Raw genomic sequence first — 140,721 nt, forward strand, 5'->3', positions numbered from 1 at the left:
GGCTGAGTTTTGGGGGGTTTTGGGGGAAAATTTGGGATAAAAAGGGGGAAATTTGGGATAAAAGGGGAAATTTGGGATAAAAGGGGGAAAAATTGGGGAAAAAAGGGAGAAATTTGGGGGGAAATTTGGGAAAAAAAGGGGAAATTTGGGAAAAGGGGAAGTTGGGAATGAGGGGGAGGAGGTGGGGGCTGAGTTTTGAGGGGTTTTGGGGGAAAATTTAGGATAAAAAGGGGGAAATTTGGGATAAAAGGGGAAATTTGGGATAAAAGGGGGAAATTTGGGGGGAAATTTGGGTTAAAAAAGGGGAAATTTGGGAAAAAAACGGAGAAATTTGGGAAAAGGGGAAGTTGGGAATGAGGGGGAGGAGGGGATTTGGGGGTTTTGGGGGATTTGGGGGGGAAATTTGGGATAAAAAGGGGGAAATTTGGGATAAAAAAGGGGAGAAATTTGGGGGGAAATTTGGGATAAAAAAGGGGAAATTTGGGAAAAAATTGAGAAATTTGGGAAAAGGGGAAGTTGGGAATGAGGGGGAGGAGGTGGGGGCTGAGTTTTGGGGGGTTTTGGGGGAAATTTTGGGATAAAAACGGGGAAATTTGGGATAAAAAGGGGGAAAAATTGGGGAAAAAAGGGAGAAATTTGGGGGGAAATTTGGGATAAAAAAGGGGAAATTTGGGGAAAAAATTGAGAAATTTGGGAAAAGGGGAAGTTGGGAATGAGGGGGAGGAGGTGGGGGCTGAGTTTTGGGGGATTTGGGGGGGAAATTTGGGATAAAAAGGGGGAAATTTGGGATAAAAGGGGAAATTTGGGATAAAAAAGGGAAAATTTGGGATAAAAAAGGGGAAATTTGGGATAAAAAGGGGAAATTTGGGAAAAGGGGAAGTTGGGAATGAGGGAGGGGCTGGGTTATGGGGGATTTGGGGGGGGAAATGAGGATTTGGGGGAAAATGTTAGGAAAAAAAATCCTCCAAAAATCCCCGAAAAATCCCCAAAAAAATCAACAAAAAAATCCCTCCAAAAATCCAAAAAAATCCCCCCAAAAAATCACTAAAAATGCCAAAAAATCACGAAAAAAAGTCCTCAAAAATCATTAAAAATCAAAAAAAATCACTATAAAATCCCCCCAAAATCCTCAAAAACTCTTCCAAAAATCACCAAAAAATCCTCAAAAAATCCTCAAAAAATGATCAAAAAATCACCAAAAAATCACCAAAAAATCCTCAAAAAATCCCCAAAAATCCTAAAAAAAACCCCAAAAAATCCTCAAAAAAAATCTCAATAAAATCAAAAAAAAATCAGCAAAAAAATCCACAAAAAAATCCTCAAAAAATTACCAAAAAATCCTGAAAATATATCCAAAAAATCCCAAAAAATCCCAAAAAATCCCAAAAAAATTCCCCAAAACCCTAAATAATTTTATTTTCCCCATTTCAGCCCCGTTCGTGCTGCAGGTGGCCTCGTTGTGCTCCCTGGCCCCGAACGGCTCTGCGGGTGTGACGCTGGCGCTGGCGCGGTCGCCGCTGGTGTGCGCAAAAATCCACCCAAAAATCCTCCCAAAAATCCTCCCAAAAATTCACCAAAAATCAGCAAAAACCAGCAAAAAAATCAGCAAAAAATCCGCAAAAAATCACCAAAAAATCACCAAAAAATCTTCAAAAAATCACCAAAAAATCCTCAAAAAATTACCAAAAAATCCTCAATAAAATTTAAAAAAATCATCAAAAAATCACCAAAAAATCCTCAAAAAATGATGAAAAAATCACCAAAAAATCCTCAAAAAATGATGAAAAAAATCCCCAAAAAATCCCAAAAAATCACCAAAAAATCATCAAAAAAATCACAAAAAAATCCTCAAAAAATGATGAAAAAATCACCAAAAAATCCTCAAAAAATGATGAAAAAATCCCCAAAAATCCCAAAAAATCACCAAAAAATCATCAAAAAATCCTCAAAAAATCAGCAAACAATCCTCAAAAAATCAGCAAAAAATCTTCAAAAAATCCTCAAAAAATCCTCAAAAAATCCTCAAAAAATTCCCCCCAAAATTTAAAAAAAATTCCCAAAACCCCTAAATAATTTTATTTTCCCCATTTCAGCCCCGTTCGTGCTGCAGGTGGCCTCGTGGTGCTCCCTGGCCCCGAACGGCTCTGCGGGTGTGACGCTGGCGCTGGCGCGGTCGCCGCTGGTGTGCGCAAAAATGCACCCAAAAATCCTCCCAAAAATTCACCAAAAATCAGCAAAAACCAGCAAAAAAATCAGCAAAAAATCAGCAAAAAATCAGGAAAAAATCCTCAAAAAATCTTCAAAAAATCACCAAAAAATCAGCAAAAAATCCTCAAAAAATGATCAAAATTCACCAAAAAATCACCAAAAAAATCACCAAAAAAATCCTCAATAAAATTTAAAAAAATCCAAAAAAATCCTCAAAAAATCCCAAAAAATCATCAAAAAATCACCAAAAAATCCCCCAAAAATCATCAAAAAATCACCAAAAAATCACCAAAAAATCATCAAAAAATTCTCAAAAAATCCTCAAAAAATCATCAAAAAAATCACCAAAAAATCACCAAAAAATCACCAAAAAATTCTCAAAAAATGATCAAAAGATCACCAAAAAATCATGGAAAAATCCTCAAAAAATCCTGAAAAAATCATCAAAAAATTCTCAAAAAATCCCCCAAAAATCCCCAAAAAATCACCAAAAAATCCCTAAAAAATCACCAAAAAATCCTCAAAAAATCCTCAAAAAATCCTCAAAAAATCCTCAAAAAATCTTCAATAAAATTTAAAAAAAATCCCAAAAAATTCTCAAAAAATCATCAAAAAATCATCAAAAAATCCCCAAAAATCCCCCAAAAAATCCCCAAAAAATTCCCAAAAAAAACCCTAAATAATTTTATTTTCCCCATTTTAGCCCCGTTCGTGCTGCAGGTGGCCTCGTTGTGCTCCCTGGCCCCGAACGGCTCTGCGGGTGTGACGCTGGCGCTGGCGCGGTCGCCGCTGGTGTGCGCAAAAATCCACCCAAAAATCCTCCCAAAAATTCACCAAAAATCAGCAAAAACCAGCAAAAAAATCCTCAAAAATCAGCAAAAAATCAGGAAAAAATTCTCAAAAAATCAGCAAAAAATCCCCCAAAAATCACTAAAAAATCAGCAAAAAATCCTCAAAAAATGATCAAAATTCACCAAAAAATCCCCAAAAAATCCTCAAAAAAATCCCAAAAAACCTCAAAAAATCATCAAAAAATCCCCAAAAAATCCCCAAAAAATCACTAAAAAATCACCAAAAAATCATCAAAAAATCACCCAAAAATCACCAAAAAATCACTAAAAAATGATCAAAAAATCCAAAAAAAATCATCAAAAAATTCTCAAAAAATCCCCAAAAAATCCTCAAAAAATCCTCAAAAAATCCTCAAAAAATCCTCAAAAAATCCTCAAGAAATCCTCAAAAAATCCTCAATAAAATTTAAAAAAAATCCCAAAAAATTCTCAAAAAATCATCAAAAAATCATCAAAAAATCCCCAAAAATCCCCAAAAAAATCCCCAAAAAATTCCCAAAAAAAACCCTAAATAATTTTATTTTCCCCATATCAGCCCCGTTCGTGCTGCAGGTGGCCTCGTGGTGCTCCCTGGCCCCGAACGGCTCTGCGGGTGTGACGCTGGCGCTGGCGCGGTCGCCGCTGGTGTGCGCAAAAATCCACCCAAAAATCCTCCCAAAAATTCACCAAAAATCACCAAAAACCAGCAAAAAAATCAGCAAAAAATCCGCAAAAAATCTTCAAAAAATCCTCAAAAAATTACCAAAAAATCCTCAAAAAATTACCAAAAAATCCTCAATAAAATTTAAAAAAATCCAAAAAAATCACCAAAAAATCATCAAAAAATGATGAAAAAAATCCCCCAAAAATCCCAAAAAAATCCTCAAAAAATCCCAAAAAACCTCAAAAAATCATCAAAAAATCACCAAAAAATCCCCAAAAAATCATCAAAAAATCACCAAAAAATCACCAAAAAATTCTCAAAAAATCCTCAAAAGATCACCAAAAAATCATGGAAAAATCCTCCAAAAATCCTCCAAAAATCCTCAAAAAATCATCAAAAAATTCTCAAAAAATCCCCAAAAAATCCCCCAAAAATCACCAAAAAATCCCTAAAAAATCACCAAAAAATCATGGAAAAATCCTCAAAAAATCCTCAAAAAATCATCAAAAAATCCCAAAAAATCCCAAAAAAATTCCCAAAAACCCTAAATAATTTTATTTTCCCCATTTTAGCCCCGTTCGTGCTGCAGGTGGCCTCGTGGTGCTCCCTGGCCCCGAACGGCTCTGCGGGTGTGACGCTGGCGCTGGCGCGGTCGCCGCTGGTGTGCGCAAAAATGCACCCAAAAATCCTCCCAAAAATTCACCAAAAATCAGCAAAAACCAGCAAAAAAATCCTCAAAAAATCAGCAAAAAATCTTCAAAAAATCCTCAAAAAATTACCAAAAAATCCTCAAAAAATTACCAAAAAATCCTCAATAAAATTTAAAAAAACCTCAAAAAATCAGCAAAAAATCATCAAAAAATCACCAAAAAATCACTAAAAAATCATAAAAAAATCACTTAAAAATCCCCCAAAAATCCCAAAAAAATCACCAAAAAATGATCAAAAAATCCCCAAAAATCCCCAAAAAATCCCCCAAAAATCCCAAAAAAATCACAAAAAAATCATCAAAAAATTCTCAAAAAATCCCCAAAAAATCCCCCAAAAATCACCAAAAAATCCCTAAAAAATCACCAAAAAATCATGGAAAAATCCTCAAAAAATCCTCAAAAAATCCCCAAAAATCCCCAAAAAAATCCCCAAAAAATTCCCAAAAAAAACCCTAAATAATTTTATTTTCCCCATATCAGCCCCGTTCGTGCTGCAGGTGGCCTCGTGGTGCTCCCTGGCCCCGAACGGCTCTGCGGGTGTGACGCTGGCGCTGGCGCGGTCGCCGCTGGTTTGCGCCGAGCTCGGCGGGGGCCGCACCGGGCCCTGCCCCGGGGCCGGGGCCGCTCTGGCCGAGCTCGGGGCCGGCCTGGCCCAGGCCCTGCGGGGGGACCCGAGGTGGCAGCAGAGGCTCCGGGACAGGGAGCGGGTGTGCCGGGAACTGCCCCGGATCGTGGGGACACTGCCCAAAGGTGAGGGGACATCGGGGACATTGAGGACATTGAGGGGATTGGGGACACTGAGGGGATTGGGGACATTGGGGACACTGAGGGGATTGGGGACATTGGGGACATTGAGGGAGCGGGTGTGCCGGGAACTGCCCCGGATTGTGGGGACACTGCCCAGAGGTGAGGGGACACTGGGGACATTGAGGGGATTGGGGACATTGGGGACATTGAGGGGATTGGGGACACTGGGGACATTGGGGACATTGAGGGAGCGGGTGTGCCGGGAACTGCCCCGGATCGTGGGGACACTGCCCAGAGGTGAGGGGACACTGGGGACATTGAGGACATTGAGGGGATTGGGGACACTGAGGGGATTGGGGACATTGGGGACATTGGGGACATTGAGGGGATTGGGGACATTGGGGACATTGAGGGGATTGGGGACATTGGGGACACTGAGGGAGCGGGTGTGCCGGGAACTGCCCCGGATCGTGGGGACACTGCCCAGAGGTGAGGGGACATTGGGGACATTGAGGGGATTTGGGGACATTGGGGACATTGAGGGGATTGGGGACATTGGGGACATTGAGGGGATTGGGGACATTGAGGGGATTGGGGACATTGGGGACATTGAGGACACTGAGGGGATTGGGGACATCGGGGATTTTGGGGCTATTTTGCGACACATTTGGGGCCATTTGGGGACACATTTGGGGACACATTTGGGACACATTTGGGGACACATTTTGAGGCCATTTTAGGCCACTTTTGGGGCCATTTTAGGGCCCATTCTGGGGACGTTGGCGGCCATTTTGAGGCGGCCATTTTGTGACACCCTCAGGACCCTGCGGCCATTTTGGGTCATTTTGGAGCCATTTTGGGTCCATTTTGGGCCATTTTGGGTCCATTTTGGGTCATTTTGGAGCCATTTTGGGTCCATTTTGGGCCATTTTGGGTCCATTTTGGGTCATTTTGGAGCCATTTTGGGTCCATTTTGGGCCATTTTGGGTCCATTTTGGGTCATTTTGGAGCCATTTTGGGTCCATTTTGGGCCATTTTGGGTCCATTTTGGGTCATTTTGGAGCCATTTGGGGTCCATTTTGGGCCATTTTGGGTCATTTTGGAGCCATTTTGTCTCCATTTTGGGCCACATTTGGGGCCATTTTGAGGCCACATTTGGGGGACCATTTTGGCACCATTTTGAGGCCATTTTGGCACCATTTTGTCTCCATTTTGGGGCACATTTGGGGCACCATTTTGGGGCACATTTGGGGCCCCATTTTGGCTCCATTTTTGCTCCATTTTGACACCATTTTGGCATCATTTTAACCCCATTTTGGAGCCCTTTTTGACACCATTTTGTCTCCAATTTGGGCCACATTTGGCAGCATTTTGACCCCATTTTGGAGCCATTTTGGCACCATTTTGGCTCCATTTTTGGCTCCATTTTGGGCCACATTTGGCTCCATTTTGGAGCCATCTTTGACACCATTTTGGCTCCATTTTGGGACTGTTTTGAAGCCATTTTTGACCCCATTTTGGCTCCATTTTGGCACCATTTTGGCTCCATTTTGTCACCATTTTGACCCCATTTTGTCACCATTTTGACCCCATTTTGGAGCCATCTTTGACCCCATTTTGGCTCCATTTTGGAGCCATTTTTGACCCCATTTTGGTTCCACTTTGAGCCACATTTGGCAGCATTTTGACCCCATTTTGGCTCCATTTTGACCCCATTTTGGAGCCATTTTGACACCATTTTGACCCCATTTTGACACCATTTTGACACCATTTTGGAGCCATCTTTGACACCATTTTGGCTCCATTTTGGGACCGTTTTGAAGCCATTTTTGACCCCATTTTGGCTCCATTTTGGCTCCATTTTGACCCCATTTTGGAGCCATTTTGGCTCCATTTTGGAGCCATCTTTGACACCATTTTGGCTCCATTTTGGGACCGTTTTGAAGCCATTTTTGACCCCATTTTGGTTCCACTTTGAGCCACATTTGGCAGCATTTTGACCCCATTTTGGCTCCATTTTGACCCCATTTTGGAGCCATTTTGGCCCCATTTTGGGACCATTTTGGAGCCAATTTGGAGCCATTTTGGGCCATTTTGGAGCCATTTTGGGCCACATTTGGCGCCACTTTGGGGCCAATTTGGGCCACATTTGGCAGCATTTTGACCCCATTTTGGCTCCATTTTGACCCCATTTTGGAGCCATTTTGGCTCCATTTTGACCCCATTTTGGAGCCATTTTGACCCCATTTTGACCCCATTTTGTCACCATTCTGAGCCAAACCCTTCTCATCCCCAGCTCCCCCTCAGCTGCGCATCGTCCCCGAGCGCTCGGGCGCCGCGCTGACGCTGGCGTGTCACGCCTGGGGCTTCTCCCCGCCCGCCATCACCCTGAGGTGGCTCCGCAATGGCGCCGCCATCGAGGAGCCGCGGGGGCCGCCCCGGGCGCTGCCGCTGGGCGACGGAACCTTCCGGGCCCAGGTGAACATCGAGGTGACGCCGGTGACGGCCGGGGACACCTTGGAGTGCTGGGCCCTGCACCCCAGCCTGGAGGAGGCCATCAGCGTCACGTGGGGTGAGGGGAATTTGGGGGGTTTTTGGGGGGGATTTTTTTTGGATTTTTTGGGGGATTTTTTGGGAATTTTTGGGCGATTTTTTGGGATTTTTTGGGATTTTTGGAGGATTTTTTTGGGGATTTTTTTTGGAATTTTTGGGGGATTTTTTGGGATTTTTTGGGATTTTTTTTTATTTTTTGGGAATTTTTGGGGGGATTTGTTTTGAATTTTGGGGGGATTTTTTGGGAATTTTTGGGGGATTTTTTGGGAATTTTTGGGGGATTTTTTGGGCTTTTTTGGGAATTTTTTTGGGATTTTTTTTGGATTTTTTTGGGATTTTTTTAATTATTTTTGGAGGATTTTTTTGGGATTTTTTTTTGGAATTTTTGGGGGATTTTTTTGGGATTTTTTTATTTTTTGGGAATTTTTGGGGGGATTTTTTTTTATTTTTTGGGAATTTTTGGGGGGATTTGTTTTGAATTTTGGGGGGATTTTTTGGGAATTTTTGGGGGATTTTTTGGGAATTTTTGGGGGATTTTTTGGGCTTTTTTGGGAATTTTTTGGGATTTTTTGGGGATTTTTGGGGATTTTTTTTATTATTTTTGGAGGATTTTTTTGGGATTTTTTTTTGGAATTTTTGGGGGATTTTTTTGGGATTTTTTTATTTTTTGGGAATTTTTGGGGGGATTTTTTTTTAATTTTGGGGGGATTTTTGGGATTTTTTGGGAATTGTTTTGGGATTTTTTGAGATTTTTTTTATTTTTGGAGGATTTTTTGGGGGGATTTTTTTTTGGAATTTTTGGGGGATTTTTGGGGGATTTTTGGGGATTTTTTGGGATTTTTTTTTATTTTTTGGGAATTTTTGGGGGGATTTTTTTTGAATTTTGGGGGGATTTTTTTTGGAATTTTTGGGGGATTTTTTTGGCTTTTTTGGGAATTTTTTGGGGATTTTTTGGGATTTTTTTTTATTTTTGGAGAATTTTTTGGGGGATTTTTTTTTGGAATTTTTGGGGGATTTTTTGGGATTTTGTGGGATTTTTTTTTTTTATTTTTTGGGAATTTTTGGGGGAATTTTTTTTCAATTTTGGGGGATTTTTTTGGGAATTTCTGGGTGATTTTTGGGGGATTTTTTGGGATTTTTTGGGATTTTTTGGGATTTTTTTGGATTTTTGGGGGGATTTTTTTGGAATTTTTGGGTTTTTTTTATTTTTGGGGATTATTTTTTTATTTTGGGGAAATTTTTTTGTCTTTTTTTTTAATTTTTTGGGGATTTTTTTGGGATTTTTTTTATTTTTGGGAGATATTTTTGAGAATTTTGGGTGGAATTTTTGAGGATTTTTTGGGAATTTGGGGGGATTTTTTTTTTAATTTTTGGGGAATTTTTGGGGACTTTTTATTTTTTGGGGGATTTTTTGGGGGATTTTTTTTTAATTTTTTTTTTAATTTTGGGGATTTTGGGGGTATTTTTTAGGATTTTTTGGGAATTTTGGGGGATTTTTTTTTAATTTTTGGTGAATTTTTGGGGACTTTTTTGATTTTTGGGGGGATTTTTTGGGGAATTTTTGGGGGATTTTTTTTTTGAATTTTTTTTTTAATTTTGGGGGGATTTTTTAAGATTTTTCTTTGAATTTGGGGGGATTTTTTTTTTAATTTTTGGGGAATTTTTGGGGACTTTTTTGATTTTTGGGGGGATTTTTTGGGGGATTTTTTTTGGATTTTTTCTTTGAATTTTTGGGGATTTTGGGGGGATTTTTTAGGATTTTTTGGGGAATTTTGGAGGATTTTTTTTTTTTTTAATTTTTTGGGAATTTTTGGGGACTTTTTAGATTTTTGGGGGGATTTTTTGGGGGATTTTTTTTGGAATTTTTTAGGATTTTTTTTGGATTTTTGGGTAATTTTGGGGGATTTTGGGGGGATTTTTTTTGGAATTTTTAGGGTAATTTTTGGAGTTTTTTGGTGATTTTTTTTTATTTTTTGGGGGTTTTTTTAGGGAATTTTGGGGGATTTTTGGTGAATATTCCACTGGAAATTCTTGGAGATTTTTGAATTTTTGGGGAATTCTGTAGAATTTTTCGGGTATTTTTTTTTGAACTTTCACCACATTTTTTTGGGGAGGTTTTGGACAATTTTGGGAATTTTTTTTTTGGGGGGGGGGAAGGATTTCTGGGAATTCTTTTTTCACCTAAACCAAAAATTGTCCCCACAGCTCCGGGATTGTCCCCAAAATTGTCCCTCCTGGTGGCCCTGGCGGTGCTGGCGCTGCTCCTGGGGCTCTTCCTCTTCATCTTCGGCCTCAGACGCTACCTGAGCACAGGTGACATCGAGGGGACACTTGGGGACATCTTCTGGTGGCACTTCCTGTCACTTTCTGTCCATTTTTACCTATTTTTATATATTTTATGATTTTTTTTACCCTTTTTTGTCTTTTTCTGTCAATTTTTCTGTTTTTTTGCCCTTTTTTTGTCATTTATTGCCATTTTTTGTCATTTATTGCCATTTTTTTGTCACTTTTTGTCCCTTTTCTGTCACTTTCTGCTCATTTTTTGTCATTTTTTGTCCCTTTTTTGTCATTTATTGCCATTTTTTGTCACTTTCTGTCCCTTTTTTGTCATTTATTGCCATTTTTTGTCATTTTTTGTCACTTTCTGCCCATTTTTATCTATTTTTGTCTCTTTTATGCGGTTTTTTCACCCTTTTTTGTCTTTTTCTGTCACTTTTTGGTGCTTTTTTGCCCTTTTTTTGTGCCTTTTTGTGCCTTTTTAGTCATTTATTGTCATTTTTTGTCACTTTTTGTCCCTTTTTTGTCATTTATTGCCATTTTTTGTCACTTTTTGTCCCTTTTTTGTCATTTATTGTCATTTTTTGTCACTTTTTGTCCCTTTTTTGTCATTTATTGCCATTTTTTGTCACTTCTTGTCCCTTTTCTGTCACTTTCTGCCCATTTTTTGTCATTTTTTGTCCCTTTTTTGTCATTTATTGTCATTTTTTGTCACTTTTTGTCCCTTTTTTGTCACTTTCTGTCCATTTTTACCCATTTTTATATATTTTATGCTGTTTTTTCACCCTTTTTTGTCTTTTTATGTCACTTTTTTCTGCTTTTCTGTCCTTTTTTTGTGCCTTTTTGTCCCTTTTTTGTCATTTTTTGTGCCTTTTTGTGCCTTTTTTGTCATTTATTGCCATTTCTTGTCACTTTTTGTCCCTTTTTTGTCATTTATTGCCATTTCTTGTCACTTTTTGTCCCTTTTTTGTCATTTATTGCCATTTCTTGTCACTTTTTGTGCCTTTTTTGTCATTTATTGCCATTTCTTGTCACTTTTTGTCCCTTTTTTGTCATTTATTGCCATTTTTTGTCATTTTTTGTCACTTTCTGTCCATTTTTATCTATTTTTGTCTCTTTTATGCTGTTTTTTTACCCTTTTCTGTCTTTTTCTGTCACTTTTTTCTGCTTTTCTGTCCTTTTTTTGTGCCTTTTTGTGCCTTTTTTGTCATTTATTGCCATTTTTTGTCACTTTTTGTCCCTTTTTTGTCATTTATTGCCATTTTTTGTCATTTTTTGTGCCTTTTTTGTCATTTATTGCCATTTCTTGTCACTTTTTGTCCCTTTTTTGTCACTTTCTGTCCCTTTTTTGTCACTTTCTGTCCATTTTTATCTATTTTTGTCTCTTTTATGCTGTTTTTTTACCCTTTTTTGTCTTTTTCTGTCACTTTTTGGTGCTTTTTTGTCCTTTTTTTGTGCCTTTTTGTGCCTTTTTTGTCATTTATTGCCATTTCTTGTCACTTTTCGTCCCTTTTTTGTCACTTTCTGTCGCTTTTTTGTCACTTTCTGTCCATTTTTATCTATTTTTGTCTCTTTTATTCTGTTTTTTTACCCTTTTTTGTCTTTTTCTGTCACTTTTTGGTGCTTTTTTGTCTTTTTTTTGTGCCTTTTTGTGCCTTTTTTGTCATTTATTGCCATTTTTTGTCACTTTTTGTACCTTTTTTGTCATTTATTGCCATTTTTTGTCACTTTTTGTCCCTTTTTTGTCATTTATTGCCATTTTTTGTCACTTTCTGTCCCTTTTTTGTCACTTTCTGCCCATTTTTATCTATTTTTGTCTCTTTTATGCTGTTTTTTCACCCTTTTTTGTCTTTTTCTGTCACTTTTTGGTGCTTTTTTGTCCTTTTTTTGTGCCTTTTTGTCCCTTTTTTGTCATTTATTGCCATTTTTTGTCACTTTCTGTCCCTTTTCTGTCACTTTCTGCTCATTTTTTGTCATTTTTTGTCCCTTTTTTGTAATTTATTGGCATTTATTGTCACTTTCTGTCCCTTTTTTGTCACTTTCTGTCCATTTTTATCTATTTTTGTCTCTTTTATGCTGTTTTTTCACCCTTTTTTGTCTTTTTCTGTCACTTTTTTCTGCTTTTTTGTCCTTTTTTTGTGCCTTTTTGTGCCTTTTTTGTCATTTATTGCCATTTTTTGTCACTTTTTGTCCCTTTTTTGTCACTTTTTGTCCCTTTTTTGTCACTTTCTGTCCATTTTTACCCATTTTTATATATTTTATGTTGTTTTTTCACCCTTTTTTGTCTTTTTCTGTCACATTTTGGTGCTTTTTTGTCCTTTTTTTGTGCCTTTTTGTGCCTTTTTTGTCATTTATTGCCATTTCTTGTCACTTTTTGTGCCTTTTTGTCATTTATTGCCATTTCTTGTCACTTTTTGTCCCTTTTTTGTCATTTATTGCCATTTTTTGTGCCTTTTTGTGCCTTTTTTGTCATTTATTGCCATTTTTTTGTCACTTTCTGTCCCTTTTTTGTCACTTTCTGCCCATTTTTATCTATTTTTTTCTCTTTTATGATGTTTTTTCACCCTTTTTTGTCTTTTTATGTCACTTTTTGGTGCTTTTTTGTCCTTTTTTGTGCCTTTTTGTCTTTTTTTTGTGCCTTTTTGTCCCTTTTTTGTCATTTCTTATCCTTTTTTGTCACTTTTTTCCCTTTTTTGTCGCTTTTTGCCCTTTTTTCTCCCATTTTTGTCTCTTTCTGTCCCTTTTTTGTGCATTTTTGTCACTTATTTTCCATTTTTTGTCACTTTTTCTCCTTTTTTTCACTTTTTCTCCCTTTTTTGTTGATTTTTTTTCCCCTTTTTCCCATTTTTGTCTCTTTCTGTCCCTTTTTTTTGCCTTTTCCTCCTTTTTTTATCACTTATTTTCCAATTCTTGTCACTTTTTCTCCCTTTTTTCTCCCTTTTTTATCCCTTTTTACCTTTTTTTGTCCCTTTTTGGTCCTTTTTTATGCCTTTTTTTCCCTTTTTCCCACTTTTATCAATTTTTTGATGCTTTTTTTGTCACTTTTTACCATTTTTTTATCCTTCCCCCCCTTTTTTTCACCTTTTTTCTCCCTTTTTTCCCCCTTTTCCCCACTTTTATCCCTTTTTTCCCCATTTCTTCCCCCTTTTCCTCCCTCTTACCTCATTTTTCTCCCTTTTCACCCTTTTTTACCACTTTTTCCCCATTTCCCCCCATTTTTTCTCCCTTTTTCTTGCTTTTCTGTCCCTTTTTTCCCCTTTTTTTATCCTTTTTAATCAATTTTTGACCGTTTTTATCCATTTTTGCCCCATTTTCTCCCTCCAGGTTACACCCCTCTCCCCGGTGACACCCAGGCAGGTGAGACACCCCCAATCTCACCATTTTTTGTCACTTTTAGGTCACTTTTGTCACTTTTTTTAACCTTTTTTTATCATTTTTCATTCCCAGGCAACATCTGAGGATCCTCCCGGGACGAGGCCTGAAAATCCCGAAAAAATCCCAAAAATCCGCCCCAAAAAAACCCCCAAAAATCCTCAATTTTGACCCAAATCCTGCTCAAAAATCTCCCTCAAATCCAGTTAAAAATCCCCCAAAAATCCCACTTAAAAAACCCCAAAAATTCCATTAAAAAACCCCAAAAACTTGCCTCAAAAAGCCAAAAAAATCCCCAAAAATAACATTAAAAACAAAATAAATCCTATTTAAAAAAAAACCCAAAAATCCCATTTAAAAAACCCAAAAATCTCCTCAAAAAGCCCCAAAAATCCAAAAGAAATCCCATTTAAAAAAAACCCAAAATCCCATTAAAAAAAAACCAAAATCCCCTCAAAAAGCCCCAAAAATCCCAAAAAATCCCATAAAAAAAAACCCCAAAAAATCCCCACAAAAAGCCTCCAAAATTCCAAAAAATCCCATTAAAAAACCCAAAAATTCCATTTAAAAAAACTCCAAAAATCGCCTCAAAACCCCCCAAAAAATAACATTAAAAACCCCAAAAAATCCCATTAAAAATTCCCGAAAAAATCCCAAAAATCCGCCCCAAAAAAACCCCCAAAAATCCTCAATTTTGACCCAAATCCTGCTCAAAAATCTCCCTCAAATTCAGTTAAAAATCCCCCAAAAATCCCGCTTAAAAAACCCCAAAAAATTCCATTAAAAAACCCCAAAAACTTGCCTCAAAAAGCCAAAAAAATCCCCAAAAATAACATTGAAAACAAAAAAAATCCTATTAAAAAAAACCACCCCAAAAATCCTCAAAAAGCCCCAAAAATCCCATTTAAAAAAAACCAAAAATCTCCTCAAAAAGCCCCAAAAATCAAAAAAAAAATCCATTTAAAAAACACCAAAATCCCATTAAAAATCGCCCCCAAATCCCCTCAAAAAACCCCAAAAATCCCAAAAAATCTCATTAAAAAAAACCCAAAAAATCCCCACAAAAAGCCTCCAAAATTCAAAAAAATCCCATTAAAAAACCCCCAAAAATCCCCTCAAAAAGCCCCAAAAATCCCCACAAAAAGACCCAAAAATTCCTCTCAAATCCCATTTAAAAAACCCAAAAAATTTCCTCAAAAAACCCCCAAAAATCCCCAAAATTAACATTGAAAACAAAAAAAATCCTATTAAAAAAAACACCCCAAAAATCCTCAAAAAGCCCCAAAAATCCCATTTAAAAAACCCAAAAATCCCCTCAAAAAGCCCCAAAAATCAAAAAAAAATTCCATTTAAAAAACACCAAAATCCCATTAAAAAAAACCCCAAAAAATCCCCACAAAAAGACCCAAAAATCCCAAAAATCCCATTAAAAACCCCAAAAAATCCCATTTAAAAAATCCCAAAAATCTCCTCAAAAAGCCCCAAAAATCCAAAAAAAATCCCATTTAAAAAAACCCAAAATCCCATTAAAAAAAAACCCAAAAAATCCCCCCAAAAAGACCCAAAAATTCCTTTCAAATCCCATTAAAAAAACCCAAAAAATCGCCTCAGAAAGCCAAAAAAATCCCCAAAATTAACATTGAAAACAAAAAAAATCCTATTAAAAAAAAACACCCCAAAAATCCTCAAAAAGCCCCAAAAATCCCATTTAAAAAACCCAAAAATCGCCTCAAAAAGCCCCAAAAATCCAAAAGAAATCCCATTTAAAAACCCCAAAATCCCATTAAAAATCGCCCCCAAATCCCCTCAAAAAGCCCCAAAAATCCAAAAAAATCCCATTAAAAAAACCCCAAAAAATCCCCACAAAAAACCCCAAAAAATCCCCACAAAAAGCCTCCAAAATCTCAAAAAATCCCATTAAAAAACCCAAAAATTCCATTTAAAAAAACTCCAAAAATCGCCTCAAAACCCCCAAAAAATAACATTAAAAACCCCAAAAAATCCCATTAAAAATTCCTGAAAAAATCCCAAAAATCCGCCCCAAAAAAAACCCCAAAAATCCTCAATTTTGACCCAAATCCTGCTCAAAAATCTCCCTCAAATTCAGTTAAAAATCCCCCAAAAATCCCGCTTAAAAAAACCCAAAAATTCCATTAAAAAACCCCAAAAACTTGCCTCAAAAAGCCAAAAAAATCCCCAAAAATAACATTAAAAACAAAATAAATCCTATTTAAAAAAAAAAACCCAAAAATCCTCAAAAAGCCCCAAAAATCCCATTTAAAAAACCCAAAAATCTCCTCAAAAAGCCCCAAAAAATCAAAAAAAAATTCCATTTAAAAAACACCAAAATCCCATTAAAAATCGCCCCAAAATCTCCTCAAAAAACCCCAAAAATCCCAAAAAATCCCATTAAAAAAAACCCCAAAAAATCCCCACAAAAAGCCTCCAAAATCTCAAAAAATCCCATTAAAAAACCCAAAAATTCCACTTAAAAAAACTCCAAAAATCGCCTCAAAACCCCCCAAAAATAACATTAAAAAACCCAAAAAATCCCATTAAAAATTCCCGAAAAAATCCAAAAAATCCGCCCCAAAAAAACCCCAAAAATCCTCAATTTTGACCCAAATCCTGCTCAAAAATCTCCCTCAAATTCAGTTAAAAATCCCCCAAAAATCCCGCTTAAAAAAACCCAAAAATTCCATTAAAAAAACCCAAAAACTTGCCTCAAAAAGCCAAAAAAATCCTCAAAAATAACATTGAAAACAAAAAAAATCCTATTAAAAAAACCAACCAAAAATCCTCAAAAAGCCCCAAAAATCCCATTTAAAAACCCCAAAAATCTCCTCAAAAATCCCCAAAAATAAAAAAAAAATTCCATTTAAAAAACACCAAAATCCCATTAAAAATCGCCCCAAAATCTCCTCAAAAAACCCCCAAAATCCCAAAAAATCCCATTAAAAAACCCAAAAAAATCCCCACAAAAAGACCCAAAAATTCCTTTCAAATCCCATTAAAAAAACCCCAAAAATCTCCTCAAAACCCCCAAAAATCCCATTAAAAATCCCCCCCAAAATCTCCTCAAAAAGCCCCAAAAATCCCCAAAAATTCCATTAAAAAACACAAAAAAATCCCCTCAAAAAGCCCCAAAAATCCCATTAAAAAAACCACAAAAAATTCTCTTAAAAAACCCAAAAATCCCCCTCAAATCCCATTAAAAAAACCCAAAAATCCCATTAAAAATCCCATTAAAAATCCCATTAAAAATCCCCAAAAATGAAAAAAAAATCCCATTAAAAACCCCCAAAAAATCCCCTCAAAAAGGACAAAAAATCCCAAAAAATCCCATTATAAAAACCCAAAAATCCCATTTAAAATCCCACTAAAAATCCCCACAAAAAGCCCCCAAAATCAAAAAAAATCCCATTAAAAAACCCCAAAAATCCCCCTCAAATCCCATTAAAAAACCCAAAAAAATTCCATTAAGAAGCCCAAAAAATCCCATTAAAAACCCCCAAAAATCCCCTTAAAAAGCCCCAAAAATCCCCACAAAAAGCCCCAAAAATCCCCACAGAAAGACCCAAAAATTCCTCTCAAATCCCATTAAAAAAAACCAAAAAATTCCTCAAAAAACCCCCAAAAATCCCCAAAAATCCCATTTAAAAAACAAAAAAATCCCTCAAAAATCCCCAAAAATCCCATTAAAAAAACACAAAAAAATCCTCATAAAAAACCCAAAAACCCCCAAAAATTCCATTGAAAAACCCCAAAAAAATCCCCTAAAAAAACCCCAAAAATTTCCAAAAAAATGCTCTAAAATCCCCCAAATTTCCCCCCAAAAAAACCCTGAAAAACCCACAAAAATCTCATTTTAAAACGCAAAAAAATCCTCAAATCTCCTTCAAAAATTCTTCCTAAAAACCCCCCAAAATCCCTAAAAATTCCCCCAAATTCCCCTTAAAAATTCCATTAAAACCCCCAAAAATCCCAATTTTCCCCCATTGCCAAAAATAAAAGTGGTGACAATTTTGGAGGATTTTGGGGTTTTTTTTAGGGTTTTTTTTTATGTTTTGGGGGGGATCTTCTGGGGATTTTTAGGGAAAATTTGGGAATTTTGAGTTGGGAAATTTTTGGGGCAGTTTTTGGGATTTAATAAAAAAATCGGGATTTTTTTTTTGAGGATTTATTGGGAAATTCCGTTGTTTTTATGGGATTTGGGGGAATTTTTGGTTGGTTTTTTTGGGGATTTTTTGGGGGATTTTGGTTGGATTTTTTTGGGATTGATTGGGGATTTTGAGAACGGATTTAAAGAGGAATTTTTTGGGGGAATTTTGGTGGAATTTGGGGATATTTTGGGGTTCGGGGTCCACAAAATATCCCCAAAACCTTTCCGCAGAAATCTGCCTAGCAACAGCTGACGTCACGCAAGAATCGAGCCGTGATTGGCCAGCGCGTCTCATGAGTGCCCTCCCCTTCTCGTCCACGCGCGAGCGGCCATTTCCCCTCCGCGTGTCGCCTCCAGACCTCTCTATCCCCTCTTTGTCGCCTCTTTGTCGCCTCTTTGTCGCCTCTTCGCGTGTTTTTACCCCTCTAAAGCCCCCATTTCCCGCCCACGCGTGTTTTTATCCCTTTATAAACAAGTACTACGGCCTTTGTGGCGGATGCCCGTAACAAACATGGCGGCAGCGCCCGTAACCTCGCTACTGCGCATGCGCAACGCGCGGCAATGAGGGCAAGATGGGCGGAAGTTCGGCGCTGTTTAAGGAAAGTGCGCATGCCCCACCGGAAGTGAACCCCTGCTCTCTATATAAGAGGCCGGGAAGCCCCGTAGCGTTCTTTTCGCTTAGTCGGAGACGCCGCCGCCGCCGCCATGTGAGGGGGGGAGCGCGGGAAAAAGCCGGAATTTCCTGGGAAAAATGGGATTTGTGAGGGGAAAAATGGGATTCGTGAGGGAAAAAATGGGATTTGTGAGGGGAAAATAGGGATGGGGAAGGCGGTGAGGTGGGAATTAGGGCGGTGAGGGCCGCGGAAAGGGGGAAAAATGGGGATGGGGAAGGTGGGGGGAGGGGAGCGGCCATGAGGGGAAGGGGGGGGGAGGGAAGCGTTAATCCCGTTTATTTTGTTTTTTCCTGAGTTTTAAATTCATGGATTGGGTTTGGATTGGGGGGATTGGGGGAGTTTAGAGAGGGGGGGAAATGGGGATTTAAAAAAAGGGGGATCCAGAGTGGGAAAAGAGGGAAAATGGGGAGAAAACGGGATCCAGAGGGAGAAAAAAGGGGGGAAATAGGAAAAGGGATCCAGAGTGGGAAAAATTGGGAATAAGAGCGGGAAAAGGAGGGAAAGAGTGAGAAAATGTGGGATAACAATGGGAAAAGGGGATCCAGAGGGGGGAAAATAAGGAATAATAGTGGGGAAATGGGGGAGTGAGGAAATGGGGGATAACAGGAGGAAAATGGGATTTAGAGTGGGAAAAATGGGGAATAAGTGTGAAAAAATGGGATTCAGAGTGGAAAAATGGGATTTAGAGAGGAAAAAAGGGATTCAGAGTGGGAAAGATAGGGATTAAGTGCAAAAAAAAGGGGTTCAGAGTGGGAAAAATAGGGAATAAACATGGAAAAAGGGGATTCAGGGTGGAAAAATGGGATCCAGAGTGGGAAAAACAGGGAATAAACATGGAAAAATGGGATTTAGAGTGGAAAAAATTGGGAATAAGTGTGGAAAAATGGGATTCAGAGTGGGAAAAATAGGGAATAAGTGTGGGAAAATGGGATTCAGGGTGGAAAAATGGGATTCAGAGTGGAAAAAATAGGGAATAAGTGTGGAAAATGGGATTCAGAGTGGAAAAAATAGGGAATAAGTGTGGGAAAATGGGATTTAGAGTGGGAAAAATAGGGAATAAATGTGGAAAAATGGGATTTAGAGTATGAAAAATAGAGAATAATCATGGGAAAAGGGGATTCAGGGTGGGAAAAATGGGACCCAGAGTGGAAAAAATGGGATTCAGAGTGGGAAAAATAAGGAATAACCACAGGAAAATGGGATTTAAAGTAGGAAAATGGGATTCAGAGTGGGAAAAATTGGGAATAAGTGTGGGAAAATGGGATTCAGAGTGGGAAATGGGATTCAGAGTGGGAAAAATTTGGAATAACTGTGGAAAAATGGGATTTAGAGTGGGAAAAAATGGGATTCAGAGAGGAAAAAATGGATCCAGAGTGGAAAAAATGGGGAATAACTGCAGGAAAATGGGATTCAGAGTGGGAAAAAATGGGAATAACTGCGGAAAAATGGGATTTAGAGTGTAAAATATAGAGAATAATCATGGGAAAAAGGGATTCAGGGTGGGAAAAATGGGATTCAGAGAGGAAAAATAGGGAATAAGTGTGGAAAAACGGGATTCAGAGTGGAAAAAATGGGATTCAGAGTGGGAAAAATTGGGAATAACTTCAGGAAAATGGGATTTAGAGCAGGAAAATGGGATTTAGAGTGGGAAAAATAGGGAATAAGTGTGGGAAAATGGGATTTAGAGTGGGAAAAATTGGGAATAAGTGTGGGAAAATGGGATTCAGAGTGGGAAATGGGATTCAGAGTGGAAAAATTGGGAATAAGTGTGGAAAAATGGGATTTAGAGTGGGAAAAATGGAATTCAGAGAGGAAGAAATAGGGAATAACCACAGGAAAATGGGATTCAGAGTGGGAAAAATGGGATTTAGAGTGGGAAAAAATGGGAATAACTGTGGAAAAATGGGATTCAGAGTGGGAAAAACAGGGAATAACTACAAGAAAATGGGATTTAGAGCAGGAAAATGGGATTTAGAGTGGGAAAAAATGGGAATAACTGTGGAAAAATGGGATTCAGGGTGGAAAAATGGGATTCAGAGTGGAAAAAATAGGGAATAACCATGGGAAAATGGGATTTAGAGTGGGAAAAAATGGGAATAACTGCGGAAAAATGGGATTTAGAGTGTAAAAAATAGAGAATAATCATGGGAAAAAGGGATTCAGGGTGGGAAAAATGGGATTCAGAGAGGAAAAAATAGGGAATAACTGTGGAAAAATGGGATTCAGGGTGGGAAAAATAAGGAATAACCGCAGGAAAAACGGGATTCAGGGCAGAAAATCGGGATCCAAGATGGGAAAAGGAACAAAAGGAATGGAAAATGGGGATCCAGAGGGGGAAAACGCGGGATTCAAGCGTTGCCTTTATCCCGTTGTTGTTGTTTTTTCCCCCCAGAATGACGGATTGGGAAACGGCCCCGGCCGTGACGGAAACCCCGGATATCAAACTCTTCGGGAAATGGAGCACGGACGACGTCCAGATCAACGACATCTCCCTGCAGGTGAGAATTCCCGAAATTCCGGGGGATTCCTGAAATTCCAGGGAATTCCCGACATTCCGGAAGTTTTCTGCAGGAAAAATTTGGGATTTTGGGGCAGAATTTTGGGATTTTGGGGTGGGATTTTGGGATTTTGATGGAATTTGAGTCAGAATTTTTGGGGATTTTGATGGAATTCCTGAAATTCTGGGGAATTCCCAAAATTTCCTGGAGCTCTGGGCTTGGGAGGGAAGGAAAAGTTGGGATTTTGGGGCGGGATTTTGGGATTTTGGAGCAGAATTTTGGGATTTTGGGGCAGAATTTTGGGATTTTGGGGCAGGATTTTGGGGCAGAATTTTGGGATTTTGGGGCAGGATTTTGGGATTTTGGGGCAGAATTTTGGGATTTCCGTGGAATTTGAGTCAGAATTTTGGGGATTTTGATGGAATTCCCGAAATTCCAGGCAATTCCCGACATTCCAGGGAATTCCTGAAATTCCCTGGAGCTCTGGGCTTGGGAGGGAAGGAAAAGTTGGGATTTTGGGGCAGAATTTTGGGATTTTGGGGCAGAATTTTGGGATTTTGAAGGAATTTGAGTCAGAATTTTGGGATTTTGTTGTGATTTGAGTCAGAATTTTGGGATTTCCGTGGAATTTGAGTCAGAATTTTGGGATTTCTGTGGAATTTGAGTCAGAATTTTTGGGGATTTTGATGGAATTCCCGAAATTCCGGGCGATTCCCAAAATTTCCTGGAGCTCTGGGCTTGGGAGGGAAGGAAAAGTTGGGATTTTGGAGCAGAATTTTGGGATTTTGGGGCAGAATTTTGGGATTTTGGGGCAGGATTTTGGAATTTTGGGGCAGAATTTTGGGATTTTGGAGCAGGGTTTTGGGATTTTGGAGCAGGATTTTGGGATTTCCGTGGAATTTGAGTCAGAATTTTTGGGGGATTTTGATGGAATTCCTGAAATTCCAGGGGATTCCTGAAATTCCGGGCAATTCCCGACATCCCCTGGAGCTCTGGGTCGGAAGGGAAGCTTTGTGCAGGAAAAATTTGGGATTTTGGGGCAGGATTTTGGGATTTTGGGGCAGAATTTTGGGATTTTGGGGCAGAATTTTGGGATTTTGATGGAATTTGAGTCAGAATTTTGGGGGATTTTGATGGAATTCCCAAAATTCCGGGGAATTCCCAAAATTCCCTGGAGTTCTGGGTCACAAGGGAAGTTTTGTACAGGAAAAATTTGGGATTTTGGGGCAGAATTTTGGGATTTTGGGGCAGAATTTTGGGATTTTGGGGCAGGATTTTGGGATTTTGGGGCAGAATTTTGGGATTTTGGGGCAGAATTTTGGGATTTTGATGGAATTTGAGTCAGAATTTTGGGGGATTTTGATGGAATTCCCGAAATTCCAGGGAATTCCCGAAATTCCAGGGAATTCCCAAAATTCCCTGGAGTTCTGGGTCACAAGGGAAGTTTTCTGCAGGAAAAATTTGGGATTTTGGGGCAGGATTTTGGGATTTTGGGGCAGAATTTTGGGATTTCCGTGGAATTTGAGTCAGAATTTTGGGATTTCTGTGGAATTTGAGCCAGAATTTTTGGGGATTTTGATGGAATTCCCGAAATTCCAGGGAATTCCCGACATTCCCTGGAGCTCTGGGCTTGGGAGGGAAGGAAAAGTTGGGATTTTGGGGCAGAATTTTGGGATTTTGGGGCAGAATTTTGGGATTTTGGGGCAGAATTTTGGGATTTTGGGGCAGAATTTTGGGATTTCCGTGGAATTTGGGCCGGAATTTGGGGATTTTGATGGAATTTGAGCCAGAATTTTGGGATTTCCATGGAATTTGAACTGGAATTTTGGGATTTCTGTGGAATTTGGGCCGGAATTTGGGGATTTTGAAGGAATTTGAGTCAGAATTTTGGGATTTTGTTGTGATTTGAGTCAGAATTTTGGGATTTCCGTGGAATTTGAGTCAGAATTTTGGGATTTCTGTGGAATTTGAGTCAGAATTTTGGGGATTTTGATGGAATTCCCGGAATTCCAGGGAATTCCCGAAATTCCCTGGAGCTCTGGGCTTGGGAGGGAAGGAAAAGTTGGGATTTTGGGGCAGAATTTTGGGATTTTGGGGCAGAATTTTGGAATTTTGGAGCAGGATTTTGGGATTTTGATGGAATTTGAGTCAGAATTTTTGGGGATTTGGATGGAATTCCCAAAATTCCAGGCAATTCCCGACATTCCAGGGAATTCCCGACATTCCCTGGAGTTCTGGGGTTGGGAGGGAAGGAAAAGTTGGGATTTTGGAGCAGAATTTTGGGATTTTGGGGCAGAATTTTGGGATTTTGGGGCAGAATTTTGGGATTTCCGTGGAATTTGAGTCAGAATTTTGGGGGATTTTGATGGAAATCCCGAAATTCTGGGGGAATTCCCAAAATTCCAGGGAATTCCCAAAATTCCCTGGAGCTGTGGGTCACAAGGGAAGTTTTGTACAGGAAAAAATTTGGGATTTTGGGGCAGAATTTTGGGATTTTGGGGCAGAATTTTGGGATTTCGGGGCAGGATTTTGGGATTTTGGGGCAGAATTTTGGGATTTCCGTGGAATTTGAGTCAGAATTTTTGGGGATTTGGATGGAATTCCCAAAATTCCAGGGAATCCCCAAAATTTCCTGGAGTTCTGGGCTTGGGAAGGAAGGAAAAATTGGGATTTTGGGGCAGAATTTTGGGATTTTGGAGCAGAATTTTGGAATTTTGGAGCAGGATTTTGGGATTTTGGGGCAGAATTTTGTGATTTTGATGGAATTTGAGTCAGAATTTTGGGGGATTTGGATGGAATTCCCGAAATTCTGGGGGAATTCCCAAAATTCCAGGGAATCCCCAAAATTCCCTGGAGCTGTGGGTCACAAGGGAAGTTTTGTACAGGAAAAATTTGGGATTTTGGGGCAGGATTTTGGGATTTTGGGGCAGAATTTTGGGATTTCCATGGAATTTGGGCTGGAATTTGGGGATTTTGAAGGAATTTGAGTCAGAATTTTGGGATTTTGTTGTGATTTGAGTCAGAATTTTGGGATTTTGATGGGATTTGGGCTGGAATTTTGGGATTTCCGTGGAATTTGAGTCAGAATTTTGGGGATTTTGATGGAATTCCCGAAATTCCAGGGAATTCCCGACATTCCCTGGAGCTCTGGGCTTGGGAGGGAAGGAAAAGTTGGGATTTTGGGGCAGAATTTTGGGATTTTGGGGCAGAATTTTGGGATTTTGGGGCAGAATTTTGGGATTTTGGGGCAGAATTTTGGGATTTCCGTGGAATTTGGGCTGGAATTTTGGGATTTCCGTGGAATTTGAGTCAGAATTTTGGGATTTCTGTGGAATTTGAGTCAGAATTTTGGGGATTTTGATGGAATTCCCGAAATTCCGGGGAATTCCCAAAATTTCCTGGAGCTCTGGGCTTGGGAGGGAAGGAAAAGTTGGGATTTTGGGGCAGAATTTTGGGATTTTGGGGCAGGATTTTGGGATTTTGGGGCAGAATTTTGGGATTTTGGGGCAGAATTTTGGGATTTTGGAGCAGGATTTTGGGATTTTGATGGAATTTGAGTCAGAATTTTTGGGGATTTTGATGGAATTCCCGAAATTCCAGGCAATTCCCGACATTCCAGGGAATTCCTGAAATTCCCTGGAGCTCTGGGCTTGGGAGGGAAGGAAAAGTTGGGATTTTGGGGCAGAATTTTGGGATTTTGGGGCAGAATTTTGGGATTTTGGAGCAGGATTTTGGGATTTGGGGCAGAATTTTGGGATTTTGGGGAAGAATTTTGGAATTTTGGAGCAGGATTTTGGGATTTTGATGGAATTTGAGTCAGAATTTTTGGGGATTTTGATGGAATTCCCGAAATTCCAGGCAATTCCCGAAATTCCAGGGAATTCCCAAAATTCCCTGGAGTTCTGGGTCACAAGGGAAGTTTTCTGCAGGAAAAATTTGGGATTTTGGGGCAGGATTTTGGGATTTCGGGGCAGGATTTTGGGATTTCGGGGCAGGATTTTGGGATTTCTGTGGAATTTGAGTCAGAATTTTGGGATTTCTGTGGAATTTGAGTCAGAATTTTGGGGATTTTGATGGAATTCCCGAAATTCCAGGGAATTCCCGACATTCCCTGGAGCTCTGGGCTTGGGAGGGAAGGAAAAGTTGGGATTTTGGGGCAGAATTTTGGGATTTTGATGGGATTTGAGCCGGAATTTTGGGATTTCTGTGGAATTTGAGCCAGAATTTTGGGGATTTTGATGGAATTCCCGAAATTCCAGGGAATTCCCGAAATTCCGGGCAATTCCCGAAATTCCCTGGAGCTCTGGGCTTGGGAGGGAAGGAAAAGTTGGGATTTTGGGGCAGAATTTTGGGATTTTGGGGCAGAATTTTGGGATTTTGGGGCAGAATTTTGGGATTTTGGGGCAGAATTTTGGGATTTCGGGGCAGGATTTTGGGATTTCCGTGGAATTTGAGTCAGAATTTTGGGATTTCTGTGGAATTTGAGTCAGAATTTTGGGGATTTTGATGGAATTCCCGAAATTCTGGGGAATTCCCAAAATTTCCTGGAGTTCTGGGCTTGGGAGGGAAGGAAAAGTTGGGATTTTGGGGCAGAATTTTGGGATTTTGGGGCAGAATTTTGGGATTTTGGGGCAGAATTTTGGGATTTTGGAGCAGGATTTTGGGATTTTGGGGCAGGATTTTGGGATTTCCGTGGAATTTGAGTCAGAATTTTTGGGGATTTTGATGGAATTCCCGAAATTCCAGGGAATTCCCAAAATTCCCTGGAGCTCTGGGTCGGAAGGGAAGGAAAAGTTGGGATTTTGGGGCAGAATTTTGGGGCAGAATTTTGGGGCAGAATTTTGGGATTTTGGGGCAGAATTTTGGGATTTTGGGGCAGAATTTTGGGATTTTGGGGCAGAATTTTGGGATTTTGATGGAATTTGAGTCAGAATTTTGGGGGATTTTGATGGAATTCCCAAAATTCTGGGGGAATTCCCAAAATTCCGGGGGATTCCCGACATCCCCTGGAGCTCTGGGTCGGAAGGGAAGCTTTGTGCAGGAAAAATTTGGAATTTCGGGGCAGGATTTCGGGATTTTGATGGAATTTGAGTCAGAATTTTGAGATTTTGATGGAATTTGAGCTGAAATTTGGGATTTCCATGGAATTTGAGCTGAAATTTTGGGATTTCTGTGGAATTTGGGCCGGAATTTTGGGATTTCCGTGGAATTTGGGCCGGAATTTTGGGATTTTGAAGGGATTTGAGCCAGAATTTCTGGATTTTGATGGAATTTGAGCCAGAATTTTGGGATTTTGATGGAATTTGAGTCAGAATTTTTGGGGATTTGGATGGAATTCCCAAAATTCCAGGCAATTCCCGACATTCCAGGGAATTCCCGACATCCCCTGGAGTTCTGGGCTTGGGAGGGAAGGAAAAGTTGGGATTTTGGAGCAGGATTTTGGGATTTTGGGGCAGAATTTTGGGATTTTGGAGCAGAATTTTGGGATTTCTGTGGAATTTGAGCCAGAATTTTGGGGATTTTGATGGAATTCCCGAAATTCCCTGGAGTTCTGGGCTTGGGAGGGAAGGAAAAGTTGGGATTTTTATGGAATTAGGACCAGAATTTTGGGATTTTGAAGGGATTTGAACTGAAATTTTGGGATTTTGATGGAATTTGAGCCAGAATTTTGAGATTTGGATGGAATTTGGGCTGGAATTTGGGGATTTTGATGGGATTTGAGCCAGAATTTTGGGATTTGGATGGAATTTATGCTGAAATTTGGGATTTTGATGGAATTTGAGCCAGGATTTTAGGATTTTGAAGAATTGGAACCAGAATTTTGGGATTCCCATGGAATTTGGACTGGAATTTCAGGATTTTGATGGGATTTGAGCTGGAATTTTGGGATTTCCATGGAATTTGAGCCAGAATTTTGGGATTTTGATGGAATTTCAGTCAGAATTTGGGGATTTTGATGGGATTTGAGCCAGAATTTTGAGATTTGAATGGAATTTGAGCTGAAATTTGGGATTTTGATGGAATTTGAGTCAGAATTTTGGGATTTTAATGGAATTAAGTCAGGAATCCTGGGATTTGGATGGAATTTGAGTCAGAATTTGGGGATTTTGATGGAATTGGAGCCAGAACTTTGGGGTTTTTTGGGATCCCAACCCCATTTTTGCCGTTTTTGGCAGGATTCCATCGCGGTGAAGGAGAAATCCGCCAAGTACCTGCCGCACTCGGCCGGGCGCTACGCGGGGCAGGAATCCCGGGAATTCCCTGGAATTTGAGCCAGAATTTGGGGATTTCCATGAAATTTGAGTCAGAATTTTGGGATTCCCATGGAATTTAGACTGGAATTTCAGGATTTTGATGGGATTTGAGCTGGAATTTTGGGATTTCCATGGAACTTGAGTCAGAATTTCTGGATTTTGATGTGATTTGAGTCAGAATTTCTGGATTTTGATTGGATTTGAGCTGGATTTTCTGGATTTTGATGGAATTTGAGTCAGAATTTTGAGATTTGGATGGAATTTGAGCCAGAATTTTGGGATTTTGATGGGATTTGAGCTGGAATTTTGGGATTTCCATGAAATTTGAGTCAGAATTTCTGGATTTTGATGTGATTTGAGTCAGAATTTCGGGATTTTGATGGGATTTGAGCCAGAATTTTTGGATTTTGATGGGATTTGCGCCAGAACTTTGGGGTTTTTTGGCATCACAATCCCAAATCCAACCCCAGAATTCCCGATTTTCCCGTTTTTGGCAGGATTACATCGCGGTGAAGGAGAAATCCGCCAAGTACCTGCCGCACTCGGCCGGGCGCTACGCGGGGCAGGAATCCCGGGAATTCCCTGGAATTTGGGCTGGAATTTGGGGATTTCCATGGGATTTGAGTCAGAATTTTGGATTTTGATGGGATTTGAACTGGAATTTTGGGATTTTGATGGGATTTGAGTCAGAATTTGGTGATTTTGATGGAATTTGAGTCAGAATTTCTGGATTTTGATGGGATTTGAGCCAGAATTTTGTGATTTTGATGGGATTTGAGCCAGAATTTTGGGATTCCCATGGAATTTAGACTGGAATTTCTGGATTTTGATGGGATTTGAGCCAGAATTTCGGGATTTTGATGGGATTTGAACTGGAATTTCTGGATTTTGATGGGATTTGAGTCAGAATTTTGGGATTTTGATGGAATTTGAGTCAGAATTTTGGGATTTTGAATGGATTTGCGCCAGAATTTGGGGATTTTGATGGGAATTGGAGCCAGAATTTTGGTATTCCATGGAATTTGAAGTGGAATTTCAGGATTTTGATGTGATTTGAGTCAGAATTTGGTGATTTTGGTGGGATTTGCGCCAGAACTTTGGGATTTTGATGGGATTTGAACTGGAATTTCAGGATTTTGATGGGATTTGAGCCAGAATTTGGGGATTTTGAAGGGATTTGAGCCGGAAATTTGGTGTTTTTGCGTCAAAATTTTGCATTTTCATGGGATTTTCGCCAGAATTTTTGGATTTTGATGGGATTTGCGCCAGAACTTTGGGGTTTTTCGGGATCCCAACCCCATTTTTCCCATTTTTGGCAGGATTACATCGCGGTGAAGGAGAAATCCGCCAAGTACCTGCCGCACTCGGCCGGGCGCTACGCGGGGCAGGAATACCGGGATTTTGAGTCAGAATTTTGGGGTTTTGATGGGATTTGAACTGGAATTTCTGGATTTTGATGGGATTTGAGTCAGAATTTTGGGATTTTGGTGGAATTTGAGTCAGAACTTGGTGATTTTGATGGGATTTTCGCCAGAATTTTTGGAGTTTGATGGGATTTGAGCTGGAATTTTTGGATTTTGATGGGATTTGAGTCAGAACTTTGGGGTTTTTTGGGATCTCAACCCCGTTTTTGCCGTTTTTGGCAGGATTACATCGCGGTGAAGGAGAAATCCGCCAAGTACCTGCCGCACTCGGCCGGGCGCTACGCGGGGCAGGAATCCCGGGAATTCCCTGGAATTTGGGCTGGAATTTGGGGATTTCCATGGAATTTGAGCCAGAATTCTGGGATTTTGATGGGATTTGAGTCAGAATTTTGGGATTTTGATGGAATTAGGTCAGGAATCCCGGGATTTTGAGTCAGAATTTTGTGATTTTGATGGGATTTGAGCCAAAATTTTGGGATTCCCATGGAATTTGGACTGGAATTTCAGGATTTTGATGGCATTTGAGTCAGAATTTAGGGATTTTGATGGAATTTGAACTGGATTTTCTGGATTTTGATGGGATTTGAGTCAGAATTTGGGGATTTTGATGGGATTTGAGCCAGAATTTTGGGATTCCCATGGAATTTAGACTGGAATTTCAGGATTTTGATGGGATTTGAGTCAGAATTTTGGGATTTTGATGGAATTTGAGCCGGAATTTTGGGATTTTGATGTGATTTTCGCCAGAATTTTTGGATTTTGATGGGATTTGCGCCAGAACTTTGGGGTTTTTTGGCATCACAATCCCAAATCCAACCCCAGAATTCCCGATTTTCCCGTTTTTGGCAGGATTACATCGCGGTGAAGGAGAAATACGCCAAGTACCTGCCGCACTCGGCCGGGCGCTACGCGGGGCAGGAATACCGGGATTTTGAGTCAGAATTTTGGGGTTTTGATGGGATTTGAACTGGAATTTCTGGATTTTGATGGGATTTGAGCTGGAATTTTGGGATTTCCATGAAATTTGAGTCAGAATTTCGGGATTTTGATGGGATTTGAGCCAGAATTTTTGGATTTTGATGGGATTTGCGCCAGAACTTTGGGGTTTTTTGGGATCACACTCCCAAATCCAACCCCAGAATTCCCGATTTTCCCGTTTTTGGCAGGATTACATCGCGGTGAAGGAGAAATACGCCAAGTACCTGCCGCACTCGGCCGGGCGCTACGCGGGGCAGGAATCCCGGGATTTTGAGTCAGAATTTTGGGGTTTTGATGGGATTTGAACTGGAATTTCTGGATTTTGATGGGATTTGAGTCAGAATTTTGGGATTTTGGTGGAATTTGAGTCAGAACTTGGTGATTTTGATGTGATTTTCGCCAGAATTTTTGGAGTTTGATGGGATTTGAGCTGGAATTTTTGGATTTTGATGGGATTTGAGCCGGAATTTTGGGATTTTGATGGGATTTTCGCCAGAATTTTTGGATTTTCATGGGATTTGCGCCAGAATTTTGGGATTTTGATGGGATTTGCGCCAGAACTTCGGGGTTTTCCGGTGTCTTGATCCCAAATCCAACCCCGAAATTCCGGATTTTCCCAGGATTACATCGCGGTGAAGGAGAAATACGCCAAGTACCTGCCGCACTCGGCCGGGCGCTACGCGGCCAAGCGCTTCCGCAAGGCTCAGTGCCCCATCGTGGAGCGCCTGACCAACTCCATGATGATGCACGGCCGCAATAACGGCAAGAAGCTGATGACGGTCAGGATCGTCAAGCACGCCTTCGAAATCATCCACCTGCTCACCGGGGAGGTGAGAACGGGGGGGAAACGGGGGGGAAATGGGGGGAAATGGGGGGAAAAATGGGGAAAAAATGGGGGGAAATGGGGAAAAAATGGGGAAAAAATGGGGGTTTTGGGGAAAAAATGGGAATTTTGGGGGGAAAAATGGGGGGAAATGGGGAGAAAATGGGGGGAAACGGGGAAAAATGGGGGGAAATGGGGGGAAATGGGGAAAAATGTTGGGAAATGGGGGGAAATGGGGAAAAAAATGGGGGTTTTGGGGGGAAAATGGGGAGGAAATGGGGATTTTGGGTGAAAAATGGGGGGAAATGGGGAAAAATGGGGGGAAATGGGGAAAAATGGGGGAAAATGGGGGTTTGGGGGAAAAATGGGGGAAAATAGGGGTTTTGGGGGGGAAATGGGGAGGAAATGGGGATTTTGGGGGAAAAATGGGGGGAAATGGGGGAAAATGGGGAAAAAATGGGGGAAATGGGGAAAAAATGGGGGAAATGGGGGGAAATGGGGGGAAAGGAGGGAAAATGGGGGGAAATGGGGAAAAAATGGGGGAAATGAGGAAAAAATGGGGGAAAAAATGGGGGGAAATGGGGAAAATGGGGAAAAATGGGGGGAAATGGGGAAAAAATGGGGGGAAAATGGGGGGAAATGGGGAAAAAATGGGGGGGAAATGGGGAAAAATGGGGGAAAATGGGGGAAAATGGGGAAAAATGGGGGGGAAATGGGGGGAAATGGGGAAAAATGGGGGGGAATGGGGAAAAAATGGGGGTTTTGGGGGGAAAAAATGGGAATTTTGGGGGGGAAAATGGGGAGGAAATGGGGATTTTGAGGGAAAAATGGGGGGAAATGGGGGGGAAATGGGGAAAAAATGGGGGAAATGGGGTAAAAATGGGGAAAAAATGGGGGAAATGGGGAAAAATGGGGGAAATGGGGAAAAATGGGGGAAATGGGGAAAAAAAGGGAATTTTGGGGGGAAAATGGGGAAAAATGGGGGAAAATGGGGAAAAAATTGGGGGAAATGGGGAAAAAATGGGGGTTTTGGGGGAAAAAACTGGGAGAAAATGAAGGGAAATGGGGAAAAAATGGGGAGAAAATGGGGGGAAATGGGGAAAAAATGGGGATTTTGGGGAAAAATGGGGGTTTTGGGGAAAAATGGGTGTTTTGGGGGGAAAATGGGGAAAAATGGGGGTTTTGGGGGGAAAATGGGGAGGAAATGGGGATTTTGGGGGAAAAATGGGGGGAAATGGGGGGAAATGGGGAAAAATGGGGGGAAATGGGGAAAAAATGGGGAAAAAATGGGGGGAAATGGGGAAAAAATGGGGGGAAATGGGGGAAAAATGGGGGGAAATGGGGGGAAATGGGGAAAAATGGGGAAAAAAGGAGTTTTGGGGGAAAAAAATGGGAATTTTGGGGGGGAAAATGGGGAGGAAATGGGGATTTTGAGGGGAAAATGGGGGGAAATGGGGGGGAAAATGGGGGGAAATGGGGAAAAATGGGGGGGAAATGGGGGAAATGGGGAAAAATGGGGGGAAATGGGGAAAAAATGGGGGTTTTGGGGGGAAAATGGGGAAAATGGGGAGGAAATGGGGATTTTGGGTGAAAAATGGGGGGAAATGGGGAAAAAATGGGGAAAAAAGGGAGTTTGGGGGAAAAATGGGAATTTTGGGGGGGAAAATGGGGAAAATGGGGAGGAAATGGGGATTTTGGGTGAAAAATGGGGAAAAATGGGGGGAAATCGGGAAAAAATGGGGAAAAATGGGGGGAAATGGGGAAAAATGGGGGTTTGGGGGAAAAATGGGGGAAAATAGGGGAAAATGGGGAAAATGGGGGGAAATGGGGAAAAAATGGGGATTTTGGGGAAAAAATGGGGGTTTTGGGGAAAAATGGGGGTTTTGGGGGGAAAATGGGGAAAAAATGGGGGTTTTGGGGGGAAATGTGGAAAAAATGGGGGTTTGGGGTGAAATGGGGAAAAATGGGAGTTTTGGGGGAGAAAATGGGAATTTTGGGGGGAAAAATTGGGGGTTTTGGGGGGAAAATGGGATTTTTAGAGGGATAAATAGGGTTTCTAGGAGGAAATGGGAATTTTATGGGGAAAATGGGAATTTTAGGGGAAAATGGTGATAAAATGGGAATTTTGGGGGGGAAAATGGGGATTTTGGGGGGAAATTGGGAAAAAATGGGGATTTTTGGGGAAAAATGGGAATTCTAGGAGGAAAAATGGGATTTTGGGGGGAAAATGGGGAAAAAATAGGATTTTTTTGGAGAAAATGGGATTTTTAGGGGAAAAAATGGGGAAAAGTGGATTTTTAGAGAGAATAATGGAGTTTTTAGGAGGAAAAATGGGAATTTTGGGGGAGAAACGAAGAAAAAACGGGATTTTGTGGGGGGGAAAAGAATTATTTTGGGACCAAGGATGAGGATTTGGGGTTTCTGGGATAGCAAAAGGAAATTCCAGGATTTTTTGGGATTCCAGAGAATTTTATTGGCATCCAGAGCAGCTTTAGGAACATTTTTTAGGATTTTTGATCATTTTTGGGGGGGGGGATTTTGGAGCTTGGGAATAAAATTTAGGAACTTTTTTTTTTGGAGGATCCACCAAAATTATTTTTTTGGAATTTTGGAGCTCGGGAATGAAATTTTTGGGATCCAGGAGAAGAATTTTGGGATAAAAGAAGAGAATTCCAAGATTTTTTTGGCATTCAGGAGCATTTTTTTGGGGGAATCCACTGCAGTTTTAGCGCCGTTTTTTCACCTTTTATCCCCGAATTTTCACCCATTCCCACTGGAATTTCTCTGCAATTCCAAGAATTTCTCGGGAATTCTGGGAATTCTGGGAATTCCATCCCATTTTCCCTGTTTTCCAGAACCCCCTGCAGGTCCTGGTCAACGCCATCATCAACTCCGGCCCCCGCGAGGACTCGACTCGGATCGGCCGCGCCGGCACCGTCCGCAGACAAGCCGTCGACGTCTCCCCTCTCCGCAGGGTCAACCAGGTCCTTCCCCATCCCAAATCCCAAAAATTCCCACATTCCCAAGGATTTTTCCATGGTTCTGGTTTATCCTGATTTTTTGGGAATTTTTCCCATTTTTTTCCCTTTTTTTTCCCCATTTTTTTCTCATTTTCTTCCATTTTTCTTACTCTTTGCGGGGTCAGCCAGGTCCTTCCCCATCCCCAAATCCCCAAAATTCCCACATTCCCAAGGATTTTTCCATAGTTTTGGTTTATCCTGATTTTTTGGGAATTTTTCCCATTTTTTTGCAATTTTTTTTGCTTTTTTTTCCCATTTTTTTCCCCATTTTTTTTTCCTTTTCTCCCAGTTTTTTTTTTCTTCTCTGCTGGGTCAACCAGGTCCTTCCCCATCCCAAATCCCAAAATTCCCACATTCCCGAAGATTTTTCCATACTTTTGGTTTATCCTGATTTTTTGGGAATTTTTCCCATTTTTTCCCCATTTTTTTCCTCTTTTTTTTGCTTTTTTTTCCCATTTTTTTGGGGTTTTTTCCTTTTCTCCCTAATTTTTTTTCCTCTTTGCAGGGTCAACCAGGTCCTTCCCCATCCCCAAATCCCAAAAATTCCCACATTCCCAAGGATTTTTCCATGGTTCTGGTTTATCCTGATTTTTTGGGAATTTTTCCCATTTTTTTGCTATTTTTTTTGCTTTTTTTTCCCATTTTTTTCCCCATTTTTCTTTCCTTTTCTCCCACTTTTTTTTTTCTTCTCTGCTGGGTCAACCAGGTCCTTCCCCACCCCAAATCCCAAAAATTCCCACATTCCCAAAGATTTTTCCATACTTTTGGTTTATCCTGATTTTTTGGGAATTTTTCCCTTTTTTTTTCCCATTTTTTTCCCATTTTTCTTGGTTTTTTTCTCTTTTTTTTGTTTGTTCTCCCAGTTTTTTTCCTCTTTGTGGGGTCTACCAGGTCCTTCCCCATCCCCAAATCCCAAAAATTCCCACATTCCCAAGGATTTTTCCATGGTTCTGGTTTATCCTGATTTTTTGGGAATTTTTCCCATTTTTTTCCCCATTTTTTTCCCATTTTTCTTGGTTTTTTTCCGTTTTTCTTTCTGCATTTTATTCCATTTTTCTTCCTCTCCGCAGGGTCAACCAGGTCCTTCCCCATCCCCAAATCCCAAAAATTCCCACATTCCCAAGCATTTTTCCATGGTTCTGGTTTATCCTGATTTTTTGGGAATTTTTCCCTTTTTTTTCCCCATTTTTTTCCCATTTTTCTTGGTTTTTTTCCCATTTTTTTCTCGTTTTATTCCATTTTTCTTCCTCTCCGCAGGGTCAACCAGGTCCTTCCCCATCCCCAAATCCCCAAAATTCCCACATTCCCAAAGATTTTTCCATACTTTTGGTTTATCCTGATTTTTTGGGAATTTTTCCCATTTTTTCCCCATTTTTTTCCTCTTTTTTTTGCTTTTTTTTCCCATTTTTTTGGGGTTTTTTCCTTTTCTTCCTAATTTTTTTGCTCTCTGCTGGGTCAACCAGGTCCTTCCCCACCCCAAATCCCAAAAATTCCCACATTCCCAAGGATTTTTCCATAGTTCTGGTTTATCCTGATTTTTTGGGAATTTTTCCCATTTTTTTGCAATTTTTTTTGCTTTTTTTTCCCATTTTTTTTGGTTTTTTTTCCTTTTCTTCCTAATTTTTTTGCTTTTTGCAGGGTCAACCAGGTCCTTCCCCACCCCAAATCCCCAAAATTCCCACATTCCCAAGGATTTTTCCATGGTTCTGGTTTATCCTGATTTTTTGGGAATTTTTCCCATTTTTTTCCCATTTTTTTCCCTTTTTTTTCCCCATTTTTTTCTCATTTTCTTCCATTTTTCTTACTCTTTGCGGGGTCAGCCAGGTCCTTCCCCATCCCCAAATCCCCAAAATTCCCACATTCCCAAGGATTTTTCCATGGTTCTGGTTTATCCTGATTTTTTGGGAATTTTTCCCATTTTTTTCCCTTTTTTTTCCCCATTTTTTTCTCATTTTCTTCCATTTTTCTTACTCTTTGCGGGGTCAGCCAGATCCTTCCCCATCCCCAAATCCCCAAAATTCCCACATTCCCAAGGATTTTTCCATGGTTCTGGTTTATCCTGATTTTTTGGGAATTTTTCCCATTTTTTTGCAATTTTTTTTGCTTTTTTTTCCCATTTTTTTCCCCATTTTTCTTTCCTTTTCTCCCACTTTTTTTTTTCTTCTCTGCTGGGTCAACCAGGTCCTTCCCCACCCCAAATCCCCAAAATTCCCACATTCCCAAGGATTTTTCCATAGTTCTGGTTTGTCCTGATTTTTTGGGAATTTTTCCCATTTTTTTTGGCCTTTTTTTTCCCATTTTTTTCTCGTTTTATTCCATTTTTCTTTCTCTCCGCAGGGTCAACCAGGTCCTTCCCCATCCCCAAATCCCAAAAATTCCCACATTCCCAAAGATTTTTCAATGGTTCTGGTTTATCCTGATTTTTTGGGAATTTTTCCCATTTTTTTCCCCATTTTTTCCACATTTTTTTGCTTTTTTTTCCCATTTTTTTTTGGGTTTTTTTCCTTTTCTTCCTAATTTTTTTGCTCTCTGCTGGGTCAGCCAGGTCCTTCCCCACCCCAAATCCCCAAAATTCCCACATTCCCAAGGATTTTTCCATAGTTTTGGTTTATCCTGATTTTTTGGGAATTTTCCCCATTTTTTTCCCCATTTTTTTTGCTTTTTTTTCCATTTTTTTTGGGTTTTTTTCTTCTCTGCTGGGTCAACCAGGTCCTTCCCCATCCCAAATCCCAAAAATTCCCACATTCCCAAGGATTTTTCCATGGTTCTGGTTTGTCCTGATTTTTTGGGAATTTTTTCCCATTTTTTTTGGCTTTTTTTTCCCATTTTTTTGCTTCTTTTTCTCGTTTTCTTCCATTTTTCTTCCTCTCAGCAGGGTCAGCCAGGTCCTTCCCCACCCCAAATCCCCAAAATTCCCACATTCCCAAGGATTTTTCCATAGTTTTGGTTTATCCTGATTTTTTGGGAATTTTTCCCATTTTTTTCCCCATTTTTTCGTCATTTTTTTGCTTTTTTTTCCCATTTTTTTTTTGGGTTTTTTTCCTTTTCTTCCTAATTTTTTTGCTTTTTGCAGGGTCAACCAGGTCCTTCCCCACCCCAAATCCCAAAAATCCCCACATTCCCAAGGATTTTTCCATAGTTCTGGTTTATCCTAATTTTTTGGGAATTTTTCCCTATTTTTTTGCCTTTTTTTCCCATTTTTTTCTCATTTTATTCCATTTTTCTTCCTCTCAGCAGGGTCAACCAGGTCCTTCCCCACCCCAAATCCCCAAAATTCCCACATTCCCAAAAATTTTTCCACATGTTTGGTTTATCCTGATTTTTTGGGAATTTTTCCCAATTTTTTTGCGTTTTTTTCCCTTTTTTTTCCTCATTTTTTTCCATTTTTCTTCCATTTTTTTTCCTCTCCGCAGGGTCAACCAGGTCCTTCCCCATCCCAAATCCCAAAATTCCCACATTCCCAAGGATTTTTTCCATGGTTCTGGTTTATTCTGATTTTTTGGGAATTTTTCCCATTTTTTCCACATTTTTTTGCTTTTTTTTCCCATTTTTTTGGGGTTTTTTTTCCTTTTCTTCCTAATTTTTTTGCTCTCTGCTGGGTCAACCAGGTCCTTCCCCACCCCAAATCCCAAAAATTCCCACATTCCCAAGGATTTTTCCATGGTTCTGGTTTGTCCTGATTTTTTGGGAATTTTTCCCTTTTTTTTCCCCATTTTTTTCCCATTTTTCTTGGTTTTTTTCTCTTTTTTTTGTTTGTTCTCCCAGTTTTTTTCCTCTTTGTGGGGTCTACCAGGTCCTTCCCCATCCCCAAATCCCCAAAATTCCCACATTCCCAAGGATTTTTCCATAGTTCTGGTTTATCCTGATTTTTTGGGAATTTTTCCCATTTTTTTCCCCATTTTTTCCCCAAATTTCCCCCCAAATTCCAATTTTTCCCCCCAAATTCCCATTTTTCCCCCAAATTTCCCATTTTTTCCCCCAACCCCCCTCAGAATTCCCAATTTTCCCCCAAAATTCCCAATTTTTCCCCCAAACCCCCCAAATTTCCCCCCAAATTCCCATTTTCCCCCCCAAATTTCCCCCAAATTTCCCCCAACCCCCCCAGAATTCCCATTTTCCCCCCAAAAGTCCCGTTTTTCCCCCAACTCCTCCCAGAATTCCCAATTTTCCCCCAGAATTCCCAATTTTCCCCCCCAAACCCCCCAATTTTCCCCTAAAATTCCCATTTTTTCCTCCAAAATTCCCATTTTCCCCCAAAATTCCCATTTTTCCCCCAAAATTCCCAATTTTCCCCCAAACCCTCCCAGAATTCCTGATTTTTTCCCCCAAAATTCCCAATTTTCCCCCCAAATTTCCCCCAAATTTCCCCCAGCCCCCCCCAGAATTCCCAATTTTCTCCCAAAATTCCCGTTTTTTCCCCCAAAATTCCCAATTTTCCCCCCCAAACCCTCCAAATTTCCCCTAAAATTCCCATTTTTTCCCCCAAAATTCCCATTTTTTCCCCCAAAACCCCCCAAAATTCCCATTTTTTCTCCCAACCCCTCCCAGAATTCCCAATTTTCCCCCAAAATTCCCAATTTTCCCCCCCAAACCCCCCAATTTTCCCCCAAAATTCCCATTTTTTCCTCATTTTTCCCCCCAAAATCCCCAAATTTCTCCCAAAATTCCAGATTCCCTCCCAGAATTCCCAACCCCCCACCAGAATTCCCAATTCCTTCCCAGAATTCCCAATTTTCCCCCAAATTCTCAATTTTTCCCCCAAAACCCCCAAATTTCCCCCCAAAATTCCTGTTTTTCCCCCCAAAATCTCAATTTTTTCCCCCAAAATTCCGATTTTTTCTCCCCCAAATTCCCATTTTCCCCCCCAAAATTCCCAATTTTCCCCCCCAAACCCCCCAATTTTCCCCCAAAATTCCCATTTTTTCCTCATTTTTCCCCCCAAAATCCCCAAATTTCTCCCAAATTTCCCCCAACCCCCCCCAGAATTCCCAATTTTCCCCCAGAATTCCCGATTTTTCCCGACATTCCTGCTTTTTCTCCCCCCAAATTCCCATTTTTCCCCCCAAAATTTCCATTTTTTCTCCCAAAATTCCCAGTTTTTCCTCATTTTTACCCCCAAAATCCCCCAAATTTCCCCCAAAATTCCCATTTTGTCCCCCAACCCCTCCCAGAATTCCCGATTTTCCCCCAAAAACCCCAAATTTCCCCTAAAATTCCCATTTTTCCCCCCAAAATTCCCATTTTTTCCCCCAACCCCCCCCAGAATTCCCAAATTCCCCCCCAGAATTCCCAATTCCCCCCCAGAATTCCCAATTCCCCCCAGAATTCCCATTTTTCCCCCAAAATTCCCATTTTTTTCCCCCAAAATTCCCATTTTTTCCCCCAAAATTCCCATTTTTCCCCTAAAATTTCCATTTTTTCCCCCAAAATTCCCGTTTTTCCCCCAAATTTCCCCCAACCCCCCCCAGAATTCCCGATTTTCCCCCAGAATTCCCGATTTTTCCCAACATTCCCACTTTTTCTCCCCCAGGCCATCTGGCTGCTGTGCACGGGCGCTCGCGAGGCCGCGTTCCGCAACATCAAAACCATCGCCGAGTGCTTGGCCGACGAGCTCATCAACGCCGCCAAGGTCAGCACAATTCCCAAAATTCCAGCCCCAAATCCCCAAAAATCCCAGCCCCTCCAAAATTCCCACTTTTTCCACAATTTTTCCCATTTTTTTCCCATTTTTCCATATTTTTTTTGGATTTTTTTCTGATTTTTTTCACATTTTTTTTGCATTTTTTCTGATTTTTTAACGATTTTTTCATCTTTTTTTCCCATTTTTCCATTTTTTCTCCCACTTTCCTCTTTTTTTTTCCTTTTTATCCCATTTTTCCATCTTTTTTTCTCCTTTTTATCCCATTTTTCCACATTTTTTTCTGATTTTTTTCTGATTTTTTCAGATTTTTTTTGCATTTTTTCTGATTTTTTAACGATTTTTTCCCTGATTTTTCCATATTTTTTCCCATTTTTCCATCTTTTCTCCCATTTCCCTCCTTTTTTTCTCAGTTTCATCCCTTTTTTCCATTTTTTTCTCCTTTTTATCCCATTTCTCCATCTTTTTTCTCATTTTTTTCCCATTTTTCCACTTTTTTTTAAATTTTTTTCTGATTTTTTTCAGATTTTTTTCTGATTTTTTTCTGATTTTTTCTGATTTTTTAACGATTTTTTTTCTGATTTTTCCATCTTTTTTTCCCATTTTTCCATCATTTCTCCCATTTCCCTTTTTTTCTTAGTTTCATCCCTTTTTTCCATTTTTTTTCTCCTTTTTATCCCATTTCTCCATCTTTTTTCTCATTTTTTTCCCATTTTTCCACATTTTTTTTGATTTTTTTCGCATTTTTTTCAGATTTTTTCGCATTTTTTTCGCATTTTTTCTGATTTTTTAACGATTTTTTTCTGATTTTTCAATATTTTTTCCCATTTTTCCATCTTTTCTCCCATTTCTCTCTTTTTTTGTCCTTTTTATCCCATTTTTCCATCTTTTTTCTCATTTTTTTCCCATTTTTCCACATTTTTTTCTGATTTTTTCTGATTTTTTCGCATTTTTTCGCATTTTTTTCGCATTTTTTTTTGCATTTTTCTTAACGATTTTTTTTATTATTTTTCCAACTCTTTTTCTCATTTTTCCATCTTTTCTCCCATTTCCCTCTTTTTTTCTCCTTTTCATTCCATTTTCCCATCTTTTTTTCTCCTTTTTTTCCCATTTTTTGTCTTTTTTTTTGCATTTTTTTCTTATTTTTTCTTATTTTTCAACGATTTTTTTTTTGTTTTTCCATCTTTTTTTCCCATTTTTCCATCTTTTCTCCCATTTCCCTTTTTTTCTCAGTTTCATCCCTTTTTTCCATCTTTTTTTCTCCTTTTTATCCCATTTTTCCATCTTTTTTCTCATTTTTTTCCCATTTTTCCACATTATTTTTTGATTTTTTTCTGATTTTTTTCAGATTTTTTTTTTATTTTTTCTGATTTTTCAACGATTTTTTTTTTGTTTTTCCATCTTTTTTTCCCATTTTTCCATCTTTTCTCCCATTTCCCTCCTTTTTTTCTCAGTTTCATCCCATTTTTCCATATTTCCCCCCAAAATTCCCAATTTTCCTCCAAAATTCCCAAATTTCCCCCAAAATTCCCAAATTCCCCCCAAAATTCCCAAATTCCCCCCAAAATTCCCAAATTCCCCCCAAATTCCCCCAAAATTCCCAAATTTCCCCCCAAATTCCCATTTTTTCCCCCAAAATTCCCAATTTTTCCTCATTTTCCCCAATTTTCCCCCCAGAATTCCCAAATTTCCCCCCAGAATTCCCAAATTTTCCCCAAAATTCCCATTTTTCCCCCCAAATTCCCATTTTTTCCTCATTTTTCCCCCCAAAATCCCCAAATTTCCCCCAAAATCCCCAAATTTCCCCCAAAATTCCCAATTTCCCCCCAAAAATTCCCAAATTTTCTCCCAAAATTCCCAAATTTTCCCCAAATTCCCCCCAAAATCCCCGAATTCCCCCCAAAATTCCCAAATATTCACCCAAAATTCCCGAATTTTCCCCCAAAATCCCCGTTTTTCCCCCCAAAATTCCCATTTTTTCGTCATTTTTCCCCCCAAACCCCCCAAATTTTCCCCCAAAATTCCCAAATTCCCCCCAAAATCCCCAAATTTCCCCCCAAAATCCCCAAATTTCCCCCCAAAATCCCCAAATTCCCCCCAAAATTCCCGTTTTTCCCCCCAAAATCCCCAAATTCCCCCCAAAATTCCCGTTTTTCCCCCCAAAATTCCCAAATTTTCCCGAATTTTCCCGTTTTTCCCCCCAGGGCTCCTCCAACTCTTACGCCATCAAGAAGAAAGACGAGCTGGAGCGCGTGGCCAAATCCAACCGCTGAATTCCCAAAAAAACCCGGAATTCCCGGAATTCCCGGAATTCCCCAATAAAAACGTCCCAGGAATCGGATCCCAAAAAAACCCGGAGCCGGAATTCGGGGGGGATTGGGAATTTTGGGGGGAAAATGGGAAAAAAATGGGAATTTTGGGGGAAAAATGGGAATTTTGGAGGAAAAAATGGGAGTTTTGGGGGGAAATTTGGGAATTTTATCAGAAATTTGGGAATTTTGGGGGGAAATTGGGAAAAAAATGGGAATTTTGGGGGAAAAAATGGGAATTTTGGGGGGAATTTGGGAATTTTGGGGGGAAATTGGGAAAAAATCAGGAATTTTGGAGGAAAAATTGGGAATTTTGGGGGAATTGGGAAAAAAATGGGAATTTTGGGGAGGAAATTTGGGAATTTGGGGGGAAAATTGGGAATTTTGGGGGGAAAATTGGGAATTTTGAGGAGAAAATTGGGAATTTTGGGGGGAAATTGGGAATTTTTGTCAGAAAATTGGGAATTTGGGGGAAAATTTGGGAATTTTGGGGGAAAAATTGGGAATTTTGGGGGGAAAAAGAGAAAAATTGGGAATTTTGGGGGAGAAATTTGGGAATTTTGGGAAGAAAAGGGAAGGAAATGGGAAAAAATGGGAATTTTGGGGGGAATTAAAAGAAAGTTGGGAATATCGGGGGAAATCTGGGAATTTTGGGGGGAAATTTGGGAATTTTGAGGAGAAATTTGGGAATTTTCGGAAATTGAGAAAAAATTGGGAATTTTGAGAAGTAGTTTTGGGGGAAATAAGGAAAAATTGGGAATTTTGGGGGGAAATTTGGGAATTTCGGGGTAAAATTGAGAAAAAAATGGGAATTTGGGGGGGGGAATTAAAAAAAAATTGGGAATTTTGAGGAGAGATTTGGGAATTTTGGGGGGAAAATGAGAAAAAATGGGAATTTTGGGGGGGAATTGAGAAAAAAATGGGAATTTTGGGGAAAATCTGGGAATTTTGTCAGAAAATTGGGAATTTTGGGGGGAAAATGAGAAAAAATGGGAATTTTGGGGGAAATTTGGGAATTCTGGGGGGGATTTTTGGGAATTTGGGTGAATTTTTAGGGATTTTGTGGATTTTTTGGGAATTCTGGGGGATTTTTGGGAATTCTGGGGGATTTTTGGGGGAATTTTGGGAATTTTTTGGGAATTCTGGGGTGATTTTGGGGGATTTTTGGGAATTCTGGGAGGATTTTTGAGGGGATTTTGTGGATTTTTTGGGAATTCTGGGGGGATTTTTGGGGGGATTTTGTGGATTTTTTGGGAATTCTGGGGTGATTTTGGGGGATTTTTGGGAATTCTGGGTGAATTTTAGGAATTTTGTGGATTTTTTGTTAATTCTGGGTGGATTTTTGGGGGAATTCTGGGAGGATTTTTTGGGAATTCTCTGTGGATTCCTCCCTTTTCTCGCAACAATTCCATAAAAATTTCCCGGGAATCCCCTCCCCCCCCCCCTCCATCCCAAACTTCCCGAAATTCCCTCCCATTCCCAAAAAAAAACCACTCGGAGCCGTTGGGAGCTGCAGGATCCCGATTTTTCCACGGGAATTTCGGGAAAACCCGGAGGCGACGACCGCGGAATTCCCGGGAATTCCCATCCCCCACCCCACCCCCCCCATTTATCCCGGGTTTTTCCGGAATTCCGGGGCGGATTTTGGGGGAAAAATTGGGATTTTTGGGAATTCTGGGGGAAAAATGGGAATTTTTGGGGATTTTTGGGAATTTTGGGGGATTTTGAGGGATTTTTGGGGGAATTTTTTTGGGATTTAGGGAAAAATTGTCGGGAATTTTTTGGGGGTTTTTGGGAATTTTTTTGGGATTTCAAGGAATTTTTGGGGGATTTTTTTGGGAATTTTTTGGGGGGATTTCAGGGAATTTTTGGGGAATTTCAGGGATTTTTTGGGGATTTTTTTGGGTTTTAGGGAATTTTGGGGGATTTTAAGGAATTTTTTGGGATTTCAGGGAATTTCTTTGGGATTTCAGGAAATTTTGGGGGATTTTAAGGAATTTTTGGAGGGATTTTGGGGGATTTTTTTGGGAATTTCAGGGAATTGGGGATTTTTTGGGGGATTTTAAGGAATTTTTGGGGATTTCAGGGAATTTCTTTGGGATTTTAGGGAATTTTTTTGGATTTTGGGGGGATTCCAGGGAATTTTTTGGGATTCCAGGAAATTTTGGGGGATTTCAGGGAATTCTGGGGGATTTTAAGGAATTTTTTTGGATTTTAGGGAAATTTTTTGGATTTTCAGGAAATTTTTTGGGATTTTTGGGAATTTTTGGGGGATTTCAGGGATTTTTTTGGGATTTTTTTGGGATTTCAGGGATTTCTTGGGGGGCTTTTAAGGAATTCTTAGGATTTTAGGGAATTCTTTGGAATTTGGGGGGGATTTCAGGGAATTTTGGGGTTTTTAGGGAGTTTTTTGGGGATTTTAGGGAATTTTTGGGGATTTTAAGGAATTTTTGGAGGGATTTTGGGGAATTTTTTTTTGATTTCAGGGAATTTTGGGGGGATTTTTGGGAATTTCAGGGAACTGGGAATTTTTTGGGAATTTCTTTGGGATTTTAGGGAATTTTTTGGGATTTTGGGGGGATTCCAGGGAATTTTTTGGGATTCCAGGAAATTTTGGGGGATTTCAGGGAATTCTGGGGGATTTTAAGGAATTTTTTTGGATTTTAGGGAATTTTTTGGGATTTCAGGAAAATTTTTTGGGATTTTTGGGAATTTTTGGGGGATTTCAGGGATTTTTTTGGGATTTTTTTGGGATTTCAGGGAATTTTTGGGGGCTTTTAAGGAATTCTTTAGGATTTTAGGGAATTCTTTGGGATTTTGGGGGGATTTCAGGGAATTTTTTTGGATTTTAAGGAATTTTTTTTGATTTTAAGGAATTTTTTTGGATTTCAGGGAATTTCTTTGGGATTTTAGGGAATTTTTTGGATTTTTGGGGGGATTTCAGGGAATTTTTGGGGGGATTTTAGGGAATTTTTTGGGATTTTAAGGATTTTTTTGGGATTTCAGGGAATTTCTTTGGGATTTCAGGGAATTTTTTGGGATTTTGGGGGATTTCAGGGAATTTTCTGGGAATTCTATGGGACTTTTTTGGGGGGAGGACAACTCCGGGAAAAACGGCAATTCCAGAGAATCCACGGAATTCTTCCCCTCCCTCCTTTCCCCACCCAAAATTCCAGAGGCAGAAAAATCCCAAATCCATGAAAATTCCACCCAAACCCATCCCCCGAGCCCTTTTCCGGAACATTCCCGGTTTTTTTATCGGGAATTCCGATTTTTCCCGCTTTTTTTGGGGGGGAGGGGCCGGAATTCCACAAAATCCACGGAATTCTCGGAGGAAAAAACCCGGGAATTTCATCGGAATTCTGGGAATTTTCCCCCGGGAATTCCGGGAATTTTTCTCTGGGATTTCTGGGAATTTTTCTGCCGGAATTCCAGAGGTTTTCTGCACAAATTCCCGGATTTTTTTCCATGGGAATTCCAGGATTTTTTTCGCATGAATTCCAAGAATTTTTCTGTGTGAATTCCATGAATTTTCCACGTGAATTCCAAGGGTTTTTTTGTGGGAATTCCGGGAATTTTTCCTCATTAATTCCGGGAATTTTTCCTCATTAATTCCATGATTTTTTCTATGGAAATTCCAGCAATTTTTCCATGGAAATTCCAGGAATTTCCCACCTGAATTCCGTGATTTTTCCATGGAAATTCCCGGAATTTTTCCGCTTCAATTCCCGGAATTTTTCCACGCGAATTCCAGGAATTTTTTTGTGTAAATTCCAGGAAATTTCCCACCTGAATTCCATGATTTTTCCATGGAAATTCCAGGAATTTTTCCATGGGAATTCCAAGATTTTTCCCGCTTAAATTCCGAGATTTTTTTCCGTGGGAATTCTGAGATTTTTCCGTGGAAATTCCGGGAATTTCTCCCATGAATTCCAAGATTTTTTCCGCTTCAATTCCAGAAATTTTTCCATGGAAATTCCAAGAATTCCCACCTGAATTCCGCATTTTTTCCATGGGAATTCCAGGAATTTTTCCACTTCAATTCCAGGAGTTTTTTCACGTGAATTCCAAGAAATTTCCCGCATAAATTCCACAATTTTTCCGTGGAAATTCCAGGAATTTTTCCATGGGAATTCCAAGAATTTTTCCGCTTAAATTCCAAGAATTTTCCTACGTGAATTCCAGAAATATTTTTTTGTGTAAATTCCAGGAAATTTCCCGCCTGAATTCCACAATTTTTCCGTGGAAATTCCAGGAATTTTTCCGCTTCAATCCCAAGAATTTTCCCGCTTCAATTCCAAGCTTTTTTTTTCCCCCCTTAAATTCCAAGACTTTTCCCGCCTAAATCCCAGGAATTTCCCCTCTTCAACTCCCACACCCCCCTCCCCGTTAATTTTTTCCCGCCAAAACGCATTTTTTCCCGCCAGAACTCCTATTTTCCCGCCAAAACCCCCGTTTTTCCCGCCAAAACTCTTACTTTCCCGCCAAAACTCCAATTTTCCCGCCAAAACTACAATTTTCCTGCCGAAACTCCCGTTTTCCCGCCAAAACCCCCTTTTTTCCCGCCAAAACTCCGATTTTCCCGCCAAAACTACAATTTTCCCGCCGAAACTCCCGTTTTCCCGCCAAAACCCCCTTTTTTCCCGCCAAAACTCTTATTTTCCCGCCAAAACTCCAATTTTCCCGCCAGAACTCCAATTTTCCCGCCAAAACTCCCGTTTTTCCCGCCAAAACTCCCGTTTTCCCGCCAAAACTCCAATTTTCCCGCCAAAACCCCCGTTTTTCCCGCCAAAACTCCCGTTTTCCCGCCAAAACTCCCGTTTTCCCGCCAAAACTCTTATTTTCCCGCCAAAACTCCCGTTTCCCGCCAAAACTCCAATTTTCCCGCCAAAACTCCCGTTTTCCCGCCAAAACCCCCCCGTTTTTCCCGCCGAAACCCGTCACTTGTAGAGCAGGTGGACGCGGCTCCCGTCGCAATTCCCGCGTCCCAGTTTTTCCGCCTGTTCCGACACCAGGCAGCGAACCAGGCTGGGCTGGGGGAAGGAATCCCGGGAATCGGCTTGGGAATGGCGGGAATCGCGCTGGGAATCGCGGGAGTCGCGCTGGGAGTCGCGGGAATGGCGGCGGCGGGAGCGGAGCTGGAGTTGTTGGCGCGCCTGGAGCTGCTGGCGGAGCTCGGAGACGCGTTCTTCCTTCTGGGAATGGGGGAGAAAGGGGGGAAAATGCGGGGAAAGTGGGGGAAAATTGGGGGGAAATTGGGAAAAGTGGGAAAAAATACGGGAAAAGGGGGGAAAACGTCGGAATAAGCGGGAAAATCACAGAAAAAGTGGGAATAACACAGGAAAAAATGGGAAAACAACAGAAAAAAACGGGAATAACACAATAAAAAGTGGAAATAACACAATAAAAACTGGGAAAAACACTGAAAAAACCAGGAAAAATACAGAAAAAATGGGAAAACAACAGAAAAAAGCGGGAAAATCACCAAAAAAAAGTGGAAATGACACAGAAAAAAGCAGGAAAAACACAGAAAAAAATGGGAAAAACACAGGAAAAGTGGGAATAACACAGGAAATGTGGGAATAACACTGGGAAAAGTGGGAGTAACACTGAAAAAAATGGGAAAAACACAGAAAAAAATGGGAAAACAACAGAAGAAAATGGGAAAAACACAATAAAAACTGGGAATAACACAGAAAATGTGGGAAAAACAGACAAAAAAATGGGAAAACAACAGAAAAAAATGGGAAAACCAGAAAAAAACCAGGAATAACACAGAAAAAAACGGGAATAACACAGAAAAAGTGGGGAAAACACAGAAAAAAGTGGGAAAAGCACCAGAAAAAAGTGGGAATAACACAGGAAATGTGGGAAAAACAGAAAAAAAAATGGGAAAAATACCAGGAAAAGTGGGAATAACACTCAAAAAAAGTGGGAATAACACAGGAAATGTGGGAATAACACAAGAAAAAGCAGGAAAAACACAGAAAAAGTGGGAAAAACAGAGAAAAAATGGAAATAACACAGAAAAAAATGGGAAAACAACAGAAAAAACAGAGGAATAACACAGAAAAAAGCAGGAAAAGAACAGAAAAAAAATGGGGAAAACACAGAAAAAGTGGGAATAACACTCAAAAAAAGTGGGAATAACGCTGGGAAAAGAAAAACACAGAAAAAACCAGGAATAGCACAGAAAAAGTGGGGAAAACACAGAAAAAAATGGGAATAACACAGAAAATGTGGGAAAAACAGACAAAAAATGGGAAAAACACAGGAAAAAATGGGAATAACACAGAAAAAAATGGGAATAACACAATAAAAAGTGGGAATAACACAATAAAAAGCAGGAAAAACACAGAAAAAGTGGGAATAACAACAAGAAAAGTGGGAATAACACCAGGAAAAGTGGGGAGAACACAGAAAAAATGGGAAAACAACAGAACAAAATGGGAAAAACACAGAAAAAATGGGAAAAACACAGAAAAAGTGGGAATAACACTCAAAAAAAGTGGGAAAAACACAGAAAAAATGGGAAAACAACAGAAGAAAATGGGAATTATACAATAAAAACTGGGAATAACACAGGAAATGTGGGAAAAACAGACAAAAAAATGGGAAAAAACCCAGAAAAAAATGGGAAAACCAGAAAAAAACCAGGAATAACACAGAAAAAGTGGGGAAAACACAGAAAAAGTGGGAATAACACAGAAAAAAGCAAGAAAAACACAGAAAAAAGGAGAATAACTCAGAAAAAGTGGGAATAACACAGGAAATGTGGGAATAACACAAGAAAAAGCAGGAAAAACACAGAAAAAGTGGGAAAAACAGAGAAAAAATGGGAAAAACACAGAAAAAAAAAGGGAAAAACACCAGGAAAAATGGGAAAACAACAGAAAAAAATGGGAAAACCAGAAAAAAACCAGGAATAACACAGAAAAAAATGGGAATAACACAGAAAATGTGGGGAAAACACAGAAAAAAGTGGGAAAAACACAGAAAATGTGGGAATAACACAAAAAAAATGGGAAAACAACAGAAAAAAATGGGAAAACCAGAAAAAAACCAGAAATAACACAAAAAAAAGTGGGAATAACACAAAAAAAAGCAGGAAAAACAGAAAAAGTGGGGAAAACACCAGGAAAAGTGGGAATAACACAGGAAAAATGGGAAAAACAGAAAAAAAATGGGAATAACACAGAAAAAAAAGGGGAAAAACACCAGAAAAAATGGGAAAACAACAGAAAAAAATGGGAAAACCAGAAAAAAACCAGGAATAACACAGAAAAAAATGGGAATAACACAGAAAACGTGGGAAAAACACAGAAAAAATGGGAAAAACACCAGAAAAAGTGGGAATAACACTCAAAAAAGTGGGAATAACACAGGAAAAAGCAGGAAAAACACAGAAAAAGTGGGAAAACAACAGGAAAAGTGGGAATAACACAGAAAAAAATGGGAAAACAACAGAAAAAACAGAGGAATAACACAGAAAAAGTGGGGAAAACACAGAAAAAAGCAGGAAAAGCACAGAAAAAAAATGGGGAAAACACAGAAAAAGTGGGAATAACACTCAAAAAAAGTGGGAATAACACTGGGAAAAGAAAAACACAGAAAAAACCAGGAATAACACAGAAAAAGTGGGGAAAACACAGGAAAAGTGGGAATAACACAGAAAATGTGGGAAAAACAGAAAAATGGGAAAAACACCAGAAAAAGTGGGAATAACACTAAAAAAAAGTGGGAATAACACAGAAAAAGTGGGGAAAACACAGAAAAAAATGGGAAAAACACAGGAAAAATGGGAATAACACAATAAAAAGTGGGAATAACACAATAAAAAGCAGGAAAAACACAGAAAAAGTGGGAAAACAACAGGAAAAGTGGGAATAACACCGGGAAAAGTGGGGAGAACACAGAAAAAATGGGAAAACAACAGAACAAAATGGGAAAAACACAGAAAAAATGGGAAAAACACAGAAAAAAGTGGGAATGACACAGGAAATGTGGGAAAAACAGACAAAAAATGGGAAAAACACCAGAAAAAGTGGGAATAACACAGGAAAAAATGGGGATAACACAGAAAAAGTGGGGAAAACACAGAAAAAAATGGGAAAAAACCCAGAAAAAAATGGGAAAAACACAGAAAAAACTGGGAATAACACAGAAAATGTGGGAAAAACAGACAAAAAATGGGAAAAACACCAGAAAAAAGTGGGAATAACACTAAAAAAAAGTGGGAATAACACAGGAAATGTGGGAATAACACAAGAAAAAGCAGGAAAAACACAGAAAAAGCAGGAAAAACACAGAAAAAGTGGGAATAACACAGAAAAACCCAGGAATAACACAGGAAAAAGCAGGAATAACACCAAAAAAAGCGGGAATAACACAAAAAAAGCAAAAATAACACAAAAAAAAGCAGGAATAACACCAAAAAAAGCGGGAATAAACCAGAAAAAAAGCAGGAAAATCTCCCGGCAGCGTTCCCGTTTCCCCACCTCGGCGATGATTTTCTCCAATTCCCGATTTTCCTTCTCCAGCAGCCGGGATTTCTCCTCCTCGTTGTTGTTGGTGGAGGATCCGGTTTTCATCGTGTCCTGCTGCTCCGACTGCCACTCCCCGCGCGTGATCAGCCGCCGCATCTGCGGCGTTCCCGAAATTCCCCATCATTCCCGCTCCTCCCGAGCTTTTCCTGCTTTCCCCTGATTTTTTCCTGATTTTCCTGATTTTTCCTGATTTTTCCTGATTTTTTCCTGATTTTTCCTGATTTTTTCCCGATTTTTCCTGATTTTTTCCCGATTTTTTATGATTTTTTTTTTAATTTTTTCCTAATTTATATCTGATTTTTTTCTGATTTTTCCCAATTTTTTTGGATTTTTTCCCGATTTTTTATGATTTTTTCCCAATTTTTTAATGATTTTTTTTTATTTTTTCCTAATTTTTATCTAATTTTTCTGTGATTTTTTCCTAATTTTTTCCTGATTTTTTCCCGATTTTTTAATGATTTTTAAATGACTTTTTTCCTAATTTTTTTCCTAATGTTTATCTGATTTTTCTGTGACTTTTTCCTAATTTTTTATGGATTTTTTCCGATTTTTTCCAGGTTTTTTCGGATTTTTTTCCTAATTTTTATCTGATTTTCCCTGATTTTTTCCCGCTTTTCCCTGATTTTTTCCCGATTTTCCCTGATTTTTTCCACATTTTTCTTGATTTTTCCTGATTTTTTCCCGATTTTTTAATGATTTTTTTATGATTTTTCTCCTAATTTTTATCTGATTTTTCTGTGATTTTTTTACGGATTTTTTACGGATTTTTTCCGATTTTTTCCAGGTTTTTTCGGATTTTTTTCCTAATTTTTATCTGATTTTCCTTGATTTTTTCCCGCTTTTCCCTGATTTTTTATGATTTTTTTTTTTTTTCCTAATTTTTATCTGATTTTTCCCAATTTTTTTGACTTTTTCCCGTTTTTTTTCAGATTTTTTCCCGATATTTTATGATTTTTTTTTTATTTTTTCCTAATTTTTATTTGATTTTTCTGTGATTTTTTCCTAATTTTTTACAGATTTTTTCCCGATTTTTCCCGATTTTTCCTGATTTTTTCCCGATTTTTTTATGATTTTTTTTTTATTTTTTCCTAATCCCCAAAAAACCAAAAAAAAAATCCCCCCCAAAAACCCAAAAATCCCATTAAAAAACCCCCAAAAATCCCATTAAAAAAAACCCCAAAAAAACCCCAAAAAATCTTTAAAGAATCCCCAAAAAAATCCTCAAAAAAAACCCCAAAAATCCCCAAAAAATCCAAAAAAATCCACCAAAAAAACCCCAAAAAATCCCCAAAAAAACCCCAAAAATCCCATTAAAAAAACCCAAATAATCGTTAAAATATCTTTAAAAAATCCCCAAAAAATAAAAAAAACCCTCAAAAAAATCCACCAAAAACCCCCAAAAAATCCCCAAAAATCCCCCCAAAACCCCAAAAATCCCATTAAAAAAACCCCAAAAAACCCTAAAAAATCTTTAAAAAATCCCCAAAAAATCCACCAAAAAAACCCCCAAAAAATCCCCCCAAAAAATCCCATTAAAAAACCCCAAAAAACCCCATTAAAAAAACCCCAAAAATCCCACTAAAAAACCCCAAAAAACCTAAAAAAATCTTTAAAAAATCCCCCAAAAAATCCTCAAAAAATCCCAAAAAAATCCACCAAAAAACCCCCAAAAAATCCCCCAAAAAACCCAAAAAAATCCCATTAAAAAACCCCAAAACCCCCCAAAAAATCTTTAGAAAATCCCCCCAAAAAATCCCATTAAAAAACCCCCAAAAAATCCCAATAAAAAATCCCAAAAAAATCCCATTAAAAAAAACCCCAAAAACCCCCAAAAAATCTTTAAAAAATCCCCAAAAAATCCTCAAAAAAAACCCCAAAAATCCCCAAAAAACAAAAAAATCCCCCAAAAACCCCCAAAAAATCCCATTGAATAAACCCCAAAAATCCCCCAAAAATCTTTAAAAAATCCCCAAAAAATCAAAAAAAACCTCAAAAAAATCCACCAAAAAACCCCAAAAAATCCCAAAAAAATCCCCAAAAAATCCCCAAAAATCCCATTAAAAAACCCAAAAATCCCCAAAAAATCTTTAAAAATTCCCCCAAAAAATCCTCAAAAAAACCTCAAAACCCCCCAAAAAACCCCTAAAAATCCCTAAAAAATCCCATTAAAAAAACCCCAAAAATCCCCCAAAAAATCTTTAGAAAATCCCCCCAAAAAATCCCATTAAAAAACCCCCAAAAATCCCATTAAAAAACCCCCAAAATCCCCCAAAAATCTTTAAAAAATCCCCAAAAAATAAAAAAAAACTCAAAAAAATCCACCAAAAAACCCCCCAAAAATCCCCAAAAAAACCCCAAAAATCCCATTAAAAAACCCCAAAAATCTTTAAAAAATTCCTCAAAAAATCCCCAAAAAACCCCTAAAAATCCCAAAAAAATCCCATTAAAAAAACCCCAAAAATCCCCCAAAAAATCTTTAAAAAAATCCCCAAAAAAACCCCAAAAAATCCCAAAAAATCTTTAAAAAATCCCCAAAAAATCAAAAAAAACCTCAAAAAAATCCACAAAAAAAACCCCAAAAAATCCCCCAAAAAATCCCCAAAAAATCCCCAAAAATCCCACTAAAAAAACCCAAAAATCCCCAAAAAATCTTTAAAAAATCCCCCAAAAAATCCTCAAAAAAACCTCAAAAAACCCCCAAAAAATCCCCAAAAAGCTCCTAAAAATCCCTAAAAAATCCCATTAAAAAAACCCCAAAAATCCCCCAAAAAATCTTTAAAAAATCCCCCAAAAAATCCTCAAAAAAACCCTAAAAATCCAAAAAAAATCCCATTAAATAAACCCAAAAAAAACCCAAAAAAATCTTTTAAAAATCCCAAAAAAAATCCTCAAAAAAACCCAAAAAAAACCCCCAAAAAAATCTTTAAAAAATCCCCAAAAAAATCCTCAAAAAAACTCAAAAAAATCCCACTAAAAAACCCAAAAAAATCCCCAAAAAAACCCATTAAAAAACCCCAAAAATCTCCAAAAAAATAAAAAAAAACCTCAAAAAAATCCACCAAAAAACCCCAAAAAATCCCCAAAAATCCCCTAAAAATCCCCCAAAAAATCCCCAAAAAATCTCTAAAAAATCCCCAAAAAACCCCCAAAAATCTTTAAAAAATCCCCAAAAAATCCCAAAAAAATCCCAAAAAAACCCAAAAAAAAATCCCCAAAAAATCTTTAAAAAATCCCTAAAAATCCCCAAAAAATAATAAAAAAAACCCCCTTCCCAATTCCCTGGAAAATCCCATTTTTCCCTGGAATTCCTGCCTCACCTTGGGCACGAAGAGCACCACGAGGGTGATGTAGGACGAGAAGACGACGGCGAGGGAAGCGAAGGCGAAGGCGGCGTCCTGCTGCGAGCTGAGGATCAGCGTCACCGGCGCCGTGATCAGGCACAACACCTGCAAAATCCGGAATGTTCCGGATCTTTCGGAGCTGGGGGGAGGCTCGGGAATTTTTTGGGAATTTTTTGGGGATTTTTTGGGATTTTTTAGGATTTTTTAAAGATTTTTTTAGAATTTTTTAGGGATTTTTTTGGAGTTTTTTTGGGATTTTTTGGGGATTTTTTGGGGATTTTTTTGGGATTTTTTTGGGATTTTTTATGATTTTTTTAAAGATTTTTTTAGAATTTTTTAGGGGTTTTGTTGGGATTTTTTGGGGATTTTTTAGAGATTTTTTTGGGATTTTTGGGGTTTTTTTAATGGGATTTTTTGGGGATTTTTAGGGTTTTTTGGGGGATTTTTTGGGGATTTTTTTGAGGTTTTTTGAGGATTTTTTGGGGGATTTTTTAAAGATTTTTTGGGGATTTTTGGGGTTTTTTAGTGGGATTTTTGGGGTTTTTTGGGGAATTTTTTGGGATTTTTTAGGATGTTTTTTAGCATTTTCTTAGGATTTTTTAGGAGATTTTTTGGGATTTTTTAAAGGATTTTTTAGGATTTCTTTTTAATTTTGGGGCGAATTTTTTGGGGAATTTTTTGGAATTTTTTTAGGACTTTTTAGGATTTTTTCTAATTTTGGGGAGATTTTTTGAGGGAATTTCTTTGGATTTTTTTAGGATTTTTTGTTAGATATTTTGGAAATTTTGGGGGAGTTTTTTAGGACTTTTTATGATTTTTTTTATTTTTTAGGGAATATTTCGGGATTTTTTTTTAATTTTTTATAATTTTTTTTTAATTTTGGGGGGATTTTTTAAGGAATTTTTTGGGGGAGATTTTGACCATTTTTTCGGGAGGAATCTTTGGGATATTTTTGGCATCTTTTGGGGCATTTTTTGGGAATTTTGGAGAATTCCCTTTATTATTCCTTCAGAAATTTTTCCGTCATTTTTAGACATTTTTCCCCCAATTTTTTCCCCAATTTTTTTTCATTTTTGGTGCAATTTTTCTCATTTATTTTAACTTTTTCCCCATTTTTTTTAAAACATTTGGCGATTTTTAGTCCAAATTTTTTGACGAATCTTAAAACAAATTTTAAACGATTTTTTAAACATTTTTTAGGATTTTTTTCCCCGATTTTTTTGCGGGAATTTTCCCCTGGAATTCCGGGATTTACCGCCACGTTGTAGATCGCCATTCCCACCGCCCGGTGGTCGTTGATTTTCTCTGTGGAAACGCTTTTGGTCTCGTAGGCCAAAAAAATTCCCAACAACAGCAACAACCCCTTGAATCCATAAAAAATCCCTGGAAAAAAAAAAAAAAATTGGGAAAGAGGAAAAAAAAATCGGGAAAGTGGAAAAAAAATCGGAATCCTGAAAATTTTTTGGGGTGGAGGCAGAAAATTCCCAAAGGAATCGTCCTGGATTTGATCTGGAGTCCTCAAATTCCACCTGAAATTCTCAAATTCCACCTGAAATTCCCGAATTCCAGCTGGATTCCAGAAATTCCAGGTGAATTCCACAAATTCCCACCTGAAATGCTCTAAAAATCCCCCAAATTCACCCTAAAAATCCCAAATTTTCCCCAAATTCGCCCTAAAAATCCCAAACTCACCATAAAAATTCCGAATTTTCCTGAAATCCCCCAAATTCACCCTAAAAATCCCAAATTCCCCCGAATTTGCCCTAAAAATCCCAATTTTCCCCAAATTTTTCCTGAAAATCCCAATTTTTCCCCAAATTCACCCTAAAAATCCCAAATTTCCCCCACATTCACCCTAAAAATCCCAAATTTTCTCAAATTTTCCCCAAATTCACCCTAAAAATCCCCAAATTTTCCCCCAAATTCACCCTAAAAATCCCCAATTTACCCAAATTTCCCCTAAATTTCCCCTAAAAATCCCAAATTTTCCCCAATTCACCCCAAAAATCCAAAATTTCCCCCAAATTTTCCCAAAAAAATCCCGATTTTTTCCCTAAATTCACCTTAAAAACCCCAAATTCTCCTGAAATTTCCCCCAAATTCACCCTAAAAATCCCAAATTTTCCCCCAAATTTTCCCCGATTTTCCCCAAAATCCCCAAATTTTCCCCAAAATTCCCAAATTTATCCCGAATTCCCGGAATTCCGCACCGAGCCAGGTGTTCATCTTGGCGGAGCTGCAGTGCTCGAGCTGGGGCAGGATGGACACGTCCATGTCCGACTTGGGCTCCTCCTTGGTGAATTCCTGGGACAAAAAAAAACCACCCGGAATCGAGGATTGGGAAAGGGTTTTGGGGATTTTTGGGAACTTTTCAGGATTTTTGGGATTTTTTGGGGTGGTTTTGGGAATTTTTAGGGATTTTTTTTTTAATTTTTAGGGATTTTTTGGGGTGGTTTTGGGAATTTTTAGGGATTTTTTGTGAATTTTTAGGGATTTTTTTGTGAATTTTTAGGGATTTTTTGGGGTGGTTTTGTGAATTTTTAAGGATTTTTTGTGAATTTTTAGGGATTTTTTTGGAATTTCTAGGGATTTTTTTTGGGACTTTTTAGGGATTTTTTGGGGTGGTTTTGGGAATTTTTAGGGATTTTTTTGTGAATTTTTAGGGATTTTTTGGGGTGGTTTTGTGAATTTTTAGGGATTTTTGGGAATTTTTAGGGATTTTTTGGGGAGATTTGTGAACCTTTAGGGATTTTTGGGGTGGTTTCGGATTTTTTTAAGAATTTTTGGGCGAGATTTGGGGGTTTTTAGGAATTTTGGGGGAAAATTTTGGGGTGTTTGGGGATTTCTTAGGGATTTTTGGGGTGGTTTTGTGAATTTTTAGGAATTTTGGGGGGTTTTTAGGGATTTTTGGGAGGAGTTTTGGGGCTTTTTAGGGATTTTGGGGATTTTTGGGGATTTTTAGGATTTTTTGGGGGGAAATTTTGTGTTTTTTGGGGAAGCTTCCATCCTTTTTCCATAATTTTTCCCTAAATTTGAAGCATTTTTAGGTGAAACCCCCCCCCCCCAAAAAAAAACAAACCCAAACTCTCCATGAACCCCAAAACTCCCGGGAAAATTTTCCGGAATTTCCCGGAATTTTCCGGAATTTTCCGGAATTTCCCGGAATTTCCCGGAATTTTCCGGAATTTCCCGGAATTTCCCGGAATTTTCCGGAATTCCCACCTCGATGGTTCGGTGCAGGGGATCCACGATCTGCCACACGCTCAACGTCACCACGTCCAATCCCACCAGACCCCCCACGGTGGCGTAGAGCTTCCAGGGCTCCAGGCTCTGCAATGACGGAATTCCCGCTCACCGGAACATTCCGGGAAAATTCCCGGAAATTCCCAGAAATTCCCGGGCACTGGCGGCAAAAATTCCCGGAAATTCCTGGAAATTCCCGGAAATTCTCACTCATTGAGACCGGAAATTCCCGGTCACCTGGTGGAAGAAATTCCCAGGAATTCCTGGTCATTGATAGCAAAAATTCCCGGAAATTCCCGGAAATTCCTGGAAATTCCTGGAAATTCCTGGTCATTGGCAGCAAAAATTCCCGGAAATTCCCGGAAATTCCCGGAAATTCCTGGTCATTGACAGCAAGAATTCCCAGAAATTCCCAAAAATTCCCAGAAATTCCTGGAAATTCCAAAAAATTCCCAGAAATTCCCGGAAATTCCCGGAAATTCCCGGAAATTCTCAGTCATTGGCAGCAAAAAATCCCAGTAACAGGAAGTTCCCAGAAATTCCCCCAAATTCCCAGAAATTCCTGGTCACTGGCAGCAAAAATTCCCGGAAATTCCCGGAAATTCTCGGTCATTGAGACGGAAAATTCCCGGTCACCTGGTGGAAGAAATTCCCAGGAATTCCTGGTCATTGATAGCAAAAATTCCCGGAAATTCCCGGAAATTCCTGGAAATTCCTGGAAATTCCCAGTCATTGATAGCAAGAATTCCCAGAAATTCCCGGAAATTCCCAAAAATTCCCAGAAATTCCCGGTCATTGACAGCAAGAATTCCCAGAAATTCCCAGAAATTCCCAAAAATTCCCAGAAATTCCCAGAAATTCCCAGAAATTCCCAGTCATTGACAGCAAGAATTCCCAGAAATTCCCAAAAATTCCCAGAAATTCCTGGAAATTCTCACTCATTGAGACCGAAAATTCCCGGTCACCTGGTGGAAGAAATTCCCAGAAATTCCTGATCATTGATAGCAAAAATTCCTGGAAATTCCCAGAAATTCCCGGTCATTGATAGCAAGAATTCCCAGAAATTCCCAAAAATTCCCAGAAATTCACGGAAATTCCTGGAAATTCTCAGTCATTGACAGTGGGAATTCCCAGTAACAGGAAATTCCCAGAAATTCCCAGAAATTCCCGGTCATTGACAGCAAGAATTCCCAGAAATTCCCAAAAATTCCCGGAAATTCTCAGTCATTGACAGTGGGAATTCCCAGTCACCGGAAATTCCCAGAAATTCCCGGAAATTCCCAAAAATTCCCGGAAATTCTCAGTCATTGGCAGCAAAAATTCCCAGTAACAGGAAATTCCCAGAAATTCCCCCAAATTCCCAGAAATTCCCGGGCACTGGCAGCAAAAATTCCTGGAAATTCCCGGAAATTCTCGCTCATTGACAGTGGGAATTCCCAGTCACCGGAAATTCCCAGAAATTCCCAGAAATTCCCCAAAATTCCCGGAAATTCCTGCTCATTGACCGTGGGAATTCCCGGTCACCGGAACCGAGGGGAGCACCCAGATTCCGAAAGAAAACCCGGATCCAAACGGAAAACCGGGATCCTCATGGAAAACCTGGATCCCAACCACTCAAATCCCAGAAAATCACACCCAGATCCTGAAAAAAAAACGGGATTCCAATGGAAAACCGGGATCCCGATGGAAAACTGGGATCCCAACCACTCAAATCCCAGAAAATCACACCCAGATCCTGAAAAAAAAACGGGATTCCAATGGAAAACCGGGATCCTGATGGAAATCCCGGATCCCAACACCCAAATCCTAACAAATCACACCCAGATTCCAATGGAAAACCGGGATCCTGATGGAAAACTGGGACTCCAAACACTCAAATCCCAACAAAATCCACCCAGATCCCAACGGAAAACTGGGATCCTGATGGAAAACCGGGATCCCGATGGAAAACTGGGATCCCAGCACCCAAATCTCAACAAATCACATCCAGATCCCAAAAAAAAACCCGGGATCCTGATGGAAAACCGGGATCCCAACACCCAAATCCCAGCAAATCACACCCAGATCCCAATGGAAAACCCAGATCTTGATGGAAAACCGGGATCCCAACACCCAAATCCCAAGAAAATTTACCCAGGTTCCAACGGAAAACCGGGATCCCAATGGAAAACCCAGATCTCGATGGAAAACCGGGATCCTGATGGAAAACCGGGATCCCAAACACCCAAATCCCAACAAAATCACACCCAAATTCCAACGGAAAACCGGGATCCCGATGGAAAACCTGGATCCCAACACCCAAATCCCAACAAAATCCACCCAGATTCCGATGGAAAACCGGGATCCCAATGGAAAAGTGAGATCCCAAACACCCAAATCCCAATGGAAAACCCTGATCCCAAGGGAAAACCGCGATTCCGATGGAAATCCCAGATCCCAATAAAACCCACTCAAATCCCAAGAAATCACACCCAGATTCCGATGGAAAACCGGGATCCCAGCACCCAAATCCCAACAAAATCCACCCAGATCCCAACGGAAAACTGGGATCCCGATGGAAAACCGGGATCCTGATGGAAAACTGGGATCCCAACACCCAAATCCCAGAAAATCACACCCAGATCCCGAAAAAAAACCGGAATCCTGATGGAAAACCCGGATCTCGATGGAAAACCGGGATCCCGATGGAAAACCTGGATCTCAACACCCAAATCCCAACAAATCACATTCAAATTCCAATGGAAACCCAGGATCCCAATGGAAAACCGGGATCCTGATGGAAAACCGGGATCCCAGCACCCAAATCCCAACAAAAACATCCAGATCCTGAAAAAAAACGGGATCTTGATGGAAAACCAGGATCCCAACACCCAAATCCCAACAAAATTCACCCAGATTCCAACGGAAAACCGGGATCCCGATGGAAAACCCAGATCTTGATGGAAAACCTGGATCCCAACACCCAAATCCCAAATCACACCCAGATCCCGATGGAAAACCCAGATCTTGATGGAAAACTGGGATCCCAAACACCCAAATCCCAACAAATCACACCCAGATCCCGAAAAAAAAACGGGATCCTGATGGAAAACCTGGATCCCGATGGAAAACCGGGATCTCAACACCCAAATCCCAGAAAATCACACCCAGATCCTGAAAAAAAAACAGGATTTCAATGGAAAACCCAGATCTCGATGGAAAACTGGGACCCCAAACACCCAAATCCCAACAAATCACACCCAGATCCTGAAAAAAAACAGGATTCCAATGGAAAACCGGGATCCAAACGGAAAACCGGGATCTTGATGGAAAACCGGGATCCCAACACCCAAATCCCAACAAAAACATCCAGATCCTGAAAAAAAACCAGGATCCCAATGGAAAACCGGGATCCCGATGGAAAACTGAGATCCCAGCACCCAAATCTCAACAAATCACATCCAGATCCCAAAAAAAAACCGGGATCCCAATGGAAAACCGGGATCCCGATGGAAAACTGGGACCCCAAACACCCAAATCCCAATAAATCACATCCAGATTCCAATGGAAACCCAGGATCCCAATGGAAAACCGGGATACCAACACCCAAATCCCAACAAAATCCACCCAGATCCCGATGGAAAACCGGGATCCTGATGGAAAACTGAGATCCCAGCACCCAAATCTCAACAAATCACACCCAGATTCCAAAAAAAACCCGGGATCCTGATGGAAAACTGGGATCCCAATGGAAAACCTGGATCTCAACGCCCAAATCCCAGAAAATCACACCCAGATCATGAAAAAAAAACAGGATTTCAATGGAAAAGCCAGATCTCGATGGAAAACTGGGATCCTGATGGAAAACCGGGATCCCAAACACCTAAATCCCAATAAATCACATCTAGATCCCGAAAAAAAAACGGGATCCTGATGGAAAACTGGGATCCCAACACCCAAATCCCAACAAATCACATCCAGATCCCGAAAAAAAACCGGGATCCTGATGGAAAACCCGGATCTCAATGAAAAACTGAGATCCCGATACCCAAATCCCAACAAATCACACCCAGATTCCAATGGAAAACCAGGATCCCAACACCTAAATCCCAATAAATCACATCCAGATCCCGAAAAAAAAACGGGATCCCAATGGAAAACTCGGATCTCGATGGAAAACCGGGATCTCAACACCCAAATCCCAGAAAATCACACCCAGATCCTGAAAAAAAAACAGGATTTCAATGGAAAACCGGGATCCCGATGGAAAACTGAGATCCCAGCACCCAAATCTCAACAAATCACATCCAGATCCTGAAAAAAAACAGGATTCCAATGGAAAACCGGGATCCCGATGGAAAACTGGGACCCCAAACACCCAAATCCCAATAAATCACATCCAGATTCCAATGGAAACCCAGGATCCCAATGGAAAACCGGGATCCCAACACCCAAATCCCAACAAAATCCACCCAGATCCCGATGGAAAACCCAGATCTTGATGGAAAACTGGGACCCCAAACACCCAAATCCCAACAAAATCCACCCAGATCCCAACGGAAAACCGGGATCCCGATGGAAAACCCAGATCTCGATGGAAAACCTGGATCTCAACACCCAAATCCCAGAAAATCACACCCAGATCCTGAAAAAAACCCAGGATTTCAATGGAAAACCGGGATCTCGATGGAAAAGTGGGATCCAACACCCAAATCCCAACAAAATCCACCCAGATCCCAACGGAAAACCGGGATCCCGATGGAAAACCTGGATCTCAACACCCAAATCCCAATAAATCACATCCAGATCCCGAAAAAAAACCAGGATCCCAATGGAAAACCGGGATCTCGATGGAAAAGTGGGATCCAACACCCAAATCCCAACAAAATCCACCCAGATCCCAACGGAAAACCGGGATCCCGATGGAAAACCAGGATCCCAACACCCAAATCCCAAGAAAATCCACCCAGATCCCGACGGAAAACCCAGATCTTGATGGAAAACCGGGATCCCAACACCCAAATCCCAACAAAATCCACCCAGATTCCAACGGAAAACCGGGATCCCGATGGAAAACCGGGATCCCAACACCCAAATCCCAAGAAAATCCACCCAGATCCCGACGGAAAACCGGGATCCCGATGGAAAACCCAGATCTCGATGGAAAACCTGGATCTCAACACCCAAATCCCAACAAATCACACCCAGATCCTGAAAAAAAACCGGGATTTCAATGGAAAACCGGGATCCCGATGGAAATCCCGGATCCCAACACCCAAATCCTAACAAATCACACCCAGATTCCAATGGAAAACCGGGATCCTGATGGAAAACTGGGATCCCGATGGAAAACTGGGATCCCAGCACCCAAATCCCAACAAATCACACCCAGATTCCAAAAAAAACCCGGGATCCTGATGGAAAACCGGGATCCCAACACCCAAATCCCAACAAAATCCACCCAGATCCCGATGGAAAACCCAGATCTTGATGGAAAACCGGGATCCCAAACACCCAAATCCCAACAAATCACATCCAGATCCTGAAAAAAAAACGGGATCCCAATGGAAAACCGGGATCTCGATGGAAAAGTGGGATCCCAACACCCAAATCTCAACAAATCACATCCAGATCCCAAAAAAAAACCGGGATCCTGATGGAAAACCGGGATCCCAGTGGAAAACCCGGATCTCAACACCCAAATCCCAGAAAATCACACCCAGATCCTGAAAAAAACCCAGGATCCCAATGGAAAACCGGGATCTCGATGGAAAAGTGGGATCCAACACCCAAATCCCAACAAAATCCACCCAGATCCCAACGGAAAACCGGGATCCCGATGGAAAACCAGGATCCCAACACCCAAATCCCAAGAAAATCCACCCAGATCCCGACGGAAAACCCAGATCTTGATGGAAAACCGGGATCCCAACACCCAAATCCCAACAAAATCCACCCAGATTCCAACGGAAAACCGGGATCCCGATGGAAAACCCAGATCTCGATGGAAAACCCAGATCTTGATGGAAAACTGGGACCCCAAACACCCAAATCCCAACAAAATCCACCCAGATTCCAACGGAAAACCGGGATCCCGATGGAAAACCTGGATCCCAACACCCAAATCCCAACAAAATCCACCCAGATCCCAATGGAAAACTGGGATCCCGATGGAAAACCGGGATCCTGATGGAAAACTGGGATCCCAACACCCAAATCCCAGAAAATCACACCCAGATCCTGAAAAAAAACCGGGATTTCAATGGAAAACCGGGATCCCGATGGAAATCCCGGATCCCAACACCCAAATCCTAACAAATCACACCCAGATTCCAATGGAAAACCGGGATCCCGATGGAAAACCAGGATCCCAACACCCAAATCCCAACAAATCACACCCAGATCCTGAAAAAAAAATGGGATCCCAATGGAAAACCGGGATCTCCATGGAAAACTGAGATCCCAGCACCCAAATCTCAACAAATCACATCCAGATCCCAAAAAAAAACCGGGATCCTGATGGAAAACCGGGATCCCAACACCCAAATCCCAACAAATCACATCCAGATTCCAACAGAAAACCGGGATCCCAACACCTAAATCCCAATAAATCACACCCAGATTCCAATGGAAACCCAGGATCCCAATGGAAAACCGGGATCCTGATGGAAAACCGGGATCCCAGCACCCAAATCTCAACAAAAACATCCAGATCCCAAAAAAAAAACGGGATCTTGATGGAAAACCTGGATCCCAACACCCAAATCCCAAGAAAATCCACCCAGATCCCGATGGAAAACCCAGATCTTGATGGAAAACTGGGATCCCAAACACCCAAATCACAACAAATCACATCCAGATCCCGAAAAAAAAACGGGATCCTGATGGAAAACCGGGATCCCGATGGAAAACCGGGATCTCAACACCCAAATCCCAGAAAATCACACCCAGATCCTGAAAAAAACCCAGGATTTCAATGGAAAACCGGGATCTCGATGGAAAAGTGGGATCCAACACCCAAATCCCAACAAAATCCACCCAGATTCCAACGGAAAACCGGGATCCCGATGGAAAACCTGGATCTCAACACCCAAATCCCAACAAATCACACCCAGATCCTGAAAAAAAACCAGGATCCCGATGGAAAACTGGGATCCTGATGGAAAACTGAGATCCCAGCACCCAAATCCCAGAAAATCACACCCAGATCCCGAAAAAAAACCGGAATCCTGATGGAAAACCCGGATCTCGATGGAAAACCTGGATCTCAACACCCAAATCCCAACAAATCACACCCAGATCCTGAAAAAAACCCGGGATTTCAATGGAAAACCGGGATCCCGATGGAAATCCCGGATCCCAACACCCAAATCCTAACAAATCACACCCAGATTCCAATGGAAAACCGGGATCCTGATGGAAAACCCAGATCTTGATGGAAAACCGGGATCCCAAACACCCAAATCCCAACAAAATCCACCCAGATTCCAACGGAAAACCGGGATCCCGATGGAAAACCGGGATCCCAACACCCAAATCCCAACAAAATCCACCCAGATCCTGAAAAATAACCGGGATTTCAATGGAAAACCGGGATCCCGATGGAAATCCCGGATCCCAACACCCAAATCCTAACAAATCACACCCAGATTCCAATGGAAAACCGGGATCCTGATGGAAAACCGGGATCCCGATGGAAAACCGGGATCCCAGCACCCAAATCCCAACAAATCACATCCAGATCCCAAAAAAAAACCGGGATCCCAATGGAAAACCGGGATCCCGATGGAAAACTGAGATCCCAGCACCCAAATCCCAACAAAATCCACCCAGATTCCGACGGAAAACCGGGATCCTGATGGAAAACCCAGATCTTGATGGAAAACCGGGATCCCAAACACCCAAATCCCAACAAAATCCACCCAGATCCCAACGGAAAACCGGGATCCCGATGGAAAACCCAGATCTCGATGGAAAACCGGGATCTCGATGGAAAACCGGGATCCCAAACACCCAAATCCCAACAAAATCCACCCAGATCCCGACGGAAAACCGGGATCCCGACGCAAATCCCGGCTCCCAATTCCCACTGGGGAATTCCCGCCCTTTTCCCAAGGAAATTCCCGGGAATTCCTCGCCTTCCTCTTGTCCTTCTTGTCGTCCTTCTTGGTGAACACGGTGTGCACCCACCAGATCTTGGTGAACATGCTGCCGTAGGCCAGGCTGAATCCCAACCCCAACAGCCACAGCCGCGCCTGGAAAACACCGGAACCCTCGGAATTCCCGCCGGGATCTTCCCCCTTCCCGTTGTTCCCGTTCCCGGGGGGTTTTTCCCGCTTTTTTTCCGGGTGGTTTTGGTGGAGTTTTTGGCGCCTCCCAAGCCCTGGGATTTGGGGGCTGGTTTTGGGGGTTGGGTTGGTTTGGTTGAGTTTATTCCCGGGTTTCTGATTGTTCCGACTGTTCCCAGCCCTTCCTGATCCATTTATTCCCATTCCTGGTTGGATTTCCATCTGTTCCCATCCCATTTTCTCCTGTTCCCATCCCATTTTTCCCAATTTTCCTCCATTCCCATCCCATTTTTCTCCATTTTCCCCAAATTTTCCTCATTTTTCCCCATTTTCCCCTATTCCAAGCCCATTTTCCCCATTTTTTCCCCATTTTTCTCCATTTTCCCCATTTTTCCCCCATTCCCATCCCATTTTTCTCCATTTTCCCCATTTTTCCCCCATTCCCATCCCAATTTTTCCCCATTTTCCCCCATTTTTCCCCACTCCCCCCATTTTTCCCCATTTTCCCCATTTTCCCCCATTCCCATCCCATTTTTCCCAACTTTCCCCCATTTTCCCCCATTCCCATCCCAATTTTTCCCCTATTTTCCCCCATTTTCCCCATTTTCCCCCATTTCCCCCCATTTTTCCCCATTTTTTTCCCCATTTTCCCCCATTCCAATCCCATTTCCCCCCATTCCCATCCCAATTTTTCCCAATTTTCCCCATTTTTCCCCATTTTCCCCCAATTTTTCCCCATTTTTCCCCATTTTCCCCCATTCCCATCCCAATTTTCCCCCATTTCCCCCCATTTTTCCCCATTTTGCCCCATTTTTTCCCCATTTTCCCCCATTTTCCCCCATTCCAATCCCATTTTTCCCCCATTTTCCCCCATTTCCCCCATTCCCATCCCAATTTTCCCCATTTTTTCCCCATTTTCCCCATTTTCCCCCATTCCTATCCCAATTTTTCCCAATTTTCCCCCATTTTCCCCCATTCCCATCCCAATTTTTCCCCATTTCCCCCCATTTTTCCCCATTTCCCCCCCCTTTTTCCTCATTTCCCCCCATTTTTCCCCCATTTTCCCCATTTTCCCCCATTCCCATCCCAATTTTTCCCCATTTCCCCCCATTTTTCCCCTTTTCTCCCCAATTTTTCCCCATTTCCCCCCCATTTTCCCCCATTTTTCCCCATTTTCCCCCATTTTTCCCCATTTTCCCCCATTCCAATCCCATTTTCCCCCATTTTCCCCATTCCCATCCCAATTTTTCCCCATTTTTTCCCCATTTTTCCCCATTTCCCCCCATTTTCCCCCATTTTCCCCTATTTTCCCCCATTCCCATCCCAATTTTTCCCCTATTTTCCCCCATTTTTCCCCATTCCCCCCATTTTCCCCATTTTCACCCATTCCTATCCCAATTTTTCCCCATTTTTTCCCCATTTTTCCCCATTTCCCCCCCATTTCCCCCATTTTTCCCCATTTTCCCCCATTCCCATCCCAGTTTTTCCCCATTTTTTCCCCATTTTTCCCAATTTTTCCCCATTTTCCCCCATTTTCCCCCATTTCCCCATTCACATCCCATTTTCCCCCATTTTTTCCCCATTTCCCCCCATTTTTCCCCCATTTTCCCCATTTTCCCCCATTCCCATCCCATTTTTCCCAATTTTCCCCCATTTTCCCCCATTCCCATCCCAATTTTTCCCCTATTTTCCCCCATTTTTCCCCATTTTCCCCCATTTTTTTCCCCATTTTCCCCCATTCCAATCCCATTTTCCCCCATTTCCCCCCATTCCCATCCCAATTTTTCCCAATTTTCCCCATTTTTCCCCATTTTCCCCCCATTTTTTCCCATTTTCCCCATTTTCCCCCATTCCTATCCAAATTTTTCCCCATTTTTTCCCCATTTTCCCCCATTTCCCCCCATTCCCATCCCAATTTTTCCCCATTTTCCCCCATTTTTCCCCATTTCCCCCCATTTTTTCCCCATTTTCCCCCATTTTCCCCCATTCCAATCCCATTTTTCCCCCATTTTCCCCCATTTTCCCCCATTCCCATCCCAATTTTCCCCATTTTTTCCCCATTTTTCCCCATTTTCCCCCATTTTCCCCCAATTTTTCCCCATTTTCCCCCATTTTCCCCCATTTCCCCATTCACATCCCATTTTCCCCCATTTTTTCCCCACTCCCCCCATTTTTCCCCCATTTTCCCCATTTTCCCCCATTCCCATCCCAATTTTCCCCTATTTTCCCTCATTTTTCCCCATTTTTCCCCCATTTTTCCCCCATTTTTCCCCATTTTCCCCCATTCCCATCCCAGTTTTTCCCCATTTTTTCCCCATTTTTTCCCCATTTTCCCCCATTTCCCCCATTCCCATCCCATTTTTCCCAATTTTCCCCATTTTTCCCCCGTTTTTCCCCATTTCCCCCCATTTCCCCGCTCCCACCTGGCACACGAACGGGAACATTCCGGGTCCGATGTGATATCCGTCCAATCCCAACGGGAAAACGGCGGCGAGCGCCAGGGTGCATCCCACGGCCGTCATGTTGTTCAGGTAGGGCTGGGAATTCTGGATGTACCTGGAAAAAAACAAAAAAATCCGGGAATGACGGAATTTCCCTCCTCCCCAAGGAAAAAAAACCGGGAAAACCCCGATGACGTCACCACTTGGGAGGGATTTTTCCCGTTTTTTCCGACTTTTCCCAGATTTTTTTTTCCCCTCGTTTGTTGAAGTTTCTTCCCAGATTTTCCCATTTTTTCCCAGGTTTTTCCCAATTTTTTCCTGGTTTTTACCGTTTTCCCTCCTTTTTTCCCCATTTTTTCCCAGATTTTCCCCATTTTTTCCGGCTTTTCACCATTTTCCCTCTTTTTTACCCTCTTTTTCCAATTTTTCCCAGGTTTTTCCCAATTTTTTCCTGGTTTTTACCGTTTTCCCTCATTTTTTCCCTGTTTCTCCCGTTTTCCCCAGGTTTTTCCCATTTTTTCCCATTTTCCTTCATTTATTTTCCATTTTTCCCATTTTTTTCCCAGGCTTTTCCCAATTTTTACCATTTTCCCTCCTTTTTTTATCCTGTTTTTCCCAGGTTTTCCCAATTTTTCCCGGTTTTTACCGTTTTTCCTCCTTTTTTCTCCTGTTTCTCCCATTTTTCCCAGGTTTTTCCCATTTTTTCCCAGGTTTTCCCAATTTTTTCCTGCTTTTTAGCATTTTCCCTCTCTTTTTCCCAGGTTTTTCCCATTTTTCCTGGGTTTTTCCCATTTTTTCCCAGGTTTTTCCCAATTTTTTCCTGCTTTTCCCTATTTTTCCCCAATTTTCCCCCAATTTTCTCCCATTTTTCCATTTTTCCCATTTTCCATCCGTTAAAAATTGGGATTTTTTTCACTTAATCCCCAAAAATCAGAATTTTTTTCACTTAAACCCCTAAAAATTGGGATTTTTTTCACTTAAACCCCCAAAATTCAGGGTATTTTTCACTTAATCCCCCAAAATTCAGATTTTTTTTCACTTAATCCTCCAAAAATCAGAATTTTTTTCACTTTAACCCCTAAAAATTGGGATTTTTGTCATTTAAACCCCTAAAATCAAAATTTTTTTCATTTAAACCCCAAAAAATCAGAATTTTTTTTCATTTAAACCCCCAAAAATCAGATTTTTTTTCATTTAAACCCCTCAAAAAATCAGATTTTTTTCACTTAAACCCCCAAAAACCCAGGATTTTTTCCCCCCCAAACACCCCAAATCCCCGGAATTTTTGGGAATCTGATGGGAATTCTTGGGAATTCTTGGGAATTCGGGAATTTTCCCCACCTCACGTGCCCGTTGTAGATGTTGAAAGCCAAACAAACGACGGCCAGGACGATTCCCAACGACGCCAACACCGAGACGGAAATGAACAATTTTTGGGAAAGGAACCGGAACGTTGTGATCACCTTGGTGTAATCAGCCGGAGGGGACCCCCCTGGGCACAAAAATCGGGACGAATCCCAAAAAAAAATTCAGGAATTTGGGAAAATCCGGGAGGATTTTCAGCGTTTTTCCTCATTTTTTCCTCATTTTTTCCATATTTTCCCTGTTTTTAATTTGCTTTTTATTCCCCCTCCCCCGTTCTTTCCAGTTTTTCCCATTTTTTCCCATTTTTCCCATTTTTCCCAGTTTCTCCAATTTTTTCCCATTTTTTCCAAGTTTTTCCCATTTTTCCCCATTTTTTCCCAAGTTTTTCCCATTTTTCCCCATTTTTTCCCAAGTTTTTCCCAATTTTCCCCCATTTTTTCCCAGTTCTTCCCTGTTTTTCCCAAGTTTTTCCAATATTTTCCCATTTTTCCCCATTTTTTCCCAAGTTTTTCCCAATTTTCCCCCATTTTTTCCCATTTTCCCCCTTTTTTCCCTCATTTTTTCCCAGTTTTTCCCAAGTTTTTCCCATATTTTCCCATTTGTTCCCATTTTTCCCATTTTTCCCCATTTTTCCCCAATTTTTCCCAGTTTCTCCCAGTTTTCCCAAGTTTTTCCCATTTTTCCCCATTTTTCCCAGTTTTTTTCCCTGTTTTCCACCAGTTTTTCCCAATTTTTCCCCATTTTTCCCCATTTTTCCCAGATTTTCCCAATTTTCCCATTTTTCCCCCCATTTTTTCCCATTTTCCCATTGTTTTTTCCCATTGTTTTTCCCATTGTTTTTCCCATTGTTTTTCCCATTGTTTTTCCCGATTTATTTTCCCGCCGTTGTTTTTCCGGCTGTTGTTTTTTCCCATTGTTTTTCCCATTTTTTCCCATTTTTCCCATTGTTTTTCCCATTGTTTTTCCCATTGTTGTTTTTCCCTTTGTTTTTCCCATTGTTGTTTTTCCCATTGTTTTTCCCATAGTTTTTCCCATTTTTTCCCATTTTTCCCATTGTTTTTCCCATTGTTTTTCCCGATTTATTTTCCCGCCATTGTTTTTCCGGTTGTTGTTTTTTCCCATTGTTTTTTCCCATTGTTTTTCCCATTGTTTTTCCCGATTTTTTTCCCGCCGTTGTTTTTCCGGCTGTTTCTCACCGATCCATTTGTCGTTGTTGTACCAGGACAGGTTGTCCTTGGTGCTGTCGTAGTACCCGATCTTCTTGTACACCCCACCTGTGGCACCGGGTGACAAGGGACAGGTGACACCGGCACAGGTGACACCGGAACAGGTGACAAGGGACAGGTGACACCGGCACAGGTGACACCGGAACAGGTGACACCGGCACAGGGGACACCGGGACAGGTGACAAGGGACAGGTGACAATGGCACAGGTGACACCGGCACAGGTGACAATGGACAGGTGACAGTGGACAGGTGACACCTTGGGGACACCAGGACAAGTGACACCGGCTCAGGTGACAAGGGACAGGTGACAATGGACAGGTGACACTGGAATAGGTGACAATGGACAGGTGACAATGGCACAGGTGACACCGGCACAGGTGACACCGGCACAGGGGACACCGGAATAGGTGACAATGGACAGGTGACAATGGCACAGGTGACACCGGAATAGGTGACAATGGACAGGTGAAAATGGCACAGGTGACACCCTGGGGACACCAGGACAGGTGACAATGGACAGGTGACAATGGAGACATGACACCAGGACAGGTGACACCGGAATAGGTGACAATGGACAGGTGACAATGGCACAGGTGACACCTTGGGGACACCAGGACAGGTGACACCGGGACAGGTGACACCGGCACAGGTGACAATGGAGAGGTGACACCAGCACAGGGGACACCGGCACAGGTGACACCTTGGGGACACCAGGACAGGTGACACCGGCACAGGTGACAATGGACAGGTGACACCTTGGGGACACCAGGACAGGTGACACCAGGACAGGTGACAATGGACAGGTGACAATGGAGACATGACACCGGAACAGGTGACACCGGCACAGGTGACAATGGACAGGTGACAATGGACAGGTGACACCTTAGGGACACCAGGACAGGTGACACCGGAACAGGTGACAATGGACAGGTGACAGGGGACCGGTGACACCAGGGGGTGGCACAGGTGGAACTTGAGGACATCCATGGGTGGTGGAGCCAGAGGGGGTTGGTGTCACCCGAAGGTCCTTGAATGTCACCCAAAGGTTCCTCAATGTCACCTGAAGGTCCCTCAGCATCACCCACCATTGTCCCCCACTGTCCCCCGCTGTCCCCTCACCTTGGAGCTGCTCGATGAGGGTCCAGGCCATGCGGGAACCGCTGGCGTCGAACACCACGTGACCCTGGTGGGACACGGGGACGGCGTTGGGGACACCCTTGGTGTCACCTCCACCCACAGGTGACTCTTGGTGACACCTCAATGTCCCCTCCACCCACAGCTGGATCCTGGTGACACCTCAATGTCCCCTCCACCCACAGCTGGATCCTGGTGACACCTTTGATGTCACCTCCACCCAAAAATGACTTTTGGGGCCACCTTTGATGTCACCTCCACCCAAGGACAAATCCTGGTGACACTTTTGGTGTCACCTCCACCCAAAGACCAATTTTGGTGTCACCTTTGACGTCCCCTCCACCCACAGCTGGATTTGGTGACACCTTTGATGTCACCTCCACCCAAAAATGACTTTTGGGGCCACCCTTGAGGTCACCTCCACCCAAGGACAAATTCTGGTGTCACTTTTGATGTCACCTCCACCCACAGCTGGATCCTGGTGACACCTTTGATGTCACCTCCACCCAAGGACAAATCCTGGTGAGACTTTTGGTGTCACCTCCACCCAAAGACCAATTTTGGTGTCACCTTTGACGTCCCCTCCATCCACAGCTGGATTCTGGTGACACCTTTGACGTCACCTCCACCCACAGCTGGATCCTGCTGACAATGTCCACCCACCGAGACGCCCTCGAAGGCCGAGGAGTTGAGGGCCCGGTAGATCTCGTCGGTGATGTTCTTGTTGTTGTAGTTGAAGTCCTCCAACCTCAAACCCTTCTTGACCAACTCTTGGGACGTCTTGTTGAGGGCCAAGGCCAAGGCCCAGATGGCGTCGTAGGCCAGAGGCGCCTCCTGGAACCCCCCGGTCTCCTCCGGGTTCTTCCCCAGCCTCTTCTGGAGCTTCTCGATGAACTCTTGGGACGTCTGGTGGACAACACCCAACGGTCACCCAGTGGTTGGGTTGGAGACCACTCAAAGTTGACCCAAAGTTGACCCAAGGTTGACCCAAAGTTGGGTTGGAGACCACCCAAGGTTGACCCCAAGTTGGGTTCGAGAACACCCAACATTGACCCAATGGTTGGGTTGGAGACCACCCAAGGTTGACCCAAAGTTCGGTTGAAGAACACCCAAGGTTGACCCAAGGTTGACCCAAAGTTGACCCAAAATTGACCCAAAGTTTGGTTTGTGAACACCCAAAGTTGACCCAAGTTTTGAGTTGTAGACCACCCAAGGTTGACCCAAAGTGAGGTTGGAGACCACCCAAAGTTGACCCAAAGTTGGGTTTCAGACCACTCAAGGCTGACCCAAAATTGACCCAAAGTTGACCCAAGGTTTGGGTTGGAAACCACCCAAGGTTGACCCAAGTTTTGAGTTGGAGACCACCCAAGGTTGACTCAAGGTTGGGCTGGAGACCACCCAAGGTTGGGTTGTAGACCACCCAAAGTTGACCCAACAGCTGGCTTGGCCACCACCCAACGTTGACCCAACGCTTGTCTCAGCTGACCCCTCCCAGTTCTCCCAGTGCTCCCAGTACCATGTTGGAGATGCTGCGGGTGTTCTCGGGGTTGAGCATGACGATCTCCGTGGTGACGTGGCCTTCAACGGCCTCGGCCATCTCGGCCTCGGTGCAGTTGATGGCCGGGTCCTTGATGCGGAACCAGTTGTCGGCGTACCAGCCAATCAGGAACCAGACGTACTTCTTGCCGTAGAGCTTCTCCTTGTAGACCTGGAAGGGTGGGGAGATCCAAGATCCGTCATCGGAATCTGTCAGTCGGTCTTCACGGTTGGTCCATCAGTATTGATCCATCATCATTGATCCATCATCATCATCATCATCATCATCGTTATCATCACCATCCATGTCCATCCATGATCCATCAATTCCCACCACTGATCCATCATCATTGATCCATCATCATCCATCATCATTGATCCATCATCTTCATCATCTCCATCATCATCCGTCTCCATCCATCCATGATCCATCATCATCATCCATTATCAGAATCCATCATCCATCTCCATCCATGATCCATTGATTTTCATTATTGATCCATCATCATCATCATCGTCATCATCATCATCATCATCATCATCATCATCATCATCATCATCATCATCATCTCCATCCATCCATGATCCATCAATTCCCACCATTGATCCACCATTGATCCATCATCATCATCATCATCATCATCATCATCATCATCTCCATCCATCCATGATCCATCAATTCCCACCACTGATCCATCATCATCATCATCATCATCATCATCATCATCATCATCATCTTCATCCATCCATGATCCATCAATTCCCGCCACTGATCCATCATCATCATTGTCATCATCCATGTCCATCCATGATCCATCAATTCCTACCATTGATCTTCATCGCTGGTCCATCAGCATTGATCTATCATCATTGATCCATCATCATCATCATCATCATCATCATCATCCATCCGTGATCCATCAATTCCCACCACTGATCCATCATTGACCCATCACCATCATCATCTCCATCCATGTCCATCCATGATCCATCAATTCCCACCACTGATCCATCATTGATCCATCACCATCATCATCATCATCATCACCATCACCATCATCTCCATCCATCCATGATCCATCACTTCCCACCGTTCCCACCTCACAGAAGACTTTCCTCGCCTCGGTCTCATAGAAGAGCCCCACGATGATCCGGGCGTCCTGGCGCTGTGGGATTGGACAGCTCGTTAAGCCACGCCCACCTCATTTGCATAATTGCATGTCCATCTCCCACCGCTTTGGCCGTTCCTGGTTGACCACGATGGATTTTTGGGGGTCCACCATGGTTGGGGAGGGGTTTGAGGGTGGGGTTGGACCTCGGGGTGGTCCTGAAGGTGGGGTTGGACCTCGAGGTGGTCCCATGGGTGGGGTTGGACCTCAGGGTGGTCCCATGGGTGGGGTTGGACCTCAAGGTGGGGGTTGAGGTCTCACCTTGAGGTTCCGGACGGGCGCGGCCGGGTCGGAGAAGAAGCTCTGGCGGAAGGTGATCTCCAAGCCGGCCTCCTTCACCCGCTGGTCGAGGTCATCCAGGGTCTGGTGAGGACCAAAAATGGGGTTGAGGAGACCAAAAATGGGGTTGGAGACACCAAAAATGGAGTTTGGAGACACCAAAAATGGGGTTTGGAGACACCAAAAATGGGGTTGGAGACACCAAAAATGGGGTTGAGGAGACCAAAAATGGGGTTGGAGACACCAAAAATGGAGTTTGGAGACACCAAAAATGGTGTTGAGGAGACCAAAAATGGGGTTGGAGACACCAAAAATGGGTTTGGAGACACCAAAAATGGGGTTGGAGACACCAAAAATGGGTTTGGAGACACCAAAAATGGGTTTGGAGACACCAAAAATGGGGTTGGAGACACCAAAAATGGAGTTTGAAGACACCAAAAATGGAGTTTGAAGACACCAAAAATGGAGTTTGGAGACACCAAAAATGGGGTTTGAAGACACCAAAAATGGAGTTTGGAGACACCAAAAATGGGGTTGGAGACACCAAAAATGGTGTTGAGGAGACCAAAAATGGGGTTGGAGACACCAAAAATGGGTTTGGAGACACCAAAAATGGTGTTGAGGAGACCAAAAATGGGGTTGGAGACACCAAAAATGGGTTTGGAGACACCAAAAATGGGGTTGGAGACACCAAAAATGGAGTTTGGAGACACCAAAAATGGGGTTGGAGACACCAAAAATGGAGTTTGGAGACACCAAAAATGGGGTTGGAGACACCAAAAATGGGTTTGGAGACACCAAAAATGGGGTTGGAGACACCAAAAATGGGGTTTGGGAATTCTGATGGAATTTTTTGAGAATTCCAATGGAATTTTTTGGTAATTCTGATGGAATTTTTTGGGAATTCTGATGGAATTTTTGGGGGGAATTCCAACACAATTTTGGGAATTCCACCAGAATTTTTTGGGAACTCCAACACAATTTTTTTACACAACTCCAACAGAATTTTTCCCAGAATTCCACCGGAATTTTTCCCAGAATTCCACTGGAATTTTTCCCAGAATTCCACCGGAATTTTTCCCAGAATTCCCCCGGAATTCCGGAATTTTTTTTCCCGTCGGGAATCCCTACCGAGGTGAAGACCTCCGTGGTCTGCTGGATGGTGGCGATCTTGGTCCAGCCCCACTTCTTGAAGAGCTGAACCCGTGTGGGGTTGTGGAGCGTGGCCGACGGATGAGTCCGGAAAAACGTCGGGAATCGCTGCCGGTTGGAAAGGGCCGGCGAGCTGGAGCCGTAGGAAAGCTGGGAATTCCCGGGAAAAAGGGGTCGGTGAAGGTTCTGGAAGGTTCTTGGGTGGGGTTTGGGGTTCTGGAAGGTTCTTGGGTGGGAATTTTGGGGATTTGGGGTTCTGGAAGGTTCTTGGGTGGGAATTGGGAAGGTTCTTGGGTGGGGTTTGGGGTTCTGGAAGGTTCTTGGGTGGGAATTGGGGGGATTTGGGGTTCTGGAAGGTTCTTGGGTGGGGTTTGGGGTTCTGGAAGGTTCTTGGGTGGGAATTGGGGGGATTTGGGGTTCTGGAAGGTTCTTGGGTGGGGTTTCGGGGGGATTTGGGGTTCTGGAAGGTTCTTGGGTGGGAATTGGGGGGATTTGGGGTTCTGGAAGGTTCTTGGGTGGGAATTGGGGGGATTTGGGGTTCTGGAAGGTTCTTGGGTGGGGTTTCGGGGGGATTTGGGGTTCTAGAAGATTCTTGGGTGGGATTTGGAAGATTCTTGGGTTTGGGGTTCTGGAAGGTTCTTGGATGGGAATTGGGAAGGTTCTTGGGTGGGAATTGGGGGGATTTGGGGTTCTGGAAGGTTCTTGGGTGGGGTTTGGGGTTCTGGAAGGTTCTTGGGTGGGAATTGGAAGGTTCTTGGGTGGGATTTGTGGTTCTGGAAGGTTCTTGGGTGGGGTTTGGAGGGGATTTGGGGTTCTGGAAGGTTCTTGGGTGGGAATTGGGTGGGATTTGGGGTTCTGGAAGGTTCTTGGGGGGGATTTGGGGTTCTGGAAGGTTCTTGGGTGGGGTTTGGGGTTCTGGAAGGTTCTTGGGTGGGAACTGGGAAGGTTCTTGGGTGGGATTTGGGGTTCTGGAAGGTTCTTGGGTGGGAATTGGAAGGTTCTTGGGTGGGATTTGGGGTTCTGGAAGGTTCTTGGGTGGGGTTTGGAGGGGATTTGGGGTTCTGGAAGGTTCTTGGGTGGGAATTGTGGGAATTTGGGGTTCTGGAAGGTTCTTGGGTGGGTTTTGGGGGGATTTCGGGGATTTGGGAATGGGAATTGTGGGAATTGTGGGAATTTTGGGATGGGATGGGAATTGTGGGAATTGTGGGAATTTTGGGGTTTGGGAATTGTGGGAATTTGGAAATGGGGATGGGAATTTTGTGGGGATTTGGGAATGGGGATTGTGGGAATTGTGGGAATTTTGGGGTTTGGGAATTGTGGGAATTTGGGAATGGGGATGGGAATTTTGTGGGGATTTGGGAATGGGGATTGTGGGAATTGCGGGAATTGCGGGAATTGCGGGAATTGCGGGGATGGGGGTGACGGGAACAACCTGGGAGTGACGGGAATGGCCTCGGAGTGCTGGGAATGGTCTGGGAGTGGCAGGAAAAATCTGGGAATGGTCTGGGAGCGATGGGAACAACCGGGAAAAACGACCTGGGAGTGACAGGAAAAATCTGGGAACAGCTGGGAAAAACTGGGAATAACAGGCTGAGAGGGACAGGAATGCCCTGGGAATGATGGGGAAAAAAAATTTGGGAGTGGAAACCTGGGAGTGATCCCAGAAAAATTCCCAAAAAATCCCAAAAATTTAAAAAAAAAAAAAAAACCCTCCCCAAAATAATTTGAAAAAAAAATTTAAAAATCCCTCCCAAAATTAAGAAAATTCCTCCCAAAAAAATAAAACCCCCAAAATTCCCCCCAAAAAATCCTCAAAATTCCTAAAAATTCCCCCAAAAAATTCCCCAAAAAAGCACCAAAATATTTAAAAAAATAATAATAAAAATTCCCAAAAAAACCCTAAAAAAATCCCCTAAAAATCCAGAAAATCCAGAAAAAACCTCAAAATATCCAAAAAAAACCCCCAATAAATTCCCCAAAACCTCAAGAAAATTTCTCAAAAAAAATCCCCAAAAACCCACCCCAAAACCCCAAAAAAATCCCCCCAAAAATCAAGAAAATCCCTGGAAAAAAACCCCAAATTATAAAAAAAAAATCCTAAAAGAATTCCCCAAAAAATCAAAAAAATCCCCCAAAAAAACCCCCCAAAAAAATCCCCCAAAAATTTTTTAAAAAATCCTAAAAAAATTCCCCAAAAATTCCCGAATTAAATCCCTTTCAAAAATTCCCGGGAATTTCCTGGTTCCTCACCACGATGAGGTTCCACATCCGCGCTGCCTCGGCCACCAGGGTGGAGACGCTGCTGCAGCCGGGCATGAGGATGATCTTGATGGGGTCATTGTAGAGGAGCTCGTAGAGATACTTGGTGGCCTGGCCAGGGTCACACTGAGGGGACAAAATCCCAGTTTAACCAGTAAAACTTCACAGGAATTCCCAGTTTCAGCCCAAAAAACCCCAAATTCGCCTCAAAAACGGCGCCAAAATGGCGCCGAGAAATCCAAAATGGCACCATGAAATCCAAAATGGCGCCGTGAAATCCAAAATGGCGCCGGGCCTGTCTGGGATCAAACTGCGGGGACAAAAATCCCAGTTTAACCAGTAAAACTTCACAGGAATTCCCAGTAATTCCCAGTTTCAGCCCAAAAAACCCCAAATTCGCCTCAAAAACGGCACCAAAATGGCGCTAAAGAAACCAAAATGGCGCCGTGAAATCCAATATGGCGTCGGTCCTGTCTGGGATCAAACTGGGGGGACAAAATCCCAGTTTAACCAGTAAAACTTGCCAGGAATTCCCAGTAATTCCCAGTTTCAGCCCAAAAAACCCCAAATTTGCCTCAAAAATGGCACCAAAATGGCGCCACAGACACCAAAATGGCGCCACAGACACCAAAATGGCGCAGTGAAATCCAATATGGCGCCGGTCCTGTCTGGGATCAAACTGGGGGGACAAAATCCCAGTTTAACCAGTAAAACTTGCCAGGAATTCCCAGTAATTCCCAGTTTCAGCCCAAAAAACCCCAAATTTGCCTCAAAAATGGCACCAAAATGGCGCCACAGACACCAAAATGGCGCCACAGACACCAAAATGGCGCCGTGAAATCCAATATGGCGCCGGGCCTGTCTGGGATCAAACTGGGGGGACAAAATCCCAGTTTAACCAGTAAAAGTTCACAGGAATTCCCAGTTTCAGCCCAAAAAACCCCCAAATTCGCCTCAAAAATGGCACCAAAATGGCGCCACAGACACCAAAATGGCGCCGTGAAATCCAAAATGGCTCCGGTCCTGTCTGGGATCAAACTGGGGGGACAAAATCCCAGTTTAACCAGTAAAACTTCACAGGAATTCCCAGTAATTCCCAGTTTCAGCCAAAAAACCCCCAAATTCGCCTCAAAAATGGCACCAAAATGGCGCCAAAGAAACCAAAATGGCGCCGTGAAATCCAAAATGGCGCCGAGAAATCCAAAATGGCGCCGGGCCTGTCTGGGATCAAACTAGGGGGACAAAATCCCAGTTTAACCAGTAAAACTTCACAGGAATTCCCAGTAATTCCCAGTTTCAGCTCAAAAAACCCCAAATTCGCCTCAAAAACGGCGCCAAAATGGCGCCACAGAAACCAAAATGGCGCCGTGAAATCCAAAATGGCGCCGGTCCTGTCTGGGATCAAACTGGGGGGACAAAATCCCAGTTTAACCAGTAAAACTTCACAGGAATTCCCAGTAATTCCCAGTTTCAGCCCAAAAAACCCCAAATTCGCCTCAAAAACGGCGCCAAAACAGCCCCAAAATGGCCCCAAAAAAACCCCCAAAAAATCCCAAGTTTGCCTCAAAAAAAATCCCAAAAAATCTCAAAATGGCCCCAAAAAACCCCCAAAATTTCCCCAAAATGGCCCCAAATAAAACCCCAAAATGGCCCAAAAAAAATGTCCCAAAATGACCCCAAAAATCCCCAAAATGGCCCCAAAACAAAATCAAAATAAAACCCAAAATGGCCCCAAAAAAACCCCCCCAAAAAACCCAAAATGGCCCCAAAAAACCCCAAAATTTCCCCAAAATTCCAGGGATTTGGGGCGGTGAATTCCAGGTTTTTCTGGGGGAGGAAAATTCAATTTTTAGGGAAAAAAAATTGAATTTTTTATGGGAAATCTGGGATGAGCCGAAAAGGGGAATTTGAGGAGGGAAATTCCAATTTTTTGGGGGAAAAATCCAATTTTTGGGGGGAAAAATAATGGATTTTTGGGGAAAAATCCTGTTTTTTTGGGAAAAACCCTGGTTTTTGGGGAAAAATCCTGTTTTTTGGGGAAAAATCCTTATTTTTTGGGGAAAAATCCTGTTTTTTTGGGGAAAAATCCTTATTTTTTTTTGAAAAATCCAGGTTTTGGTGAAAAAAAAACATTTTTTAGGTAGAAATCCATATTTTTTTAAAAAAAAATCCAGGTTTTTACAACAAAAATCCCGATTTTATAAAAAACAATATTTCTTTTTTAAAAAAAAAAAATCAATTTATTTCAATTTAAAACCCCTCCATTTTTCCATGGAAAATCCCGATTTTTTTTTCCCTTAAAATCCTCATTTTTCACCCAATAAAAATCCCATTTTTCATCCAAAAAAACCCATTTTTCCATCGGAAAAAAATCCCAATTTTCTCGTTTTTTTTGCTCCACACCCCCCAAAAAAATTCCCTAAAAAATAAGAGAACCCCTCCCCCACTTTTCCCATTTTTTTTTCCCATTCCAAAGGGGGATCCATGAATTATTCAGGGCACGGAAAGGTCCGGAAAAAGGAGCCGGAGCCGTTGCCGTGGCAACTCCCATGGAAGCATCGGCGTTGCCGTGGTAACCGAGGATGGGGTGGGGGGGATGGAATTTTCGGGGGGTTCGGGAAGGCCAAAAAATCCGGGATGGACGGGAAAAAATTCCGGGAAAAATCGCGAGGGATGAGGGGGAAAATTGGGATTTTTGGGGGTTTTTAAGGGGAAAATTGGGGTTTTTTTAAGGGGAAAATTGGGGTTTTTTAAGGGGAAAATTGGGATTTTTGGGGTTTTTTAGGTGGGAAAATTGGGGGTTTTTTAAGGAGAAATTTGGGGTTTTTAAGGGGAAAATTGGGGATTTTTAAGGGGAAAATTGGGGATTTTTTAAGGGGAAAATTGGGATTGTGGGGGGGTTTTAGGTGGAAAAATTGGGATTTTTTTAGAAGGGAAAATTGGGATTTTTTGGTGGATTTTTGGAGGGAAAATTGGGATTTTTAAGGGGAAAATTGGGGTTTTTTTAAGGGGAAAATTGGGTTTTTTTAAGGGGAAAATTGGGGATTTTTTAAGGGGAAATTAGGGATTTTTTAAGGGGAAAATTGGGGTTATTTTAAGGGGAAAATTGGGATTTTTTTAAGGGGAATTGGGTTTTTTTTAAGGGGAAAATTGGGATTTCTGGGAGTTTTTAGGTGGAAAAATAGGGATTTTTTTAGAAGGGAATATTGGGATTTTTTGGTGGATTGTTGGAGGGAAAATTGGGATTTTTTGGGGTTTTTTAGGTGGGAAAATTGGGGTTTTTAAGGGGAAATTGGTTTTTTTTAAGGGGAAAATTGGGGTTTTTTTAAGGGGAAAATTGGGGTTTTTTTAAGGGGAAAATTGGGTTTTTTTAAGGGGAAATTGGGTTTTTTTAAGGGGAAAATTGGGGGGTTTTTAAGGGGAAATTGGGGTTTTTTAAGGGGAAAATCGGAATTTTTTTAAGGGGAAAATTGGGGATTTTTTAAGGGGAAATTGGGATTTTTTTGAGGGAAAATTGGGATTTTTGGGGGTTTTTAGGTGGGAAAATTAGGATTTTTTTAAGGGGAAAATTGGGATTTTGGGGGGGATTTTTTGAGGGAAAATTGGGATTTTTTGGGGCTTTTTAGGTGGAAAAATTGGGATTTTTCTTGAGTGAAAATTGGGATTTTTTTAAAGGAAAAATTGGGATTTTTCTTGAGTGAAAATTGGGATTTTTTTGGGGTATTTTGGGCTGAAATTTGGGAATCCCAGAGATTGAAAAGGACGGAAAAAAAAAGAGAAGCCCGGGACGGACACCGGGAATTTTTGGGGGAATTTTGGGGCCCCCCTCCTTTCATCTTGAGGTGCCCCCCACCCTCCCAAAAATTCCCAAAAATTCCCAGGAAAAAAAAAAAACCCAAAAATTTTTCCATAAAAAAAAAAATCCCAAATCCTCCCAAAATTCCTGCCCCCAAATTTTCTGATCCCCCTCGGAATTCCAGGGATCCCCAATCCCAAATTCCTGGCCCCAAATTCCTGCCCCAATCCCAAATTCCGGCCCCAAATTCCAGCCCCAAATTCCGACCCCATCCCAAATTCTGATCCCAAATTCTGACCCCATCCCAAATTCTGACCCCAAATTCCGACCCCAAATCCCAAATTCTGGCCCCAAATTCCGGCCCCAAATTCCGGCCCCAAATTCCAGCCCCAAATTCTGACCCCAAATTCTGGCCCCATCCCAAATTCCAGCCCCAAATTCCAGCCCCAAATTCCGGCCCCAAATTCCTGCCCCAAATTCCTGCCCCAAATTCCAGCCCCAAATTCCGGCCCCAAATTCCTGCCCCAATCCCAAATTCCGGCCCCAAATTCCGGCCCCAAATTCCTGACCCAATCCCAAATTCCGGCCCCAAATTCCAGCCCCAAATTCCGGCCCAGTCCCATCCCAGTGACCCCAAACTGATCCCAGTGACCCCAAACTGATCCCAGTGATCCCAAACTGATCCCAGTGACCCCAAACTGATCCCAATCCCGTCCCAGTGACCCCAAACTGATCCCAGTGACCCCAAACTGATCCCAGTGATCCCAGTCCTGTCCCAGTGATCCCAAATTGATCCCAGTGATCCCAAAGTGATCCCAAACTGATCCCAGTGACCCCAAACTGATCCCAGTGACCCCAAACTGATCCCAGTGATCCCAGTCCTGTCCCAGTGATCCCAAATTGATCCCAGTGATCCCAAAGTGATCCCAAACTGATCCCAGTGACCCCAAACTGATCCCAGTGATCCCAAACTGATCCCAGTGTCCCCAAACTGATCCCAGTGACCCCAAACTGATCCCAGTGGCCCCAAACTGATCCCAGTGATCCCAAAGTGATCCAAATTACCCCAAACTGATCCCAGTGACCCCAAACTGATCCCAGTGACCCCAAACTGATCCAAATTACCCCAAACTGATCCCAGTGACCCCAATCTGATCCCAGTGACCCCAATCTGATCCCAGTGATCCCAAACTGATCCCAGTGATCCCAAACTGATCCCAGTGGCCCCAGTCCTGTCCCAGTGACCCCAAATTGATCCCAGTGATCCCAAAGTGATCCCAGTCCCATCCCAGTGATCCCAAATTGATCCCAGTGGCCCCAGACTGATCCCAGTGATCCCAGTCCTGTCCCAGTGATCCCAAACTGATCCAAATCCTGTCCCAGTGACCCCAAACTGATCCCAGTCCCGTCCCAGTGACCCCAAATTGATCCCAGTGATCCCAAAGTGATCCCAAAGTGATCCCAATTCTGTCCCAGTGATCCCAGTCCTGTCCCAGTGACCCCAAACTGAACCAAATCCTGTCCCAGTGACCCCAAACTGATCCCAGTCCCGTCCCAGTGACCCCAAATTGATCCCAGTGATCCCAAACTGATCCAAATCCCGTCCCAGTGACCCCAAATTGATCCCACTGACCCCAAACTGATCCCAGTCCTGTCCCAGTGACCCCAAACTGATCCCAGTGATCCCAGTCCTGTCCCAGTGATCCCAAAGTGATCCCAGTCCCGTCCCAGTGATCCCAAACTGATCCAAATCCCATCCCAGTGACCCCAATCCCATTTCAGTGACCCCAAATTGATCCCAGTGACCCCAAACTGATCCCAGTCCTGTCCCAGTGACCCCAATCCCGTCCCACTGATCCCAAACTGATCCCAGTCCTGTCCCAGTGATCCCAAATTCCCCCCAGTTCCCCCCAATTCCATTCCTGCCCCATCCCGTTGTCCCCCAAACCTCTCCTGGTTTCCCCCAACCCCAACTTCCCCAATCCCGACCCCAAACTCCAAATTCCCGATCCCAAATTCCCAAATAATCCCAAATTCCTGACCCCAAATCCCAAATTCCCGATCCCAAATTCCTGAACAACCCCAAATTCCTGACCCCAAATCCCAAATTCCCGATCCCAAATTCCCGAACAACCCCAAATTCCTGACCCCAAATCCCAAATTCCCGATCCCAAATTCCCGAACAACCCCAAATTCCTGACCCCAAATCCCAAATTCCCGATCCCAAATTCCCGAACAATCCCAAATTCCTGACCCCAAATCCCAAATTCCCGATCCCAAATTCCCGAACAATCCCAAATTCCTGACCCCAAATCCCAAATTCCCGAACAACCCCAAATTCCTGACCCCAAATCCCAAATTCCCGATCCCAAATTCCCGAACAATCCCAAATTCCCCATCCCAAATTCCCCATCCCGAGTTCCCTGACCTTGCTGTCGTGGTGGATGAGGCGCAGCTCGTAGTCGGGGCAGGATGTCCCCAAACCCCAATTCCTGACCCCAAACTCCAAATTCCCGACCCCAAACCCCAATTCCTGACCCAAATCCTGACCCCAAATCCCAGTTTTTGTCCCCGAATTCCCAAATAATTCCGAATTCCTGATCCCAAATCCCGCTGACCTTGCTGTGGTGGTGGATGAGGCGCAGATGGGCAGGATGTCCCCAAACCCCAATTCCTGACCCCAAATCCCAATTCCTGACCCAAATCCAGACCCCAAATCCCAGTTTTTGACCCCAAATCCTGAATTTCCAACCCCTCACCTTGCTGTCGTGGTGGATGAGGCGCAGCTCGTAGTCGGGCAGGATGTCCCTGCGCTCGTTGATGTCCCCAGACCCCAATTCCTGACCCCAAACTCCAATTCCTGACCCCAAATCCCAATTCCTGACCCAAATCCAGACCCAAAATCCCAGTTTTTGACCCCAAATCCCGAATTCCTGAATTCCTCACCTTGCTGTCGTGGTGGATGAGGCGCAGCTCGTAGTCGGGCAGGATGTCCCTGCGCTCGTTGATGTCCTCCAGGGCCATCCTGACGGCCGGCAGACACGCCTGCCCGCCCGGCCAGCCTCCGGACATGGGGAAAAGCGCTCCCACGTGGACGGCCTTCTTCCCTGATCCGCCGGACACCGGGATCCATCCCAAAATCCAGCCCCAAATCCAGCCCCAAGCCACCGCCCGGAGCCACCCCGGGAGCGGCCGCCGGATTCCGGGCGGTTTTCCCATGGTTTATTCCCGATATCTCATGGCGGGGTTTGGGGTTGGGGTTTTTTTTTGGGATTTGGGGTTTTTTTTGGGGATTTTTTTGGGGATTGGGGTTTTTTGGGATGGGGTTTTTTGGGATTGGGTTTTTTTTTTTTTTTTTTTGGGGATGGGGGTTTTTTTTTTTTGGGGGGGGTGGGGGAGGGGAAGTGTTGATGTCACTTTTGGGGAGGGGTGAAGGGGGTGGGGAGAAGGGAGGGGGAGGGGTTTTGGGGGGGTTTTTGGGGGGGGAATGGGAAAATGGGGGAAAATGGGGAAAAATGAGGGAAAATGGGAAAAATTGGGGGGGGAAATGGGAAAAAATTAGAGGAAAATGGGAAAAATTAGGGGGAAAAATTAGAGGAAAATGGGAAAAATGAGGGGGGAAAATGAGGGAGAAAATGGGAAAAATTAGCGAGAAAATGGGGGGGAAAAATGGGGAAAATTTAGAGGAAAATGGGAAAAAAATGAGTGGGAAAATGGGGGGGAAATGGGAAAAATTAGAGGGGAAAAATGAGAGGAAAATGGGAAGAAATGAGGGAGAAAATGGGAAAAATTAGGGAAAAAATGGGAAAAATCGGGGGGAAAAAGAGGGGGAAAATGGGAAAAATGAAGGAGAAAAATGGGAAAAATTAGGGGGGAAAAAGAGGGGGAAAATGGGGAAAAAATTGAGAGAAAAAATGGGAAAAAATGGGAAAAAATATGAGAAAAAATGGGAAAAAATGAGAGGGAAAATGGGAAAAAATAGGGGGGAAAAAGAGGGGGAAAATGGGAAAAAATGAGGGGGAAAATGGGAAAAAAATGAGAGAAAAAATGGGAAAAAATATGAGAAAAAATGGGAAAAAATGAGAGGGAAAATGGGAAAAAATAGGGGGGAAACGGGGAAAAAATGGGATGGGGAGAGAGAATAAATGGGATTGGGGGAAATTAGGGAAAAATGGGGAAAAAATGGGGATGAGGAGAGGGAAAAATGGGAAAAAATGGGGATGAGGAGAGGGAAAAATGGGAAAAAATGGGGATGAGGAGAGGGAAAAATGGGAAAAAATCGGGATGAGGAGAGGGAAAAATGGAGAAATGCGGGGAAGGAATCGATGGGATGAGGGAGAGGAAAAAAATCGGGGGAAAAAAAAAATAACGGGAAAAAAAAAAAAAAAAGGGAAAAAAAAATGGAGAAATGGGGAAAAAAAAATAAAAAAAAAGAAAAAAAAAGCCGGGATGGGAGGGAGGGGGAGGGGAGGAGGAGGAGGAGGAGGAGGAAGGGGGAGGGGGGGGGAGGGAAGGAGAAAAAAGCTGGAAAAGGGAATTTGGGGGATTCGGGGCGGAGAATCCGGCGGGGAAGGAGCCGGGGGGATGCGGAGGGAGCCGGGAGAGGGATGGGGAGGAGGAGGAGGAGGAGGAGGAGGAAGGCTCGGAAAAGGAGGAGGAGGAGGAGGAAGGCGGGGAAAGGGAGGAGGAGGAGGAGGGAGAGGAAGGCTCGGAAAAGGAGGAGGAGGAGAAAGAGGAGGAGGAGGAGGGGGAGGAGGAGGAGGAGGAGGGAGGGGAGGAGCGAGGAAGGCGGGGATGGGGAGGAGGAAGAGGAGGAGGAGAAGGGAGATGAAGGCTGGGAAAAGGAGGAGGAGGAGGAGGAGAAAGAGGAGGAGGAGGGAGGAAGGCGGGGAGGGAGGAGGAGGGGGGGAAGGAAGGAAGAGGAAGAGGAGGAGGAAGGCTCGGAAAAGGAGGAGGAGGAGGAGGAGGGAGAGGAAGGCTCGGAAAAGGAGGAGGAAGAGGAGGAGGAGGGAGAGGAAGGCTCGGAAAAGGAGGAGGAAGAGGAAGAGGAGGAAGGCTGGGAAAAGGAGGAGGAAGAGGAGGAGGAGGAGGAGGGAGGAAGGCTCAGAAAAGGAGGAGGAGGAGGGAGGGGAGGAGGAGGAGGAAGGCTTGGAAATGGAGGAGGAAGAGGAGGAGGAGGAGGAGGAGGAGGAGGAGGAGGAGGAGGAAGGCTTGGAAATGGAGGGGGAGGGGCCTTGGGGGGGGGGGGAGGGGAAATTTCCGCCCTTCAAAAATAAAAAAAAAAAAAAAAGGGGGGGGGGGGAGGGGTTCGGACTCACCTGAGGGGGGGCGGTGAGCTGTGGGGGGGGAGGGGGAAACTGAGTCACACAGGGGAGACACGCCCCCCCCAAAAAAATACCATAATTCCCAAAAAAAATCCCACCAAAATCCCAGAAATCCACCCCAAAAATTCCAGAAATCCCCCACAAAAAATGCCCCCAAAATCCCAGAATTCCACCCCAAAAAATCCCAGAATGCCCCCCAAAAATCCCCCCAAAATCCCAGAATTCTGCCCCAAAAAATCCAGAAATCCCCCCAAAAAATCCCAGAATTTCACCCCAAAAAATCCCAGAAATCAAAAAAAAAAAAAAAATCCCCCCAAAATCCCAGAATTCCGCCCTCAAAAAATCCCAGAAATCCCCCCAAAAAAATCCCATAAAATATCCCAGAATTCCCCCCAAAAAATCCCCCCAAAAATCCCAGAATTCCGCCCCAAAAAATCCCAGAAATCCCCCCCAAAAATCTCATAAAATATCCCAGAATTCCCCCCAAAAAATCCCACCCAAAATCCCAGAATTCTGCCCCAAAAAATCCCAGAAATCCCCCCCAAAATCCCCAGGGAACCTCCCAAAATTCCCATTGGGGAAACTGAGTCACACTGGGAGACAGCCCCTCCCCCAAAATCCCAGAAATCCCCAAAAAATCCCCCAAGGGGAAACTGAGTCACACTGAGACCCCCCTCCTCCAAAAATCCCAAAAGAACCTTCCCAGAAGACACCAAACCCCCCAAAACCCCAAACTCCCAAACCCCAAACCCAAAACCCCGAATTCCCCAAACCCCAAAACCCCAAAACCCCAAAACCCCAAACCCCAAACCCCAAACCCCAAAACCCCAAACCCTAAAACCCCCAACCCCCAAACCCCAAAACCCCAAATCCCCCAAACCCCAAACCCCAAAACCCCAAACCCCAAAACCCCAAACCCCAAAACCCCCAACCCCAAACCCCAAACCCCAAACCCCAAATCCCAAACCCCAAACCTCAAACCCAAAACCCCAAACCCCAAACCCCAAAACCCCAAACCCCCAAACCCCAAACCCCAAAACCCCAAACCCTAAAACCCCAAACCCCAAAACCCCAAACCCCAAACCTCAAACCCCAAACCCCAAAACCCCAAACCCCAAACCCCAAACCCCAAACCCCAAAACCCCAAAACCCCAAACCCCCAAACCCCAAACCCCAAAACCCCAAACCCCAAACCCCAAAACCCCAAACCCCAAACCCCAAACCCCAAACCCCAAAACCCCAAAACCCCAAACCCCAAACCACAAACCCCCCAAAACCCCAAACCCCAAAACCCCAAACCCCCAAAACCCCAAAACCCCAAACCCCAAACCCCAAAACCCCAAACCCCAACCCCCAAACATCAAATCCCCAAAACCCCAAACCCCAAACCCCAAACCCCAAACCCCAAAACCCCCAAACCCCAAAACCCCAAAACCCCAAATCCCCCAACCCCCAAACCCCAAAACCCCAAACCCCAAACCCCAAATCCCCCAAACCCCAAAACCCCCAAAACCCCAAATTCCCCAAACCCCAAACCCCAAAACCCCAAACCCCAAAACCCCAAAACCCCAAACCCCAAACCCCAAAATCCCAAACCCCAAAACCCCAACCCCCAAACCCCAAAACCCCAAATCCCCCAAACCCCAAACCCCAAAACCCCAAAACCCCAAATCCCCCAACCCCCAAACCCCAAAACCCCAAACCCCAAACCCCAAATCCCCCAAACCCCAAAACCCCAAACCCCAAACCCCAAATCCCCCAAACCCCAAAACCCCAAACCCCAAACCCCAAATCTCCCAAACCCCAAATTCCCCAAACCCCAAACCCCCCAAACCCCAAACCCCAACCCCCAAACCTCAAACCCCAAACCCCAAACCCCAAACCCCAAACCCCAAAGCCCCCAAACCCCAAATCCCCCAAACCCCAAACCCCCCCAACCCCCAAACCCCCAAACCCCAAACCCCAAAACCCCAAACCCCAAACCCCCAAAACCCCCAACCCCAAAACCCCAAACCCAAAACCCCAAACCCCAAACCCCAAACCCCAAAACCCCAAAACCCCAAAACTGACGCAGGCACTGAGGTTTGGGGTGGCTCCAGCGGCCGCTCCGGGTGCAGTTGCTGCGGGCGGCTCCGAGCAGTCGGAATCCCGGAAGGCACCGGAATTCCGCCCAGGTTCCCTCCACGGGCAGGCGCTCGATGGGACCCAGCGAGGTCACCTGGCCGTGCTCCAGGCTCAGGTGGGTCCTGGGACACGGCCGCACTGCGGGGACCCCGAAATTGGGATTGGGGACCCCAAAATTTGGATTTGGGACCCCAAAAAACCCCAGAATTGGGATTGGGAACCCCAAAAAACCCCAAAATGGTCACTGGAGAACCTCAAAGTGGTCATTGAGGAACCTCAAGGTGGTCACCTGGCCGTGCTCCAGGCTCAGGTGGGTCCTGGGACACGGCCGCACTGCGGGGACCCCGAAATTGGGATTGGGGACCCCAAAATTTGGATTTGGGACCCCAAAAAAGCCCAGAATCGGGATTGGGAACCCCAAAAAACCCAAAAATGGTCACTGGAGAACCTCAAAGTGGTCATTGAGGAACCTCAAGGTGGTCACCTGGCCGTGTTCCAGGCTCAGGTGGGTCCTGGGACACGGCCGCACTGCGGGGACCCCGAAATTGGGATTGGGGACCCCAAAATTTGGATTTGGGACCTCAAAAAACCCCAAAATGATCATTGAGGAACCTCAAAGTCGTCACTGGAGAACCTCAAAGTGGTCACCTGGCTGTTCTCCAGGTTCAGGTGGGTCCTGGGACATGGCCGCACTGCGGGGACCCCGAAATTGGGATTGGGGACCCCAAAATTTGGATTTGGGACCCCAAAAAACCCCAGAATTGGGATTGGGAACCCCAAAAAACCCCAAAATGATCATTGAGGAACCTCAAAGTCGTCACTGGAGAACCTCAAAGTGGTCACCTGGCCGTGCTCCAGGCTCAGGTGGGTCCTGGGACACGGCCGCACTGCGGGGACCCCGAAATTGGGATTGGGGACCCCAAAATTTGGATTTGGGACCCCAAAAAACCCCAGAATTGGGATTGGGGACCTCAAAAAACCCCAAAATGATCATTGAGGAACCTCAAAGTCGTCACTGGAGAACCTCAAAGTGGTCACCTGGTCGTGCTCCAGGCTCAGGTGGGTCCTGGGACACAGCCGCACTGCGGGGACCCCGAAATTGGGATTGGGGACACCAAAATTTGGATTTGGGACCTCAAAAAACCCCAAAATGATCATTGAGGAACCTCAAAGTCGTCACTGGAGAACCTCAAAGTGGTCACCTGGCCGTGCTCCAGGCTCAGGTGGGTCCTGGGACACGGCCGCACTGCGGGGACCCCGAAATTGGGATTGGGGACCCCAAAATTTGGATTTGGGACCCCAAAAAACCCCAGAATCAGGATTGGGAACCCCAAAAAACCCCAAAATGGTCACTGGAGAACCTCAAGGTGGTCATTGAGGAGCCTCAAGGTGGTCACCTGGTCATGCTCCAGGCTCAGGTGGGTCCTGGGACACGGCCGCACTGCGGGGACCCCGAAATTTGGATTGGGGACCCCAAAATTTGGATTTGGGACCCCAAAAAACCCCAGAATCGGGGTTGGGAACCCCAAAAAAACCCAAAATGGTCACTGGAGAACCTCAAAGTGGTCATTGAGGAACCTCAAGGTGGTCACCTGGCCGTGCTCCAGGTTCAGGTGGGTCCTGGGACACGGCCACACTGCGGGGAACCCAAAATTTGGATTGGGGACCCCAAAATTTGGATTTGGGACCTCAAAAAACCCCAAAATTGGGTTTGGAGACCCCCAAAAACCCCAAAATGGGCTTTGAGGAACCTCAAGGTGGTCACTGGAGAACCTCAAGGTGGTCATAGAGGAACCTCAAGGTGGCCACTTGGCCGTGCTCCAGGTTCAGGTGGGACCTGGGACACGGCCGCAATGAGGGGACACCCATGGGAATGGTGGTGACCCCCAAAATGGACGCTGGGGTGGTGAGGAGATGGAGACGTTGATGGGATGGAGATGTTGGGATGGGGACACAGATGGAGATGTTGGGATGGAAATGTTGGGATGGGGACATTGATGGAGGGGAGATGTTGGGACGGTGACAAGATGGAGATGTTGATGGAGATATTGATGGAGATGTTGGGATGGGGACACCAATGGAGATGTTGGGATGGAGATGTTGGGATGGGGACATTGATGGAGACATTGACCTTGATGGAACCAACGATGGAACGAGAACATCAATGGGATGGAACCACCGATAGGATGGAGATGATGGGATGGAGACGTTGATGGAATCGAGATGTTGATAGGATGAAGATGTTGGGATGGAGATGTTGGGATGGGGACACCAATGGAGATGTTGGGATGGAGATGTTGGGATGGAGATGATGAGATGGAGATGTTGATGGGATGGAACCATTGATAAAATGAGAACTATTATGGGATGGAACCATCGATGGAATGAGAACCTTGATGGAACGGGGATGTTGATGGGATGGAGATGTTGGGATGGAGATGATGAGATGGAGATGTTGATGGGATGGAGATGATGGGATGGAGATGTTGATGGGATGGAGATGATGGGATGGGAACTATTATGGGATGGAGATGTTGGGATGGAGATGATGGGATGGAGACGTTGATGGAATGGAGATGTTGATAGGATGAAGATGTTGGGATGGGGATGTTGGGATGGGGACACCAATGGAGATGTTGGGATGGGGACACCGATGGAGATGTTGGGGTGGGGACACCAATGGAGATGTTGGGATGGGGACGCTGATGGGATGGAACCATTGATAAAATGGGAACTATTATGGGATGGAACCATCGATGGGATGGAGATGTTCATGGGATGGAGATGTTGGGATGGAGATGATGAGATGGAGACATTGACGGGATGGAGACATTGGGATGGAGACGTTGATGGGATGGAACCATTGATAAAATGGGAACTATTATGGGATGGAACCATCAATGGGATGGAACCGTTGATGGGATGGAGATGTTCATGGAATGGAGATGTTGGGATGGAGATGATGGGATGGAGACGTTGATGGGATGGAGACACTGGGATGGAGATGTTGATGGGATGGATAAATGATAAAATGGGAAGTATTATGGGATGGAACCATTGATGGAATGGAGCCGCTGATGGAATGGAGATGTTGGGATGGAGATGTTGGTGAGATGGAGATGTTGGGATGGTGACATGGATGGAGATGTTGATGGGATGGAGCCATTGATAAAATGGGAACTATTATGGGATGGAACCATCGATGGGATGGAGATGTTCATGGGATGGAGATGTTGGGATGGGGACACCAGTGGAGATGTTGGGATGGGGACACCAATGGAGATGTTGGGATGGGGACACCAATGGAGATGTTGTGATGGAGATGTTGGGATGGAGATGATGGCATGAAGACGTTGGGATGGAGATGTTGGGATGGAGATGTTGGGATGAAGATGATGGGATGGAGATGTTGGGATGGAGATGTTGGGATGAAGATGATGGGATGGAGATGTTGGGATGGAGATGTTGATGGGATGAAGATGTTGGTGACACCGTGGTGACACTCACGGCAGCGGCTGGGCTGGCCCATGGCCGTCCAGGTGCCGTCGCGCTGGCACTTGGGATGGAGCCATCGATGGGATGGAGATGTTGGGATGGAGATGATGGAATGGAGATGTTGATGGGACGAAACCATTGATAAAATGAGAACTATTATGGGATGGAACCATCGATGGAATGAGAACCTTGATGGAACGGGGATGTTGATGGGATGGAGATGTTGGGATGGAGATGATGGGATGACAACCTTGATGGGATGGGAACTATTATGGGATGGAACCATCGATGGGATGGAGAAGTTGGGACGGAGCCATTGATGGGATGGAGATGTTGGGATGGGGACACCAATGGAGATGTTGGGATGGGGACACCAATGGAGATGTTGGGATGGGGACACCAATGGAAATGTTGGCATGGGGACACCAATGGAGATGTTGGGATGGAGATGTTGGGATGGAGACGTTGGGATGGAGATGTTGGGATGGAGATGTTGGGATGGAGATGATGGAATGGAGATGTTGATGGGATGGAACCATTGATAAAATGAGAACTATTATGGGATGGAACCATCGATGGAATGAGAACCTTGATGGAACAGGGATGTTGATGGGATGGAGAAGTTGGGATGGGAACTATTATGGGATGGAGATGTTGGGATGGAGATGATGGGATAGAGATGTTGATGGGATGGAGATGATGGGATGGGAACTATTATGGGATGGAGATGTTGGGATGGAGATGATGGGATGGAGATGTTGATGGGATGACAACCTTGATGGGATGGGAACTATTATGGGATGGAACCATCGATGGGATGGAGATGTTGGGATGAAGATGATGGGATGAAGATGATGGGTTGGAGATGTTGGTGACACCGTGGTGACACTCACAGCAGCGGCTGGGCTGGCCCATGGCCGTCCAGGTGCCGTCGCGCTGGCACTTGCGCACTTTGGGCCCCACGATCTCGCGCTCGGGCCGGCACACGTACTCGATCTCGTAATCGAAGGGCAGGAACCGAACGCTCCGAACTTCCTCCGGCGTCAGCCCCCGGTACCGGATGCCCCCGTCCCGCGGGGGGTGGATGATCTGGCAGCCTGGGAGAGGCGGGAATGAGGGGTTGGGGACACCGGGAATACGGGAATGGGGAGGAAAAAATGGGATTGGGAGCAAAAATAATGGGATTGGGGATGGGAAAATTGGGATTGGGGAGAAAAAAATGGGATTTGGAGCAAAAAAAATGGGATTGGGGAGAAAAAAATGGGATTGGGGATGGGAAAATTGGGATTGGGGAGGAAAAAATGGGATTGGGGAGGAAAAAATGGGAATGGGGAGAAAAAATTGGGATTGGGAGCAAAAATAATGGAGTTGGGGAGAAAAAAATGGGATTTGGAGCAAAAAAAAATTGGGATTGGGACCAAAAAAATGGGATTGGGGATGGGAAAATTTGGATTGGGGAGGAAAAAATGGGATTGGGGAGGAAAAAATGGGATTGGGAGCAAAAATAATGGGGTTGGGGACACCAAAAATATGGGAATGGGGAGGAAAAAATGGGATTGGGGAGAAAAAAATGGGATTGGGGAGTAAAATATGGGATTGGGGAGGAAAAATTGGGATTGGGAGCAAAAAAATGGGGTTGGGGACACCGGGAATACGGGAATGGGAAGGAAAAAATGGGATTGGGACCGAAAAAATGGGATTGGGGAGGAAAAAATGGGATTGGGAGCAAAAATAATGGGGTTGGGGACACCAAAAATATGGGAATGGGGAGGAAAAAATGGGATTGGGGATGGGAAAATTGGGATTGTGGACAAAAATAATGGAGTTGGGGAGAAGAAAAAATGGGATTGGGACCAAAAAAATGGGATTGGGGATGGGAAAATTGGGATTGGGGAGAAAAAAATGGGATTTGGAGAAAAAAAAATGGGATTGGGGAGAAAAAATTGGGATTGTGAACAAAAATAATGGAGTTGGGGAGAAAAAAATGGGATTTGGAGCAAAAAAAATGGGATTGGGGAGAAAAAAATGGGATTGGGGAGGAAAAATTGGGATTGGGGAGGAAAAAATGGGATTGGGGAGGAAAAAATGGGAATGGGGAGAAAAAAATGGGATTGGGGATGGGAAAATTTGGATTGGGGAGGAAAAATTGGGATTGGGGAGGAAAATATGGGATTGGGGAGGAAAAAATGGGATTGGGAGCAAAAATAATGGGGTTGGGGATGGGAAATTTGGGATTGGGGCGGGATAAACCCCCAAAATGTGGGGTTGGGGACACCAAAAAATGTGGGATTGGAGGTAAAAAATTCGGGATCGGACGCAGAAAATTCGGGATTGGAAATAAATTCGGGATGGGACGTGGAAAATTTGGGATGGGATGCGGAGAATTTGGGAATTCCGGGTACCTTCGGTGAGGTTGGCGTGGACGGCGCCGTGGGCGGGGCCGAGGAGGAGGAGGAGCAACAGCGGCGCCATCTGGGGAGGGAGGAGAGAGGGTGGGGCTTAAAGGGGCGGGGCTTAAAGGGGGTGGGGCTTAAGGGGGCGGGTCCTAAAGTGGCAGGGCTTAAAAGGGGGCGGTGCCTAAAGGGGGCGGGGCCTAAAAGGGGACAGATCCTATAGGGGAAAATATTCTAAAGGGCACGGATCCTATAGGGGACAGGTTCTGTAAGGGATGGGTCCTATAGGGGACGGGTTCTATAGGGGACACCCCGTATACGGGATAAATCCTATAGGGGACAAGTTCCCATAGGGGACGGATCCTATAGGGGACACCCCGAATATGGGGCAGGATCTATAGGGGACAGGTCCTATAGGGGACAGGTCCTATAGATAATGAGCCCTACAGGGGTCGGATCCTATAGGGCACGGATCCTATAGGGGATGGGTTCTATAGGGGATGGGTTCTATAGGGGACAGATCCTATAGGGGACACCCCGTATACGGGATAAATCCTATAGGGGACAAGTTCCCATAGGGGACAGATCCTATAGGGGACACCCCGAATACGGGGCAGGATCTATAGGGGACAGGTCCTATAGGGGACAGGTCCTATAGATAATGAGCCCTACAGGGGACGGATCCTATAGGGGACAGGTTCTATAGGGGACGGATCCTATAGGGGACAGATTCTATGACGGATGGATCCTATAGGGGACGGGTTCTATAGGGGACGGATCCTATAGGGGACAGATTCTATGACGGATGGATCCTATAGGGGACGGGTTCTATAGGGGACACCCCAAATACAGAACTGATTCTATAGGGGACAGGTTCTATAGGGGACAGGTTCTATAGGGGACAGGTCCTATAGGGGACACCCCAAATATGGGATAAATGCTATAGGGGACGAGTTCTATAGGGGACGAGTTCTATAGGGGACAGGTTCTATAGGGGACGGATCCTATAGGGGGACAGGTTCTATAGGGGACACCCCAAATATGAGATAAAATGCTATAGGGGACAGATCCTATAGGGGACGAGTTCTATAGGGGACGGATTTTATAACGGACAGGTTCTATAGGGGACGGATTCTACAGGGGACAGGTTCTATAGGGGACACCCCAAATATGAGATAAATCCTGTGGGGGACAGATTCTATAGGGGACGGACCCTATAGGGGACAGATCCTATAAGGAATGGGTCCTATAGGGGACAGATCCTATAGGGGACGGGTCCTATAGGGGATTCTATAGGGGACGGATCCTATAGGGGGACAGGTTCTATAAGGGACGGGTCCTATAGGGGATTCTATAGGGGACGGATCCTATAGGGGGACAGGTTCTATAGGGGACACCCCAAATATGGGATAAATCCTATAGGGGACGGATCCTATAGGGGACGGACCCTATAGGGGACAGATCCTATAGGGGACACCCCAAATACGGCAGAAACCGACCCCTAATTAACCCAGCAAGCAATTAATTACAAACCAACAAATTAATTAACGTTGAATAGCTTAAAAATTAATATTAAAAAGTTATTAATTAATATTAAACCACCATTAGCAAATACAAAAGAGTTATTAATTAATATTAAAGCGTTAATAGCAAATATCAGAGTTATTAATTAATATTAAAGCGTTAATAGCAAATACCGAAGAGTTATTAATTAATATTAAAGCGTTAATAGCAAATATTAGAGTAATTAATTAATATTAAAGCGTTAATAGCAAATACCGAAGAGTTATTAATTAATATTAAAACCTTAATAGCAAATATCAGAGTTATTAATTAATATTAAAGCATTAATAGCAAATATTAAGGAGTTACTAATAAATATCAAACTCATCAATAAATACTAAGCAGCCATTAATAAATATCAATGAGTTATTAATGACTGTTAAATAATTAATAATTATTAGGCAATATCAACTTCCCCCCCCCTTTTAATGAACCAACCCCTCGTTAACCCTTGAAACCGTTAATAATTAATAACTCATTAATCGTTCTCAAATAATCAATCACCCTCAATCAATTAATAATTCTCAGATAATCAATTAATAACTCTTCAATAATTGGTGAAGGCGGATTAAACAAAAGAAACTTTCCCCAATTTTTAATTTCCCCTCCTCTAATTAACCCCACCCCTAATTAACCCAATCATTAATAACAATTAACTAATTAATTGATAACCAATCAATAATTATTAACTAATTAACAATCATTAAAGCAGAGCCCGGAGTGGGGGAGGGGAAGGATTTCAACCCCTCCCCCACCTCTCCACTTCTTCATTAATTAATTAATCCTCATTTGCATAATCCGCCCTCATTAAACCCCGGGGGGAGGGGAAGCCACGTGACCCCGCCCCCTTTTGGCCACGCCCCAAAAAAATTCCCGGGAAATTGGGGAGGGGGAGGGGCCTGGAAAGGGGGAGGGGTCCCCAAATTGGGGGGGAGGGGCCAATTTTGGGACCCCTCCCCCCCAAATTTTTGCCCCTCCCCCCTCAAACTTTGAGACCCCCTCCCCCAATTTTTGGGGCCCCTCCCCCCCCAAATTTGGGGAGCCCTCCCCCCCAATTTGGGGACCCCTCCCCCCAATTTTTGGGACCCCCCAAAACTTCCACGACCCCTCCCCCAATTTTTGGAGCCCCTCCCCCACCCCCCAAACTTTAGGACCCCCCCCCCAAATTCCAGGACCCCTCCCCCCAATTTTTGGGACACCCCCCCCCCCAATTCCTGCCCCTCCCCCCCCTCAAACTTTGAGACCCCCCCCCCCCCCCCCAAAATTCCAGGACCCCTCCCCCCCCCAAATTTGGGGACCCCTCCCCCCATTTTCGCCCCTCCCCCCGATTTTTGAGACCCCTCCCCCCATTTTCGCCCCTCCCCCCAATCTTTGAGACCCCTCCCCCCCCCAAATAAATCCCGGGACCCCCCCCAAATTTCCCCCACCCCTCCCCCACCCCCCCAAAAAATAAATTGGGGGGGGGGAGGGGAGGGTGGGGGAGGGGCCGCTCCTTACCTGGATTTTCCCGAATTCCCGGGAATAAAAAAAAATTCCCAAAATTCCCCAAAAAAAAAAAAATGGGGAAAAAAAGAGGGGGGGGGGAGGGGAGACCCCAAAATATTTTTGGGGGGGTGGGGGGGAGGGGAGAAAAGGGAAGGGGGGGGGTGGGGAGGGGGTCCCGGATCTTCCCACGGGTGGGGGAGGGGCGAGGATGCTCCGCGAAGAGGAAAAAAAAAAAAATTCCCGGGGAAGGAAGGAAGGAAAAAAAAAATAAAAATAAATAAAAATCAAATCGAATCGATAAAAATAATTAAAAATAAAATTTGGGGGTTTCGGGGGGGGAGGGGGGTGGGGGGAGGGGCGGGAATTTTTTTTTTTTTAATTTTTGGGGATGGATTTGGGGGGTCCCGGGAGCCTCGGGAGGGGCCTCGGGCTCGGGAATCACCGGCGGGAGGGGCCCGGGGTGGGTGGGGGAGGGGCGGGGAAAAAGGGGGAGGGGCCAAGGAGGGGGGGAGGGGCGGGGAGGGGAGGGGGGAGGGGCCGGAGCCGCCTCTTTTGGGGGGGTTTGGGGGGAATTTTGGGGGGAAAATTGGGATTTTTGGGGGGATTGAGGGGGAAAATTGGGATTTTTGGGGGGATAATTGGGATTTTTGGGGGGAAAATTTGGGATTTTGGGGGGGATTTGGGGGTGAAATTTGGTATTTTGGGGGGTTTGGGGGGAAAATTGGGATTTTTGGGGGGAAAAATTGGGATTTTTGGAGGGAAAATTGGGATTTTTGGAGGGAAACTGGGATTTTTGGGGGAAAAATTGGGATTTTGGGGGGTTTGGGGGGAATAATTGGGATTTTTTGGGGGGAAATTGGGATTTTTGGGGGTTTGGGGGGAATTTGGGGGGTTTTGGGGGAAAAATTGGGATTTTGGGGGGTTTGGGGGGAAAATTGGGATTTTTGGGGGAATATTGGGATTTTGGGGGGAAAAACTGGGATTTTGGGGGGGATTTGGGGGTGAAATTTGGGATTTTGGGGGGATATTGGGATTTGGGGGAAAAATTGGGATTTTTGGGGGTGAAATTTGGAATTTTGGGGGAATATTGGGATTTGGGGGAAAATTGGGATTTTTGGGGGGATATTGGGATTTTTTTGGAGAAAAATTGGGATTTTGGGGGGTTTGGGAGGAATAATTTGGATTTTTGGGGGGAAATTGGGATTTTTGGGGGGAAAAATTGGGATTTTTGGGGGGAAAAATTGGGAATTTGGGTTTTTTTTGGGGGGATTTGGGGATTTTTGGGGGGAAATTGGGATTTTTGGGGGGAAAATAGGGATTTTTGGGGGGAAACTGGGATTTTTTGGGGGAAAAATGGGATTTTGGGGGGTTTGGGGGGAAAATTGGGATTTTTGGGGGGAAACTGGGATTTTTGGGGGGAAAAATGGGATTTTGGGGGGTTTGGGAGGAATAATTGGGATTTTTTGGGGAAAAATTGGGATTTCGGGAGGATTTGAGGGGAAAATTTGGGGATTCGGGGGGAAAATTTGTGATTTTAGGGGGAATTTTGGGGATTTTGGGGGGGTTTGGGGGGATTTTTGGGATTTGAGGGGAATTTGGGTTTTTTTGGGGGAGCTTGGAGGAGATTTGGGGGGAAATTTTGGGAATTCCCACTTTTTGCCTGCGTTTCCTCCCAAATTCCCGCTTTTTTTACACATCCCACCCCAAATTCCCAAATTTTTCCCTCATTCCCACCCCAAAAAGCTCCGGGATCGGAGCCGGCCTGGAATTCCCGGGAATCCCGGAGCAGAAAATCCGGGAAAAAAAACCCCAAAATCCCCAAAAAAATCCCCAAAAAAATCCCAAAAAAATCCCCTAAAAATCCGCAAAAAATCCCCCAAAAATCCGCAAAAAAATCCCAAAAAAATCCCCAAAAAATCAAAAAAATCCCAAAAAAATCCCCCAAAAATAAAAAAAAATAAAATAAATACCAAAAAATCCCCCCAAAATCCCCAAAAATATCCCCAAAAATAAAAAAAAAATCCCCCCAAAAATCCCTCAAAATATCCCCCAAAAATCCCCCAAAATTCCAAAAAAATCCCCCCAAAATCCCCAAAATACCCCCAAAAAATCCCCCCAAAAATCCCTCAAAATATCCCCCAAAAATCCCCCAAAAAATCCCCCCAAAATCAAAAAAATTCAAAAAAAATCAAAAAAAATCCCCAAAAAATCCCCCCCAAAATCCCCAAAAATATCCCCAAAAATCCCCAAAAATCCCCCAAAAATCCCAAAAAATCCCCAAAAAATCCCTCAAAATATCCCCCAAAAATCCCCCCAAAAAATCCCCCCAAAATCCAAAAAAATTCCAAAAAATCCAAAAAAATCCCAAAAAAATCCCCCCCAAAATCCCAAAAAATATCCCCAAAAATCCCCAAAATTCCCAAAAAAATCCCCCAAAAATCCCCCAAAAATCCCTCAAAATATCCCCCAAAAATCCCAAAAAAAATCCCCCCAAAATCCAAAAAAATTCCAAAAAAATCCAAAAAATACCCCAAAAAATCCCCCCCCAAATCCCCAAAAATATCCCTAAAAAATCCCAAAAAATCCCAAAAAAATCCCAAAAAATCCCAAAAAAATCCCAAAAAATCCTCCCAAAATCCCCCAAAATATCCCCAAAAAATCCCCCAAAAATCCCAAAAAATCCCCCAAAAATCCAAAAAAAATCCCCCCAAGAAAAGAGGGAAAAGCGGAGACGGGGGAAACTCCCGGGTCGGATTTTTGGGATAAATCCCGGGTTTTTTTTTTGGATGAGGGGCGGGATTTTGGGATTGGAGGAAAAGGAGGGGCGGGAAAAGGCGGGATTTGGGGAAAAAAAGGCGGGATTTGGGTCAAAAAAAGGCGGGATTTGGGGAAAAAGGCGGGATTTGGGTCAAAAAAAGGCGGGATTTGGGAAGAGGAAGGATCCCAAATCCCGCTGGATCCGGGGTCGAGCCGGGAATTCCTCGGGAATTTCTCGGGAATTCCGGAGCTTTTCCCGGGATTCCGCCGGAAGGTAACCGGGAAAAGGGTCCCGGTCCCGAATCCCGGTTCTGATCCCGAATCCCAAATCCCGGTCCCGAATCCCGGTTCTGATCCCGAATCCCGGTCCTGAATCCCGGTTCTGAATCCCGGTTCTGATCCCAAATCCCGGTCCTGATCCCGATTCCCGAATCCCGGTCCCAAATCCCGATCCTGATCCCAAATCCCGATCCCGGTTCTGATCCCAAATTTTGGTGCTGATCCCGAATCCCGATCCCAAATCCCAAATCCTGGTCTTGATCCCGGTCCCGAATCCCGAATCCCGGTCTTGATCCCGATCCCAAATCCCGGTCCCAAATCCCGGTCCCAAATCCCGATCCCGATTCCCGGTTCTGATCCCAAATCCTGGTCCGAATCCCGGTCCTGATCCCGAATCCCGGTCCCGAATTCTGGACCTGATCCCGAATCCCAAATCCCGATCCCGAATCCCGGTTCTGATCCCAAATCCCGGTCCTGATCCCGATCCCAAATCCTGATCCCGATTCCCGGTTCTGATCCCAAATTCCGGTGCCAATCCCGGTCCCGAATCCCCATCCCAAATCCCGATCCCGGTTCTGATCCCAAACTTTGGTGCTGATCCCGAATCCCGGTCCTGATCCTGAATCCCGGTCCCAAATCCCGATCCCGAATTCTGGACCTGATCCCGATTCCCGGTTCTGATCCCAAATTCCGGTGCCAATCCCGAATCCCGGTCCCGAATCCCGATCCCAATTCCCGGTTCTGATCCCAAATCCCGATCCCGAATCGCAAATCCCGGTCTTGATCCCAATCCCAAATCCCGGTCCCGAATTCTGGTGCCGATCCCGAATCCCGGTTCTGATCCCAAATCCTGGTCCCGAATCCCGGTCCTGATCCCGAATCCTGATCCGGAATCCCGGTTCTGATCCCGAATCCCGATCCCGAATCCCGGTCCGAATCCCGGTCCCGATCCCGATCCCAAATCCTGATCCCGAATTCTGGACCTGATCCCGAATCCCGGTCCTGATCCTGAATCCCGGTCCCAAATCCCCATCCCAAATCCCGATCCCGGTTCTGATCCCAAATTTTGGTGCTGATCCCGAATCCCGATCCCAAATCCCAAATCCTGGTCTTGATCCCGAATCCCGGTCTTGATCCCGATCCCAAATCCCGGTCCCAAATCCCGATCCCGAATCCCGATCCCGATTCCCGGTTCTGATCCCGAATCCCGGTCCCAAATCCCAAATCCTGGTCTTGATCCCGAATCCCGAATCCCGGTCTTGATCCCGATCCCAAATCCTGGTCCCAAATCCCGATCCCAATTCCCGGTTCTGATCCCAAATCCTGGTCCGATTCCCGGTCCTGATCCCGAATCCCGATCCCGAATCCGGAATCCCGGTTCTGATCCTGAATCCCGATCCCAAATCCCGAATTCTGGTGCCGATCCCGAATCCCGGTCCGAATTCCCGGTTCTGATCCCAAATTTTGGTGCTGATCCCGATCCCAAATCCCGGGATCCCAAATCCCAAATCCCGATCCCAAATCCCGGGATCCCAAATCCTGGTTCTGATCCCAAATCCCGGTTCTGATCCCAAATCCCAAATCCCGATCCCAATTCCCGGTTCCGGTCCCAAATCCCAAATCCCGATCCCAAAATTCTGATCCCAGATCCCAAATCCTGATCCCAAATCCCAAATCCTGCTCCCAAATCCCAGAATTTGGGATCCATGGAAAGCCCCAAATCCCAAAATTTTGGATCCCTGGATTGACCCCAAATCCCAGAATTTGGGATCCAGGGAATTCCACAATTCCCGAATTTTTTGATCCATGGATTGACCCCAAATCCCAAAATTTTGGATCCATGGATTGACCCCAAATCCTGGAATTTTGGATCCATGGAATTCCACAATTCCCGGAATTTTTGGATCCCTGGATTGACCCCAAATCCCGAATTTTTTGATCCATGGAATTCCACAATTCCCGAATTTTTGGATCCCTGGAATGACCCCAAATCCCAAAATTTTGGATCCATGGAATTCAAAAATTCCCGAATTTTTTTATCCATGGAAAACCCCAAATCCCAAAATTTTGGATCCATGGATTGACCCCAAATCCCAAAATTTGGGATCCAGGGAATTCCACAATTCCCGATTTTTTGATCCATGGATTGACCCCAAATCCCAAAATTTTTTGATCCCTGGATTGACCCCAAATCCCAAAATTTGGGATCCAGGGAAAACCCCAAATCCTGGAATTTTTGATCCATGGAATTCCACAATTCCCGAATTTTTGGATCCCTGGATTGACCCCAAATCCCGGAATTCCCAATGGAATTTCTGGGAATATTTCCCGGGATTTGGGAATTTTTTTCCTGGGTTTTTTTTTTTTATGGTTGGAATAAAGTTGGGATAAATTCCTTGGGAATAAAAAAAGGATTGGAAAAATGGGATGAAAACGGAGAAAAATGGGAATGAAGTAAAATAAAATAAAATAAAATAAAATAAAATAAAATAAAATAAAATAAAATAAAATAAAATAAATAAAATAAAAATAAAATAAAGAAAAATTAAATTAAAATAAATTAAAATTAAATTAAATTAAATAAAATAAGAAAAAATAAGATTAAAATAAAATAGAAATAAAAGAAAATAAAAATAAATAAAAGAAAATAAAATAGAAAAAAATGAAATAAAATAAGGAAAAAATAAATTAAAATAAAATACATTAAAATAAATTAAAATAAAATGAAATAAAATAAGGAAAAAATAAATTAAATTGTAATAAAATAAAATAAAATATAAATAAAATGAGGAAAAAATAAATTAAAATAAAATAAAATAAAAATAAAATAAAAATAAAACAAAATAAAGAAAATAAATTAAAATAAAATAAAACATAAATAAGACGAAATAAAATAAGGAAAAAATAAATTAAATTAAATTAAAATAAAGTAGAATAAAGAAAAATAAACTAAAATAAAATTAAATAAGGAAGAGATTAAATTAAATTGAATTAAGCTAAGTTGTAATAAAATAAAATATAAATAAAATGAAACTAAATAAAATAAGGAAAAAATAAATTAAAATAAAATAAAATAAGGAAAATGTAAATTAAAATAAAATAGAGAAAAAATAAAATAAAATAAGGAAAATATAAACAAAATTAAAATAAAATAAAGAAAAAATAATTAAGATTAAAATAAAATAAAATAAAATAAAATAAAATAAAATAAAATAAAATAAAATAAAATAAAATAAAATAAAATAAAATAAAATAAAATAAAACAAGGGATTAATAAATAATTAATAAAGAGCTGAGTTAATAAAGATCTGAATTAATAAAATAGAATTCAACTAATAAAAGCTCATTAAGTTATTTAATTGAATGATATTTCGGATGACGAAATAGAAATTAAAAATCAATTTTGATGTTGGAAAACGTGAAGAAAAAATTAAAAAATAAAAATATTAAATATTAAAAATGAATAAATAACATTAATTAAAATAAAAAAGCAACAAAATAAAACCTAAAAACAAATTTAAAAAAATAAATAATTATAAAAAGTAAAAACCGAAAAATAACAAAATACGAATTCAATTAGAAATAAAACCAAATAATTAAATAAAAAATTAGAAATAATTAAAAATTAATAAAAGAAATCAAAGTGACGTCACTCCCCCGCCGCCATCTTGAGGCGCGGCCGTTCCGTAACACAAAATGGCGGCACCCACCGACCCCATCCCGGGGCCGTTTCTCGCCTCGTTTCAAACCCAGCCGGAACCAACTTGAGCCCGGCGGCTCCGCTATCAACGATTTCACTCCCGGTACCGATTTGAGCTCCCGGGAACCGAGAGAGCGGCGGAAAAACCGCGAGAGGGCAGGAGAGCGCTGATAGCCGCCATGTTGTACGGCAGGAGGAACTTCCGCTTCCGGTGTAGGAGAGAGGCGGGAACTGAGGGCGAAACCAAGCGTGAAATGAGGGAAGGGGGGGTTTAGGGACGTCTGGGTGAGTTCAAAGTCGTCGGGGGGGGACTCGAGGGTGTTTCCCCCCTCTTTTTTTGCGTGGTTCCATCCAGCGCTCCCGTGGATTCACCGCCAGCGGCCGCCATCTTGAGGCGCGGCGGAGCCGCTCAACAAGATGGCGGCACCCACCCACCCACCCCGGCGCTTTTTAGAACCGAATTTAGCCGCGAATCGCCGCCAAACCGAGCGGAACGAAACCTCCGTCAGCGTTAAACCCTCGTCGCCGATTTAAACGCACCGGGAAGCGGGAGAAAGGCGGAAAGAGCGGGTTTTATTAAGCATAATGGGCGCCGCCATGTTGTACGGCAGGAGGCGGCTGAGGCGAACTTCCGGTTCCGGTGGGGGAGCGGCCCCTCAGCGCTGGCGGAGCGGGGGGTAAACACAGGGGGGGGGGGAATCGGGAATTTTTGGGAATTCTGAGGGAAATTTGGGAATTTTTTAGGAATTCTGAGGGAAATTTGGGAATTTTTAGGGTCGGGAGTCGGGGGGAGGTGAAGGAATTGTGGGGTCGTGGCCGTGGGAGGGTTTGGGGGGGGTTGTGAGGGGGAATTTGAGGGGGGGTTTTTGAGGGAATTTTGTGGGGATTTTGTGGGAATAATGAGGAATTTTGTGGGAATGTTGAGGAATTTTGGGATCTATGAGGGGATTTGGGGAGGTAGTGGGGGTCTGGGGGTCGTTTTTGGGGTTGTTTGGGGGGATTTAAGGGGATTTGGGGGTCCTTAGGGAGTTTGGGGGTGATTAAAGAGGATTTTTGGGAATTTTTTGGGGAATTGTTGGGAATTTTGAGGGGAATTTGAGGTGAACTTGGGATTTTGGGGGTCATGGAGGTGATTTGGGAATTTTGAGGGAGGGTTGGGGTCACTGAGGGGGTTTTGGGATGGATTTGAGGGATTTGGGGAATATTTGGGGGCGATCTTTGGGATTTGGGGGGGATTTGGGAAAAACTTCGGGATTTTGGGAGGAATTTGGGTGGAATTTCGGTGATTTTGGGGGAATTTTCATGAATTTGATCAAAATCATCAGGAATTCGAGTGGATTTGGGGGAATTTGAGTGAATTTTGGGGGCAAATCTGCCCAAATTTCACGGGAATTCTCAGGAATTTTCTAGGAATTCCAAAACATTTCCCCCACTTTGGAGACTCTTCCCAAAAAAAACTCCAGGAAAAAAAACCCCAAAATTTTAATTTTTCTCTTTTTTTTTTTCTTTTCCAGGTTTCCTCCAATCCCAAACTCCTGAAATTCCTTCAAAATTCCCCCCCGGAATTCCCGAAAAAATGAACTGAGGCCCCTCCCCCCCCTTGGATGGCCCCCTGGAATTTTGGGGGATCCCAAAATGGGGGATTCGGAAAATCCCGGGAATCCCCCGAAGGAGGAGGAGGAAGACGAGGAAGAGGAGGAGGAGGAGGAGGAAGAGCTGGACCCCCGGATCCAGGTGGGAATTTCAGGAGAAATCCCAAAATTTGGGGAATTTTGGGGGAGGGATTTGAGGTTTTTGGAAGGAAAATCCCAGAAAATTCGGGGTTTTGAGGCAGATTTTGAGGTGAATCCCGGAAATTTGGGGATTTTGGGTCCGAATTTTGGGATTTTTGCGGGAAATTTTGAGGGGAATCCTGGAAATTTTTGGAAATTTTGAAGGAATCCCAGAAATTTTGGGATTTTGGGGGGTTTTGGGTCCAAATTTTGGGATTTTTTGGAGGAAATCCCAGAAATTTTGGGATTTTGAGGGAGATTTTGAGGAGAATCCCAGAAATTTTGGTATTTTGTGGGAAATTTTGAGGAGAATCCCAGAAATTTTGGGATTTTGAGGGAGATTTTGAGGAGAATCCCAGAAATTTTGGTATTTTGTGGGAAATTTTGAGGTGAATCCCGGAAATTTTGGGATTTTGTGGGAAATTTTGAGGTGAATCCCGGAAATTTTGGGATTTTAAGGGAAATTTTGTGGTGAATCCCAGAAATTTTGGGAAATTTTGAGGAGAATCCCAGGAATTTTGGGATTTTGAGGGAGATTTTGAGGAGAATCCCTGAAATTTTGGGATTTTGGGGGGAAATCCCAGAAATTTTGGGATTTTGAGGGAGATTTTGAGGTGAATCCCAGAAATTTTGGGATTTTGTGGGAAATTTTGAGGTGAATCCCGGAAATTTTGGGATTTTAAGGGAAATTTTGTGGTGAATCCTAGAAATTTTGGGAAATTTTGAGGTGAATCCCAGAAATTTTGGGATTTTGAGGGAAATTTTGAGGAGAATCCCAGAAATTTTGGGATTTTGAGGGAAATTTTGAGGAGAATCCCGGAAATTTTGGGATTTTAAGGGAAATTTTGTGGTGAATCCCAGAAATTTTGGGAAATTTTGAGGTGAATCCCAGAAATTTTGGGAAATTTTGAGGAGAATCCCAGAAATTTTGGGATTTTGAGGGAAATTTTGAGGTGAATCCCAGAAATTTTGGGATTTTGGCTCCAAATTTTTGGGATTTTTGAGGTGAAACCCCAGAAATTTCGGGATTTGGGGCAGATTTTCCATCCCTTTTCCTGAATTTTCGGGGTTTTCATCCCGGATTTTTTTCCTCCCTTTTCCCAATTTTTGGGATCCCCTAAATTTTGGGAATTTTTGGGTTGTTTTTCCCGGGATTTTGGGGGGGTTTTGATCCCAAAATTTCGGCTGCAGGAGGAGCTGGAGCACCTGAACGAGGCCAACGCTGAAATCAATCGGGGGGAGCTGGAGCTGGACGTGAGCAACTGGGAGGGACTGGGATGGACTGGGAGGGACTGGGATGAACTGGGATGAACTGGGAGGGACTGGGAGGGACTGGGAGGGACTGGGAGAGGGGTTTGGGGCAAAAAATGGGGAAAAAATTGGGAAAAAATGGGATTTTTGGAGGCAAAAATAAAGAGGAAATGGTGGGAAATGGGGATTTGGGGATACTGGGATGGACTGGGACAAACTGGGATGAACTGGGAGGAACTGGGATGGAACTGGGATGGACTGGGAGGGACTGGGATGGACTGGGATGGACTGGGATGAACTGGGATGGACTGGGAGGGACTGGGAGGGACTGGGATGAACTGGGAGGGACTGGGATGAACTGGGATGGACTGGGAGGGACTGGGATGAACTGGGATGGACTGGGAGGGACTGGGATGAACTGGGATGGACTGGGATGAACTGGGAGAGGGGTTTGGGGCAAAAAATGGGGAAAAAATTGGGAAAAATTGGGATTTTTGGAGGTGAAAATAGGGAGGAAATGGTGGGAAATGAGGGATTTGGGGATACTGGGATGAACTGGGAGGAACTGGGATGGACTGGGATGGACTGGGACAAACTGGGATGAACTGGGATGGACTGGGAGGGACTGGGATGAACTGGGAGAGGGGTTTGGGGCAAAAAATGGGGAAAAAATTGGGAAAAAATGGGATTTTTGGAGGCAAAAATAGGGAGGAAATGGTGGGAAATGGGGATTTGGGGATACTGGGATGGACTGGGATGAACTGGGACGAACTGGGATGAACTGGGACGAACTGGGATGAACTGGGATGAACTGGGAGGGAACTGGGATGGACTGGGAGGGACTGGGAAGGAACTGGGACAAACTGGGATGAACTGGGAATGAACTGGGACAAACTGGGATGAACTGGGAATGAACTGGGACAGACTGGGATGAACTGGAACTGGTTTTCCCATTCCCTGCCTGCTCTCCCAGTCCATCCCAGTTCCAAACCAGTTCCAAACTGGTTTCCAATCCAGGTTTCCCAGTCCCAAACTGGTTTTCCCAATCCCAAACCAGTCCAAACCAGTCCCAAACTGGTTTTCCCAACCCCAAACTGGTTTTCCCAGTCCAAACCAGTCCCAAACTGGTTTTCCCAACCCCAAACTGGTTTTCCCAGTTCCAACCAGTCCCAAACTGGTTTTCCCAACCCCAAACCGGTTTTCCCAGTCCCAAACTGGTTTTCCCAGTTCAGACCAGTCCCAAACTGGTTTTCCCAACCCCAAACCGGTTTTCCCAGTCCCAAACTGGTTTTCCCAACCCCAAACTGATTTTCCCAACCCCAAACTGGTTTTCCCAACCCCAAACTGGTTTTCCCAGTTCAGACCAGTCCCAAACTGGTTTTCCCAATCCCAAACTGGTTTTCCCAGTTCCAAACTGGTTTTCCCAGTCCAAACCAGTCCCAAACTGGTTTTCCCAACCCCAAACTGGTTTTCCCAACCCCAAACTGGTTTTCCCAGTCCCAAACTGGTTTTCCCAGTCCAAACCAGTCCCAAACTGGTTTTCCCAACCCCAAACTGGTTTTCCCAGTCCAAACCAGTCCCAAACTGGTTTTCACCCCCTCCAGGCCGCCCGTTCCCGCTATCGCCGCATCCTCTCGGATTCCGCCCGGAAATTGAATTCCCAAGGATCCCAACTCGGGAATTGCATCGAGAGGGCCCGGCCCTACTACGAGGCCCGGAGGAGAGCCAAGGAGGTGCCGGGATTTTGGGGGAAAAACGGGAAAATTTGGGAAAATTTGGGAAAAAATTGGGAAAAAATGGGAAAAAATTGATAAAAAATGAAAAAAATCCCAAAAAAAATTTCAGGAAAAATGGGAATTCCCATCCCAAACTCAATCCAGTGTGAGGAATGATGGAGAGTCGAGGAGGTACCGGGATTTTGGGGGAAAATCCAGGAAAAACGGGAAAATTTGGGAAAATTTTGGGAAAAAATTGAAAAAAAAACCCCAAAAATTCCCCAAAAAATTGCAGGAAAAATGGGAAAAATGGGAATTCTCATCCCAAACTCAATCCAGTGTGAGGAATGATGGAGAGCCGAGGAGGTACCGGGATTTTGGGGGAAAATTTGGGAAAAATGGGAAAAATTGGGAAAAATTTGGGGAAAAATCGGAAAAAAATGGGAAAACAGTGAAAAAAACTGATAAAAAATGAAAAAAATCCCCAAAAAATTGCAGGAAAAATGGGAATTCCCATCCCAAACTCAATCCAGTGTGAGGAATGATGGAGAGTCGAGGAGGTACCGGGATTTTGGGGGAAAAACGGGAAAATTTGGGAAAAATTTGGGGAAAAATTGAAAAAAAATGAAAAAAATTCCCCCAAAAATTGCAGGAAAAATGGGAATTCTCATCCCAAACTCAATCCAGTGTGAGGAATGATGGAGAGCTGAGGAGGTACCGGGATTTTGGGGAAAACCGGGAAAAACGGGAAAATTTGGAAAAAAATTGGGAAAAAATGGGAAAAATTTGGGGAAAAATTGATAAAAAATGAAAAAAAATCCCCCCAAAAAATTGCAGGAAAAATGGGAAAAATGGGAATTCTCATCCCAAACTCAATCCAGTGTGAGGAATGATGGAGAGCCGAGGAGGTACCGGGATTTTGGGGGAAAATTTGGGAAAAATGGGGAAATTTGGGAAAAATTTGGGAAAAAATTGAAAAAAAACCCCAAAAATTCCCCAAAAAATTGCAGGAAAAATGGGAATTCTCATCCCAAACTCAATCCAGTGTGAGGAATGATGGAGAGCCAAGGAGGTACCGGGATTTTGGGGGAAAAACGGGAAAATTTGGGAAAAAATTTGGGGAAAAATTGAAAAAAAATGAAAAAAATCCCCCCAAAAATTGCAGGAAAAATGGGAAAAATGGGAATCCCCCCAAAAATTGCAGGAAAAATGGGAATTCTCATCCCAAACTCAATCCAGTGTGAGGAATGATGGAGAGTCGAGGAGGTACTGGGATTTTGGGGGAAAATTTGGGAAAAATGGGAAAATTTGGGAAAAAATTGGAAAAAATTGAAAAGAACCCCCAAAAATTCCCCAAAAAATTGCAGGAAAAATGGGAATTCCCATCCCAAATCCAATCCAGTGTGAGGAATGATGGAGAGTCGAGGAGGTACCGGGATTTTGGGGGAAAATCCGGGAAAAACGGGAAAATTTGGGAAAAATTTGGGGAAAAATTGAAAAAAAATGAAAAAAATCCCCCCAAAAATTGCAGGAAAAATGGGAAAAATGGGAATCCCCCCAAAAATTGCAGGAAAAATGGGAATTCCCATCCCAAACTCAATCCAGTGTGAGGAATGATGGAGAGTCGAGGAGGTACCGGGATTTTGGGGGAAAAACGGGAAAATTTGGGAAAAATTTGGGGAAAAATTGAAAAAAAACCCCAAAAATCCCCCCAAAAATTGCAGGAAAAATGGGAAAAATGGGAATCCCCCCAAAAATTGCAGGAAAAATGGGAATTCTCATCCCAAACTCAATCCAGTGTGAGGAATGATGGAGAGCCGAGGAGGTACTGGGATTTTGGGGGAAAAACGGGAAAATTTGGGAAAAAATGGGAAAAAATTGAAAAAAAACCCCAAAAATTCCCCAAAAAATTGCAGGAAAAATGGGAATTCCCATCCCAAACTCAATCCAGTGTGAGGAATGATGGGGAGCCGAGGAGGTACCGGGATTTTGGGGGAAAATTTGGGAAAAATGGGAAAAATTGGGAAAAATTTGGGGAAAAATCGGAAAAAAATGGGAAAACAGTGAAAAAAATTGATAAAAAATGAAAAAATCCCCAAAAAATTGCAGGAAAAATGGGAATTCTCATCCCAAACTCAATCCAGTGTGAGGAATGATGGAGAGTCGAGGAGGTACTGGGATTTTGGGGGAAAAACGGGAAAATTTGGGAAAAATTTGGGGAAAAATTGAAAAAAAATTTAAAAAATCCCCAAAAAATTGCAGGAAAAATGGGAATTCCCATCCCAAACTCAATCCAGTGTGAGGAATGATGGAGAGTCGAGGAGGTACCGGGATTTTGGGGGAAAATCTGGGAAAAACGGGAAAATTTGGGAAAAAATGGAAAAAAATTGAAAAAAAACCCCAAAAATTCCCCAAAAAATTGCAGGAAAAATGGGAATTCCCATCCCAAACTCAATCCAGTATGAGGAATGATGGAGAGTCGAGGAGGTACCGGGATTTTGGGGGAAAAACGGGAAAATTTGGGAAAAATTTGGGGAAAAATTGAAAAAAAATGAAAAAAATCCCCCAAAAAATTGCAGGAAAAATGGGAAAAATGGGAATCCCCCCAAAAATTGCAGGAAAAATGGGAATTCCCATCCCAAACTCAATCCATTGTGAGGAATGATGGAGAGCCGAGGAGGTACCGGGATTTTGGGGGAAAATCAGGGAAAAACGGGAAAATTTGGGAAAATTTGGGAAAAATTTGGGAAAAAATTGAAAAAAAACCCCAAAAATTCCCCAAAAAATTGCAGGAAAAATGGGAATTCCCATCCCAAACTCAATCCAGTGTGAGGAATGATGGAGAGTCGAGGCGGTACTGGGATTTTGGGGGAAAATTTGGGAAAAACGGGAAAATTTGGGAAAAAATGGGAAAAAATTGAAAAAAAACCCCAAAAATTCCCCAAAAAATTGCAGGAAAAATGGGAATTCCCATCCCAAACTCAATCCAGTGTGAGGAATGATGGAGAGCCGAGGAGGTACTGGGATTTTGGGGGAAAAACGGGAAAATTTGGGAAAAATTTGGGAAAAAATTGATAAAAAATGAAAAAAAATCCCCCAAAAATTGCAGGAAAAATGGGAAAAATGGGAATCCCCCCAAAAATTGCAGGAAAAATGGGAATTCTCATCCCAAACTCAATCCAGTGTGAGGAATGATGGGGAGTCGAGGAGGTACCGGGATTTTAGGGGAAAATTTGGGAAAAACGGGAAAATTTGGGAAAAATTTGGGGAAAAATGGGAAAAAATGGAAAAAACCCCAAAAAATTGCAGGAAAAATGGGAAAAATGGGAATTCCCATCCCAGACTCAATCCAGTGTGAGGAATGATGGAGAGTCGAGGAGGTACCAAGATTTTGGGGAAAAATTAGAGAAAAACGGGAAAAATTTGGGAATAATTTGGGGAAAAATGGGAAAAAATTGAAAAAAAAACCCAAAAAATTGCAGGAAAAATGGGAAAAATGGGAATTCTCATCCCAAACTCAATCCAGTGTGAGGAATGATGGAGAGTCGAGGAGGTACCGGGATTTTGGGGGAAAAACGGGAAAATTTGGGAAAATTTGGGAAAAAATTGAAAAAAAACCCCAAAAATTCCCCAAAAAATTGCAGGAAAAATGGGAATTCCCATCCCAAACTCAATCCAGTGTGAGGAATGATGGAGAGCCGAGGAGGTGCCAGGATTTTGGGGGAAAAACAGGAAAATTTGGGAAAATTTGGAAAAAAATTGGGAAAAAATGGGAAAAATTTGGGGAAAAATTGATAAAAAATGAAAAAAAATCCCCCCAAAAATTGCAGGAAAAATGGGAATTCTCATCCCAAACTCAATCCAGTGTGAGGAATGATGGAGAGCCGAGGAGGTACCGGGATTTGGGGGGAAAATTTGGGAAAAACGGGAAAATTTGGGAAAAATTTGGGAAAAAATTGATAAAAAATGAAAAAAATCCCCCCAAAAATTGCAGGAAAAATGGGAATTCTCATCCCAAACTCAATCCAGTGTGAGGAATGATGGGGAGTCGAGGAGGTACCGGGATTTTGGGGGAAAATCCGGGAAAAACGGGAAAATTTGGGAAAAAATTGGGAAAAAATGGGAAAAATTTGGGGAAAAATTAATAAAAAATGAAAAAAAATCCCCCAAAAAAATTGCAGGAAAAATGGGAAAAATGGGAATTCTCATCCCAAACTCAATCCATTGTGAGGAATGATGGAGAGTCGAGGAGGTACCGGGATTTTGGGGGAAAAACGGGAAAAACGGGAAAATTTGGGAAAATTTGGGAAAAAATTGGGAAAAATTGAAAAAAACCCCAAAAAATCCCCCAAAAAATTGCAGGAAAAATGGGAATTCCCATCCCAAACTCAATCCAGTGTGAGGAATGATGGAGAGTCGAGGAGGTACCGGGATTTTGGGGGAAAATCAGGGAAAAACGGGAAAATTTGGGAAAATTTGGGAAAAAATGGGAAAAAATTGAAAAAAACCCCCAAAAATTCCCCAAAAAATTGCAGGAAAAATGGGAATTCCCATCCCAAACTCAATCCAGTGTGAGGAATGATGGAGAGTCGAGGAGGTACCGGGATTTTGGGGGAAAAACGGGAAAATTTGGGAAAAAATGGGAAAAAATTGAAAAAAACCAGAAAAAATTCCCCAAAAAATTGCAGGAAAAATGGGAATTCCCATCCCAAACTCAATCCAGTGTGAGGAATGATGGAGAGTCGAGGAGGTACCGGGATTTTGGGGGAAAAACGGGAAAATTTGGGAAAAAATGGGAAAAAATTGAAAAAAACCAGAAAAAATTCCCCAAAAAATTGCAGGAAAAATGGGAATTCCCATCCCAAACTCAATCCAGTGTGAGGAATGATGGAGAGTTGAGGAGGTACCGGGATTTTGGGGGAAAATCAGGGAAAAACGGGAAAATTTGGAAAAAAATTGGGAAAAAATGGGAAAAATTTGGGGAAAAATTGATAAAAAATGAAAAAAAATCCCCCCAAAAAATTGCAGGAAAAATGGGAAAAATGGGAATTCTCATCCCAAACTCAATCCAGTGTGAGGAATGATGGAGAGTTGAGGAGGTACCGGGATTTTGGGGGAAAATCAGGGAAAAACGGGAAAATTTGGAAAAAAATTGGGAAAAAATGGGAAAAATTTGGGGAAAAATTGATAAAAAATGAAAAAAAATCCCCCCAAAAAATTGCAGGAAAAATGGGAAAAATGGGAATTCTCATCCCAAACTCAATCCATTGTGAGGAATGATGGAGAGCCGAGGAGGTACCGGGATTTTGGGGGAAAATCCGGGAAAAACGGGAAAATTTGGGAAAAAATGGGAAAAAATTGAAAAAAAACCCCAAAAATTCCCCAAAAAATTGCAGGAAAAATGGGAATTCCCATCCCAAACTCAATCCAGTGTGAGGAATGATGGAGAGTCGAGGAGGTACCGGGATTTTGGGGGAAAATCCGGGAAAAACGGGAAAATTTGGGAAAATTTGGGAAAAAATTGATAAAAAATGAAAAAAAATCCCCCAAAAAATTGCAGGAAAAATGGGAAAAATGGGAATTCCCATCCCAAACTCAATCCAGTGTGAGGAATGATGGAGAGTCGAGGAGGTACCGGGATTTTGGGGGAAAAACGGGAAAATTTGGGAAAAAATGGGAAAAAATTGAAAAAAACCAGAAAAAATTCCCCAAAAAATTGCAGGAAAAATGGGAATTCCCATCCCAAACTCAATCCAGTGTGAGGAATGATGGAGAGTTGAGGAGGTACCGGGATTTTGGGGGAAAAACGGGAAAATTTGGGAAAAATTTGGGGAAAAATTGAAAAAAAATGAAAAAAATCCCCCCAAAAATTGCAGGAAAAATGGGAAAAATGGGAATCCCCCCAAAAATTGCAGGAAAAATGGGAATTCTCATCCCAAACTCAATCCAGTGTGAGGAATGATGGAGAGTCGAGGAGGTACTGGGATTTTGGGGGAAAATTTGGGAAAAACGGGAAAATTTGGGAAAATTTGGGAAAAAATGGAAAAAAAATGAAAAAAAACCCCAAAAATTCCCCAAAAAATTGCAGGAAAAATGGGAATTCCCATCCCAAACTCAATCCAGTGTGAGGAATGATGGAGAGTCGAGGAGGTACCGGGATTTTGGGGGAAAATTTGGGAAAAATGGGGAAATTTGGGAAAAATTTGGGAAAAAATTGAAAAAAAACCCCAAAAATTCCCCAAAAAATTGCAGGAAAAATGGGAATTCCCATCCCAAACTCAATCCAGTGTGAGGAATGATGGAGAGTCGAGGAGGTACCGGGATTTTGGGGGAAAATCAGGGAAAAACGGGAAAATTTGGGAAAAAATGGGAAAAAATTGAAAAAAAACCCCAAAAATTCCCCAAAAAATTGCAGGAAAAATGGGAATTCCCATCCCAAACTCAATCCAGTGTGAGGAATGATGGAGAGCCGAGAAGGTACCGAGATTTTGGGGGAAAATCTGGGAAAAACGGGAAAATTTGGGAAAAATTTGGGAAAAAATTGATAAAAAATGAAAAAAATCCCCCCAAAAATTGCAGGAAAAATGGGAAAAATGGGAATCCCCCCAAAAATTGCAGGAAAAATGGGAATTCTCATCCCAAACTCAATCCAGTGTGAGGAATGATGGAGAGTCGAGGAGGTACCGGGATTTTGGGGGAAATTTGGGAAAAACGGGAAAATTTGGGAAAAAATGGAAAAAACCCCCCAAAAATTCCCAAAAAAAATTGCAGGACAAATGGGAATTCTCATCCCAAACTCAATCCAGTGTGAGGAATGATGGAGAGCCGAGGAGGTACCGGGATTTTGGGGGAAAATCAGGGAAAAACGGGAAAATTTGGGAAAAATTTGGGAAAAATGGGAGAAAATGGAAAAAACCCCAAAAAATTCCCAAAAAAATTACAGGAAAAATGGGAATTCTCATCCCAAACTCAATCCAGTGTGAGGAATGATGGAGAGTCGAGGAGGTACCGGGATTTTGGGGAAAAATTTGGGAAAAATGGGAAAAATTGGGAAAAATTTGGGGAAAAATCGGAAAAAAATGGGAAAACAGTGAAAAAAATTGATAAAAAATGAAAAAATCCCCAAAAAATTGCAGGAAAAATGGGAATTCCCATCCCAAACTCAATCCAGTGTGAGGAATGATGGAGAGTCGAGGAGGTACCGGGATTTTGGGGGAAAAACGGGAAAATTTGGGAAAAATTTGGGGAAAAATTGAAAAAAAATGAAAAAAATCCCCCCAAAAATTGCAGGAAAAATGGGAATTCTCATCCCAAACTCAATCCAGTGTGAGGAATGATGGAGAGCTGAGGAGGTACCGGGATTTTGGGGAAAAACGGGAAAAACGGGAAAATTTGGGAAAAATTTGGGGAAAAATTGATAAAAAATGAAAAAAATCCCCAAAAAATTGCAGGAAAAATGGGAATTCCCATCCCAAACCTCTTCCAACCCTTCCCAAACCTTCTCCATCCATCCTAAACCTTCTCCAATCCATCCCAAACCTTCTCCAATCCCATTCCCATCATCCCAAATCCCATTCCCACCATCCCAAACCTTCTCTAATCCATCCCAACTCATCCCAAACCTTCTCCATCCATCCCAAACCTTCTCCAATCCCATTCCCACCATCCCAAACCTTCTCAATCCATCCCAAACCTTCTCCAATCCATTCCAAACCTTCTCCAACTCATCCCAAACCTTTTCCAACCCATCCCAAACCTTCTCCAACCCATCCCAAACCTTCTCCAATCCCATTCCCACCATCCCAAACCTTCTCCATCCATCCCAAACCTTCTTCAATCCATTTCAAACCTTCTCCAATCCCATTCCCACCATCCCAAACCTTCTCCATCCATCCCAAACCTTCTCCAACCCATCCCAAACCTTCTCCAATCCCATTCCCACCATCCCAAACCTCACCCCACCCCTCCCAATCCCCACCCCACCCACCAAACTCCACCGAAACCTCCCGGAATTCCCGGAAATTCCCGGAAATTCCCGGAATTCCCGGCTTTCCAGGCGCAGCAGGAGACGCAGCGGGCGGCGCTGCGCTACGAGCGGGCGGTGGGGATGCACAACGCGGCGCGGGAAATGGTGTTCGTGGCCGAGCAGGGAATGGGCACCGGGAAAAACCGCCTGGATCCCACCTGGCAGGAGATGCTCAACCACGCCACCAGGAAGGTGGGGAAATCGGGGAATTCGGGAATTTGGGATGGCGGGAATGGGATTGGAGAAGGTTTGGGATGGTTGGATGGAGGTTTGGGATGGTGGGAATGGGATTGGAGGAGGTTTGGGATGGATGGATGGAGGTTTGGGATGATGGGAATGGGATTTGGGATGGTTGGAGAAGGTTTGGGATGGGTGGAGAAGGTTTGGGGTGAGTTGGGATGGGTTGGGTGAGGTTTGGGATGGTTGGAGAAGGTTTGGTATGATGGGAATGGGATTTGGGATAGTTGGATGAGGTTTGGGATGGTGGGAATGGGGTTGGAGAAGGTTTGGGGTGGATTGGAGAAGGTTTGGGATGGTGGGAATGGGATTGGAGAAGGTTTGGGATGGTGGGAATGGGATTTGGGATGGGTTGGATGAGGTTTGGGGTGAGTTGGGATGGGTTGGGTGAGGTTTGGGATGGTGGGAATGGAACTGGTGAAGGTTTGGGATGGGTTGGAGAAGGTTTGGGATGGTGGGAATGGGATTGGAGGAGGTTTGGAATGGTGGGAATGGGATTTGGGATGGGTTGGATGAGGTTTGGGGTGAGTTGGGATGGGTTGGGTGAGGTTTGGGATGGTTGGAGAAGGTTTGGGATGGATGGATGGAGGTTTGGGATGGTGGGAATGGGATTGGAGAAGGTTTGAAATGGATTGAAGAAGGTTTGGGATGGATGGAGAAGGTTTGGGATGGTGGGAATGGGATTGGAGGAGGTTTGGGATGGATGGAGAAGGTTTGGGATGGGATTGGAGAAGGTTTGGAATGGTTGGAGGAGGTTTGGGATGGGTTGGAGAAGGTTTGGGATGGTGGGAATGGGATTTGGGATGGTGGGAATGGGATTGGAGAAGGTTTGGGATGGATGGAGAAGGTTTGGGATGATGGGAATGGGATGGAGAGGTTTGGGATGGATGAAGAAGGTTTAGGTGGATGGTGGGAAGATGGGTTTGGGATGGTGTGATATGTTTGGTTGGGTTTTGGAGAAGGTTTGGGATGATGGGAATGGATGGAGAAGGTTTTAAGGGGGGAAGGTTTGGAATGATGGGTTTGGATTGGGAGTTGGAGATTTGGTGGGATTGGAAGTTGGGATGGGTTGGAGAAGGTGGTAGTGGTGGAGAAGTTTTGGGGTGGGATTGGAGAATTTTTGGCAACAACAGGAGAAGGAAATCCGGGAATCCCAGAATTTCCTCAGCTCCCTTTCCCTCCATTTCGGGCCCGTTTTTCACCCGATTTTCCCCCGGTTTTTTTCCTTCCCCCCCTTTTCCCCCCGGGAATTCCGGGAATTCCGGGAATTCCGGGAATTGCAGGTGAACGAGGCGGAGCAGGAGCGGCTCTGGAGCGAGCGGGAGCACCAGAGGGTGACCCGGCTGTGCCAGGAGGCCGAGGCCGAGGTGCAGCGGCTGCAGAAATCCCTGAGGCGCGACATCGCCCGCAGCCGGCCCTACTTCGAGCTGAAAGCCCAGTTCAACCAGAGGCTGGAGGTACTGGGAGCACTGGGAGGGACTGGGAGGGACTGGGAGGGACTGGGAATACTGGGAGAGGGACTGGGATTAACTGGGAGGAACTGGGAGCACTGGGAGAGGGACTGGGATTAACTGGGAGCACTGGGAGCCGGCCCTACTTCGAGCTGAAAGCCCAGTTCAACCAGAGGCTGGAGGTACTGGGATGGACTGGGAGGGACTGGGAGGGACTGGGATTAACTGGGATTAACTGGGAGCACTGGGAGAGGGACTGGGAGGGACTGGGAGCACTGGGAGAGGCACTGGAGTGGATACTGGGGGTACTGGGAGCACTGGGAGCCGGCCCTCATTCGAGCTGAAAGCCCAGTTCAACCAGAGGCTGGAGGTACTGGGAGCACTGGGAGCTCTGGGAGAGGGACTGGGATTAACTGGGAGCACTGGGAGAGGGACTGGGATTAACTGGGATTAACTGGGAGCACTGGGAAAGGGATTAAAGAGCACTGGGAGCACTGGGAGCACTGGGAAAGGGACTGGGAATGCTGAGAGGGAAGGGTTTGATCAGAACTGGTGGGACTGGGATGAACTGGGATGGACTGGGAGGGACTGGGATGGACTGGGATGGACTGGGATGGACTGGGAGGGACTGGGATGGACTGGGATGGACTGGGATGAACTGGGATAAACTATGATAGGCACTGGGATGGACTGGGATAGGCACTGGGAGGGACTGGGAGCACTGGGAGAGGGATTTGGGTGGATACTGGGATTAACTGGGAGCACTGGGAGCCGGCCCTACTTGGAGCTGAAAGCCCAGTTCAACCAGAGGCTGGAGGTACTGGGAGGGACTGGGAATACTGGGAGAGGGACTGGGATTAACTGGGAGCACTGGGAGAGGCACTGGGAGGGACTGGGATTAACTGGGAGAGGGACTGGGATTAACTGGGAATACTGGGAGAGGGACTGGGATTAACTGGGAATACTGGGAGAGGGACTGGGATTAACTGGGAGCACTGGGAGAGGCACTGGGAGGGACTGGGATTAACTGGGAGAGGGACTGGGATTAACTGGGAATACTGGGAGAGGGACTGGGATTAACTGGGAGCACTGGGAGAGGGACTGGGAGGGACTGGGAGCACTGGGAGAGGGACTGGGAATGCTGAGAGGGAAGGGTTTGATCAGAACTGGTGGGACTGGGATGGACTGGGAGGGACTGGGAGGGACTGGGATGAACTGGGATGGACTGGGATGAACTGGGATGAACTGGGAGAGACTGGGAGGGACAGGAAGAGGGACTGGGATTAACTGGGAGCACTGGGAGAGGGATTGGAGTGGATACTGGGGGTACTGGGAGCACTGGGAAAGGGACTGGGAGCATTGGGAGATGAACTGGGAGCACTGGGAGGGACTGGGATGAACTGGGAGGGAACTGGGCCCCATTTTTCGCCCGATTCTCAACGGATTTTCCCCAAAATTTCACCGATTCCCGCCCAAAATTCCAACGTTTTTCCCCACCCCTGGGAATTCCCGAATTCCCTTTTTTTTTTCCGCTTTCCCAGGAGCACAAATCCCGCGTGAACTCCTTGGAATCTTCCGTCTCCCAAGCCAAGCTCCGCTATTCCGTCGCCCTCCGGAACCTGGAGCAGATCAGCGAGGAAATCCACGCCCGCCGATTCCAGAGAATCCTCCGGAAAAAACACCGGGAAAACCCCCTGGGAGCCGAGGGGGGATCCCAAAACCCCGAAATCCCGGGAATTCCCGCCAGGACGGGCGGGGAAAACCCCGAAATCCCGGGAATTCCCGCCAGGACGGGCGGGGAAAACCCCGAAATCCCGGGAATTCCCGCCAGGACGGGCGGGGAAAACCCCGAAATCCCGGGAATTCCCGGAATTCCGGCGGGAATTTCCGCCTCCGGGGATTCCCTGTCGGTGCTCAGCCTCCAGACCATCGCCTCGGACCTGCAGAAATTCGACTCCGTGGAACATTTGGCGGGAATTCCCGGGATTTCGGGAATTCCGGATGCGCTCAGCCTGCAGGGGGAGGAGTTGGGGGAGGGGAGGGAGAGGAGGAGGAATTTCCGGCACCATCGGAGCGTCAGCCTCTGATTTTTTTTTTGGGGAATTTTTGGGGGGTTTTTTTGGGAATTTTAGGATTTTTTTGGGAATTTTAGGATTTTTTTTGGAATTTTAGGATTTTTTTGGGAATTTTAGGATTTTTTTTGGGAATTTTAGGATTTTTTGGGGATTTTTTTTAGGGTTTTTTTGGGATTTTTTTTGAGGTTTTTTGGGATTTTGGGGGGATTTTTGGGGGTTTTTTGGTGTTTTTTGGGAATTTTTGGGGTTTTTTGGGAATTTTAGGATTTTTTTGGGAATTTTAGGGGTTTTTTTGGGAATTTTAGGATTTTTTGGGGATTTTTTGGGGATTTTTTTAAGGGATTTTTTGGTTTTTTGGGGATTTTTTTCGAGGTTTTTTGGGATTTTTTGGGGGATTTTTTGGGTTTTTTTGGGATTTTTTTGGGTTTTTGGGGATTTTTGGGGGATTTTAGGATTTTTTGGGAATTTTAGGATTTTTTTTGGGAATTTTAGGATTTTTTGGGGGGATTTTTTGGGGGATTTTTTTAAGGGATTTTTTGGTGTTTTTTGGGATTTTTTTTTGAGATTTTTTGGGGTTTTTTGGTGTTTTTTTGGGAATTTTAGGATTTTTTGGGAATTTTAGGATTTTTTGGGGATTTTAGGATTTTTTCGGGAATTTTTGGATTTTTTGGGGATTTTTTGGGGATTTTTTTTTAGGGTTTTTTTGGTGTTGGTGTTTGTTGGGATTTTTTTTTGAGGTTTTTTGGGATTTTTGGGGATTTTTGGGGTTTTTTGGGGGATTTTTGGGGGATTTTAGGATTTTTTGGGAATTTTAGGATTTTTTTGGGAATTTTAGGATTTTTTGGGAATAAATCCTGGGAATTTGGGAATAAATCCCAGGAATTTGGGATTTTTGGGAATAAATCTTGGGAATTTGGGGCCTAAATCCCGGGAATTTGGAGTTTTTGGGCTTAAATCCCAGGAATTTGGGTTTTTTGGGAATAAATCCCGGGAATTTGTGGGTTTTTGGGAAGAAATCCTGGGAATTTGTGGCTAAATCCTGGGAATTTGGGATTTTTGGGAATAAATCTTGGGAATTTGGGGCCTAAATCCCGGGAATTTGGGGGTTTTTGGGAATAAATCTCGGGAATTTGGGAATAAATCCTGGGAATTTGGGGCTAAATCCTGGGAATTTGGGATTTTTGGGGCTAAATCCTGGGAATTTGGGTGATAAATCCTGGGAATTTGGGTGATAAATCCCGGGAATTTTGGGAATTCTGGGATTTGAGGGCGGGGCTGTGATGAGAACCTCCCCCCCCCTGGGTTCGAGGCAGCCCCGGGAATTCCCATGGAATTTTTTTTCCAGCTCCTTCACATCCCAAAAAAAAAATCCCCAAACCAAAAAAAAAAATTCCCCAGCTGGAATTCCAAGAAATCCAAAAAAACTTCAGGAATTTGGGGGGGGAAAAAAAAAAAAAAAAATCCCGGAAAAGTCTGGATATCAATAAAATTCCTTCTTGTTGTAAATTCCTTCTTTTCCCATCCCAACATTCCCGACTTTTTTCTCCTCATCCAGGAATTTTTTTGGGAATTTTTTGGGTTTTTTCCCCATTTTTTTTAGGGATTTTCCGGAGTTTTTATCCCAATTTTTTTTTTCTCGATTTTATCTCGATCCCGAATATTTTTTGCTTTGGGAAAAGCCAAAAAAATCCTGGAAAATTCCTTGAAAAAAGTGGGAAAAGCCAAAAAAAAAAATGGGAAAGACGCACATGACCCCTCAAATAAAATTAAATGGGAAAATCTTGGGGAAAAAAATGGGAAAAACAAAAAAAAAAGGGAAAATCCACGGAAAAAATATGGAAAACCTCAGGAAAAGCTCAAAAAAAATGGGAAAAAACCAAAAAAATGGGAAAATCCACCAAAAAAACTGGAAAACGTCAGGAAAAGGCCAAAAAATGTGAAAAAAAACCTGAAAAAAAACCAGGAAAAGACCAAAAAAATGGGAAAAAACCAAAAATCAGGAAAAAACACAAAAAATGGGGAAAAAACCCTGAAAAAAAACAGGAAAAGACAAAAAAAATGGGAAAAGCCCCAAAAAATGGGAAAAAAAACCCCAAAAATGGGAAAAAACCCCCAAAAATTGGGAAAAATAACAAAAAATGGGAAAAAAACCCTGAAAAAAACAGGAAAAGACAAAAAAAATGGGAAAAGCCCCCAAAAAATGGAAAAAAAACCCCAAAAATTGGGAAAAATAACAAAAAATGGGAAAATCCACCAAAAAAACTGGAAAACCTCAGGAAAAGCCAGAAAAAATGGGAAAAAAAACCCAAAAAGTGGGAAAAAACCCTAAAAAATGGGAAAAATACATGAAAAAACCAGGAAAAGACAAAAAAAATGGGAAAAGCCCCCAAAAAATGGGAAAATCCACAAAAAAACCTGGAAAACCTCAGGAAAAGCCAAAAAAAATCCCCAAAATGTGAAAAATACGAAAAAAATGGGAAAAAAAATCCCAGAGAAAAACCAGGAAAAGACAAAAAATTGGGAAAACTCCAAAAAAAAGGGAAAAAAGCCCCAAAAAATTGGGAAAATCCACAAAAAAAATCAGAAAAACCTCAGGAAAAACCAAAAAAAATGGGAAAAAAATCCCCAAAAATGGGAAAAAACCCCAAAAAATGGGAAAAAATCCCTGAAAAAAACCAGGAAAACTCAAAAAAATTGGGAAAACCCCAAAAAATGGGGAAAAAACCCCCCAAAATGGGAAAAACCCCCAAAAATGGGAAAATCCACAAAAAAACCTGGAAAACCTCAGGAAAAACAAAAAAAATGGGAAAAAAATCCCCAAAAATGGGAAAAAATCCCTGAAAAAAACCAGGAAAACACAAAAAAATTGGGAAAACCCCCAAAAAAACAGGAAAAAAACCCCAAAAATAGGAATATCCCCCCAAAACCCGGATTTGGATCCCGTTTTCCATGAAAAAAAAACCAAAACCTCCAGGCAGAGAAAATCTGGGAATTTCTGATTTATTTCTACTCTTGGAAAAGGGCGAATTCCGACGGCGCCGCGGAGAAAATTCCGGAATTTTTCCTGGGAAAAAAAAAAAATTCGGCTTCGCCTCGACCTCGGAAAATCGGGAATTTCTGGGATTTCTCCCGTTTTTCCCAGAATTTTGGGATAATTTTATTGTTTTTATTCCCCAATTTTTCGATATTCCAACCCCCACTTTTCCTTCTTTTCGCTGTTTTCCGGAATTTTTCCATATTTTTCATTTTTTTCCATTGTTTTTCAACATTTCCCCAATATTTTCCCACGTTTTTCCATTTTTTCCACATTTTTCCATCATTTTTCCATATTTTCCCCATTTTTCCATCATTTTTCCATATTTTCCCCATTTTTCCATCATTTTTTCCAATATTTTTTTCCACATTTTTCCACATTTTTCCATATTCTCCCACCTTTTCCCATTTTCCCACATTTTCCCATATTTTTTCCTCATTTTCCCACATTTTCCCATAATTTTTCCATATTCTTTCCGCAATTTTCCAATATTTTTCCATATTTTTCCATCATTTTTCCACATTTTTCCCACATTTTTTCACATTCTTTCCACATTTTCCCATTTTTCCCACATTTTCCCACATTTTTTCCATATTTATTCCACATTTTTCCATATTTTTCCATATTTTTCCATATTCTCCCACATTTTCCCAAATTTCCCACATTTTTCCACATTTTTCCATCATTTTTCCATCATTTTTTCCATCTTTATTCCACATTTTCCCAATATTTTCCCTCATTTTCCCACATTTTCCCACATTTTCCCATATTTTTCCATATTCTCCCACATTTTCCCATTTTCCCACATTGTTCCCATATTTTTCCATATTTTTCCATATTTTTCACATTTTTCCATCATTTTCCCACGTTTTTCCATATTTTTTCCATATTTATTCCACATTTTTCCATATTTTTCTATATTTTTTCCCAAGTTTTCCATCATTTTTTACCATTTTCCCAAATTTCCCACATTTTTCCATCATTTTTCCATATTTATTCCACATTTTTCCATCATTTTTCCATAATTTTCCACATTTTTTCCACATTTTCCCACATTTTTCCATCATTTTTTCCACATTTTCCCACTTTTTCCACATTTCCCACATTTTCTATATTTTTCCATATTTTTTCCATATTTTTCCATATTTATTCCACATTTTCCCTATAATTTTCCATCATTTTTTCCGTATTTATTCCACATTTTTCCATATTTTTCTATATTTTTTCCCAATTTTCCCACATTTTCCCAAATTTTCCCACATTTTTCCATCATTTTTCCATATTTATTCCACATTTTTCCATAATTTTTCCATAATTTTCCACATTTTTTCCCCATTTTCCCACATTTTTCCATCATTTTTTCCGCATTTTCCCACTTTTTCCACATTTCCCACATTTTCCATATTTTTCCACATTTTTTCCACATTTTCCCAATTTTTTCCCAATTTTTTTCCCAATTTTTTCCCAATTTTTTCCCAATTTTTCCACATTTTTTCCACATTTTCCCAATTTTTTTCCCAATTTTTTTCCCAATTTTTTCCCAATTTTTTCCCAATTTTTTCCCAATTTTTTCCCAATTTTTTTCCCAATTTTTTCCCAATTTTTCCACATTTTTTCCACATTTTTCCACATTTTTCCACATTTCTTTCCCAATTTTTTCCCAATTTTTTCCCAATTTATTTCCAATTTTTTTCCCAATTTTTTCCCAATTTTTTCCCAATTTTTTTCCCAATTTTTTCCCAATTTTTCCACATTTTTCCACATTTTTCCACTTTTTTTTCCCAATTTTTTCCCAATTTTTTCCCAATTTATTTCCAATTTTTTTCCCAATTTTTTCCCAATTTTTTCCCAATTTTTTTCCCAATTTTTTCCCAATTTTTCCACATTTTTCCACATTTTTCCAATTTTTTTTCCAATTTTTTCCCAATTTTTCCCCATTTTCCCAATTTTTCCCCATTTTCCCAAAAAAAAACCCTCCAAAATTCCTCCGTTTTTCCACCAAAACCCTCCCAGAATTCCCGATTTTTCCCAGATTTTTCTCCTCCTTTTCCAAGATTTTTATAAAAAATTCCATTCCCGACCCAAATTCCTTTTTTTTTCTTCCCGTTTTTTCCTCATTTTTCCCACCCTCATTCCCGGTTTTTTTTCCCGCCTCCCTTTTGGAAAAATCCGGAATTTTCCCCTCCCCCACCCACCAAAAAAAAAAATCCCGAAAAAAAAAATGGGAAAATCCCCAAAAAAATTCACCAGGAATGGAAAATTCTGGAAAATCCCCCCCCAAAAATTCCCAAAAAATCCCAAAGAATTCCCAAAAAATCCCCAAAAATCAAAAAAAAATCCCCAAAAAATTCCCAAAAAATCCCAAAAAAATTCCCCAAAAAATCCCCAAAGAATTCCCAAAAAATGCCCGAAAAATCCCCGAAAAATCCCAAAAAAATCCCCCCAAAAATCCCAAAGAATTCCCAAAAAATTCCCCAAAAATCCCCAAAGAATTCCCAAAAAATGCCCCAAAAATTCCCAAAAAATCCAAAAAAATTCCAAAAAAATCCCCCCAAAAATCCCCAAAAATTCCAAAAAAATTCCCAAAAAATCCCCAAAGAATTCCCAAAAAATCCAAAAAAAATTCCCAAAAAATCTCAAACAATTCCTAAAAAACCCCCAAAAAATTCAATAAAAATCTCCCAAAAATTCCACAAAAATAAAAAAAAAATTCCCAAAAAATCCCCAAAGAATTCCCAAAAAATCCAAAAAAATTCCAAAAAAATCCCCAAAAATTCCCAAAAAATTCCCAAAAAATCCCCAAAGAATTCCCAAAAAATCCCCAAAAAATTCCCAAAAAATCTCAAACAATTCCTAAAAAACCCCCAAAAAATTCAATAAAAATCTCCCAAAAATTCCACAAAAATAAAAAAAAAATTCCCAAAAAATCCCCAAAGAATTCCCAAAAAATCCAAAAAAATTCCCAAAATATCCCCCCAAAAATCCCAAAGAATTCCTGGAAAACGACGGCGCCGGGGGCGGAATTTGGGATCGGCCAATCCCAGTTGGGCACTGGGAGCACTGGGAATGCTGGGAAGTGACCGGAACCACGGAATGCTGGGAATTCCTCATGTTCCCAATGGATTAATGAATGGATTCACCCCTAATTAATTAATTAGAGATCGTTAATTAGCCAAGGGAACGAGTTGGGACCAATCCCAACGTTGAGTCTTGGGATCGGCCAATCCCAGTTGGGCACTGGGAGCACTGGGAATGCCGGGAACCACGGAATGCTGGGAATTCCCCACTTAATTAATGAATTAATGAATGAATTCACCGCTAATTAATTAGAGATCGTTAATTTGCTACGGGAACGAGTTGGGACCAATCCCAACGTTGAGTCTTGGGATCGGCCAATCCCAGTTGGGCACTGGGAGCACTGGGAATGCCGGGAACCACGGAATGCTGGGAATTCCCCACTTAATTAATGAATGAATGATTGGATTCACCCCTAATTAATTAAAAATTGCTAATTAGCTATGGGAATTAATTGGGACCAATCCAAACGTTGAGTCTTGGGATTGACCAATCCCAGTTGGGCACTGGGAGCACTGGGAATGCCGGGAACCACGGAATGCTGGGAATTCCCTTCTTAATTAATGAATTAATGAATGAATTCACCTCTAATTAATTAGAGATCGTTAATTAGCCAAGGGAACGAGTTGGGACCAATCCCAACGTTGAGTCTTAGGATCAACCAATCCCAGTTGGACACTGGGAGCACTGGGAATGCCGGGAACCACGGAATGCTGGGAATTCCCCACTTAATTAATGAATTAATGAATGAATTCACCGCTAATTAATTAGAGATCGTTAATTAGCCAAGGGAACGAGTTGGGACCAATCCCAACGTTGAGTCTTGGGATCGACCAATCCCAGTTGGGCACTGGGAGCACTGGGAATGCCGGGAAGTGACCGGAACCACGGAATGCTGGGAATTCCCCACTTAATTAATGAATTAATGAATGGATTCACCGCTAATTAATTTGAGATTGTTAATTAGCCACGGGAATGAATTGGAACCAATCCCAACGTTGGATCTTTGATCCCAGTCGGGCACTGGGAGCACCGGGAACGCCGGGAACCCCCCCCATCCCCCCACTTAATTAACCCCCAAACCACCCACCCTAATTAACCCCTCCACTAATTACCCACCGAACCCGCCGGAAAACCCGGCAACGCCCGGCCCGGCAACGCCAACGCCCAGGGCAGCTCCAACGCCGCCGGCACGGCCGAGGAGCCCGGGAACGCCGGGAAAGCCAAACCCCCGGGAACCGCCGGAGCCGGAACCGCCCGCGAGGGCGACGAAGACGACGAAGAACAAACCTCAACTCAATTCCCAAATTTTTATATTTTCCCCAAAATCCCGATTTTTCTCCAAATTTTCCCCATTTTTATCCCCAAACTTTGAGGTTTTTCCCCCCAATTCCGAGGCTTTTCCTGGATTTTTTACTGTTTTTTTCCCAACTTTCCCCATTTTTTCCTAGAATTCTGAATTTTTTTCACCCAATTTTGGGTGGGTTTCCCAGATTTCGGTGTTTTTCCCAAATTTCCGCTGGGTTTTCCCATATTTTTGGGGTTTTTTCCCCAAATTTAAGAATTTTTGGAGGGTTGGGAAGAACTCCCAGTGTTGGGTTGGGCAATCCCAGTCGGGCACTGGGAGCACTGGGAATGCCGGGAAGTGACCGGAACCACGGAATGCTGGGAATTCTTCATGTTCCCAATGGATTAATGAATGGATTCACCCCTAATTAATTAATTAGAGATCGTTAATTAGCCACAGGAACGAGTTGGGACCAATCCCAACGTTGAGTCTTGGGATCGGCCAATCCCAGTTGGGCACTGGGAGCACTGGGAATGCCGGGAACCACGGAATGCTGGGAATTCCCCACTTAATTAATGAATGAATGATTGGATTCACCCCTAATTAATTTGAGATTGTTAATTAGCCATGGGAATGAATTGGAACCAATCCCAACGTTGGATCTTTGATCCCAGTCGGGCACTGGGAGCACCGGGAACGCCGGGAACCCCCCCCATCCCCCCACTTAATTAACCCCCAAACCACCCACCCTAATTAACCCCTCCACTAATTACCCACCGAACCCGCCGGAAAACCCGGCAACGCCCGGCCCGGCAACGCCAACGCCCAGGGCAGCTCCAACGCCGCCGGCACGGCCGAGGAGCCCGGGAACGCCGGGAAAGCCAAACCCCCGGGAACCGCCGGAGCCGGAACCGCCCGCGAGGGCGACGAAGACGCCGACGCCGCCGAAGCCGCGGCGGCTTTGGCGCGTCCGGCCTTGTCGCCGGCGTGGGTGCGCTGGTGCCGGTTGAGGTGGGAGCTGCGGCTGAAGCATTTCCCGCACTCCGGACACTTGTAGGGTTTCTCTCCGGTGTGGACGCGGCGGTGGATGGTGAGCTCGGAGCGTTGGATGAAGCTTTTCCCGCACTCCGAGCACTGGAAGGGTTTTTCCCCCAGGTGAATCCGCTGGTGCTTGATGAGGTTGGAGGAGACGCTGAAGCGTTTCCCGCACTCCCGGCACTCGTAGGGTTTTTCCCCCGTGTGCATCCGGCGGTGCTTGGTGAGGTCGGATTTTTGGATGAAGCCTTTGGAACATTCCGGGCACTTGTAGGGTTTCTCCCCCAGGTGAGTCCGTTGGTGCTTGATGAGGTTGGAGCGAACGCCGAAGCTTTTCCCGCATTCCGGGCATTTGTAGGGTTTCTCGCCGCTGTGAAGCCGCCGGTGTTTGGCCAACGCCGAGTTCTGCCCGAAGCTTTTCCCGCATTCCGGGCACGCCAGCGTTTTCCCTCCGCTCTGCCTCGCCCCACCCGTCGAATTCCCGACGCTCCATCCCGAATTTTCCCCGCCTTTTCCCTCCTCTCCCCGCTCCGATTCCTCCCCACCGTCACCGCCCTCCCCTCCCGAAATCCCGCAGCGCTTCTGGAAGCTTCTCCCGCTTTTCCCCCCCTCCTTCTTCCCGCATTCCCGGCACGGCTCCCCGTGGATTTTCCGGTGCCGCTCCAAGTGGGAGCTTTGGGAAAATCCCTTCCCGCAATTCCCGCAGCGGAAGGGTTTCTCCCCCATGTGGATCCGGCGGTGCCGATCCAAGTGGGAACTCCAGGAAAAGCTTTTCCCGCATTCCCGGCACTCGTAAGGTTTTCCCGGAGCGTGACCGCGCCGGTGCTGCGCCAACGCCGCCGCCGCGCCGAACCCCTTCCCGCATTCCCCGCATTTGTGCGGTTTCTCCGCCGCTTCCCGGCGTTTCTTCGGGATTTGGGGATCCCCGCCGTTTTTTGGGAACCCCTTCCCGCATTCCCCGCACTCCTCGCACCTCCCGCCCGTTTCCGCCGCCGCGTGGGTTCGGCGGTGCCGATCCAAATGCGAGCTCCACGAGAAGCTCTTCCCGCATTCCGGGCACTCGTAGGGTTTCTCTCCGGTGTGAATCCTCCGGTGCCGCTCCAAGTGGGAATTCCAATTAAACCCCTTCCCGCAATCCCCGCACTTGTAGGGCTTCTCCTCCGAATGAACCTTCTGGTGCTTCACCAACCCCGAACTCGCCGGGAAACTCTTCCCGCAAACCCCGCAGCGGCACGGCGCCGCGCCGCCGTGGATCCGCCGGTGCTGGATGAAGGCCGAGCCCACGCTGAAGGATTTCCCGCAATCCGGGCATTTGTAGGGATTTTCCCCAGAATGCCGGCGTCGGTGGGTCACCAAGCCGGAGCTCAAACGGAAACTTTTCCCGCATTCCTGACACTTGTGGGGCCGCTCCGTCCCTCGCCGGCGTTTGGGCGCCGCCAGGGCTTTGCCGCAGTCGTGGCAGCGAAAATTCCGGAATTTCTGGGGTTTCCCGCGGCGTTTCCCCGGGTTTTTCCGGGGTTGGGGTTCCGGTTTTAGGGTCTCGGCTTTGGGGGTTTGGGGGTTCTGGGGGGATTTGGGGTTGGGAGCTGGCGGCGGCGGCGTTCCGGGGATTTCGGGTTTTTCCAGAGGTGCTGGGGGCGGCTCTTCCTCGTCGTTGTCGCTCGGAGAGGCCGGGGCGGCGTCTGGAGGGGGAAAAGGGGGGTCCGGGGTGGGGTTTTGGGGAGGATTTTGGGGGTTTTGGGGCAGTTTTTGGGATCCTGAGGAGACTTTTGGGGGTTTTGGGGCAGTTTTTGGGTTCCTGAGGAGACTTTTGGGGGTTTTGGGGCAGTTTTTGGGGGTCCTGAGGAGAATTTTGGGGGTTTTAAGGCAGTTTTTGGGATCCTGAGGAGAATTTTGGGGGCTTTGAGGAGAATTTGGGGGTTTTGGGGCAGTTTTTGGGATCCTGAGGAGACTTTTGGGGGTTTTGGGGCAGTTTTTGGGATCCTGAGGAGGTTTTTGGGGTACAGGGGAGATTTTGGGGGTTTTGGGGCAGTTTTTGGGGGTCCTGAGGAGAATCTTGGGGGTTTTGGGGCAGTTTTTGGGATCCTGAGGAGAATTTTGGGATCCTGAGGAGACTTTTGGGGGTTTTGGGGCAGTTTTTGGGATCCTCAGGAGAATTTTGGGGTACAGGGGAGATTTTGGGGGTTTTGGGGCAGTTTTTGGGATCCTGAGGAGAATTTTGGGGTCTCAAGGAGGTTTTTGAGGTCTTGGGGGGGTCCGGGGTGGGGTTTTGGGGGGTTTTGCGGAGGATTTTGGGGGTTTTGGGGCAGTTTTTGGGGTCTTCGGGAGGTTTTTGGGGTACAGGAGAGATTTTGGGGGTTTTGGGCCAGTTTTTGGGATCCTGAGGAGAATTTTGGGGGTTTTGAGGAGAATTTTGGGGTCTCAAGGAGGTTTTTGAGGTCTTGGAGGGGTCCGGGGTGGGGTTTTGGGGGGTTTTGGGAAGGATTTTGGGGGTTTTGGGGCAGTTTTTGGGATCCTGAGGAGGTTTTTGGGGTCTCAAGGAGGTTTTTGAGGTCTTGGGGGGGGCGGGGGGGGTTTTGGGGGGTTTTGGGGAGGATTTTGGGGGTTTTGGGGCAGTTTTTGGGTTCCTGAGGAGACTTTTGGGGGTTTTGGGGCAGTTTTTGGGGGTCCTGAGGAGAATTTTGGGGGTTTTGGGGCAGTTTTTGGGTTCCTGAGGAGACTTTTGGGGTCTCCAAGGGAGGTTTTGGGGGTTTTGGGGCAGTTTTTGGGGGTCCTGAGGAGAAATTTGGGGGTTTTGGGGCAGTTTTTGGGATCCTCAGGAGAATTTTGGGGTACAGGGGAGATTTGGGGGGTTTTGGGGCAGTTTTTAGGGGGTTTTGGGAAGGATTTTGGGGATTTTGGGGCAGTTTTTGGGATCCTGAGGAGAATTTTGGGGGTTTTGAGGAGAATTTTGGGGTTTTGGGGCAGTTTTTGGGATCCTGAGGAGAATTTTGGGGGTTTGGGGGCAGTTTTGGGGGTCTTGGGGTGGTTTTTGGAATCTTGGGGAGGTTTGGGGGCAGTTTTTGGGGGTCCTGAGAAGAATTTTGGGGTCTTTGGGAGATTTTTGGGGGGTCCAGGGGAGGTTTTTGGGATCCTGAGGAGAATTTTGGGGGTTTTGGGGGTCCTGAGGAGAATTTTGGGGGTCTCAAGGAGGTTTTTGGGGTCTTGGGGGGGTCCAGGGGAGGTTTTTGGGGTTTTGGGATGGTTTTTAGGGCATTTTGGGGTGGTTTTTGAGGCATTTTGGGGGGTCCAGGGGAGGTTTTTGGGGTTCTGAGGAGAATTTTGGGGTCTCCAAGGGAGGTTTTGGGCTTTTTGGGGCCATTTTTGGGATCCTGAGGAGAATTTTGGGGATCCTGAGGAGAATTTTGGGATCCCAAGGAGTTTTTTGGGGTCCAGGGTGGGGTTTTGGGGTTTTTGGGGATCCTGATGAGAATTTTTGGGATCCTGAGGAGGTTTTTCGGGTCCAAATCCCAAATTTTGTCCCGACTGGAAGATTCCAACCCCGATTCCGGCCGATCCCCGGTGACTCACCGGCGCCCAGGCCGCGTCTCCGGTGCGATTCGGCGAAGGCGGTGATCCGCGGCCAGCTGATGGCGATTTCCTCGGCTGCCGGGAACAACAAAATCCCGGAAAATTCCCCCAAAATCCCGGGAAAAAATCACGGAAAAATTCCCCAAAATCCAGGGAAAAATCATGGAAAAATTCCCCGAAATCCCGGGAAAAATCCTGGAAAATTTCCCCAAAAATCCCTGAAAAAATCCGGGAAAAAATCCTGGAAAATTTCCCCAAAATCCCGGGAAAAAATCCTGGAAAAATTCCTGAAATCCCAGGAAAAAATCCCAGAAAATTTCCCTGAAACCCTGGAAAAAATCTGGGAAAAAATCTGGGAAAAATTCCCCGAAATCCCGGGAAAAAATCACGGAAAATTTCCCCAAAATCCCGGAAAAAATCCTGGAAAATTTCCCCAAAATCCCAGGAAAAAATCACAGAAAAAATCGCAGAAAATTTCCCCGAAATCCCGGGAAAAAATCTGGGAAAAATTCCCCGAAATCCCGGGAAAAATCACGGAAAATTTCCCCAAAATCCCAGGAAAATATCACGGAGAATTTCCCCGAAATCCTGGGAAAAATTCAGGAAAAAATCCTGGAAAATTTCCCCAAAATCCGGGAAAAAATCCTGGAAAAATTCCCCGAAATCCCGGGAAAAATCACGGAAAATTTCCCCAAAATCCTGGAAAAACATCTGGGAAAAATTCCCCGAAATCCTGGGAAAAATCACGGAAAATTTCCCCAAAATCCCGGAAAAAAATCCGGGAAAAATTCCCCAAAATCCCGGAAAAAAATCCCGGAAAAAATCCTGGAAAATTTCCTGAAATCCTGGGAAAAAATCCTGGAAAAATTCCCCAAAATCCCGGGAAAAAATCACGGAAAATTTCCCCGAAATCCTGGGAAAAATTTGGGAAAAAATCCTGGAAAATTTCCCCAAAATCTGGGAAAAAAATCCTGGAAAAATTCCCCGAAATCCCGGGAAAAAATCCTGGAAATTTTCCCCAAAATCCCAGGAAAAAATTTGGGAAAAAATCACGGAAAAATTCCACGAAATCCAGGAAAAATCCTGGAAAATTTTCCCAAAATCGGGGAAAAATCCCAGAAAAATTCCCAAAATCCAGGGAAAAAATCCCGGAAAATTTTTCCGAAATCTGGGGGAAAATCCTGAAAAATTTCCCTGAAATCCAGGAAAAAAATCACGGAAAGTTTCCCAAAATACGAGAAAAACCTGGAAAATTTCTTGAAATCCAGGAAAAATACCGGAAAAATTTCCCAAAATCCGAAAACGAAAGGGATTCGATCCCGAATTTGAGGGGAAATCCGAGGGAATTCGGGCTCTTACCCAAGGAAATGACGCTCTCGTAGCTTTCCTGCATCTCCTCCCGGAATTCCGAGCTGATCCCGAAGATTTTGGGAATTTTGTCGGGCGGGGAAAATCCCAAATCTCCAAATTCCGACAGCTCCGGGATTTTTGGGATCCTGGGTGGGGGGGGGAATAAAATATTCCTTAAATTTGGAGTTTTTCCGTGTTTTGGAATGGGGGATTTTTAATTTTTTTGGGAATTTTTTTTGGGAATTGAGGGATTTTGGGAAGGGACCTCCCCCCCCCTCAAAATTCCCACCTTAATTCCCAGATTAATCCCGGTTTTCCAGATTTTGGGAAGGGTTTGAAAAAGGATTTGGGGTTTCCATGGAAAAAATAAAAATAAAATAAAATATATGAAATTAAAATAAAATAAAATTTAATTAAATTAAAATAAAGTAAAATAAAATAAAAATGATATGAAATGAAATGAAATGAAATGAAATGAAATGAAAAGAAATGAAATAAAATTAAATGAAATGAAATAAAATAAAATAAAATAAAATAAAATAAAATAAAATAAAATAAAATAAAATAAAATAAAATAAAATAAAATAAAATAAAATAAAATAAAAATGAAATGAAATAATAAATTAAAAATGAAATGAAATGAAATGAAATAAAATAAATAAAATAAAAATAAAATAAAATAAAGTTAAATAAAGTAAAATAAAATAAATAAAAATAAAATAAAATAAAATGAAATAAAATAAAATAAAATAAAATAAAAACTAAACAAAATAAACTTAAATTAAATTAAAATAAAGTAAAATAAAATAAAATAAAATAAAATAAAATAAAATAAAATAAAATAAAATAAAATAAAATAAAACAAAATAAAATAAAAATAAAAAATAAAATAAAAATAAAAATAAAAATAAAAAATAAAATAAAATAAAATAAAATAAAATAAAATAAAATAAAATAAAATAAAATAAAATAAAATAAAATAAAATAAAATAAAATAAAATAAAATAAAATAAAATAAACCCAGGGAATGAAAGGGTTAAAAAAAGCGCGGGGATTTATTTATTTATTTAAAATGGGGGTGGGGGAGGGGCGCCGGAATTTAAGGAAATTAAAAAAAGGGGGAAAATGGGGGAAAAAACCGGGAAAAAGGGAAAAAAAGGGAGGAGGGGAAAAGGGAATAAAAGGACGAAAAAAGGAAGGAAAAGGGGCGGGAAAAACGGGAAAAAACCGGGAAAAAACCGGGAAAAAACCGGGAAAAATGGGAAATAAAAGATGGGAAAAAATGGGGAAAATGGGAAAAATGGGATGGGATTAAAAAAAAAGGGGGAAAAACGGGAGAAAATCCGTGAAAATCGCAAGAAAAAATGGTGAAAAACCGGGGAAAAAAATAAATATAAAATCCGGGGGAAAAAAAATGGAGGAGGGTCTCGATCGGAATGGGAGGACAAGGAAAAACCGGGATAAAAAAGAATAAATTTAAAAAAAAAAAATAAAATCGGGAATTTTTGGGAATTTTGGAGCTTAAAAATAAAATAAAACGGGATCGGGGAGTGGGGGAGGAGGAGAAATAAAATAAAATTAAAATTAAAATTATAAAAGAATCCGCGGGAATTCCAAGGGTTAAAATTCCAAAGGGAGATTTCTGGGAATGATCCCCTCCCGCCCACCTTTATTTTTATTAATTATTGTTATTATTTAATGGTATAATTTTTTTTTTAATTAATCCCCATTTCAATCCTCACCCTCGGGGCGCGGTCGGAGCGAGGAATTTTCCCTTTTAAGAAGGAATAAAAAATGATTATTAAAATTAAAATTATTACCTGGAATGCCGGAAAAATAATAAAAAAAAAACCGGGAAAGAGCGGGGAAAAAAAAAAAAAAAAAAAATAATAATAATAATAAAAAAATAAAAAAAAAATTGGAATTTTGAGGAAAGGGGGGGGGGTGGGAATAAAAAAATTGGGAATAAAAGAAAAGGGGGGGAGGGGGAGGGTGTTGCACGTCGGCTCCGTGATCCCAGGACACACAGGAAGGGGTTGGAGCAAAAAGGGAAAAAAAAAAAAGGGGAAAAAAGAAAAAAAAAATCCGGGATATCGGAAAAAAAAAAAAAAAAAAAAGGGGGAGAAACAGGAAAAAGAAAAGGGGGGGGAGGGGTGGGGTGGGGGAGGGGGAGACCCCCAGGAACCGCGAGAGGGGAAAAAAAAAAAAACCCGGGAAAAAAAATCGGGAAAAACCGGGAAAAAAAACCTGGAAGAGGGAGAGGTTTTAAGGTGGGTGGGGGAGGGGAAATTCCCGGTTTTTTTGGGGGGATTTTTGGGGTTTTTTTGGGGTTTTTGGGGTTTTTTTTTTAATGGGAATGGGGTGGGGGAGGGGAGGTGGAGCCGCTTTGTGGGGGGGGGTGGGGGATGGGGGGGAGGGGTTGGAATTTCTGGGGGATTTTGGGAATTGGGTGGGGGGGGGGGGGTGTCGGAAATTCCTGGGGAAATTGGGATTTTTTGGGGGTTAAAATGGGAATTTTGGGGGTTTAATTGGTGGGAAAATGGGATTTTTGGGGGGGTTTAATTCCTGGGAAAATGGGAATTTTTTTGGGTTTAATTCCTGGAAAAATGTGAATTTTGGGGGTTTAATTTGCTGGGAAATTGGGATTTTTGGGGGGGTTAAAATGGGAATTTTGGGGGTTTAATTGGTGGGAAAATTGGGATTTTTGGGGGGTTTAATTGCTGGGAAATTGGGAATTTTTTTGGGTTTAATTCCTGGAAAAATGTGAATTTTGGGGGGTTTAATTGCTGGGAAATTGGGATTTTTGGGGGGGTTAAAATGGGAATTTTGGGGGGTTTAATTGGTGGGAAATTGTGGATTTTGGGGGTTTTAATTCCTGGGAAATTGGGATTTTTGGGGGGGTTAAATGGGAATTTTGGGGGGTTTAATTGCTGGGAAAATTGGGATTTTTGGGGGATTTAATTGGTGGGGAAAATTGGGATTTTGGGGGGGTTAAAATGGGAATTTTTTGGGTTTAATTGGTGGGAAATTGGGATTTTTGGGGGGTTTAATTGCTGGGAAATTGGGATTTTTGGGGGGGTTAAATTGGGATTTTTTGGGGGTTTAATTGGTGGGAAATTGGGATTTTTGGGGGGGTTAAATTGGGATTTTTGGGGGGTTTAATTGCTGGGAAAATTGGGATTTTTGGGGGGGTTAAAATGGGAATTTTGGGGGGTTTAATTGCTGGGAAAAATGGGAATTTTTTGGGTTTTAATTGCTGGGAAAATGGGAAATTTTGGGGGTTTAATTGATGGGGAAATGGGGATTTTTGGGGGGTTTAATTGCTGGAAAAATGAGAATTTTGGGGGTTTTTAATTCCAGGGAAAAATGGGAATTTTGGGGGTTTTAATTCCTGGAAAAATGAGGATTTGGAGTCCTTTAATTCCTGGGAAAATTAGGAATTTTTTGGGGTTTTAATTCCTGGAAAAATGGGAATTTTTTGGGGCTTAATTCCTGGGAAAATGGGAATTTTTTGGGGTTTAATTCCTGGGAAAAATGGGAATTTTTGGGGGCTGATAATTCCCGAGAAAATGGAATTTTTGGGATTTCAATTCCTGGAAAAATGGGGAATTTTTCGGGGTTTTTAATTCCTGGGGAAAAACGGGAACGGAATTGGGGACGGGGGTCCTTGAATCCCCGGAATTCTTTGGGTTTGGAATTTTTTGGGGTTGGAATTTTTTTGGGGCCGGAATTTTTGGGGGGGCGGGAATTTTTCGGGGTTGGAAATTTTTGGGGCTGGAAATTTTGTTTTTTAAAATTTTTTTTTTGGGGGTGGATTTTCCAGGATCCCGGAGCGGGCGATGGATCCGTGGGAGGAGGAGGAGGAGGAAGAGGAGGAGGAGGAGGAAGAGGAGGAGGAGGAGGAAGAGGAGGAGCCGGAGGTGATTTTCGGGGATGAGGGGGAGGAAGATCCCTACGATCCCAACGGGATCCGGGGTAAGTTCGGGAAGGATCCTTGGGAAAAGCGGGAAAATCCCATAAATCCCATAAATAAATCCCATAAATCCCCGATCCCAGCTGAAATTTGCTTTGAAATCCATAAAAAATGGGAAAATCCCCACGGGAAATGGGGGAAATCCCATAAAAAATAGGAAATCCCATGGGAAATGGGGAAAATCCCATAAAAAATAGGAAATCCCATGGGAAATGGGGAAAATCCCATAAAAAATAGGAAATCCCATGGGAAATGGGGAAAATCCCATAAAAAATAGGAAATCCCATGGGAAATGGGGAAAATCGCATAAAAAATGGGAAAACTCACTGGAAGTGGGGAAAAATCCCCTGGGAAATACGGAAAACCCCACCAAAAAAAACCCCCAAAAAAAGTGGAAAATTCCACCCCAAAAAAATGGAAAATTCCACCAAAAAAAAGTGGAAAATTCCAAAAAAAAAAAAGTAGAAAATTCCAGCAAAAAGAAGTGGGAAATTCCACCAAAAAAGTGTGGAAAATTCCAGCAATAAAAAAGGAAAATTCCACCAAAAAAGAGTGGAAAATTTCACCAAAAAAAAGAGTGGAAAATTCCACCAAAAAAAAGGAAAATTCCACAAAAAAAATTTGAAAATTCCACAAAAAAAAAGTGGAAAATTCCCCCCAAAAAATGGAAAAATCCCAAAAAAAGTAGAAAATTCACCAAAAAAAAAAAGTGGAAAATTCCACCAAAAAAAAATTGGAAAAATTCCACAAAAATCCTGGGGAAAACCCCACGGAATTCCCGTTTTTTTTTTTCCCCCCATCCCCAAATCCCAGGAACCCCAGACTCCAACCTTCCCCACCCGGACGACCCCGAAATCGTGGAATTAGATCCCGGCAGCCTCTTCCCCAACCCCGACCCCTCGGAGCGGGAAACTTTACGTTGGACCGTGGTGCAACAAATCGACCCCGGGACGTCGGGGAAAAGCGGGAAGAGGAGCCCGAAATCCCCGAGTTTTTCCAACTTCAAGAGCATCATCGTCCTCCAGAAGAGCTACGAGTGCTCGGAGTGCGGGAAGAGCTTCAGCTGCAGCTCGCATTTCTCCAAGCACCGCCGGACGCACACGGGGGAGAAACCGTTCCGCTGTTCCCACTGCGGGAAGAGCTTCAACGTCTCCTCCAACCTTTACCGGCATCAACGCGGCCACGGCGGCGCCGATCCGGCCGCGGAGAAACCCCGCGGTTTTCCTTACCGGTGTCAGGAGTGCGGGAAGAGTTTCCGGCGGAATAAAGAGTTGGCCACCCACCGGCGGCTCCACACCGGCGATTTGCCTTTCCGATGCGGCGATTGCGGGAAAAGCTTCTCCTGGAGTTCCCACTGGCTCCGGCACCGGCGGATTCACACCGGAGAGAAACCCTACGAGTGCCCGGAATGCGGGAAGAGCTTTTCCAGGAGTTCCCACCTCTACCGGCACCAACGCGGCCACGCCGGCGGTCGCTCCTACATCTGCACCTACTGCGGGAGGAGTTTCGGCAGCATCCTGCATTTCGAGCGGCACCAAGGGACTCACACCGGGGTGAGACCCTACAAATGTTCCCTGTGCCGGAAAAGCTTCGGCGACGCTCCGGCTTTGGTGAAACACCAAGGGATTCACCTCGGGGAAGGCCCTTTCCGCTGCGAGGAATGCGGGAAAGGCTTCGGAGCGCGGTCCCAATACGCCCGGCACCGGCGGAGCTCCCACGGCGGAACCGGCGAGGAGAAGCCGTATCGGTGCGGGGATTGCGGGAAGAGTTTTTCCTGGAGCTCCCACTGGGAGCGGCACCAGCGGATTCACACCGGGGAGAAACCCTACGAGTGCCCGGAATGCGGGAAGAGCTTCGGGAGGACTTCCCACCTCTACCGGCACCAGCGGACGCACGCCGGGGGTCGGCCCCACGTCTGCGGGGAGTGCGGGAAGAGTTTTAATTCCACCCTCCACTTCCAGAAGCACCTGAGGGCGCACGGAGCCGGATCCCGGAAAAGCTGCGGAGACTGCGGGAAATCCTTCTCGGATCCGTCGGCGTTGGCCAAGCACCGGAGGACGCACGAGGAAGGGAGAAAAGTCGGGAAGCGCGCGGGGGAATCCCAAAAAATGCGGAAGTGCGCGGAGGAAGAGCAAGAAATCGGGGAGTGTGCGGCGGAGGAAACCCAAAAAAGTGGTAATTGTGCAGAGGAATCACAAAAAGTTGGGAAATTTGCAGAGGAATCCCAAAAAAGCGGGAAATGCCTGAGAGAATCCCAAAAATTTGGGAAGTGTGCGGCGGAGGAAACCCAAAAAAGTGGGAATTGTGCGGAGGAATCCCAAAAAGTTGGGAAATTTGCAGAGGAATCCCAAAAAGTTGGGAAATTTGCAGAGGAATCCCAAAAAATTGGGAAATTTGCAGAGGAATCCCAAAAAATCGGGAAATTTGCAGAGGAATCACAAAAAGTTGGGAAATTTGCAGAGGAATCCCAAAAAATTGGGAAATTTGCAGAGGAATCCCAAAAAATCGGGAAATGCGTGGAAGAATCCCAAAAAAGTGGGAAATTCACGGAGGAATCCCAAAAAATTGGGAAATTCACAGAGGAATCCCAAAAAATGGGGAAATTCACGGAGGAATCCCAAAAAATCGGGAAATGCGCGGAAGAATCCCAGAAAATCGGGAATTGCGCCGTCGATCCGGCAGCGTCCGTCAAAACCCGACGGATCCAGGAGGAACCATCCCAAAAAACGGGGAAATCCTCGGCCGAATCCCAAAAAATCTGCGGCCAGTGCGGGAAATCCTTCCCGGATCCGTCGGCCTTGGCCAAACACCGGCGGATCCACGATCCCAGCCGGAATTCCGGGATGGGATCCC

At 43.4% G+C, this 140,721-nt stretch overlaps 7 protein-coding genes across 10 annotated transcripts in view; 4 read left to right on the plus strand and 3 right to left on the minus strand.

Annotated features, from left to right (window-relative positions):
* Window positions 1–4,888: 4,888 nt before the first annotated feature.
* LOC111922454 (HLA class II histocompatibility antigen, DM beta chain-like) lies at window positions 4,889–17,386 on the plus strand (the record flags this gene model as incomplete). The annotated part of the gene is made up of 5 exons (XM_086870663.1): window positions 4,889–5,162; window positions 7,456–7,731; window positions 9,918–10,025; window positions 13,314–13,346; window positions 13,437–17,386. Coding segments are annotated over 5 exons (702 nt in total), but the record flags the coding sequence as incomplete, so codon positions are not given.
* Window positions 17,159–41,184, plus strand: RPS5 (ribosomal protein S5). Its single transcript, XM_086870659.1, has 6 exons — window positions 17,159–18,230; window positions 20,590–20,695; window positions 29,972–30,181; window positions 33,030–33,158; window positions 38,725–38,823; window positions 41,037–41,184. Exons 2-6 carry the CDS (start codon window positions 20,591–20,593, stop codon window positions 41,103–41,105), a joined length of 612 nt encoding a protein of 203 aa, XP_086726785.1. The 5' UTR covers window positions 17,159–18,230; window position 20,590; the 3' UTR covers window positions 41,106–41,184.
* Window positions 41,185–45,753: 4,569 nt separating this feature from the next.
* Window positions 45,754–88,367, minus strand: GABBR1 (gamma-aminobutyric acid type B receptor subunit 1). The gene is made up of 20 exons (XM_086870658.1): window positions 88,291–88,367; window positions 86,215–86,232; window positions 83,843–84,003; window positions 77,092–77,226; window positions 74,821–74,991; window positions 73,672–73,773; window positions 73,342–73,407; window positions 72,222–72,413; window positions 71,369–71,611; window positions 70,691–70,754; window positions 69,541–69,618; window positions 68,321–68,471; window positions 66,962–67,094; window positions 64,389–64,505; window positions 56,251–56,358; window positions 55,239–55,332; window positions 54,284–54,411; window positions 53,005–53,133; window positions 49,640–49,783; window positions 45,754–46,336 (listed from the first exon to the last, which is right to left on the minus strand). The coding sequence occupies exons 3-20, from the start codon at window positions 83,966–83,968 to the stop codon at window positions 46,082–46,084; spliced, it is 2,436 nt and encodes an 811-aa protein (XP_086726784.1). The 5' UTR covers window positions 83,969–84,003; window positions 86,215–86,232; window positions 88,291–88,367; the 3' UTR covers window positions 45,754–46,081.
* A 1,102-nt stretch (window positions 88,368–89,469) lies between these two features.
* LOC147647829 (gamma-aminobutyric acid type B receptor subunit 1-like) lies at window positions 89,470–97,727 on the minus strand. Of its 2 annotated transcripts, none has more exons than XM_086870662.1 (4): window positions 97,293–97,727; window positions 94,242–94,311; window positions 92,733–92,936; window positions 89,470–89,590 (listed from the first exon to the last, which is right to left on the minus strand). In XM_086870662.1, the coding sequence occupies exons 2-4, from the start codon at window positions 94,309–94,311 to the stop codon at window positions 89,499–89,501; spliced, it is 366 nt and encodes a 121-aa protein (XP_086726788.1). In that variant the 5' UTR covers window positions 97,293–97,727; the 3' UTR covers window positions 89,470–89,498. The 2 variants fall into 2 exon arrangements, with proteins under 2 accessions (XP_086726788.1, XP_086726787.1); XM_086870661.1 differs by having other exon boundaries at window positions 89,587–89,785.
* A 6,875-nt stretch (window positions 97,728–104,602) lies between these two features.
* Window positions 104,603–122,049, plus strand: SH3BP5L (SH3 binding domain protein 5 like). Its single transcript, XM_086870797.1, has 7 exons — window positions 104,603–104,693; window positions 105,531–105,750; window positions 106,980–107,042; window positions 108,644–108,772; window positions 116,811–116,972; window positions 118,301–118,474; window positions 120,010–122,049. Exons 2-7 carry the CDS (start codon window positions 105,652–105,654, stop codon window positions 120,553–120,555), a joined length of 1,173 nt encoding a protein of 390 aa, XP_086726923.1. The 5' UTR covers window positions 104,603–104,693; window positions 105,531–105,651; the 3' UTR covers window positions 120,556–122,049.
* A 5,899-nt stretch (window positions 122,050–127,948) lies between these two features.
* Window positions 127,949–135,929, minus strand: LOC111946007 (uncharacterized). Of its 3 annotated transcripts, none has more exons than XM_086870773.1 (4): window positions 135,716–135,929; window positions 133,905–134,041; window positions 132,546–132,620; window positions 127,949–130,657 (listed from the first exon to the last, which is right to left on the minus strand). In XM_086870773.1, the coding sequence occupies exons 2-4, from the start codon at window positions 133,936–133,938 to the stop codon at window positions 128,706–128,708; spliced, it is 2,061 nt and encodes a 686-aa protein (XP_086726899.1). In that variant the 5' UTR covers window positions 133,939–134,041; window positions 135,716–135,929; the 3' UTR covers window positions 127,949–128,705. The 3 variants fall into 3 exon arrangements, with proteins under 3 accessions (XP_086726899.1, XP_086726898.1, XP_086726900.1); XM_086870772.1 differs by having other exon boundaries at window positions 135,638–135,929; XM_086870774.1 differs by lacking the exon at window positions 135,716–135,929 and adding an exon at window positions 134,185–134,364.
* Window positions 135,930–136,074: 145 nt separating this feature from the next.
* LOC111945010 (uncharacterized) overlaps window positions 136,075–140,721 on the plus strand; it is a 13,574-nt gene continuing 8,927 nt past the window's right edge. Inside the window, exons 1-3 of the mRNA XM_086870676.1 lie at window positions 136,075–136,165; window positions 137,719–137,870; window positions 138,682–140,721. The exon at window positions 138,682–140,721 is cut by the window's right edge and continues 52 nt beyond it. Coding sequence (XP_086726802.1) covers window positions 137,735–137,870; window positions 138,682–140,721 — 2,176 coding nt within the window. The 5' untranslated portion in view covers window positions 136,075–136,165; window positions 137,719–137,734. The remainder of the gene's footprint in view (window positions 136,166–137,718; window positions 137,871–138,681) is intronic.

This window comes from Cyanistes caeruleus, chromosome 33 (assembly GCF_971803275.1).
Source record: "Cyanistes caeruleus chromosome 33, bCyaCae1.hap1.1, whole genome shotgun sequence".
NCBI lineage: Eukaryota > Metazoa > Chordata > Aves > Passeriformes > Paridae > Cyanistes > Cyanistes caeruleus.

Excerpts from the sequence above, each read along its gene's own strand:
- LOC147647829 (XM_086870662.1), bottom strand. The coding sequence starts at position 94,311 with ATGGCGCCGCTGTTGCTCCTCCTCCTCCTCGGCCCCGCCCACGGCGCC. Across the intron at positions 92,937-94,241 it reads CCACGCCAACCTCACCGAAG|GCTGCCAGATCATCCACCCC; the intron begins GTACCCGGAATT and ends CGCCTCTCCCAG. Across the intron at positions 89,591-92,732 it reads GGGCCAGCCCAGCCGCTGCT|TGCGGCCGTGTCCCAGGACC; the intron begins GTGAGTGTCACC and ends GGGTCCCCGCAG.
- SH3BP5L (XM_086870797.1), top strand. The coding sequence starts at position 105,652 with ATGGGGGATTCGGAAAATCCCGGGAATCCCCCGAAGGAGGAGGAGGAA. Across the intron at positions 116,973-118,300 it reads TCAACCACGCCACCAGGAAG|GTGAACGAGGCGGAGCAGGA; the intron begins GTGGGGAAATCG and ends CGGGAATTGCAG. Across the intron at positions 118,475-120,009 it reads AGTTCAACCAGAGGCTGGAG|GAGCACAAATCCCGCGTGAA; the intron begins GTACTGGGAGCA and ends CCGCTTTCCCAG.
- RPS5 (XM_086870659.1), top strand. The coding sequence starts at position 20,591 with ATGACGGATTGGGAAACGGCCCCGGCCGTGACGGAAACCCCGGATATC. Across the intron at positions 30,182-33,029 it reads TCCACCTGCTCACCGGGGAG|AACCCCCTGCAGGTCCTGGT; the intron begins GTGAGAACGGGG and ends CCTGTTTTCCAG. Across the intron at positions 33,159-38,724 it reads CTCTCCGCAGGGTCAACCAG|GCCATCTGGCTGCTGTGCAC; the intron begins GTCCTTCCCCAT and ends TTTCTCCCCCAG.
- LOC111946007 (XM_086870773.1), bottom strand. The coding sequence starts at position 133,938 with ATGCAGGAAAGCTACGAGAGCGTCATTTCCTTGG. Across the intron at positions 132,621-133,904 it reads CGAGAGCGTCATTTCCTTGG|CCGAGGAAATCGCCATCAGC; the intron begins GTAAGAGCCCGA and ends TGTTCCCGGCAG. Across the intron at positions 130,658-132,545 it reads GAGACGCGGCCTGGGCGCCG|ACGCCGCCCCGGCCTCTCCG; the intron begins GTGAGTCACCGG and ends TTCCCCCTCCAG.
- GABBR1 (XM_086870658.1), bottom strand. The coding sequence starts at position 83,968 with ATGTCCGGAGGCTGGCCGGGCGGGCAGGCGTGTCTGCCGGCCGTCAGG. Across the intron at positions 77,227-83,842 it reads TCATCCACCACGACAGCAAG|TGTGACCCTGGCCAGGCCAC; the intron begins GTGAGGAATTCA and ends TTGTCCCCTCAG. Across the intron at positions 72,414-73,341 it reads CGAGGAAAGTCTTCTGTGAG|GTCTACAAGGAGAAGCTCTA; the intron begins GTGGGAACGGTG and ends CCACCCTTCCAG.